At 40.0% G+C, this 144,179-nt stretch overlaps 1 protein-coding gene and 1 pseudogene across 1 annotated transcript; both read left to right on the forward strand.

The window, feature by feature from the left end:
- Positions 1-27,272: 27,272 nt before the first annotated feature.
- On the forward strand, positions 27,273-37,326 carry LOC140872711 (uncharacterized; annotated as a pseudogene).
- A 22-nt stretch (positions 37,327-37,348) lies between these two features.
- LOC140872712 (heat shock cognate 70 kDa protein-like) lies at positions 37,349-96,652 on the forward strand. Its single transcript, XM_073275582.1, has 2 exons — positions 37,349-38,157; positions 95,725-96,652. Exons 1-2 carry the CDS (start codon positions 37,349-37,351, stop codon positions 96,650-96,652), a joined length of 1,737 nt encoding a protein of 578 aa, XP_073131683.1.
- The last annotated feature ends 47,527 nt before the right edge of the window (positions 96,653-144,179 follow it).

Below are 144,179 nucleotides of genomic sequence, written 5' to 3' on the forward strand. Positions count from 1 at the left end.
GCTGATACCAAAGGCATCGGGGGTCGTGCTCCCTCTCCATAGAAAAACCAGCTCTCACCCCCCTCTGGATGAAAGCGTACTAATCTCTGGTAGCAATCCACTGAAGCTCGATAGGTAGTCAACATATCTATTCCCAGAATGCAATCAAAGTCATCCATCACAAGAACCATGAGATTCGCTAACAGAATGTTCCCCTCGAACTCTAAAGGGCAACCCATCACTAGACGCTTAGCCAAAGCAGATTGGCCCGTCGGAGTAGAAACAGACATCACTACGTCTAGTGAAATGCATGGTAACTTATGCCTCTTAACAAAACATGCAAAAATGAAGGAATGAGATGCACCAGTGTCAATAAGTACAAGAGCAGGTATACCATAAAGTAGAAATGTACCTGCGATGACTTTCTCATTTTCCTCCACTGCCTGATCATGCCTCAAGGCAAACACCTGGCCAGAAGCTCGTGGCCTTAAATGAAAACTCCTAGCAGGCTGTCCCTGCGACCTCTGCTGAATGGTGGCCTGAGAACCAGATCATGAACCTGAACCAGAACCGCCTCCCCCAGATAGTGGACAATCCCTCCGGATATGACCAGTCTCCCCACAACGGAAACAAGCTCCAGAAGCTCTACAGCACTTGTCGGATGGATGGTTCTTCCCACAGTGATCACACTTGTCCTTCTTTCCGAAACGGACAATACCAGCAGAGCCAGAGGAGGAAGAAGTAGATCCAGACTTCTTGAAAGATTGGGCACGGGGACCCAAAGAACTCGCAGGTCTCGACTGAGAGAAAGACCTGTTTCGTCGAATGCTGTCCTCCGCCTGGTGACAACGGCTCATTAAACCCTCGTAGGACATGTCGTCACCAATCGCCACACGGTCATGGATCTCAGGGTTAAGGCCCTAAAGGAACAGATTATACTTCATCTCGGAGCTGTCGGCAATCTCGGGGAAATAGGATAGCAGATCAAAGAACTTCTGCTGATACTCATCAATAGACATAGCTCCCTATCGCAGACTCAGTAGCTCGCCTGCCTTCGACTGACGGAGTGCAGGAGGAAAATACAGCTTCTAAAAAGCTGTGCGGAACTCGGCCCAGGTGGCCACTCCTCTCGCCGCAACAAAAGGTGCAGAAGTAAACCTCCACCACCTGCGCGCATGTCCATCCAGAAGATAACCAAGGGTCTCCATCTTCTGCTCCTCGGTACATTGGAAAGTCTGAAAAGTCATCTCCATGCGGTCTAACCAGTTCTCCGCATCCTTCGGATACTTACCTCCAACCAAGGGCTTAGGCCCCATCTGCAAGAATCGACGTACACTAAAACGGTCCTCATCTCGATGACGATGGCGGCGTTCCCGACGAGGCTCCCGGTCGGCATCACCCCAACGCCCACCAATACTGCCATGAGAACTCAGGTCGTCACGATCTGCCATCTACAAAATTAACCTAACGGTTATCTTATGTAGAATCTAAATCCCAAGAATACTTTGCATGCTCTGATACCATAAATGTAGTGACCCTTACCTGGATCACCTACTAAACAGAACTTAGGCATGCAATTTAACTTAATCAAAACATTAATCAGAATTCAACTGTGGAAACCATAAACAATATACAATCCCAAGGCAAGGAATCTGTAATTAACCAAATATTATACAACCAGATCGAACAACTGTATCAATCCAATAACAACAGAAATAAAAACATAGGCGAAGCTCCAGCTGACCAACCACTGCCTAGCCCCTCTTGGATCCACCCGCCTCATCCAATCGCAAACCTGTCCCATGGAATAGGGTGTCCAGAAATACAGAGTACGAGACGTGAGCATAAAACGCTCAGTACGAGAGTATGAGTATACATGCATGCAAAGTGAACTCCCTATAACTCGAGGTCAAGGATCAGATAACAGAGACAAACCGGGCCCTGGTATGTAGCACGCTATGCCGTCGCTTCAGGAGGTGGCTCCCATACCATAATACCAGTGGATATGCCGGACCCAAATCGATGGAAATCCAACCACTAACAGGATAGGGAAAAACACTAGTAACAGACATCTCGAAGGAGATAGCTCAGTATGCAAATGAATGCAGCATAAATCAATGACATATAAACCATGCAGTCACATAATACATGCATACTCAGTCAGGATATCTCGAACAGTACTTTTGTACCTCAAATCAGTGCAAGCTCTACCAACTCTAGGTCCACGCCTATAGTCTGCTCTACACTGCCAAATGATACTACTATCATTAATGTGCTCTAAAATTCTTAACTAAGCTATTGCATACTCCTAAATATTTATAGGAAGCAAAAGCTATACCTTCGTCCGTCGTTAGCCCTTTGATGTCGATGCCACCAGAACTTGGGCACAACTCTGCTATGACTTTCGAATGCCTCGACGACTCCCGGGTCAAGACTAGGAAGGCTAGAACAACTCGAATACGACTAAAGTAGAGAGGAAATCCGGAATTGGCAATTGAAAGTGAATTCTCGGCCTTCTATTTATAGACAACGATCAGAGCCTCCGATCCTCGATCGGAACTTCCGAACCTCGATCGGAACGTCCGATCCTACCATCGGAGCTTTCGAAGATCCTGATCTGCCACGTGTCAAAATATCACTTGTTGACTTCGGATAGGGGTAATCGGAGCTTCCGATCCTGATCGGAGCTTCCGATCCTGCCACACGTCATGCCTGACGTAATACCATCGGAGCTTCCGATCCTGCATCAGAGCTTTCGATCTCGATCGGAACGTCCGATCCTGCATCGGAGCTTCCGATCCATCCGGTACTCAATTTGTTAAATTAGCGTTGATTAATCCCTTAATCACTGATTTTGGTTACGGGCCACTACAAGCTGCAGGTTACTTCGGTTTACTCCAAGATTGACTTGAGATCTGGGTATCATCAGTTGAGAGTCCGAGATCAGGACGTAGCCAAGACTGCATTTCGTACTCGCTATGGGCATTACGAGTTTCTATTGATGCCATTTGGTTTGACTAATGCACCGGCTATATTTATGGATCTGATGAACTATGTCTTTAGGGAGTATTTAGACAAGTTTGTCGTGGTCTTCATTGACGACATCTTGGTGTATTCGCGTAATGCGGAAGAGCATGTTTCTTACTTGCGAGTGGTACTGCAGACTCTTCGGGACGAGCAGTTGTACGCCAAACTGAGCAAGTGTGAGTTTTGGATGGATCGAGTGGTCTTTCTTGGCCATATCATATCCAGGGACGGGATTTATGTTGATCCGAGCAAGATTGATGTTGTGTTTAATTGGCGCGTACAACGACGGTTGCTGAGATCCGTAGTTTTCTGTGTCTAGCAGGATATTATCGACGCTTCATTCTGAACTTCTCTCAGCTAGCTCGACCGTTGACGCAGCTTACCCGCAAGGGTGTGGATTTCGAGTGGTCCTCTGAGTGTGAGGAAAATTTCTGTGAGCTTCGACGGCGGTTGACTTCTGCGCCGGTGTTGGCATTACCGTCAGGATCTGGAGGGTATGTGGTATACACTGATGCTTCTCTTCAGGGGTTAGGTTGTGTCCTGACTCAGAATGGGCATGTGATTGCATACGATTCTAGACAGCTGAAGCTTCACGAGGACAACTATCCAGTTCATGATTTGGAATTGGCAGCCATTGTGTTCGCTTTGAAGATCTGGCGTCATTATCTGTATGGCGAGAAATTTGAGATCTTCATCTACCACAAGAGTCTCAAGTATTTGTTCACTCAGGCGGATTTGAACATGAGGCAGAGACGTTGGATGGATTTGCTGAAGGACTATGATTGCGAGATTAAGTACCATCCGGGAGCTGCTAATCTCACCGCTGATGCTTTGAGTCGCAAGGTGCGACTATCCGCACTGCAGACTTGTTCGATGTTTAGTGCGATCAGTGACTGTTGTACTTCAGGGTATACCTTCAAGCATCAACTCTATGCCAAACTCGACTTCCCTAACAGGAGGAAAACCCGGAATCTCATCAGGAAATACATCTGGGAATTCATCCACAACAGGAATACTCTCTATCCCAATACTCTCAGCGGACAAATCAACTGCATAGATAAGGTAGCCTTCCCCGCCAGACTCTAGAGCTCGACAGGCTCTCAAAGCTGATACCAAAGGCATCGGGGGTCGCGCTCCCTCTCCATAGAAAAACCAGCTATCACTCCCCTCCGGATGAAAGCATACTAATCTCTGATAGCAGTCCACTGAAGCTCGATAGGTAGTCAACATATCTATTCCCAAAATGCAATCAAAGTCGTCCATCGCAAGAACCATGAGATTCGCTAACATAATGTTCCCCTCGAACACTAAAGGGCAACCCATCACTAGACGCTTAGCCAAAGCAGATTGGCCCGTCGGAGTAGAAACAGACATCACTACGTCTAGTGCAATGCATGGTAAATTATGCCTCTTAACAAAACGTGCAGAAATGAAGGAATGAGATGCACCAGTGTCAATAAGTACAAGAGCAGGTATACTATAAAGCAGAAATGTACCTGCGATGACTTTCTCATTCTCCTCCACTGCCTGATCATGTCTCAAGGCAAAAACCTGACCAGAAGCTCATGGCCTCAAATGAGAACTCCCAGCAGGCTGTCCCTGCGACCTCTGCTGAATGGTGGCCTGAGAACCAGATCCTGAACCAGAACCAGAACCGCCTCCCCCAGATAGTGGACAATCCCTCCGGATATGACCAGTCTCTCCACAATGGAAACAAGCTCCAGAAGCTCTACGGCACTTGTCGGATGGATGGTTCTTCCCACAGTGATCACACTTGTCCTTCTTTCCGAAACGGACAACACCAGCAGAGCCAAAAGAAGAAGAAGTAGATCCAGACTTCTTGAAAGATTGGGCACGGGGACCCAAAGAACTAGCAGGTCTCGACTGAGAGAAAGACCTTTTCCGCCAAATGTTGTCCTCTTCCTGGTGACAACGGCTCACCAAACCCTCGTAGGACATGTCGTCACCAACCGCCACACGGTCATGGATCTTAGGGTTAAGGCCCTGAAGGAACAGATTATACTTCATCTCGGAGATGTCGGCAATCTCGGGGCAATAGGATAGCAGATCAAAGAAATTCTGCTGATACTCATCAATAGACATGGCTCCCTGTCGCAGACTTAGTAGCTCGCCCGCCTTCGACTGACGGAGTGCAGGAGGAAAATACAGCTTCTGAAAAGCTATACGGAACTCGGCCCAGGTGGCCACTCCTCTCGCCGCAACAAAAGGTGCAGAAGTAAACCTCCACCACCTGTTCGCACGTCCATCCAGAAGATAACCAAGGGTCTCCATCTTCTGCTCCTTGGTGCATTAGAAAGTCTGAAAAGTCGTCTCCATGCGGTCTAACCAGTTCTCCGCATCATCCGGAGACTCACCTCCAACCAAGGGCTTAGGTCCCATCTGCAAGAATCGACGTACACTGAAACGGTCCTCATCTCAATGACGATGGCGGCGTTCCCGACGAGGCTCCCGGTCGGCATCACCCCAACGCCCACCAATACTGTCATGAGAACTCTGGTCGTCACGATCTGCCATCTACAAAATTAACCTAACGGTTATCTTATGTAGAATATAAATCCCAAGAATACTTTGCATGCTCTGATACCATAAATGTAGTGACCCTTACCTGGATCACCTACTAAACAGAACTTAGGCATGTAATTATCTTAATTAAACGGATATCAGAATAAAACTGCGAAAACCATAAACAATATACAATCCCAAGGCAAGGAATCTGTAAATACTCAAATATTATACAACCAGATCGAACAGCTGTATCAATCCAAATAACAACAGAATAAAACCTAGGCGAAGCTCCAGCTGGCCAACCACTGCCTAGCTCCTCTTGGATCCACCCGCCTCGTCCAATCGCAAACCTGCCCCATGGAATAGGGTGTCCAGAAACACAGAGTGCGAGACGTGAGCATAAAATGCTCAGCACGAGAGTATGAGTATACATGCATGCAAAGTGAACTCCCTATAAACTCGAGGTCAAGGATCAGATAACAGAGACAGACCGGGCCCTAGTATGTAGCACGCTGTGCCGTCGCTTCAGGAGGTGGCTCCCATACCATAATACCAGTGGATTTACCGGACCCAAATCCATGGCATAAATCAATGCAGCATAAATCAATTACATACATACCGCTACGACTATCGAACGCCTCGCCAACCCCCGGGTCAAGCCTATGAAGACTAGAACTGAAAGAGTTGATGCCCCGTTAGCCAACTTGTGGCTAAGGGCTTTGAGAGTCTCTTTTTGTAAACAATATTTGTTTAATATAATATACGTTCTTTAAATGGCGTTCACTTTATCTTATTATTATATAATGATATACTATTGTTATTTTGATAAAAACGTTGAATATACTAAATTAAGATGAGATAGTGAATATAGAGAGATCACTGTCATGAAACACATCTTATGTTCACTGTATATTCTAAACAGTTCCTAGTCAATTGAGCCGTCCACAAATAAGGATAAGGATCGCTCGAGATTGAGACTAGCATTTGCGATGCCGAGTACCATGTTTCATTGGTATGGAACATAGAGATGTTCGAAGCATGCAAATGGATATTCATATGATGAATGATCGAACTACCCTATTCGGACTTTCCAAGTGGTTATCACTTATCGAGTGGATATAGTCAGCGGTTTTGGTTGTACACCATTAGTCCTTATTACTTGCCTCCTATGAGCTTCTCTCCATTTCTTAAGCAAGGTTCTTTCTATCTTTGGGTCGTATGTAAATTCTTCTTCTTCCGAAGATTCACCTGAAAGCATTAACAAACCAGAGTAGCACTACGAGGAATAATAAAATAAAATAAAATAAACTAAGAACACAATAAATTAGCACCGATCCCCGCAACGGCGCCAAAATTTGGTTACGCTTAATCGTGTCACGCCCAAATTATCCGACTCAATCAGATAAATAAAAACATGCAGTAGTGTGAGTAGGGATCGTTCCCACGACGAAAGGTAAATTTAAAAGTGTTCTTTAAAATAAAAGGGGGTTTTGAAGTTTGGACTAACTACTAAGAAATTTAAGCAATTAAATATTCAAATTATCACTATCATGCAAGATTGAAAATTAAACTGAAGATATCAATAAGAGACGAGACTTGATATCGGTTGACTACACCTTGATATTCATTCATTCAATCATCGATTCCCTAAGAATAATTAATCCTATTAAATATTCGCCATTGAAAATCAAATTCCTATTTTACCTTAATTTTAGCTAATTAGAAAACAACATTCTAAATTAACCCTTACCCCATAAATTAACCCAATACCAGCGATCAGATTTAAATCTACGGTAGCATTCAAACTAGTAAAACTGACGAACCTAGACAACACAAACACCAGCGGTTGTATTTAGCCTAGTCAATAATTGACCCTACAATTTAATAAATTCAACAGCAGAAAATATCAAACATAGTTGCTTCGCAAATTAGTTAATTCAAACAATTACGGATTTGAATTTTAATTTAGCTATAGTTTGCAAAACAAAATCCTAAGATGGCCAATCCTAAAATCTCGTATACAAACATGAAATAAACCAGATCAAATATTGATACTTAACAAGAATTAAACACTACGAATCGAATCTCATGAATAAAATATATCAAGGTTTCGTCTCCCTCAACCAAGTATAAAAGTTTAGCCAAAAATACTCATGAATTCTCTACAAAAATTCATGAGAGAAAATAAAATTAAGAAAAGATAGATGAAAACCTAGCCGTCCAGAGAGAGTTCTTCGCGTTCTAAGCGTGTAGAATAATCTGATAATCTCTCCAAAACGGAATTAAAAGTCTAATAAAAGTCTAGAGCCTTAATTAAAAGAGTTTTCAAAATTACAAATTTCTTCCCGCAACAGACCCGCGCGCTCGATTCGGGAAATTGCTAGGATCGAGCGGGCGATACTGGGTAAATTTCTGCCTTGAAAATTCCTTGGGCGCGCTCGATCCGGGAAGAATGTGCGATCGAGCGGGCGAGTTGAGGCAGCCTACTGTCTTGAAAATCTCATTACCGCGCTCGATCTGGGAAAATGCCAGGATCGAGCGCATGCTTCTGTGATGAAAAATCTGCTCTGCTGCTTTCTTTGGACTCATGGACGCACTTCGATTTCTTTAATCAAAACATGGTAATTCCTACACAATAAATCAAAACTAAGTTAAGAAGCTCCATGCATTACATAAAATAAAACTAGAATAAAACATGAACAATGACACAAAATGCATGCAAAACACTTAACAAAATGACACTAAAAATGCAAACAAAATAATACTATCAGATATATTCCTGCAACATCAACCCTGCAAGTGTTCGGGTTGATTTTAATCCTTGTATTCAATTTCTCTCACCTCTGTTGATAAACCTGTATTGGAGAAATTGTAGTGACCCCCTTACCTGGATCACGTACTAAACAGAACTTAGGCATGCAATTATCTTAATTAAACGGATATCAGAATAAAACTGCGGAAACCATAAACAATATAGCCACAATAAACTTCGAGTGGTTTTTAATTTAATATCCTCAAGAATAGATATCATATAATCATATTCTAGATCATCTCATTTTTCATCAATACTGATTCTCAGTTTCGAGAGCATAAAATTCTTTGCTCAACAGGGAGATACAATTAATCATGACAAAGACATAACAATTCAGAATGTCATAAATAAAATCTCCTGTAATCTAATCCTGCTCAACAATTCATAAACCTCAACTTCTTATCATAATCCCAATCCTCCGGAGCAAGCAGTCTTTTGTCACAAATCAAATCTAATTTGCTAGCTATCTCAACCATATCGGCTTCACAATTATTATCTCAAATAATCACGTAAGCACAAATCTCGAAATATCAAAATAATCAACTCACTTTCGATCATCCTCTAATCATCATACTCATGTAATCGCATGAGCTTACAAATTCTCATCTCGAATCAGTTCTGATACTTTTTCATATAATGCATGCTTAAGAAAAAAAATCAATTCACATAATCATGTAAACATATAATTCTGAATCAGTAAAGCATGCTCGCATGTAATTCAGGTATTCAATGCGTTTATGCATTGATTATCGGCAATTGAACAAGGTAACAGTCAAGAATAAATATCCACTGCCTAGAATAGATGATTTGTTTGACCAGCTACATGGTTCAGCTATCTATTCTAAGATTGATTTGTGATCTGGATATCATCAGCTGAGAGTAAGAGATGAAGATATTCCAAAAACTGCTTTCAGAACAAGGTATGGACATTATGAATTTATCGTCATGCCTTTTGGTTTAACCAATGCTCCTGCAGTTTTTATGGGATTGATGAATCAGGTATTTCAAAAATATTTAGATGACTTTGTCATTATCTTCATTGATGATATCTTGATATATTCCAAGAATGTACATGAGCATGCTGAACATCTCAGAATCATTTTACAGACGTTGAGAAATGAGAAATTATATGCCAAGTTATCGAAATGTGAATTTTGGTTGCAGAAAGCTGTGTTTCTTGGGCATATTATTTCAGGTGATGGGATTTCAGTGGATCCAAGCAAGGTCGAGGCTGTATTGAATTGGCCTAGACCTACATCAGTGCCAGAAACACGGAGTTTTATGGGCTTGGCAGGTTATTATAGACTTTTTATCAGAGATTTCTCCAGCATTGCGAAGCCTATTACACAATTGACTCAGAAAAATAAGCCGTATGTCTGGACTGAAGCTTGTGAAATGAGTTTCTTGGAGTTAAAGAAGAGGCTTACAAGTGCACCTGTCTTGACGATTCCATCAGGTACGGGTGATTTTGTAGTATATTGTGATGCTTCTCACAAAGGTCTGGGTTGTGTGCTTATGCAGCGAGGACATGTTATCGCTTATGCATCGAGACAGTTAAAGCCACATGAGACTCGGTATCCTATCCATGATTTGGAGCTTGCCGCTATTGTCTTTGCATTGAAGAAATGGAGACATTATCTTTATGGTGAGAAGTTTGACATCTTTTCTGATCATAAAAGTTTGAAATATCTGTTTTCGCAATCAGAATTGAATATGAGACAGCATAGATGGCTTGATTTACTGAAAGACTTCGATTGCGAGATTAAATATTATCCAGGAAAATCTAATGCAGCTGCAGATGCCTTAAGTAGAAAGGTATGTTCTTTATCCTTGTCTACGATAGGTGTATCTCAATTGGTGGAAGATTGTTGTATTTCTGGATTAATATTTGAAACAGTTATGCGACCTATTCGTGTTTGTGCTATAAGAGCTGAGCCAGAACTGTTAATGAGAATCAAAGAAGCACAGAAAGAAGATCAGAATATTCAGAATTCTATTGTTATTGTCAGATCTGGACATCAATCTGAATATCAGGTCAGTGCTGATAACGTGTTATATGTGAATAACATACTTGTTGTTCCAGATGTTCAGACTTGAAACAGCAGATATTGAAAGAGGCTCACAGCAGTCGATTCAGTATTCATCCTGGTGGCAGGAAAATGTATAATGATTTGAAGACACATTATTGGTGGAAACAGATAAAAGCAAATGTCACATATTTTGTGTCTAAATGTTTGAATTTCCAACAGGTAAAAGCATAAAGAAAGAAACCAGGTGGTTTATTGCAGAGTCTATCAGTTCCAGAATGGAAATGGGATCACATTTCCATGGATTTCGTTACACAGTTACCACGTTCATCCAGAGGGTGCGATGCCATTTGGGTGATTATCGATCGTTTGACAAAATCAGCATGTTTTATTCCGTACAGAATGACGTACAGGTATGATTAGATGGCAGAAATCTATGTCAGAGAAGTGGTAAGATTACATGGTGTGCCTGAATCTATTGTTTCAGATCGAGACCCTAGATTTACATCACACTTTTGGCATAGTTTGCAACAAGCTCTTGGTACTCACTTGCACCTGAGTACAGCTTATCATCCTCAAACAGACGGACAGTCAGAGCGGACTATCCAGACACTTGAGAATATGTTGAGAGCTGTAGTACTAGACTTTGGTACTAATTGGCAAGATTCATTACCACTTGCAGAATTTTCTTATAATAACAGCTATCAGACGAGCATTGAAATGGCTCCTTTTGAAGCACTGTACGGAAAGAAATGCAGATCACCATTGTATTGGGATGATATCTCAGAAGTTCCTGATGTTGGGCCTGATATGATCCGAGAAATGACTGAAAAAGTGAAACTTATACAGAAAAAAATGAAAACAGCTCAAGACAGACAAGCAAAATATGCAAATATCAGACGACGACCTCTATCTTTTGATCAGGGAGACAGAGTTTTCTTGAAGATTTCTCCGTTTAGAGGTACAGTCAGATTTGGCAAGAGAGAAAAGTTATCTCCACGTTTTATTGGTCCGTATGAGATTATCGAGAAGATAGGCGATCTTGCTTATCGACTCGCTCTTCCTCCATCTTTGTCTGGTCTTCATGACGTATTTCATGTCTCTATGCTGCGGAAGTATCAGCCTGATCCTTCCCATATTCTTCAGCCTGATGAAGCTGAACTTGACGAGACTCTCAGTTATTTTGAGCAGCCTATTCAGATTCTTGATCGCAAAGATAAACAGCTCAGAAATAAGACAATTCAGCTAGTCAAAGTTCAGTGGAGTCAGCCTGATCCTTCCCATATTCTTCAGCCTGATGAAGCTGAACTTGACGAGACTCTCAGTTATTTTGAGCAGCCTATTCAGATTCTTGATCGCAAAGATAAACAGCTCAGAAATAAGATAATTCAGCTAGTCAAAGTTCAGTGGAGTCGACATAGCACTGAAGAAGCGACTTGGGAGACTGAGTCAGATATGAGACAGAGATTTCCAGAGCTATTTCTTTGATGTGAGTTATTATTCTGCTTTATGTTATTTCATTCTCACATTTCGACAGTTTAGCATACAGTTTCTCGGCTCTTAAAGTCTTCAATACTGTTCTCAGATGTTCAGAATGATCAATTAAATTCTTCGAATATATCATAATATCATCAATAAAAATAATCACGAAGTCATCGAGATATTTCTGAAACACACGGTTCATCAAAGCCATAAATACAGCTGGAGCATTTGTCAAACCAAACGGCATATCAGAATCCCTAACTCTCAGCTGATGGTATCCAGATCTCAGATCGATCTTGGAATACACTGAAGAACCTTGCAACTGGTCAAATAAATCATCAATACGAGGCAAAGGATATTTGTTATTTACCGTTGCCTTGTTCAGTTGTCGGTAGTCGATGCACAATCTCATTGAACCGTCTTTCTTTCTAACAAACAATACTGGAGCTCCCCAAGGAGAAACACTTGGTCGAATGTATCCCTTGGCCAGTAAATCTTCTAACTGTTCTTTCAACTCTTTCAGTTCAACTGGTGCCATTCGATAAGGTGCTTTCGAAATCGGTGCAGTTCCTGGCATCAGTTCGATGCTGAAATCAATCTCACAATACGGAGGTAATCCTGGAATCTCATCAGGAAAAACGTCCGCAAATTCACTAACCACTGGCAAATCAGCCAGGTTCGGGCTAGCTTTCAAAATGTCAACTGCATATACAAGAAATCCCTCTGCTCCTTTCTGCAAAAGTCGGGTCATAGCTAATACAGAAATAAGAGGAATCTTAGCACGTGAACCCTTACCATAGAATTTCCATTCTTCAGTCATCTCAGGTCTGAATCTCACTATCTTTTGGAAACAGTCTACGGTAGCTCTGTACTTATTCAGCATATCAATCCCAATAATACAGTCAAAATCAGACATACCAAGTACAAAACAATCTATCTCAATCTCATTACCATCATACTGTAGTACACAATTCTTAACTGTTTGAATCGATATAAGACCTCTCCCCAAAGGAGAAGAAACAGATACTACAACAGGTAATATTTCAACAGGCAAAGAATGCAATGAAACAAATTGGGCAGAGATAAATGTATGGGATGCACCTGTATCTATCAATACATATGCAGGATAACCATAAAGAGAACAGTTACCTGCAATCACGTCATCTGGTGCTCCCTGTGCCTGTTCCTCTGTTAATGCAAAGACATGAGCCTGCTGTCTCTAGGGCTGACTTCCTGTCTGACTTCCTCTTGGTCGAGTCTGTTGCTGTGGAATTGCGGGTTGGAAGGAATGAACAGAAGAGGCTTGCCTTCCAGGTTGAGCCACTGATCGTGATGACTCTCCACCTCTTGACTGTCCAGAACCTCTCTGAGGACATACCCTCGCAAAATGACCAGTCTGCTGGCATATATGGCACCTCCCAGATACACCTTGGCACTGATTGGTTGGATGACCTCCACCACAACTGTTACAAAACACTCCTGACTTCTGTTTCGTGCCACTGGAACTCAAAGAACTGCTCCCTGGCTTTTTAAATTGTTTCCCTCGTGTTTGCAAAAACCCTTTCTTTCCACTGCTACTACCACTTTTATATCGAGGAGGTTGTTGTGGAATAGGAACTGAGGGTTGTGACTGTCTCGGAGGCTGAGCGGTGTACAAAGCTCCTCGCTGTTGTATCAAACCAGCTTCCGCTCCTTTGGCACTGTTCAAGGCATCAGCAAAATTATTTGGTCGCCTTGTGTTCACCAAAGTAAAGACATCCGGACTCAGTCCATTAATGAACTGATCAGCCATAGCCTCGTCACTATCAGCAACGTGTGGAGCAAAACGTAGCAATGTAGAGAATTTAGCAACATAGTCTTCAATATTCAAGTTTCCCTGCTTCAGATTAGCAAACTCAGCGCCCTTGTCCTTACGATAAGACATCGGAAAGAAGCGTTGGTAGAACTCGGTTTTGAATACATTCCAAGTCAGTACAGTTCCTCGATGCTCCAGAGCTTTCTTAGTCGTGAACCACCAGCTTTTCGCAACCTCATGCAACTGATGTCCAATGAGTCTGACTCTTCGTTCATCACCGTAGTCAAGTGAATCAAACAACATTTCCATGTCATCAAGCCATCCTTCACATTCAACTGCATTTTCAGTACCTTTCAGAGTAGGCGGATGGTATGATCGAAAACGTTTGAGCAGTGTTTCCATCGGAGTAGCAGTCATGTCTGTCATATCACGAGAGGTACTTCCCTGTTCATTGCTCGGAGTAGCAGTAACTGGAGGCACTATCGGTGTTACCACTGTCGGTGGAGTATGAACTGTCTGCTCTGGTATAAGAGTAGGAACCTGTGGTCTAAGAGGAGGTCGTCCTGGTCTTCGAGACATATCTGATTATCAAAATGGTTAAGACACCATAATCCTCAAATCAATCTCAGTCCTCCTCTGATCATCTTACCTCTGATCAAGACTCGGTTCTGATTCAATCTTAAATAAATAATCACAGTCTTCAGATAAAACATGCTTCCAATCAATTCAGATAATCAGGTAGCATGTCATAAATCATCAGAATACATGCCTCTAATCATTTCCGATATTCCAGTAAGCATGCGTCTTTAATCATCATAATTATACTTTCAAATAAAATAAATACAACATCATGTAATAAAATACTTGAAAGTAAACCATGCTAGCATTTACAACATGTAATTCAATCATGTAATTAAATCATAGCATGATAAAATAAATAAGCAAGGAAGATGACTCGATCTACCCCACTCACTGTCTAACTAAATCCAGAATTTTCTTGCTTTGATACCACCTGTTGTGACGACCCGAGTTCTAATCTCTCGATAATCAAATCATCAAATAGAATAGACAATAATCAATGTCTAAACAAAATAAATTTTTTTTTTAAAAAAAATGGGAGCACCTCACTCGATCGGTAAACATCTACCGATCGAGCGAGCACAATGCTCAAACTCTCGGGTGCAGATAATAGTGGCCTCGCTCGATCTGCAAGAAATGACCGATCGAGCGAGCCACTTCTTTCAAGTGTTCTGTTCCTGATATAACAGCCTCGCTCAATCGGTAGGAATTGCCCGATCGAGCGAGCACAGTTCCAGTAGAAAAATAACAGAAACGTTTGCCGTCATGAACAAGTTCTTTCCTTCAATAATCAAATTCCTATCATCTCATACAAAGACTATATCAATAACATAAGCTAACATGCATTCTAACATGATGTAATTGATAGGAATTGACCATCACAAGACTTTAAAATCATAACAATAAAGGCTCATAAACATGCAAGAAGCAATGTTACACATTCAAGATCAAGCTACATTATAATGTCTCAAGGATTTACATATCCCCATTCAAATCCTATGAACAACAACAAGACCACAACTTAATCATCAACAAGTCTTGGTGCAAGTAGCTCTAACATGCTCAAGTTTAAGACACTCAACTCTAACATTGACAGCACAAGAACTCATCTAAACTCGGATCATCACGCTATCTTCTCTTCCCTTGTTCTTCACATTCGCTTTTTCCCGGTTCCACTCCCTCCTATTGCAATGACACATACAACAAAACAATAGCCGGATAACTCCGGTGAGAAATATATTTCCCAGTAAAAGCAACTAAACATGCATACAAACATATATCAAGATCATGATATAAAGAACATAACTTCAATGCATGTTTTAAAACAAGGTTCATCTCTTCATTCGTCGGTTGGGATCCCGAGAAGTAGATATCATAACTAATCCACCGACTCTCCCGATCGAGGTGGGGCTACTTATCTCACTTCTCTAGACTTTGAAGCCATCATATATGTAAATCAGACGCTAGACTAAAACAACCACCCAGGCCATACATATACAATCCCTCAAATCGTCTATTCAAACGTTTCCGTTCATTTCAAAATCAAGGAACAAGTCTTCAAGATGAATGCAACATATATCATAATCAAAGCATTCATTATATCAAAGACTCATTCAACATAGCATAGAAGAGCATATAAAAGCAACTAAGCAAATAAGTATGTGATTTAGGGGAACTCGATACAAACCATCTCGAGTTATAATCCCAATCAAATAGTAGTCCACTTTTATCTTTCAAATGTGATGTTTAGGATGTCTTTCAGCTTGTCCAAATCTGTACAAGTTAACCACCAAACCTATCTCAAAATCTGCTCAAGTTTCAACCCAAACATCAAAGCAAAACGCTACCAACCTTGTGCGTTCTTGTATCAGTTTCGGAGTCAAGATCAATGAGTTGAAATGCCCTGTTTACACACTGAAATCACAGCATAACAAGCAAGGAATCATCAGCTAATAATTCAGCCACTTCTTAGTCCAAGAACAATAGCAAATCACTTCAAATCATGATTTCGACGGCATATCGGTATAACTCGGCGATTCCGAACACATCTATAACATTTCTAACATGCATATCAGCTGTTGAAGCTTCGAAACCAATATATCAGCAGGTATATAGATCAAATCATAGCTGGGAAATCATAAGAACATGATACAACAATCAATCCTCAACCCAACTTCAATATTACAAAAGATAGAAGCTCATCAACAACAATTCAAACACAAGTCTGATCTCTGTCCATTTCGAATTCTCAAACCTTGATGAAGTAAGAGAAAACTTACATCAATTCGAAGGTTTCATTGCGAGGATTCCAGAACATCTTTCGGAATCGAAAACGGATACCCGGATCAAAAGATATGTGAATTGGAATATGAGGAAAAAGCTTGAAGATTTTCTGTTTCTTGCTCTCGGTTCTTGCCTCTAAAATGTCTGATGGATTATGTGAATCACACGTGCATGCTGAGTAATCACTTCCAAAATCTGATACCTTCCATAATAATTGCACTTTAGCCCCTCAACTATTCAAAAATTGCAATTTGGTCCTCAGCTTCTCATTTCATTCAATTTCAATCCTAATAAATTTAAGAATATTAGAATTTAAATCAAAACTCCAAATATTCCCAAATTAAATATTCTCGAATTAAAATTAAATAATTTCGGGCGTTACAATTTGCAATGATCTATATATCGTAAAAGAGTGATGAAGACACCATATTGTCTTAATCTAATCAATTAGAGTCCATTGAAGTCCCTACTTGATAATATTACGCTAAAACACCTATACGGATTTTGATTGACTTGTGGACCAATAACTAGCTTATTCAAACTAATTAGAGTGCATTGGATTCCCAACTTAATATTCTTTAGCTAATACACCTATACGGATTCTGTTAGACTCGTGCATCATTTACAAGCTTATTACAACATATATTGGCATTTGCAATGATCTATACATTGTAAAAGAGTGATGAAGACACCATAATGTCTTTATCTAATCAATTAGAGTCCATTGGAGTCCCTACTTGATAATATTACGCTAAAACACCTATACGGATTTTTATTGACTTGTGGACCAATAAATAGCTTATTCAAACCAATTAGAGTGCATTGGATTTCCAACTTAATATTCTTAAGCTAAAACACCTATACGGATTCTGTTAGACTCGTGCATCATTTACAAACTTATTACAAAATATATTTGCATTTGCAATGATCTATACATTGTAAAAGAGTGATGAAGACACCATATAGTCTTAATCTAATCAATTAGAGTCTATTGGAGTCCCTACTTGATAATATTACGCTAAAACACCTATACGGATTTTGATTGACTTGTGGGCCAATAACTAGCTTATTCAAACCAATTAGAGTGCATTGGATTTGAAACGCCTACTACTAATAAATGCAGAATTTTTTTTTTAAAATAATACTACTATACATACATGCCCATACATATATGTATATAAAAATAACATACTATTTTTTAAATAACCTGAAAAATATTAAATAAATAAATCCTTAAAAATGTTTCATGCATCAATTTAAAATAATAAACAATGCTGCTGAAAAATTTCATGTGCGAAAACAATACTAAAATAAAACATGTTTCAATATTCAACATAATAAACTAAATAGCTGCGACGGTCACGGGGTCCACTGCTCCGTGAGCTCATAAGTCCTCACCACCGGTAGGAGCTGCATAAACGTCATCATGCTCACCTGCACAATATAAGCGTAGTGAGCCTAGGGGCTCAACATGTCTAATCCTTTATAACAAGGTTAAAAATAATGCATCACATAATTACTAATATATATACATGTACATGAGCATGCATGGAAATATTTTCATCACATAATAAAACTGCTGAATCATAAACTGAATCATAACCATAATCATAAACATATTATTTCTTCATCATATATAACATAATTGAGCAATGCTTTTGAAACCTGAAGATGGTCCTATCCGTAAGTGTGACGCTCATGTGTCGACTGATCAGTCTCCTGAACCAACGTACGATGGCGGTGATAAATCACCTCCTATGATAGTAAACTACCGAATCATATGGTGGATAACCACCCCTATGATAGTAAAACTACCGAATCATATGGTGGAAAACCACCCCTATGTCACACATACTTCAATTTCCACCAAAATATTTTATTGCTCATCATTTACATAATTATATACATAAGAAATTTCATGAATGCATGCACTGAAAATATGTTCGTAATATATATTTAATTTATTTTCATAATAAATATAATTATACTTAAAATATAAAATTTATGCATAAAATAATTAAATATATATTCCGGACTTATTTATTTTTAATGGATTGGTCCAGACTGTTGGTCTCTCTACTAAACCCCTTAACTGACTTAAAGTCCATTAACTAACTTAAAGCCCATAATTAATAAATAATTTTAAAAATTATAATTTTTACTAAAATAAAATACTTAAATGTTATTGGGCTTAAATAAAAATATTTAGGCCCAATAACTAATTAATTCATAAAAATTCCTGGACTGGCCCAATAAAATCACTGACTGGCCCAAAAATTTCTATGGGCCCACAAGCCCATAAAGATTATCAGGCTAACTTAAAAATAATTTTTAAAGCCCAAACAAAATTATTTGGAGGCCCAAATAATTTTATTTCAAATTAATTGGTCCAAAAACCAATTAAAACATTAAACACTTTAAAATTAAAATACTCGAGCTCGGCCCACCTAACCCAGACCCGGACTCACTTGACCCGACCCACTACCCTACAGACCCGACCCGACCCAACAACCTCCAAACCCTAAACTCGATTCCCCCCCCCCCCTCTTCCTCTCTCGGCTGCGAGCAGCAGGCCTTCTTGGCCTGCTGCCGGCCAGCTCCGGCCGCCCCTGGCCGGAGCGCCGCCGCCCAGACGTAGCCCACGGCTGGGCGGTCCTAACCCACCATGGCTTAGCCCGAGCCATGGCCAAGCCTAGAAGCCGAAGGCTTCTTCTCAGAAACCCTAAAATGCAGCTCTTTGACCAACTCGACCCTAGACCTGAACCTAGCCGACTCCAGCCCCTATAATCCGATCATGGCTCGCTTCCTAGGACCCTAGCCCACCTCTGACTCGAGCCCTAGCCTCTGGACCGAACCATGCAACAAGAAAACGTGAATCATGACTGAAACCATCAACAAACATACATCAAATCATACATTCTTGCATAAAACGAAAAGTTCCTGATAAATTCTGAAATAAAAACCATCATGCATGATTAATAGCTTATATGATGGCCAAGAGAAGGATGGCATCTCGTCCGTCCACGGTCCCGTCTACGCGATCGACTCAAAAATATTCTCAAAAATCTAAAAATACAATAACTGCGGGTTAAATGATCTCATAAATTTAAATCATGCATATAATCCACATAATAACACATAAATGTCATTTACCCCAAATATAAATTTTAAATAATTATTTTCCTTAATTATGCATGCAAATTTACGTATTAAAATTTTCGGGTGTTACAAGTCTCCCCCCCCCCCCCCCCCCTTAAACTGAATTTCGTCCTAGAAATTAAAGTGCTTACTCGAATAACTCCGGGTAGCGAGTTCTCATGTCTGCCTCGGTCTCCCAAGTGGCTTCCTCCTCGGAATGATTCTGTCACTGGACTTTGACCATCGGTATGACCCGCGTCCTCAATCTCCGCTCATCTCTGGCTAAGGTACGAACAGGCCTCTCCTCAAATGCTAGATCTGGTGCTAACTGCAAAGGCTCGTAATCCAACACATGCGTCGGATTAGAGATGTATCTCCGAAGCATGGATACATGGAAAACGTTGTGCACTGCTGCAAGCCCTGGCGATAGTGCTAAACGGTATGCCAAAGTGCCAACTGAAACATCCTAAAACTACTACTGAATTTTTTTTTTTTAAAAAAACTCTCTGATAATAAAATAATGAATATAAATATATATGCCCATACATATATATATATAATACTTAAAAATAACTTTACTTAATTTAAAATAAAAATACACAAAAAAAATACAATAAAGGTACACGCATGCAATTAAATACTTAAAATTAATTACTAAATAATATTTCATAAGAATTTTATAATAAAATTCCTAAATAATATTTCTTTCACAAAAATTCATGAAAACTTAGAAAATAAATACTCAAATCTAAATTTCATGCACATACTAAAAATCCATAATAATAAAACATATGCGAAAATAAACGTTCTACTCTCAAAACATCAATATCATAAATGAGCTATGGTCACGGGTACTAGCTCATACACCCTCGCCGCCAGTCGGAAACACATTAACTTCATTGACATTTTGCTCACCTGCACCATTTAAATCTAGTGAGCCTAGAGGCTCAGCACGTTCTATCCTTACATAACAAAATGAAACCACACACAAGCACACATCATATAAAATACGTGAATATAAATATACGTGCATGATCTTAAAATATATATGCATATAAACATAAATAAATAATTATAATGTTTCATCATCATGCTAAACATAAACATCATATTTAATGAATCTCATAAAATATCTTATCATAATTTTTTTTAGTTCTCAACAGGTCGTATCTATGTCGGTGGCATCATACTAAGCGATTGATCAATCTATAAACTAACGTACGTGGCGGTGGAATTTCCACCTCTGTGCTGCCACTTCACCAGCCCTCTCAGCTGGATCCATAAGCTCATCATACATAAACATCATTAGGAAGGTCACCGGGCCCAGGTATCTCGGCCTCCAACCACATCACTTTCCACCTTCACTTCAACTTCCATAAAAATATATTTTTTTTAACATGCAATTAAACTTATCATAAAAATTCTTAATGATGCATGAACATAAAAATTTTCATTATTTCTTTATTCATGAAAATTTGTCCGTAAATATATATTTAATTTATTTTCTTAAAAATCATATTTATATATTTAATAAAAATGCATGCATGAATTAAATATATATTTACGGATGTTTATTTTTCCATGGACTTGTTCGAGCTGCTGACCACTAGACTTAAACTCAAAAATTTTTAGACTGGTCCAAAAACCCAAAAGCCCAACTCAGCCTGGCCCATTAAGTTTCATGGGCCTCCGAGCCCATGGAAAACTAATGGGCTCATTAAAACATAATTTATGCTCATCAACTTATTAACTTAAGCTTGAATTAATAAAATTATTAAACCCATCACAACTTGACCCGATAATTCTCATGGATCACACGGCCCATGACAAATTAATGGCCTCACTTCCATAATTATTAAAGCCCATTAAATTAGTTTAATTAATTAATTAAACAAGTCCAACCCATTAATTAACTACTTAAATTCTTAATTAATTAAAATAAAATACCCAAGCCTAATTATTAAAAATTTAGACCCGGACTAAAAATTAATTTGACCCATCAAGACGTGATTTGACCCGGACCCAGACCCAAGCCCGGTCCACCTAAAAACCCCATAACCTGAAATAAAATAAAAAAAAGAAAAACAATTACCCAACCCAAATTCACGTACAAACTTTCCTTATTCCATTCTTTTCTCGGCCGTGAGCAGCAGGCCATTATGGCCTGCGCCGACCAGATCCGGCCACCCACTGGCCGGATATCCACCGCCTAGACGTAGCCCACATCTGGGCTGTTCCAACGAGCCATGACTCAACTAAAATCGATCCCTACACAGCCCTAGCAAACCACGCTTCCGGGAATCCCGAAACTGCCGCGCAAGTTGCGCAGTCCACACACCGTGGATTTTCTGACCAGCTCCGGCCACCACCGGCCGGAGCTCTGACACCTGGACCACCCCTGAACCCAGACACAACCTTAGTACTAGGCCTGGCTCGAGCCAAAACCCAGCATGAAGAGCCCGACCCCTTTCTCCTCCAACCGATCTGCGCAGGTTGCTTCCGAGACACAACCCACGTCCAGCCTTGTTCCAACTTAGTTCAAGACCCGACCACCCTCCTAAACTGACCCTAAGGAACCCTCCTAGACTCAAGAACCAATTGGCAGCAGACTCGATCAAGCCATGAATAGAAATATCATCAAACTTGAGTCATCTTGCTAAAAAAAACGTGAAACATGCATGAACAATAAAAGTCTCCTTCGAAACTGAAAAACGCATGCAATAATAGATCAATCATGTAAAAATCAGTGTACTATGATTTAAACGGTGAGCAAGAAGGGATTCGAAACATGCCTCGATGATTATTTGCAAGAAATAACGTTTATGTCGCGTCGTACGGCTCTACGGGACAAACGGATCTCCAAACCAATATAAAACCTTAAAATCTCAGATATGGGGCTGTGGAAACTCTTGCTGGAACGATGAAGATGATGGAGAAAGGATGAGGGAGGCGGCTAGGGAGTTTACATGAGGTTAGGGAGGAATTAGGGTAGAATATTTTTGGATAAATACATTAATTATTTATTTAAAAAAAATATACCATAATAAAAACAGAATTTAACACTCATAATAACATATTAATCTGATAATAGCATGAAAATCCCGAAATATATAATTAATGGATTTTTAAAGGTTAATAAAAGTCATAAAAATAACTTATTTTGGGTAAAAACTAGCACATAAATAAATATATATATAAATACCATAATTTTCTTCAAATTAAACCTTAAAATAATATTTTAAGGCTCTTAAAAATCTCATAAAATATTTTGGGTGAAAATAACATCTCGTCCGTCCACTTCCCTGCCTACGCGATCATAAAAATAAGATTTCTCAAATAAATTCATAAATCACATCAAACAGATTTAAATGCCGAAAGAAATTATTTAAAACATGCAAATAAATCACATAATTTAAATAATAATTCATAAAAACAATTTAACACATTTTTACATTATTTTAAAATTATTAAATTCCCTATTTATGCATGCGGATTTACGTGACGAATTTCTGGGCGTTACCGGAGCCAAAAAGTCCTAGGGCGGTACATGGTCCGCAATATGGGTGGTTAATACCTGAGAGATGGAAACCCCACCAAAGAATGGGCGACGGGTGACATGAATGAACCGATCCCATACCAGAATGAGAGATACAAAAGATTTGATATGTACAACTCATATCAAGAAGGCGCATCTTCTTTTCGGGAGCTCATCACATAAGAACTCTAAAGTTAAGCGTGCTTGACTTGGGGCAATTATAGGATGGGTGACCCCCCTGGAAAGTTTCTCAGGGTGCGTGTGAGTGAGGACATAAGCACGCTGAAAAGACCCGTCTTGATACAGTGGGTCGTTACACCAACTCTCTCCAAGATCTCAAATGGCCCAATATAACTCTGAGCTGTCCTCATACGATCCCGTATCTGTGTCACAATATCGGCAGTCTGCTGTACAATCTCGGGACCAAGTAAAATACTCTCGCCAACCTCATCCCAATGCACTGGCGATCTACATCTCCTCCCGTAGAGAGCTGCATAAGGAGCCATACCTATAGACGACTAAAAACTGTTGTTATAGGTAAACTCCACTAATGGCAGTCTAGTCTCCCAAGAGCCCTGAAAATCAATGACACAAGCTCTCAGTAGATCCTCAAGAATCTTGATCATCCTCTCCGACTGACCATCTGTCTGGGGATGGAACGCTGTACTGAATAATAGCCGAGTCCCCAAAGCTGTGTGCAAACTCTTCCAGAATGCAGACGTAAATCTCGGATCTCTGTCGGATACTATCGACACTGGTATACCATGCAGTCTAACAATCTCCTTGATGTAAAGCTCTGCATACTGCGTCAATGAGTAAGTAGTCCTCACGGGCAAGAAATGAGCTGACTTGGTGAGTCTATCCACGATCACCCAAACTGTACATCCTCTAGTACTCCTCGGAAGGCCAACTACAAAGTCCATCGTGATATTCTCCCACTTCCACTCCGGAATGAGTAGAGGCTTAAGTAACCCTGCAGGACGCTGATGCTCTGCCTTGACCTGCTGACAAGTCAAGCACTCTGATACAAATCGGCCAATATCTCTCTTCATGTCGGGCCACCAATACAATGACTGCAAATCTCTATACATCTTCGTACTTCCGGGGTGAATGGAATACGGAGATGTATGAGCCTCTGTCAAGATCTCAATCCTCAACTGATCAACGTTTGGTACCCACATACGACCACGGTACTGAACGATACCATCAACAACTGTATAGAGAAGCCCGCCCTTGGCTTCATCTCTCTGCCTCAATCGCTGCAACTCCTCATCTGCAGGCTGTCCAACTCTGATACGATTCCGAAGATTCGGCTGTACCACTAACACTGCCAAACTCGGTGCCTGACCGCTCGAGTACAACTCCAGCTCGAATCTCTGAATATCCTCCTGAAGTGGCAACTGAACTGTCACACAAGATACCACTGAAGTCTTCCGACTCAACGCATCAGCCACTACATTAGCCTTACCCGGATGGTAGCTAATGTCACAGTCATAATCCTTAACTAATTCCAACCATCGGTGCTGTCTCATGTTCAACTCCTTCTATGTGAAGAAGTACTTGAGACTCTTGTGGTCTGTGAAAATCTTGCACTTCTCACCATACAGATAGTGCCTCCAGATTTTCAAAGCAAAAACCACTGCTGCTAGCTCCAAGTCATGCGTCGGATAGTTCTGCTCATGAATCTTCAACTGTCTCGACGCATAGGCAATGACTTGGTCACTCTGCATCAATACAGCGCCCAACCCAAGCTTAGACGCGTTCGTGTAAACCACTAACTCCTCGTGTGGAACAGGAATCGCCAACACTGGCACAGATGTGAGTGCTTCCTTAAGTCGATCGAAGCTCCTCTGACAGTCTGAACTCCATATAAACTTCGCATTTTTCTTGGTCAAGGAAGTCAAGGGTACTGCAATAGAAGAAAAACCCTTGATGAACTTCCGGTAGTAGCCTGCTAAACCCAAGAAACTGCGAATCTCTGAAGCATTATTCAGACTTCCCCAATCCTGCACTGCCTGCACTTTCGTCTGATCCACCGCTATCCCATCTTTCAAAACTATATGGCCAAGAAATGCCACCTGCTCTAGCCAAAACCCGCACTTACTGAATTTCGCATACAGTCGATGCTCCCTCAAAGTCTGCAATGCTGTCTGCAAGTGTTGTCTATGCTCCTCAATGCTCCTCGAGTAGATCAAGATATCATCAATAAAGACTATGATAAACTGATCTAAGTATGGCCGAAATACGCGGTTCATGAGATCCATGAAGACCGCTGGAGCATTTGATGCGATCATGGATAGCTCGCATGTTGATCAAGTAATTAAGGATCCGTTGGAGATGCCAAGAGGACCGATTACGAGAGGACGAGCTAAGAAATTTAAAGATGCGCTTCAATCGTTGATAATGGACATTGGAATGCTTGAAGATCATTTTGAGGGATTCTATAATCTTATTGAAGTCCAAAGAAGTCAAGAGAGTAGAGAAAATATCAAAAAAAACATAAAAAGAGGTGACAAGACCCGAGAGGTATGCGCGCCCACGCCTCATTGACGAGCACCCACGCATGGCGGACAGGACCTTATGCGCGCCCGCGCCTGCCCACGCGCGCCCGCACCTGACCCCGTTGTTTTTAAGATCTCAGGACAGAGTCCTATGCGCGCCCGCGCCTACCCACGCGCGCCCGCGCCTGCACTCTCTCTCACACAGTTTGGCATTTTGTGTGTGTGCGAGACTTTTTTGATATTTTTGGCATTATTTTCTTATTTTTTAGAGTTTTATTTCTACTAGGAAACTTTTAGGAGATATCTTTGATATCCTTAGATATATTTTGAATTATATCGCGATATCTTTTATTATTTTGTAGTTGTAATATAAATACAACAAACATTCATTATTTTAATGAGAATTAAGATTTCAGATTATTGATTATTCCATAAAAAATTCTCTCTAGAATTTTATTAAGCTTTTGCTTACCCAAAAATCAAACTTATCAAAGTTTTCAACTTTGTGGCGTTTGTCGATTGATTATCCTCGTGGGTTGTCAGAAACAGGTTTTCTGAAGGTCCCGTTGTGATCAATTGTTTTCTTCGTGATTACTGTTGCTAGTTTCGTTGTAAGCTAGAGGTGGTTAATCCAAAACTTTTTACTTGTTTTCAAGATCGGGCAATTTCTTGTTTTCTTTTGTTATTGGATTGAAGGTACGATTTTAATATAGTCGTGTTTGCCTTCCATACATTAAGAATTCATATCATTTGGTATCAAAGCAAGGTTTTGAATCAAGTAAGTATCTATCTTCATCTATCTCTGTTCTTCGTGTTCTTCGTTCTTATCTGAGTCTATTCTTTATCAAATTTCTGTGTCGTTTCTTTCAAAATTGTTACCCAAGTCTCGTGTCTTGTGCTACAAGTTATAAAATAATAAAAAAAAAATCGGTCAAAAAAAAAAATTAAAGGACCGAAAGCTTAAAAAAATAAAAAAATAATAATAATAATAAAAAATAAAAGGAACAAGATAACTTGTGGTCAGTTAAGTAATTCGCTCTTGTTCATCCTTGAGTGCAAGTCAGAAATTCAAGTTCATAAAAATTCTTCATCTTGTTTTTGTCAGTCTTCGAGAGTCAATCTTTAAGTGTCTACGAGTTGTAAACTTGAAAGTTTGATTGAATTCTACATAAAGCAAAAGCCTGCATAAATTGAGTGAAAAAAAAAAGAGTGGTTGAGTGAATTCTTTGGAGTGAATTGTGAGAATTTGTGTGAGTTAATTTTATTACTAACGTTTTCTTGCAGGTACGATGAGTTCTTCTAGCCAAAATTTTTCTCAAGGTCAAATGGATGAATTGACCAAGATGATGATGGCGGCTTTGGGGCCAATACATGAGAAGTTGGATAAGCTTGAAGTTAGTGGAGGTGATGGTAAAAATAAAAAGAAAATATTTGAGGAAGATGATGATGGTGGAGAGGATGAAGAGAGTTTGGGTGAAAATTGGGGTAGAAATAGGAGGTTCATGAGGGTGAAAGAAATAGAAGGGGAGCTGTGAGAGGAAGATACATCGAAGGGAGTCGAGAGGATGGGAATATTAGTGGGATTAAGATGAAGATTCCTTCGTTCCATGAGAAATCTGATCCAGAGGCTTATTTGGAGTGGGAGATGAGAGTTGAATCGGTGTTTGATTGCCACAACTACAATGATGCGAAAAAAATAAAACTGGCGGTGGTTGAGTTTGTGGATTATGCTCTCATTTGGTGAGATCAATTTGTTACTTCTTGGAGGAGGAATCGAGAGCGTCCCATTGAGACATGGGAAGAGATGAAACAAATATTGCGGAAGAGATTTGTGCCTAATTACTACTATCGTGATATGTTTAGGCGTTTACAAAATTTGAAGCAAGGTTCGAAGAGTGTTGAGGATTACTTCAAGGAGTTGGAGATCACCATGATTCGAGCTAATATTGAAGAGGATCGTGAAGCAACTATGGCTCGTTTCTTATGTGGTTTGAATAGGGAGATTCAAGACCAAGTGGAGCTTAGACATTGCATGGATCTTGAGGAGATGGTACAATTGGCCATGAAAGTGGAACAACAACTCAAAAGGAGAGGTATGGATCGAAACTCTATTGTTGTGGGTTCTTCTACTCCTTGGCGTCCAAATGTTGGCAAACGAGAGGATGTCAAGCAGGTGTCCAAACCAAAAATCGACACCAAGCAAGAAACACCAAAGCAAGGAGTGCAAGGTAAATCTGAAACTCCTATTAATCGTTCTAGAGATATCAAATGCTTTAGATGTCAAGGTCTTGGTCATATTTCTAGTCAGTGTCCTAACAAAAAAATAATTATTGTGAATGATGGTGGTGAGGTTGAATTGGAGAGTGAGGAGAATTATGATGATATGCCTGCGTTGGAGGATCCCGATGACGAGGGATATAAGGCAGTCGTTGGAGAGTTGTTGGTGACTAGGAGAGTGTTGAATGTGCAACAAAAGGAAGAGGAAGAAAATCAAAGGGAAAATTTGTTTCATACTAGATGCTTTGTGAAAAACAAAGTGTGTAGTGTCATCATTGATGGGGGTAGCTGTACCAATGTCGCAAGTAGCGAGCTTGTTGAGAAATTGAGTTTGCCTACTTCAAAGAATCCTCAACCCTATAGATTGCAGTGGTTTAATAATAGTTCTGAAGTGAGAGTGACTAGGCGAGTTGTGGTGCCTTTCTCAATTGGGAAATATGGAGATGAAGTGATGTGCAATGTGGTGCCTATGCAAGCGTGTCATATCTTGTTGGGTAGACCGTGGCAATTTGATAGGAAGGTGACACATGATGGGTTTAAAAATCGTTATTCCTTTACTATGAAAAAGGAATCTATTGTATTGTTACCTATGACTCCAAAGCAAATATTGGAGGATCATTTGCAAAAGAAAAAGAAAGAAGAGGCCGAAAAAAAGAGTGAACAAAAAAGTGAGATGGCCTTAGAAAAAAAGAATGAAAGAAAAAAAGATGAGAAAAAAATTGAGAGGAAAGAGGCCGATAAAAAAATATATATGGCCCAAAAGCGTGAGTTGCGAGAGATTTTACATGTGCATACTCCACCTGTGTTGATTTTCTATAAGGAGATTCTCCTTAACACAAGTGATATAGCCGAAAATCTTTCGAGCAATGTTGTTTCTCTCTTGCAGGAATTTGAAGAATTATTTCCGGAGGATTTACCTCAAGGACTACCACCTTTGAGGGGAATTGAGCATCAAATTGATCTTGTGCCCAGAAGTGCGTTACCGAATCGTCCAGCTTATAGGAGTAATCCGGAGGAAACAAAAGAGCTACAAAGGCAGGTAAGTGAACTTCTCAATAAGGGGTTTGTGCGTGAGTCGATGTCTCCTTGTGCTGTACCTGTTTTGTTAGTGCCTAAGAAAGACGGTTCATGGAGAATGTGTGTTGATTGTAGAGCCATTAACAATATTAACATCAAGTATAGGCATCCTATTCCTAGGCTAGATGATATGTTGGATGAATTGCATGGTTCTAGCATTTTTAGTAAAATTGATTTGAAAAGTGGTTATCATCAAATTAGGATGAGAGAAGGAGATGAGTGGAAAACTGCTTTCAAAATGAAATATGGATTGTACGAGTGGTTGGTTATGCCATTTGGGTTAACTAATGCACCTAGTACTTTTATGAGATTGATGAATCATGTCTTGCGTGCTTATATTGGAAAATTTGTTGTGGTATACTTTGATGATATCTTGGTGTATAACAAAAATTTGAATGAGCATGTTGAACACTTGAGAATTGTGCTAATCACACTAAAGGCTGAGAATTTGTATGCTAATTTGAAAAAGTGTGTGCTTTGTACAAAAGAACTTGTGTTTCATGGTTTTGTTGTGAGTGCTCAAGGAGTCAAAGTTGATGAGGACAAGGTAAGTGCAATTTGAGATTGGCCAACGCCTACTTCAATTGGCCAAGTTCGGAGTTTTCATGGTCTTGCAAGTTTTTATAGGAGATTTGTAAAAGACTTCAGCACTTTGGCGGCTCCTATGACTGCAGTGATCAAGAAGAACGTTCCATTCCATTATGGCGAGGAGCAAGAGAAGTCTTTTGATATCATTAAGCAGAAATTAATTAATGCTCCTTTACTTGTATTACCTGATTTTTCTAATACTTTTGAAATTAAATGTGATGCGTCAGGTGTAGGAATTGGCGGTGTGTATCAGCAAGGTGGACGACCAATTGCATACTTCAGTGAGAAGCTAAGTGGAGCAGCGCTGAATTATCCTACCTACGACAAGGAATTCTATGCCTTGGTTCGTGTGCTTGAAACGTGGCAGCATTATTTGAGGCCAAAAGAATTTGTGATTCATACGGATCATGAGTCTTTGAAACATCTCAAAGGACAACAAAAGCTGAACAAGAGGCATGCCAAGTCGTGGCGTTTGTGGAAACTTTTCCCTATATTATCAAGTACAAGCAAGGGAAAGAAAACGTGGTAGCAGATGCTCTATCACGAAGGTATGTGCTTCTATCTACTCTGGACTCTAAGTTTTTGGGATTTGAGTATGTGAAGGAGTTATATGCCAATGATCATGATTTTGGTGAGATTTATGTGTCATGTTTGCATGGTCCGAAGGATATATTTTTCATGCATGATGGATATCTGTTTAAGGAAGATAAATTGTGTGTTCCTAAAGCGTCCATACGTGAATTACTTTTTAGGGAATCACATGGGGGTGGTTTGATGGGGCATTTTGGTGTGGCTAAAACTTATGATACTTTGTATGAACATTTTTATTGGCCACATATGAAGCATGATGTTGAGAGTATTTGTGAGAGATGTGTGACTTGTAGGAAAGCTAAGTCTAAGACACAACCGCATGGATTGTATACCCCACTTCCTGTTCCTAGTGAACCATGGGTAGATATTTCGATGGATTTTGTTTTAGGATTACCAAGATCTAAGAAGGGGAGGGATTCTGTGTTTGTGGTGGTTGATAGATTTTCGAAAATGGCTCATTTTATTGCTTGTCATAAATCTAATGATGCATCTCATGTTGCGGACTTGTTCTTTAATGAAATTTTCAGATTGCATGGCATGCCTAGGAGTATTGTTTCTGATAGAGATACTCGTTTCTTGAGTTACTTTTGAAAAACATTATGGTGCAAGCTTGGTACTAAATTACTGTTTTCGACTACATGTCATCCTCAAACGGATGGTCAAACTGAGGTTGTTAATAGGACATTAGGAACTTTGTTGCGTGCTATAATTAAAAAGAATTTGAAGAGTTGGGAAGAATGTTTGCCATTTGTGGAGTTTGCATATAATCGTAGTGTGCATTCTACTACAAATTTTTCGTCATTTGAAATTATGTATGGTTCTAATCCTTTAACCCCGTTGGATTTGATGTCTTTGCCTATGAGTGAAAGGGTTAACATGGATGGTAAGAAAAAGGCGGAATTTGTGAGAAATTTACATGAAAAAGTGAAGGCGAACATTGAGAAAAAGAATTTGCAGTATACAAAGCAAGCAAATAAGGGAAAGAAGAGAGTTGTGTTTGAACCAGGAGATTGGGTGTGGTTGCATTTGAGGAAAGAGCGGTTTCCTGTAAAACGGCGCTCCAAGCTTCTACCTAGAGGCGATGGACCGTTTCAAGTAATAGAGCGCATCAACGACAACGCCTACAAATTAGATTTGCCAGGCGAGTATAATGTCAATGCTACTTTCAATGTTTCTGACTTATCTCCATTTGATGTAGGTGATGAACAAGATTTGAGGACAAATCCTTTTCAAGAAGGGGAGGACGATGCGATCATGGATGGCTCGCATGCTGATAAAGTAACTAAAGATCTGTTGGAGATGCCACGAGGACCGGTTACGAGAGGCCGAGCTCAGAAGTTCAAGGAAGCACTTCAATCCTTGATGTTGAAGTCGCAAGAGGGCGTTGGATTTCTTGATATTCAATTTGGAGGTAGTTATCACCGTATTGAGGTCAAAGGCTGTCAAGAAAGTGAAGAAATTGAAGACCTTGTTCGCAGCCCAGGCGCGCCCGCTCCCTTATTTTGCGAAGAAGAAGCGCGCCCACGCCCCTTGATCGCGCGCCCGCGCTTACGGATGCCAAATTGACGAAGAATTGTGCGAGCTCTCAGCGCGCCCGCGCCTTGCCCTGCGCAACAAAGGCGCGCCCGCGCCTAGCCCTAGCGCGCCCGCCCCGATAATTTTACATGCACCGAAGGTATTTTGTGTGTGTGTTCGAGATTTTTAATATTTTGGCATTATTTTGCTTATTTTAGGTCTTTTATTCCTACTAGGAAACTTTAGGAGATATCTTTGATATCTTTTTGATTTATTTTGCATTATCTTTCAATATTTTGGGTTGTAATATAAATACTACAATATTCATTATTTTAAGGGCAATTAAGATTTCAGATTATTGATTATTCCATACAAAATTCTCTCTAGAATTTTATTAAGCTTTTGCTTACCCAAAAATCAAACTTATCAAAGTTTTCAACTTTGTGGCGTTTGTCGATTGATTATCCTCGTGGGTTGTCAGAAACAGGTTTTCTGAAGGTCCCGTTGTGATCAATTGTTTTCTTCGTGATTACTGTTGCTAGTTTCGTTGTAAGCTAGAGGTGGTTAATCCAAAACTTTTTACTTGTTTTCAAGATCGGGCAATTTCTTGATTTCTTTTGTTATTGGATTGAGGGTACAATTTTAATATAGTGTTTTTGCCTTCCATACATTAAGAATTCATATCATTTGGTATCAAAGCCAAGGTTTTGAATCAAGTAAGTATCTATCTTCATCTATCTCTGTTCTTCGTGTTCTTCGTTCTTATCTGAGTCTATACTTTATCAAATTTCTGTGTCATTTTTTTCAAACTTGTTACCCAAGTCTCGTGTCTTGTGCTACAAGTTATAAAAAAAAAAAAACCGGTCAAAAAAAAAATTAAAGGACCAAAAGCTTCAAAAAAAAAAATAATAATAATAAAAAAAAAATAGAAGGAACAAGATAACTTGTGGTCAGTTAAGTAATTCGCCCTTGTTCATCCTTGAGTGCAAGTCAGAAATTCAAGTTCATAAAAATTCTTCATCTTGTTTTTGTCAGTCTTCGAGAGTCAATCTTCAAGTGTCTACGAGTTGTAAACTTTAAAGTTTGATTGAATTCTACATAAAGAAAAAGCCTGCATAAATTGAGTGAAAAAAAAAAAGAGTGGTTGAGTGAATTCTTTGTAGTGAATTGTGAGAATTTGTGTGAGATAATTTTATTACTAACGTTTTCTTGCAGGTACGATGAGTTCTTCTAGCCAAAACTTTTCTCAAGGTCAAATGGATGAATTGACCAAGATGATGATGGCGGCTTTGGGGCCAATACATGAGAAGTTGGATAAGCTTGAAGTTAGTGGAGGTGATGGTAAAAATAAAAAGAAAATATTTGAGGAAGATAATGATGGTGGAGAGGATGAAGAGAGTTTGGGTGAAAATTGGGGTAGAAATAGGAGGGTTCATGAGGGTGAAAGAAATAGAAGGGGAGCTGTGAGAGGAAGGTGACAAGGCGAGTTGTGGTGCCTTTCTAGATTGCAGTGGTTTAATGATAGTTCGGAAGTGAGAGTGACAAGGCGAGTTGTGGTGCCTTTCTCAATTGGGAAATATGGAGATGAAGTGGTGTGCAATGTGGTGCCTATGCAAGCGTGTCATATCTTGTTGGGTAGACTATGGCAATTTGATAGGAAGGTGACACATGATGGGTTTAAAAATCGTTATTCCTTTACTATGAAAAAGGAATCTGTTGTATTGTTACCTATGACTCCAAAGCAAATATTGGAGGATCATTTGCAAATGAAAAAGAAAGAAGAGGCCGAAAAGAAGAGTGAACAAAAAAGTGAGATGGCCTTAGAAAAAAAGAATGAAAGAAAAAAAGATGAGAAAAAAATTGAGAGGAAAGAGGCCAATAAAAAAATATATATGACCCAAAAGTGTGAGTTGCGAGAGATTTTACATGTGCATACTCCACTTGTGTTGATTTTCTATAAGGAGATTCTCCTTAACACAAGTGATATAGCCGGAAATCTTTCGAGCAATGTTGTTTCTCTCTTGCAGGAATTTGAAGAATTATTTCCGGAGGATTTACCTCAAGGACTACCACCTTTGAGGGGAATTGAGCATCAAATTGATCTTGTGCCCGAAAGTGCGTTACCGAATCGTCCAGCTTATAGGAGTAATCCGGAGGAAACAAAAGAGCTACAAAGGCAGGTAAGTGAACTTCTCGATAAGGGGTTTGTGCGTGAGTCGATGTCTCCTTGTGCTGTACCTATTTTGTTAGTGCCTAAGAAAGACGGTTCATGGAGAATGTATGTTGATTGTAGAGCCATTAACAATATTACCATCAAGTATAGGCATCCTATTCCTAAGCTAGATGATATGTTGGATGAATTGCATGGTTCTAGCATTTTTAGTAAAATTGATTTGAAAAGTGGTTATCATCAAATTAGGATGAGAGAAGGAGATGAGTGGAAAACTGCTTTCAAAACGAAATATGGATTGTACGAGTGGTTGGTTATGCCATTTGGGTTAACTAATGCACCTAGTACTTTTATGAGATTGATGAATCATGTCTTGCGTGCTTATATTGGAAAATTTGTTGTTGTATACTTTGATGATATCTTGGTGTATAGCAAAAATTTGAATGAGCATGTTGAACACTTGAGAATTGTGCTAATCACACTAAAGACTGAGAATTTGTATGCTAATTTGAAAAAGTGTGTGTTTTGTACAAAAGAACTTGTGTTTCTTGGTTTTGTTGTGAGTGCTCAAGGAGTCAAAGTTGATGAGGACAAGGTAAGTGCAATTCGAGATTGGCCAACGCCTACTTCAATTGGCCAAGTTCGGAGTTTTCATGGTCTTGCAAGTTTCTATAGGAGATTTTAAAAGACTTCAGCACTTTGGCGGCTCCTATAACTGCAGTGATCAAGAAGAACGTTCCATTCCATTGGGGTGAGGAGCAAGAGAAGTCTTTTGATATCATTAAGCAGAAATTAATTAATACTCCTTTACTTGTATTACCTGATTTTTCTAATATTTTTGAAATTGAATGTGATGCGTCAGGTGTAGGAATTGGCGGTGTGTTGATGCAAGGTGGACGACCAATTGCATACTTCAGTGAGAAGCTAAGTGGAGCAGCGCTGAATTATCCTACCTACGACAAGGAATTCTATGCCTTGGTTCGTGTGCTTGAAACGTGGCAGCATTATTTGAGGCCAAAAGAATTTGTGATTCATATGGATTATGAGTCTTTGAAACATCACAAAGGACAACAAAAGCTGAACAAGAGGCATGCCAAGTGGGTGGCGTTTGTGGAGACTTTTCCCTATATTATCAAGTACAAGCAAGGGAAAGAAAACGTGGTAGTAGATGCTCTATCACGAAGGTATGTGCTTCTATCTACTCTGGACTCTAAGTTTTTGGGATTTGAGTATGTGAAGGAGTTGTATGTCAATGATCATGATTTTGGTGAGATTTATGTGTCATGTTTGCATGGTCCGAAGGATAAATTTTTCATGCATGATGGATATCTGTTTAAGGAAGATAAATTGTGTGTTCCTAAATCGTCCATACGTGAATTACTTGTTAGGGAATCACATGGGGGTGGTTTGATGGGGCATTTTGGTGTAGCTAAAACTTATGATACTTTGTATGAACATTTTTATTGGCCACATATGAAGCATGATGTTGAGAGTATTTGTGAGAGATGTGTGACTTGTAGGAAAGCTAAGTCTAAGACACAACCGCATGGATTGTATACCCCACTTCCTGTTCCTAGTGAACCATGGGTAGATATTTCGATGGATTTTGTTTTAGGATTACCAAGATCTAAGAAGGGGAGGGATTCTATATTTGTGGTGGTTGATAGATTTTCAAAAATGGCTCATTTTATTGCTTGTCATAAATCTGATGATGCATCTCATGTTGCGGACTTGTTCTTTAATGAAATTGTCAGATTGCATGGCATGCCTAGGAGTATTGTTTCTGATAGAGATACTCGTTTCTTGAGTTACTTTTGGAAAATATTATGGTGCAAGCTTGGTACTAAATTACTGTTTTCGACTACATGTCATCCTCAAACGGATGGTCAAACTGAGGTTGTTAATAGGACATTAGGAACTTTGTTGCGTGCTATAATTAAAAAGAATTTGAAGAGTTGGGAAGAATGTTTGCCATTTGTGGAGTTTGCATATAATCGTAGTGTGCATTCTACTACAAATTTTTCACCATTTGAAATTGTGTATGGTTTTAATCCTTTAACCCCGTTAGATTTGATGTCTTTGCCTATGAGTGAAAGGGTTAACATGGATGGTAAGAAAAAGGCGGAATTTGTGAGAAATTTACATGAAAAAGTGAAGGCGAACATTGAGAAAAAGAATTTGCAGTATACAAAGCAAGCAAATAAGGGAAAGAAGAGAGTTGTGTTTGAACCAGGAGATTGGGTGTGGTTGCATTTGAGGAAAGAGCGGTTTCCTGAAAAACGGCGCTCCAAGCTTCTACCTAGAGGCGATGGACCGTTTCAAGTATTAGAACACATCAACGACAACGCTTACAAATTAAATTTGCCAGGTGAGTATAATGTCAATGCTACTTTCAATGTTTCTGACTTATCTCCATTTGATGTAGGTGATGAACAAGATTTGAGGACAAATCCTTTTCAAGAAGGGGAGGATGATGCGATCATGGATGGCTCGCATGCTGATAAAGTAACTAAGGATCCGTTGGAGATGCCACGAGGACCGGTTACGAGAGGCCGAGCTCAGAAGTTCAAGGAAGCACTTCAATCCTTGATGTTGAAGTCGCAAGAGGGCGTTGGATTTCTTGATATTCAATTTGGAGGTAGTTATCACCGTATTGAGGTCAAAGGCGGTCAATTGTTTTCTGAAGGTCCCGTTGTGATCAATTGTTTTCTTCGTGATTACTGTTGTTAGTTTCGTTGTAAGTTAGAGGTGGTTAATCCAAAACTTTTTACTTGTTTTCAAGATCGGGCAATTTTTTGATTTCTTTTGTTATTGGATTGAGGGTACGATTTTAATATAGTGTTTTTGCCTTCCATACATTAAGAATTCATATAATTTGGTATCAAAGCCAAGGTTTTGAATCAAGTAAGTATCTATCTTCATCTATCTCTGTTCTTCGTGTTTTTCGTTCTTATCTGAGTCTATTCTATATCAAATTTCTGTGTCGTTTCTTTCAAACTTGTTACCCAAGTCTCGTGTCTTGTGCTACAAGTTATAAAAAAAAAAAAAAAACCGGTCAAAAAAAAAATTAAAGGACCGAAAGCTTCAAAAAAAAAATAATAAGAATAATAAAAAAAAATAGAAGGAACAAGATAACTTGTGGTCAGTTAAGTAATTCGCTCTTGTTCATCCTTGAGTGCAAGTCAGAAATTCAAGTTCATAAAAATTCTTCATCTTGTTTTTGTCAGTCTTCGAGAGTCAATCTTCAAGTGTCTACGAGTTGTAAACTTGAAAGTTTGATTTAATTCTACATAAAGCAAAAGCCTGCATAAATTGAGTGAAAAAAAAAGAGTGGTTGAGTGAATTCTTTGGAGTGAATTGTGAGAATTTGTGTGAGGTAATTTTATTACTAACGTTTTCTTGCAGGTACGATGAGTTCTTTTAGCCAAAACTTTTCTCAAGGTCAAATGGATGAATTGACCAAGATGATGATGGCGGCTTTGGGGCCAATACATGAGAAGTTGGAAAAGCTTGAAGTTAGTAGAGGTGATGGTAAAAATAAAAAGAAAATATTTGAGGAAGATGATGATGGTGGAGAGGATGAAGAGAGTTTGGGTGAAAATTGGGGTAGAAATAGGAGGGTTCATGAGGGTGAAAGAAATAGAAGGGGAGCTGTGAGAGGAAGATATATCGAAGGGAGTCGAGAGGATGGGAATATTAGTGGGATTAAGATGAAGATTCCTTCGTTCCATGGGAAATCTGATCCGGAGGCTTATTTGGAGTGGGAGATGAGAGTTGAATCAGTGTTTGATTGCCACAACTACAATGATGCGAAAAAAATAAAACTAGCGGTGGTTGAGTTTGTGGATTATGCTCTCATTTGGTTGGATCAATTTGTTACTTCTAGGAGGAGGAATCGAGAGCGTCCCATTGAGACATGGGAGGAGATGAAGCAAATAGTGCGGAAGAGATTTGTGCCTAATTACTACTATCGTTATATGTTTAGGCGTTTACAAAATTTGAAGCAAGGTTCGAAGAGTGTTGAGGATTACTTCAAGGAGTTGGAGGTCATCATGATTCGAGCTAATATTGAAGAGGATCGTGAAGCAACTATGGCTCGTTTCTTATGTGGTTTGAATAGGGAGATTCAAGACCAAGTGGAGCATAGACATTGCATGGATCTTGAGGAGATGGTACAATTGGCCATGAACTCAAAAGGAGAGTTATGGGTCGAAACTCTACTGTTGTGGGTTCTTCTACTCCTTGGCATCCAAACGTTGGCAAACGAGAGGATGTCAAGCCGGTGTCCAAACCAAAAATCGACACCAAGCAAGAAACACCAAAGCAAGGAGTGCAAGGTAAATCTGAAACTCCTATTAATCGTTCTAGAGATATCAAATTCTTTAGATGTCAAGGTCTTGGTCATATTGCTAGTCAGTGTCCTAACAAAAAAATAATGATTGTGAATGATGGTGGTGAGGTTGAATCGGAGAGTGAGGAGGAGAATTATGATGATATGCCTGCGTTGGAGGATCCCGATGACGAGGGATATAAGGCAGTCGTTGGAGAGTTGTTGGTGACTAAGAGAGTGTTGAATGTGCAACAAAAGGAAGAGGAAGAAAATCAAAGGGAAAATTTGTTTCATACTAGATGCTTTGTGAAAAACAAAGTGCGTAGTGTCATCATTGATGGGGGTAGCTGTACCAATGTTGCAAGTAGCGAGCTTGTTGAGAAATTGAGTTTGCCTACTTCAAAGCATCCTCAACCCTATAGATTGCAGTGGTTTAATGATAGTTCTGAAGTGAGAGTGACTAGGCGAGTTGTGGTGCCTTTCTCAATTGGGAAATATGGAGATGAAGTGGTGTGCAATGTGGTGCCTATACAAGCGTGTCATATCTTGTTGGGTAGACTGTGGCAATTTGATAGGAAGGTGACACATGATGGGTTTAAAAATCGTTATTCCTTTACTATGAAAAAAGAATCTGTTGTATTGTTACCTATGACTCCAAAGCAAATATTGGAGGATCATTTGCAAAAGAAAAAGAAAGAAGAGGCCGAAAAAAAGAGTGAACAAAAAAGTGAGATGGCCTTAGAAAAAAAGAATGAAAGAAAAAAAGATGAGAAAAAAATTGAGAGGAAAGAGGCCGATAAAAAAATATATATGGCCCAAAAGCGTGAGTTGCGAGAGATTTTACATATGCATACTCCACCATTCATTATTTTAAGGGCAATTAAGATTTCAGATTATTGATTATTCCATACAAAATTCTCTCTAGAATTTTATTAAGCTTTTGCTTACCCAAAAATCAAACTTATCAAAGTTTTCAACTTTGTGGCGTTTGTCGATTGATTATCCTCGTGGGTTGTCAGAAACAGGTTTTCTGAAGGTTCCGTTGTGATCAATTGTTTTCTTCGTGATTACTGTTGCTAGTTTCGTTGTAAGCTAGAGGTGGTTAATCCAAAACTTTTTACTTGTTTTCAAGATCGGGCAATTTTTTGATTTCTTTTGTTATTGGATTGAGGGTACGATTTTAATATAGTCGTGTTTGCCTTCCATACATTAAGAATTCATATCAGGAGAAGAGACAGATACTACAACAGGTAATGTTTCAATAGGCAAAGAATGCAATGAAGCAAATCGTGCAGAGATAAATGTATGGGATGCACCTGTATCTATCAATACATATGCAGGATAACCAGAAAGAGAACAGTTACCTGCAATCACGTCATATGATGCTCCCTGTTCCTGTTCCTCTGTCAATGCAAAGACATGAGCCTGCTGTCTCTGAGGCTGACTGCCTGTCTGATTTCCTCCTGGCCTTGTCTATTGCTGTGGATGTGTTGGTTGAAAGGAATGAACAGAAGAGGCTTGTCTGGCAGGTTGAGCCACTGATCGTGATGACTTTGCACCTCTTAACTGTCCAAAACCTCTCTGAGGACATACCCTCGCAAAATGGCCAGTCTGATGGCATATATGGCACCTCCCAGATATACCTCGGCATTGATCGGTCGGATGTCCTCCACCACAACTATTACAAAACACTCCAGGCTTCGGTTTCGGACCACTGGAACTCGAATAACTGCTCCCTGACTTCTTAAACTGCTTTTCTCGTGCTTGCAAATATCCCTTCTTTCCACTGCTGCTACCAGCACCTTCAAATCGAGGAGGTTGTGAACTTGGAGCTGGGGATTGAGGCTGTCTCGGAGGCTGAGCGATATACGAAGCTCCTCGCTGCTGTATCAAACCGGCTTCCGCTCCCTTGGCATTGTTCAATGCTTCCGCAAAAGTATTTGGTCGCCTTGTGTTTACTAATGTAAATACCTCTGGAGTCAGTCCATTAATGAACTGATCAGCCATGGCCTCGTCACTATCAGCTACATGTGGCGCAAAACATAGTAAGGTAGAGAACTTTGCTGCATACTCTTCAATATTTAAGTTCCCTTGCTTCAAGTTAGCAAATTCTGCACCTTTATCTTTGCGGTAAGACACCGGAAAGAAGCATTGATAAAACTCTGTTTTGAAGACATTCCAGGTAAGTACAGTCCTTCTACGCTCCAGAGACTTCTTGGTTGTGAACCACCAGATTTTCGCAACCTCATGCAACTGATGTCCAATGAGTCTGACTCTTCGATCATCACCGTAGTCAAGTGAATTAAACAACATCTCCATATCATCAAGCCATCCTTCACATTCGACTGCATTCTCGGTACCTTTCAGGGTTGGCGGATAATATGATTGAAAACGTTTGAGCAGTGTTTCCATCGGAGTGGCAGTCATATCTGTCATGTCTCTCGAAGTACTTCCTTGTTCATTACTCGGAATTTCAGCTTGAGGCACAATCGGTGTTACCACTGTTGGTGGAGTATGAACTGTCTGTTCTAACACAGGAGTAGGGACCTGTGATCTAAGAGGAGGTCATCCTGGTCGTCGAGACATATCTGATTATCAAAATGGTTAGGATACCATAATCATCAAATCTATCTCAGTCCTCCTCTGATCATCTTACCTCTGATCAAGACTCGGTTCTGATTCAATCTTAAAAGAATAATCAAAGTACTCAACAAAACATGCTTCCAATCAATTCAGATTATCAGATAGCATATCATAATTCATCAGAACACATGCTTCTAATCGATTCCGATATTCCAGTAAGCATGCATTTTTAATCATCATAATCATATTTTCAAATAAAATAAATACAACATCTTGTAATAAAATACTTGAAAGTAAATCATGCTAGCATTTACAACATGTAATTCAATCATGTAAATAATCGTAGCATAATAAAATAAATAAGCAAGGAAGATGACTCGATCTACCCCACTCACTATCTAACTCAGTCCAGAATTTTCTCGCTCTGATACCACCTGTTGTGATGACCCGATTCTTAATCTCTCAATCTCAAAGTTAATCCATAATACATGAATTAAATCTATCATTAAGCTATAAAGAAAAGGGAAAGAAAATTAAAAAAAAAATTTAAAATGAGCTGCGCTCGCGCGGCTAAAAAGTGCCGCGCGAGCGCACCCTGTTTTACTCAAAACAGAGGTGCAGCTCGAGGCTGCGCGCGAGCTGCTCTTTTCTGCAGCTCGGGCGCGGTCCTGGGCAGAAAAATTTGCAGCAAATCTCACCCTTTTCTCAGCCTAGAAAACATTCTCATTCATCTATACCAAGTCTAAGAAATCTCATACAACATCCAACATGTAATAGACAAGGTAGATGAAGTCATTAACAAGAGCATAAACATATCTCAAATTGGAGTTTACACTATTAGTTCAAGCTATAATACAAAGCCAAAGAGTAGAAACTCTAGACAATAACTCAACTCCAAAAGTTCATACATCCACTCTTGTTCTGAACATAAAGTTGATAACAAACTTAACTTCTAATCCGGATCATCACTCTATTCTCCTCATCCCTTGTTCTTCAAGTTCGCTTTTGCCCGGTTCCACTCCCGCCTATTGCCATGACACATACAACACAACAATAGCCGGATAACTCCGGTGAGAAATACATTTCCCAGTAAAAGCAACTAAACATGCATATACAACATATATCAGGCTCATGATATAAATAAAACAATGCATGTTTTCAAAACAAGGTTTATTCAAGAACTCTCTCATTTCGTCGGTTGGGATCCCGAGAAGAAGATATCATAGCTAACCACCGACTCTCCCGATCGAGGTGGGGCTACTTATCCTACTTCTCTAGACTTTGAAGCCACTATATATGCACTTCAGACGCTAGGCTACGTCAACCACCCAGGCCATACATATATAATCCCTCAAGGAATAAGTCTTGCAAGATGAATGCAACATATATCATCATAAAAGCATTCGTTAACATCAAAGACTCATTCACCAAATCATAGAAGAGCATATAAAATCAATTAAGCAAATAAGTATGTGATTTAGGGAACTCGATACAAACCATCTCGAGTTGTAATCTCCATCGAATAATAGTTCACTTTTACCTTTCAAATGTGAGGATTAAGGTGTCTTCTAGCTTGTCAAAATCTGTACAACATCAACCAAAAGCCTAATCTCAAAATGTGTCGACCCGAGTTCTAATCTCTCATTTAACCAAATCATCATAATTAATAGTCAAGGAATCAAAGACTGAACAAAGTAAATTTTTTTTTTTTTTTAAAATCAGAGCACCTCGCTCGATCGGTAAAAAGCTACCGATCGAGCGAGCACAAAGGCCCAACTCTCGGGTGCAACAAAATTGTGGCCTTGCTCGATCGGTCATTTTCTACCGATCGAGCGAGCACAACTGCTCAAGTTTCTGTCCAAGAAATAACAGCCTCGCTCGATCGGTAGGAATCACCCGATCGAGCGAGCACATTTCCAGAAGAAAAGATTAGAACTTTTGCTGTCAACTATGTAATCTTCCTAGCATGTTCAAATACTTCATGGCATAATTGAACACTAACAATTCAATCTTATAACCACAACTAACATATATCCTAAACAAGATATAGTTAAATAAGAACAAGATCACCATATACTTGAATAAAGTCTCATGCTAGAATTACATATCATACAAGAATCATCATGCTACATCATGTTGTCTTAAGGATTTACACATCTTTCCAAATCCTATATACATAAACAAGACAACAACTTATTATCAACAAATCTTGGTACAAGTAGCTATAACATAATCATGTTTATGACATTCAACACTTTCATTGACAGCTCACTCAAACCATCTAACACTCGGATCATCACGCTATTCTTCTCATCCCTTGTCCTTCAAGTTTGCTTTTGCCCGGTTCCACTCCCGCCTATTGCCATGACACATACAACACAACAATAGCCGGATAACTCCGATGAGAAATACATTTCCCAGTAAAAGCAACTAAACATGCATATAAAACATATATCAAGCTCATGATATAAATAAAGACAATGCATGTTTTAAAACAAGGTTCATCTCTTATCTCGTCGGTTGGGATCCCGAGAAAAAGATATCATAGCTAACCAACGACTCTCCCAATCGAGGTGGGGCTACTTATCTTACTTCTCTAGACTTTGAAGCCACTACATATGCATTTCAGACGCTAGGCTACGTCAACCACTCAGGCCATACATATATAATCCCTCAAATCGTCTATTCGAACGTTTCCGTTCATTTCAAAATCAAAGAATAAGTCTTTCAAGATGAATGCAATATATATCATCACAAGAGCATTCATTAACATCTAATACTCATTAAATAAATCATAGAAGAGCATAGAAAGCAATTAAGCAAATAAGTATGTGATTTAGGGAACTCGATACAAACCATCTCGAGTTATAATCTCATTCAAGTAGTAATCCACTTTTACCTTTCAAATGTGATGTGTATGGTGTCTTCTAACTTGTCAAAATCTGTACAAGATCAACCATAAGCCTATCTCAAAATCTGCTCAAGTTTCAACCCAAACTTCAAGGCAAAATGCTACCAACCTCGTTCTTTCTTCTATCGATTTTGGAGGCGATGTTCTCAAGCTCGATGTGTCCTGTTTATAAGCTGAAACAACAACATAATTGCCAAAGAACATCAGCTTAAGCTCATCTCAATATCAGCCCAAACATAAGATAGCAAAACACTTCAAATCAAAAGTTCGTCGGCATATCGGTATAAACTCGGCAATCCCGAACGCAACTATAACAATATCAGTTGTATAAGCTTCAAAACCAACATAATCCTCAACATATCAGCAGGTATATAAATCGAATCATAGCTGGGAAATCATAAGAACATGATACAACAATCATTCCTCAACCCAACTTCAATAAAACAAGTTTAGAAGCTCATCAACCTCAACTCACAACACAAATCTGATAACTACCATTTTCGAATTCTCAAACCCTGATGAACTAAGAGAAAACTTACATCAATTTGAAGGTCTCGTTGCAAGGATTCCAGAACATCTTTTGGAATCAAAATCGGATAATCAGAACTCAAGATATGTCAATTGGAAGATGATGAAGAAATTTTGGGATTTCTTTGGTTCTTGCTCTCGATTCTTGCCTCTGAAAAATCTGATGGAATGTGTGTTGTGTCACACGTGTACATGCTGAGTATTCCTTTACAATTCTGATAAATTCATTAATAATTGCACTTTAGCCCCTCAACTATTCAAAAATTGCAATTTGGTCCTCAACTTCCTATTTCATTCAATTTCAATCCTAATCAATTTAAGAATATTAGAATTTAAATCAAAACTCCAAATATTCCCAAATTAATTATTCTCGGATTAAAATTAAATAATTCCGGGCGTTACAATTCTCCCCCACTAAGACACGATTTCGTCCTCGAAATCTCAAGTAGTATCAACAGATCATATAATAGAAAGAACAGAAAGACTAAAGGAGACTCACATCATTGAAACATCTCTGGAAATCGTTGTCGCATATCTGATTCTGTCTCCCAAGTAGCTTCTTCAATACCATGACGACTCCACTGAACTTTCACAAGCGGAATAGTCTTCGTTCGAAGTTGCTTCTCCTTACAATCAAGAATCTGAATTGGCTTTTCGAAATAATTCAAAGTCTCGTCGAGTTCAGCCTCATCAGATTGAAGCACATGAGATTCATCAGCAAAATATTTTCGAAGCATCGATACATAAAAGACATCATGTATTCCAGATAAAGCCGGAGGAAGAGCTAATCGATAGGCAAGATTGCCTATTTTTTCCAGAATTTCATACGGACCAATGTAGCATGGAGACAACTTCCCTCGCTTGCCAAATCGTACGGTGCCTCTGAACGGAGAAATCTTCAGAAATACACGATCCCCCTGTTCAAAAGACAAAGGTCGACGTCGAATATTGGCATACTTCGCTTGTCTGTCCTGAGCTGTCTTCATTCTTTTCTGAATAAGCTTCACCTGTTCAGTCATATCTCGAATCATGTCAGGTCCAACCTCAGGTACTTCAGAAATATCATCCCAGAAAAGAGGTGATCGACATTTTCTACCATACAGAGCTTCAAATGGAGCCATCTCAATACTCGATTGATAGCTGTTGTTGTACGAGAATTCACAAAGTGGTAGTGATTCTTGCCAACTAGTGCCAAAATCAAGCACTACAGCTCTCAAAATGTCTTCCAATGTCTGAATGGTACGCTCAGACTATCCGTCTGTCTGTGGATGATAGGCTGTGCTCAAATGTAGCTGAGTACCTAAAGCACTCTGTAAACTGTACCAAAAATGAGATGTAAATCGAGGATCACGATCTGATACAATAGACTTCGGCACTCCATGTAATCTGACAACTTCTCGGACATAAATCTCTGCCATCTGATCGTGTCTATAAGTCATACGATAAGGAATAAAACACGCTGACTTCGTTAATCTGTCGATAATCACCCAAATAACATCGCAACCTCTAGAAGATCGAGGTAACTTCGTCACGAAGTCCATGGAAATATGATCCCATTTCCATTCTGGAACTGATAAACTCTGTAACAAACCAGGCAGTTTCTTCCTTTCAGCCTTCACCTGTTGGCAATTAAGACATCGAGACACAAAATCAGTAATATCAGACTTCATTGATTTCCACCAATATCGAGTCTTCAGATCATTGTACATCTTCCTCCCTCCAGGATGAATGCTATATCGACTACAATGCGCCTCTGTCAGTAGTTGTTGTCTCACATCAGAAATATTAGGCACTACAAGGCGATTATGAACATAAAGAAGATCATCTCGAACCTGATATTCAGACACATGCCCTGACCGGACTTTCTCAATTGAATTCTGCACAATCTGATCAAGTTTCTGAGCTTCTCTGATTCTCAAAAGTAACTCTGGTTCAACTTGAATTTGATAAAGTTGCAGAGGCTGATAATTCGTATCAAATACCAATCCAGAAAGACAACAGTTTTCTATCAAATTTGATACACCAATCGTCGATAAGGACAAGGAACATACCTTTCGACTCAATGCATCAGCTGCTGCATTCGATTTTCCCGGATAGTACTTAATCTCACAATCAAAGTCTTTCAGCAAATCAAGCCATCTCCGTTGTCTCATATTCAATTCTGACTATGAAAACAAATATTTCAGACTCTTGTGATCAGAATAGATTTCAAACTGTTCCCCGTACAGATAATATCGCCAAATCTTCAAAGCAAATACAATGGCAGCCAATTCAAGGTCATGAATCGGATATCTGGTCTCGTGAGGCTTCAACTATCGTGAGGCATAAGCAATCACATGCCCTCGCTGCATCAATACACATCCCAAACCTCGATGAGATGCATCACAATAAACAGTAAAACCACCAGTACCTGAAGGAATCGTCAAGGCTGGTGCACTGGTCAGTTGTTTCTTCAACTCAATAAAACTGGATTCACAAGTTTCAGACCAGATGAATGGAGCATTTTTCTGAGTCAACTGAGTAATCGGTTTCGCAATACTGGAAAAATCTTTAATGAATCGACGATAATACCCAGCCAGACCCATGAAACTACGTATCTCAGGAACAGATGTTGTTCTCGACCAACTGATCACTGCCTCGACTTTACTTGGATCAACAGCTATACCATTTCTGGATATAATATGTCCAAGAAAAACAACCTGTTTCAGCCAAAACTCACATTTCGACAGTTTAGCATACAATTTCTCAGCTCTTAAAGTCTTTAACACAGTTCTCAAATGCTCAGAATGATCAATCAAATTCTTCGAATATATCAAAATATCATCAATAAAAATTATGACGAAGTCATCGAGATATTTCTGAAACACACGGTTCATCAAAGCCATAAACATAGCTGGAGCATTTGTAAGACCAAATGGCATAACTATAAACTCATAGTGGCCATACCTGGTTCTGAACGTAGTTTTCGGAATATCAGAATCCCTGACTCTCAGCTGATGATATCCAGATCTCAGATCAATCTTGGAATACACAGAAGATCCCTGCAACTGGTCAAATAAATCATCAATACGAGGCAAAGGGTATTTGTTCTTTACCGTTGCCTTGTTCAGTTGCCAGTAGTCGATACACAATCTCATTGAACCGTCTTTCTTTCTGAAAAACAGTACTGGAGCTCCCCAAGGAGAAACACTGGGTCGAATGTATCCCTTGGCCAGTAAATCTTCCAACTGATCCTTCAACTCTTTCAGTTCAACTGGTGCCATTCGATAAGGTGCTTTCGAAATCGGTGCAGTACCTGGCATCAGTTCTATGTTGAAATCAATTTCACGGTACGGAGGTAGTCCTGGAATCTCATCAGGAAAAACGTCCGCAAATTCACTAACCACTGGAAAATCAGCCAGGTTCGGGCTAGCTTTTAAAACATCAACTGCATAAACAATAAATCCCTCCGCTCCTTTCTGCAAAAGTCGGGTCATAGATAATACAGAAATCAGAGGAATCTTACCACAAGAACCCTTACCATAAAACTTCCATTCTCCAGCCATCTCAGGTCTGAACCTCACCACTTTCTGAAAACAGTCTACGGTAGCTCTGTACTTGGTTAGCATAACAATTCCGATAATTCATTCAAAATCAGACAAACCAAGAACAATACAATCTATCTCTATTTCATTACCATCATACTGTAATAAACAATTCTTAACTGTCTGAATTGATATAAGACCTCTCCCCAAAGGAGAAGAGACAGATCCAACAACAGGTAAAGATTCAGCAGGCAAAGCATGTAATGACACAAACCGTTCAGAGATAAATGTATGGGATGCACCTGTATCTATCAATACATAAGCAGGATAACCATAAAGAGAACAGTTACCTGCAATAACATCATCTGGTGCTCCCTGTGCCTGTTCCTCTGTGAGTGCAAAGACATGAGCCTGTTGTCTCGAAGGCTGGCTACCTGTCTGACTCCCTCCTGGCCTTGGTTGTTGCTGTGGGTGTGGTGGTTGGAAGGAATGGACAGATGAGGCTTGCCTCCCAGGTTGAGCCACTGATCGTGATGACTCTGTACCTCGTGACTGTCCGGAACCTCTCTGAGGACACACTCTTGCAAAATGTCCTGGCTGATCGCATATATGGCTTCCACCACAACTGTTACGCCTCGGCACTGATCAGTCGGATGACTTCCACCACAACTGTTACAAGCCATACCAGACTTCGGTTTTGACCCACTCAAACTCGAAGAACTGCTCCCAGATCTCTTAAACTGCTTTCCTCGAGCTTTCCAAAATTTCTTCTTGCCACTGCTACTGCCACCACTTTCAAACGGAGGAGGTTGTTGTGAGATTGAAGCTGAAGATTGTGGCTGTCTCGGAGGTTGAACAGAATACAAAGCTCCTCGCTGTTGTATCAAACCAGCTTCTGCTCCTTTGGCACTGTTCAAGGCATCAGCAAATGTATTTGGTCGCCTTGTGTTCACCAAAGTAAATACCTCTGGATTCAGTCCACTAATGAACTGATCAGCCATAGCCTCATCACTGTCGGTAACGTGTGGAGCAAAACGTAGCAATGTAGAGAATTTTGCAACATAGTCTTCAATATTCAAATTTCCATGTTTCAAATTAGCAAACTCTGCACCCTTATCTTTGCAGTAAGACACTGGAAAGAATCGTTGATAGAATTCAGTTTTGAAGACTGTCCAGGTGAGTACTGTTCCTCTACGCTCCAGAGCCTTCTTAGTCGTAAACCACCAGCTCTTCGCAACCTCATGCAATTGGTGCCCAATCAGTATGACTCTCCGCTCATCACCATAGTCGAGTGAATCAAACAACATCTCCATATCATCAAGCCATCCTTCACATTCGACTGCATTCTCAGTACCTTTTAAGGTTGGCGGCTTGTAAGATTGAAATCTTTTCAACAACGTTTCCATTGGTGTACTAGACATATCCATCATATCTCGAGAGGTACTTCCCTGTTCATTACTCGGAATTGCAGTAACTTGAGACACTGTCGAAGGTACCACTGTTTGTTCAGGCAGAGGATGCACTGTCTGCTCTGTCCTAGGAGTAGGAACCTGTGGTCTGAGAGGAGGTCGGCCTGGTCGTCGAGACATATCTGATTATCAAAAGGGTTAGGATACTAGAATCATCAAATCTATTTTAGTCCTCCTCTGATCATCTTACCTCTGATCAAGACTCGGTTTTGATTCAATTGTAAATAAATAATCAAGGTATTTAGATAGCACATGCTTCCAATCGACTCAGATAATCAGGTAGCATGTCGTAAACAACAGATCACATGCTTGTATCATGTCAGATAGTGCAATAAGAATGCATCTTTAATCATTATCAATCATACTTTCAAATAAAATAAATACAACATCATGTAATAAAATACTTGAAAGTAAAACATGCTAGCATTTATACCATGTAAGTCAAGCATGTAATAAATCATAGCATAATAAACAAGTAAGGAAGAAGACTCGATCTATCCCACTCGCTATCTATCTTACAATGCAAATACCCATGCATTAATAATTAAGCTCTAAAAGCCTTAACTAAGCTATTGCATACTCCTAAATAATTTAAGGAGATCATAGCTATACCTGCGTCCGTTGTCAGCCCGCTGATGACAATTGCCTCAAAACTTGGCCACGGCTCCGCTACGATGCCTGGATCGCTATGCCACTTCTGGATTCCCAATAGGATGCCTAGAACTCCCTAGATTTGAGTTAGAAGGCTTAGGAATCAGAGAGAAGAGAGGGAAAGATGCACTTTGAAATGAAATCTCGGTCCCCTATTTATAGACGATGTTTGGAGCCTCCAAACCCAGTTCGAAACGTTCGAACATGATCGGAACCTCCGATCCCATCTTCGGAGCGTCCGATCGCCCCAATATTACGTCAGCCATGATGTCACCTTGCTGATGTAAGCGATGACGTGTGCCCTGGTCTTACCGACGGAGCTTCCGATCAACTTCGGAGACTCCGATCCTGAGTTTGGATCCTCCGATCCAGTTCGGAGCCTCCTGACTTGGTTCGGAGCTTCCGAACCCTCCGGGCCTTAGGAACCTTCCAGGCTATTTTGAGTGTCCTAAATCCATTTCTTGACTCCGTTAACCCATTTGGAATTTTTTTAATCATGTTTTACTTAATCTAAACATGATTACACGATTAATATACTCATTAATCGCAAATTCTGGATATGGGTTACTACAGTAGTAACCCGCATTTCTAATTAGTGATTAATGAGTAATTAATCACGTGATCATGTTTAGATTAAGTAAAACATGATTAAGTAAATTCCAAATAGATTAACGGAGCCCGAAATTAGATCCAGAATACTCGAAAATAGTGGGCATGGCTCGGGAGGTTCAGACGTTCCGAACTGGAGTTCGGAGGATCCGATAGGATCGGAGGCTCCGTTGGTGGGATCGGAGGACCCGAACAGGGTTTAGGCTTACATAATCAATTATGTCAGCAAGGTGACGTCATGGATGAAATCAATGATGGGACTTCGGAGGACCCGAAGTAAATATCGGACGGTCCGATCATGTTCGGACGATCCGAAGTAATGATCGGAGGATCCGAACCAGGTTCGGAGGCTCCGAACGTTGCCTATAAATGGAGGGTCCGAGAATTCATTTTCTCGCACCAATTCCCTCTCTTCTCTCTGATTCCTAAGCCTTCTAACTCAGATCTAGGGAGATCTAGGCGTCCTACGGGGAATCCGGAAGTGGCTTAGTGATCTAGACGTCGTCGCAGAGCTACGGCCTAGTTTTGAGGCTAATGACAGAAAAGGGCTAACGACGGACGCAGTTATAGCTTTGGCATCCTAAAAATATTTAGGAGTATGCAATAGCTTAGTTAAGGCTTTTAGAGCTTTATTGTTGATGCATGGATATTTGCATTGTAGTAGCAGTAGACTGGACTGGTAGGCTTGGAGTCTAGGTCAGTGGAGCTAGGTTTGACCAGCAGTGTTAGAGGTACGTAAGTACTGACCGAGATAGCCGGAATGATATATTTTCTTGTATGTTGCATGAGTATGTGTTATATGTTTTATCATGTTTTAGCATGTTTTATCGTCTTAGAACATACATGATTTTACGTGTGACTGCATTCGGAGAGATGTGAGTCATTGACAGTCTCCATAGGGAAAATTGACCTTATTTTGGACTCGAGTCAGGTATGGCAGTTTCCATATGAGGCTTGCATCCTGTTTTGGATTCGGGTCAGGATGGGGTTGGCTCAGCCCTGATATGGAGTATACGAGTACCCCGCGGAGTAGCTCTCTAGCCGGTACTGTATATTCCCGGCGCCATGAGCAAGTGTTTTCACTTGAGTTTTAAATCATCTGCGTGCGCATATTTGTATTTATATCATTGCTTCGTATTGAGCGTTCTAGCTCACGCCCCTGTGTTTGGGTATTGTGTACCTTGTGGATGGGCAGGTTTGAGGCTGGACGGTCCAGGCGGCTCTCAGCAGGATTGAGCTTGGGGAGTGCGAGGTTGTAGCGGGTAGGGATTTATTTACCCTGAACCTTCGATTTGGTTGTATAACAGTATTTATACACTTGTGATAGCGTCGGTTGTATTCTGCCGATTGGATTTGTTGTATTTTAATTATCCGCACTTTACGCTTTAAGCTTTTATTGTGTGCGCTTTTACTATAACTCTGATTAGGTAGTGGATCCGGGTTGGGTCACTACATTTTTGGTATCAGAGCGACGCATTGCACTGGGAATATCGTAAAGCGGATTAAGTAAATATCTGTTTTTATGTAAACAGATGGCAGATTACGATGAGAGTCACGGTAGTGTAGACGGCGGTCATTGGGGCGATCCAGATGATCGTAGACGTCGGGGACAGCCCGAGGAGCGCAGGCGAGTAAGCATGCGTAGATTCAAAGAAGTTAGCCCGAAGCCTTTGACGGGTGGTGAGACAGCTAAAGAGGCGGAGGATTGGATGGAGAGGATGGAGCAATGCTTCCAGGAGTTCCGTTGCACGGCTGAGGATAGGATGGAGATTCTTGCCTTTATGCTTGAGGGCAGAGCGAGGAAGTGGTGGAGATCTACTTCCGCACCGTTCATAGCAGCTAGAGGTGCAGCTACTTGGGTGGAGTTCCGTACTGCTTATCAGAGATTTTATTTTCCTCCAGCTCTTCGTCAGGAGAAAGCCAGTGAGTTGTTGAGTTTGCGACAGGGGACGATGACGATCGAGGAGTACCAGCAGAAGTTCTTTGATCTGCTACCCTTTTGTCCTCATATTGCTGATAGTTCTATGGCGAAGTTTGATCATTTCCTTCAGGGTTTGAATCCTGACATTCATCGTATGGTTGCTGTGGGCGGCGATGGGACTTATGAGGATTTGGTGCACCGTTGTCGCCAGGCCGAGGATAGTATTCGGAGGAACAGGGGACTTTACTCTTCTTCGTCCAGGCCAGCGAGCTCTAGTCCTTTGGGTCCGAGAGGACAGCCCTTCAAGAAGCCAGGAGGTACTTCTTCTTCTTCCTCTGGATCAGGTGGAGTGCAACGTTTTGGACAGAGACCGAACCGGTGTACTCAGTGCCGACGCAGACATCCGCCAGGGCAGTGTGGTCGATCGACCACTGCATGTTTCCAGTGTGGCTAGGAGGGTCACATGAAGAGAGATTGTCCTATGCTGATTGGGGCAGCGAGTGGTTCCGGAGGTTCTCAGGCATCTGTTCAGCCACCTCAGTACCAGCAGCCACCTTTCCAGCAGCAGTATTCACAGCAGCGCCAGCATCCGCAGCAGTCTCAGAGACAGCCTACTCAGACTCCTTCTCGAGGTCATTCTTCATTGAGGCCACGTACCCAGGGTCAGGTCTTTGCCCTTAACCAGGAGCAGGAAGAGGCTGACAGTGACCGGATGATTGCAGGTATCTGTAGTTTATGTGGTTTTCCTGCATATGTTTTAATTGATACCGGTGCATCGCATTTTTTTGTCTCAGCACATTTTTCTAAGAAGTATACATTGCCGTTTATTCCTTTAGACTTGTTGCTAGTGGTTTCTACTCCTATGGGGAGCAAGGTTTTAGCCAAGCGTTTAGTTGTGGGTTGTGTTTTGGATTTCGAGGGACATCAGCTTAGTGCTAACCTGATGATTTTAGCAATGGAGGATTTCGATTGCATCATTGGGATAGATCTATTGACTACCTACCGAGCGATAATGGATTGCTATCAGAGGTTTGTCCAGTTTCGTCCAGAGGATGACGAGTCATGGTATTTCTATAGGAGTAGAAACCACTAGCAACACGTCTAAAGGAATAAACGGCAATGTATACTTCTTAGAAAAACGTTCTGAGACAAAAGAATGCGATGCACCGGTATCAATTAAAACATATGCAGGAAAACCACATAAACTACAGATACCTGCAATCATCCGGTCACTGTCAGCCTCTGCCTGCTCCTGGTTAAGGGCAAAGACCTGACCCTGGGTACGTGGCCTCAATGAAGAATGACCCCGAGAAGGAGTCTGAGTAGGCTGTCTCTGAGACTGCTGCGGATGCTGGCGCTGCTATGAATACTGCTGCTGGAAAGGTGGCTGCTGGTACTGAGGTGGCTGAACAGATGCCTGAGAACCTATGGAACCACTCGCTGCCCCAATCAGAATAGGACAATCTCTCTTCATGTGACCCTCCTGGCCACACTGGAAACATGCAGTGGTCGATCGACCACACTGCCCTGGCGGATGTCTGCGTCGGCACTGAGTACACCGGTTCGGTCTCTGTCCAAAACGTTGCACTCCACCTGATCCAGAGGAAGAAGAAGAAGTACCTCCTGGCTTCTTGAAGGACTGTCCTCTCGGACCCAAAGGACTAGAGCTCGCTGGCCTGGACGAATAAGAGTAAAGTCCCCTGTTCCTCCGAATACTGTCCTCGGCCTGGCGACAACGGTGCACCAAATCCTCATAAGTCCCATCGCCGCCCTCAGCAACCATACGATGAATGTCAGGATTCAAACCCTGAAGGAAATGATCAAACTTCGCCATAGAACTATCAGCAATATGAGGACAAAAGGGTAGCAGATCAAAGAACTTCTTCTGGTACTCCTCGATCGTCATCGTCCCCTGTCGCAAACTCAACAACTCACTGGCTTTCGCCTGACGAAGAGCTGGAGGAAAATAAAATCTCTGATAAGCAGTACGGAACTCCACCCAAGTAGCTGCACCTCTAGCTGCTATGAACTGTGCGGAAGTAGATCTCCACCACTTCCTCGCTCTGCCCTCAAGCATAAAGGCAAGAATCTCCATCCTATCCTCAGCCGTGCAACGGAACTCCTGGAAGCACTGCTCCATCCTCTCCATCCAATCCTCCGCCTCTTCAGCTGTCTCACCACCCGTCAAAGTCTTCAGGCTAACTTCTTTGAATCTACGCATGCTTACTCGCCTGCGCTCCTCGGGCTGTCCCCGACGTCTACGATCATCTGGATCGCCCCAATGACCGCCATCTACAGTACCGTAACTCTCGTCGTAATCTGCCATCTGTTTACATAAAAACAGATATTTACTTAATCTGCTTTACGATATTCCCTGTGTAATGCGTCGCTCTGATACCAAAAATGTAGTGACCCAACCCGGATCCACTACCTAATCAGAGTTATAGTAAAAGCGCACACAATAAAAGCTTAAAGCGTAAAGTGCGGATAATTAAAATACAACAAATTCAATCGGCAGAATACAACCGACGCTATCACAAGTGTATAAATACTGTTATACAACCAAATCGAAGGTTCAGGGTAAATAAATCCCTACCCGCTACAACCTCGCACTCCCCAAGCTCAATCCTGCTGAGAGCCGCCTGAACCGTCCAGCCTCAAACCTGCCCCTCCATAAGGTACACAATACCCAAACACAGGGGCGTGAGCTAGAACTCTCAATAAGAAGTAATGATATAAATACAAATATGCGCATGCAGATGATTTAAAACTCAAGTGAAAACACTTGCTCATGGCGCCGGGAATATACTGTACTGGCTACAGAGCTACTTCGCGGGGTACTCGTATACTCCATATCAGGGCTGAGCCAACCCCATCCTGACCCGAATCCAAAACAGGATACAAGCCTCATATGGAAACTTTCATACCTGACTCGAGTCCAAAATAAGGTCATTGTTCCCTATGGAGACTGTCAATGACTCACATCTCTCCGGATGCAGTCACACGTAAAATAATGTATGTGCTAAGACGATAAAACATGCTAAAACATGGTAAAACATATAGCACATACTCATGCAACATACAAAAAAATATATCATTTCGGCTATCTCGGTCAGTACTTACGTACCTCTAACACTGCTGGTCAAACCTAGCTTTGCTGGTCTAGAATCCAAGCCTACTAGTCCAGTCTACTAGCTACTACAATGCAAATATCCATGCATCAACAATTAAGCTCTAAAAGCCTTAACTAAGCTATTGCATACTCCTAAATATTTTTAGGATGTCAAAGCTATACCTGCGTCCGTCGTTAGCCCTTTGCTGAAGATAGCCTCAAAATTAGGCCGTGGCTCTGCGACGACGTCTAGATCACTAAGCCACTTCCGGATTCCCCGTAAGACGCCTAGATCTCCCTAGATATGAGTTAGAAGGCTTAGGAATTGAGAGAGAAGAGAGGAAATTGGTGCGAGAAAATGAATTCACGGACCCTCTATTTATAGGCAACGTTCGGAGCCTTCGAACCCGGTTGAAACCGCCCGAACTCGATCGGAACCTCCGATCGCACCTTCGGAGCATCCGATCGCTCAATATTACGTCAGCCATGATGTCACCTTGTTGACGTAAGCGATGATGTGTGCCCTGGTCCAGATCGGAGCTTCCGATCTTGCCGACGGAGCATCCGATCTCGATTGGAGCCTCCGATCCTGGCACGGAGCTTCCGATCCACTTCGGATCTTCCGAACTCCTCTTCGGACCATCCGATCCGATCTTGCTGAACCAATTCAACTAATTCGAGTGCTCTGAATCCATATCTGAAGTCCGTTATCCCAACAGGAACTTACTTAATCATGTTTTACTTAATCTAGTAATGATCACGTGATTAATTACTCATTAATCACTAATTAGAAATGCGGGTTACTACATGCTTGCAAGGGAGTTACTGGAACTTGTAATCTCTGCAACCGGCCAGGACATTATGCTAGAGTGTGTCTGTAGTGACCCAACCCGGATCCACTACCTAATCAGAGTTATAGTAAAAGCGCACGCAATAAAAGCTTAAAGCGTAAAGAGCAGATAATTAAAATACAACAAATCCAATCGGCAGAATACAACCGACGCTATCACAAGTGTATAAGTACTGTTATACAACCAAATCGAAGGTTCAGGGTAATAAATCCCTATCCTCCACAACCTCGCACTCTCCAAAGCTCAATCCTGCTGAGAGCCGCCTGTACCGTCCAGCCTCAAACCTATCCCGTCACAAGGTACACAATACCCAAACACAGGGGTGTGAGCTAGAACGCTCAATACGAAGCAATGATATAAATACAAATATGCGCATAAAGATGATTTAAAACTCGAGTGAAAACACTTGCTCATGGTGCCGAGAATATACAGTACCGGCTAGAGAGCTACTCCGCGGGGTACTCGTATACTCCATATCAGGGCTGAGCCAACCCCATCCTGACCCGAATCCAAAACAGGATACAAGTCACATATGGAAACTGTCATACCTGACTCGTGTCCAAAATGAGATCATTGTTCCCTATGGAGACTGTCAATGACTCACATCTCTGCGGATGCAGTCACATGTAAAATCGTGTATGTGCTAAGACGGTAAAACATGCTAAAACACGATAAAGCATATAGCACATACTCATGCAACATACATGCAAATATATCATGCCGGCAATCTCGGTCAGTACTTACATACCTCTAACACTGCTGGTCAAACCTGGCTCCACTGACCTAGACTCCAAGCCTTCCAGTCCAGTCTACTGCTACTACAATGCAAATATCCATGCATCAACAATAAAGCTCTAAAAGCCTTAACTAAGCTATTGCATACTCCTAAATATTTTTAGGATGCCAAAGCTATAACTGCGTCCGTCGTTAGCCCTTTGCTGTCAATAGCCTCAAAACTAGGCCGTAGCTCTGCGACGATGTCTAGATCACTAAGCCACTTCCGGATTCCCCGTAGGACGCCTAGATCTCCCTAGATCTGAGTTAGAAGGCTTAGGAATCAGAGAGAAGAGAGGGAGTTGGTGCGAGAAAATGAATTCTTGGACCCTCCATTTATAGGCAACGTTCGGAACCTCCGAACCTGGTTTGGATCCTCCGATCATTACTTCGGATCGTCCGAACACGATCGGACCGTCCGAACACGATCGGACCGTCCGATATTTACTTCGGGTCCTCCGAAGTCCCATCAGTGATTTCATCCATGACGTCACCTTTCCGACATAATTGATTATGTAAGCCTAAACCCTGTTCGGGTCCTCCGATCCCACCGACGAAACCTCGGATCCTCCGAACTCCAGTTCGGAGCGTCCGAACCTCCCGAGCCATGCCCACTAGTTTCGAGTATTCTGGATCTAATTTCGGGCTCCGTTAATTCATTTGGAATTTACTTAATCATGTTTTACTTAATCTAAACATGATCACGTGATTAATTACTCATTAATCACTAATTAGAAATGCGGGTTACTACTGTAGTAACCCATATCCAGAATTTGCGATTAATGAGTATATTAATCGTGTAATCATGTTTAGATTAAGTAAAACATGATTAAGAAAATTCCAAATGGGTTAACGGAGTCAAAAAATGGATTCAGGACACTCAAAATAGCCTGGAAGGTTCCTAAGGCCCGGAGGGTTCGGAAGCTCCGAACCAAGTCAGGAGGCTCCGAACTGGATCGGAGGATCCGAACTCAGGAAAGGAGTCTCCGAAGTGGATCGGAAGCTCCGTCGGTAAGATCGGACGCTCCGATCGGGACCAGGGCACACGTCATCGCTTATGTCAGCAAGGTGACGTCATGGCTGACGTAATATTGGGGCGATCGGACGCTCTGAAGATGGGATCGGAGGTTCCGATCATGTTCGGACGTTCCGAACTGGGTTCGGAGGCTCCAAACTTCGTTTATAAATAGGGGACCGAGATTTCATTTCAAAGTGCACCTTTCCCTCTCTTATCTCTGATTTCTAAGCCTTCTAACTCAGATCCAGGGAGTTTTAGGCATCCTATTGGGAATCCGGAAGTGGCATAGCGATCCAGGCATTGTAGCGGAGCCGTGGCCTAGTTTTAAGGCAATTGTCATCAGCGGGCTGACGACGGACGCAGGTATAGCTATGATCTCCTTAAATTATTTAGGAGTATGCAATAGCTTAGTTAAGGCTTTTAGATCTTAATTATTAATGCATGGGTATTTGCATTGTAGAGCTGATATAGGCTTGGAACCTAGAGTGGGACTGCTAGGAACTGCCTGTAGAAAGGTACGCAAGTACAGACTGAGATTGCCAGCGGGTTTTGCATGCTTATATGTTGCATTTTGTATGTCATTTATTTTGCAGCATGTGCATATCATATTGTGCCTGTCCATCTTGTGAGATGAGCCACGTAGGGTTGCTCAGCCCTGTCTGGACGGTTGATGTCTAGGGAGTTCGGAGCGTCTGAACCTCCCGAGCCATGCCCACTAGTTTCGAGTATTCTGGATCTAATTTCGGGCTCCGTTAATTCATTTGGAATTTACTTAATCATGTTTTACTTAATCTAAACATGATCACGTGATTAATTACTCATTAATCACTAATTAGAAATGCGGGTTACTACTGTAGTAACCCATATCCAGAATTTGCGATTAATGAGTATATTAATCGTGTAATCATGTTTAGATTAAGTAAAACATGATTAAGAAAATTCCAAATGGGTTAACGGAGTCAAAAAATGGATTCAGGACACTCAAAATAGCCTGGAAGGTTCCTAAGGCCCGGAGGGTTCGGAAGCTCCGAACCAAGTCAGGAGGCTCCGAACTGGATCGGAGGATCCGAACTCAGGAAAGGAGTCTCCGAAGTGGATCGGAAGCTCCTTCGGTAAGATCGGACGCTCCGATCGGGACCAGGGCACACGTCATCGCTTATGTCAGCAAGGTGACGTCATGGCTGACATAATATTGGGGCGATCGGACGCTCCGAAGATGGGATCGGAGGTTCCGATCATGTTCGGACGTTCCGAACTGGGTTCGGAGGCTCCAAACTTCGTTTATAAATAGGGGACCGAGATTTCATTTCAAAGTGCACCTTTCCCTCTCTTCTCTCTGATTCCTAAGCCTTCTAACTCAGATCCAGGGAGTTTTAGGCATCCTATTGGGAATCTGGAAGTGGCATAGCGATCCAGGCATTGTAGCGGAGCCGTGGCCTAGTTTTAAGGCAATTGTCATCAGCGGGCTGACGACGGACGCAGGTATAGCTATGATCTCCTTAAATTATTTAGGAGTATGCAATAGCTTAGTTAAGGCTTTTAGATCTTAATTATTAATGCATGGGTATTTGCATTGTAGAGCTGATATAGGCTTGGAACCTAGAGTGGGACTGCTAGGAACTGCCTGTAGAAAGGTACGCAAGTACAGACTGAGATTGCCAGCGGGTTTTGCATGCTTATATGTTGCATTTTGTATGTCATTTATTATGCAGCATGTGCATATCATATTGTGCCTGTCCATCTTGTGAGATGAGCCACGTAGGGTTGCTCAGCCCTGTCTGAACGGTTGATGTCTAGGGCCTATTGACTGACGGGTCATGGGTGGCTAGCATTGGGGGACACGGTCCACGTCCTGTAGGAATGAGCAGTGTACGCAGGGTTTGCTCCCTGGGTTGTACCACTCATGTCCTAGGCGCCTTTACTGAGCAGTTATATACAGTTATCCCAGATATGGATACCCTATCATTTCATGCATCATATTTGTATGTTTTACCCAGTGCTTTCGTATTGAGCTTAGAGCTCACGTCTAGTCTTTTCTATGTATTTGGACACCCCATTCGACGGGGCAGGTGTAGGTGCAGGATTGAGCACCCGGAGCTTGGAGTAGCCAGTGACCAGTGAAGACAGCAGGATTAGCTGTAGGTTTTTCCTTTAGGATATTTATTCGATTTGGTTGTATAAATCGAATTGTTTTAACCGGTTGTATTCTGCTGGTCTGTTTTTATTTAAGTCTTCCGCAGTGATTTATTTAATGCATGTTTAATTATGCTCTTAAACTCTGATTAGGTAGTGGATCCGGGTAGGGTCACTACATTTATTAGTATCAGAGCATATGCATGCAAGAGACTTGGGATATAGTAATAAGACTTTGGGTTATCCTTATAGGATTGATGAGACCTTGGAAGAGGTGATGATGCGATAATTAGTTTGCCCAGAGACTATCATCATCGGCAGGATTTCTAAAGATTTGGCTTATGGGATTCCAGCAAGTACGGACAGGAGTGATGGATCGTGTCCGAGTTTTCAAGATTTCTACTCATGTGGATCCTAGTTTTGGATCGAGTACCGGATGTCAGGCAGTGGCAGAACATTGGATGGGACGCACTTGATGCTTGCATCTATATTGTCCATACCATGATGACACTACTCTGAAGATTCTCCGGTCATAGTTGGAGAGATTGTCAGATAGACCTTCACCAGAGAATGCCTCGAGTGCCTAAAGCATGACAAGTTTCGAGCGTGAGGTCTTTAACCTCATGCAGAACATGGTTTTGCCGGTATGCTTGTATCGATACTTTCGGTAGGCACACGGGAAACTTCATGTTCAAAAGCATGATTTGGATACAAGAAGAACGCTGATGGTAGATCGTGAGCAAAAGAGGTCGACTGACATGCACTGATGCAGAGCATAGCTGGATAGCTATCACGAGCCATGTAGTGACCCAACCCAGATCCACTAGCTAATCAGAGTTATAGAAAAAGTGCACGCAATAAAAGCCTAAAGCGTAAAGAGCGGATAATTAAAATACAACAAATCCAATCGGCAGAATACAACCGACGTTATCACAATTTATAAATACTGTTATACAACCAAATCGAAGGTTCAGGGTAAATAAATCCCTACCCTCTACAACCTCGCTCTCCCCAAGCTCAATCCTGCTGAGAGCCGCCTGGACCGTCCAGCCTCAAACCTGCCCCGCCACAAGGTACACAATACCCAACACAGGGGCATGAGCTAGAATGCTCAATACGAAGCAATGATATAAATACAAATATGCGCACACAGATGATTTAAAACTCAAGTGAAAACACTTGCTCATGGCGCCGGGAATATTCAGCACCGGCTAGAGAGCTACTCCGCGGGGTACTCGTATATTCCATATCAGGGCTGAGCCAACCCCATCCTGACCCAAATCCAAAACAGGTTACAAGTCCCATATGGAAACTGTCATACCTGACTCGAGTCCAAAATAAGATCATCGTTCCCTATGGAGACTGTCAATGACTCACATCTCTCCGAATGTTCAAAGTCAAGATTATGGAGTTGAAATGCCCTGTTTATGCAATCAAATCAAAGGTTTCGTTGCGAGGATTCCAGAACATCTTTCGGAATCGAAATCGGATACCCGTAACTCAAGATATGTGAATTGGAAGATGAAGATTGAACTTGGAAATTCTTTTGCTCTCACTCGGTTCCTTCCTTTACCTTTCTGATAGAAATCTGATGGAATACACGTGAATAAGTTTAAAAATCACAAGTGTCCAAGCTATTTGCAGTTTAGCCCCTCAACTATTCAAAAATTGCAATTTGGTCCTCAGCTTCTCATTTCATTCAATTTCAATCCTAAATAATTTAAGAATATTAGAATTTAAATCAAAACTCCAAATATTCTCAAATTAAATATTCTCGGATTAAAATTAAATAATTTCGAGCGTTACAGGCCATGTTTATTTCGGGCAGAAAGTTGCTGAATTGTGCTCCTCGATCGGTGAACTTTTATCGATCGAGCGAGGCCTTGTTTTTTTTAAAAAAAAAATATTTAGGCCTTTGATTGCTTGATCTTAATTCATGTATTGGATTAAATATTTAGTATTTCATCTTGTATAAATCGTTATGATTTGAGAGATTAGTGCCCGAGTCCTCACATTTTCGGACGTTACAATTCTCTCCCCCTTAAATGGAATTTCGTCATCGAAATTTGATTTAACTTAGTCGTCTAATAACACATGACTAAAATTTTTCAAAACTAATTTTCAAACTTAAATCCCAAAAACATTACTTAATTTATATATCTAAAATTCAACTTAAATCTCAAAAAAAAAAAAAAAATTCTAACTTGTCAAACTTAAATCTAAAATCATAACTTAATCTACAAATCTAAGTGTCAAACTTACGTCTCATAAATTATCAAACTTAATTTTCTAAACATATATCATTCTAGTCATCCTGGTGTGTAACGCGTCTCAGAGGCATACTCTAATTTTCATAAATTCTCTACGTAACTGCATTGCATAACTAAGTATTTTTAACTTTAATACTGTCATAACTTGAAATTCTCATTTTCATAAATCATTAAAACAAAAATCATGTGTCCCAGCAATAAAACATAATTTAAAACATTTAAAACTTACAGACTGGCAGTGCGGCTTTTGAGCTCCGTGTAGCAGGCTAGTTACCCTCCAAGGACCATGGCTTTGATACCAAATGAAACATCCTAGAACTCAATTATGAATTTTATTTTTTTGTAATGAACTGGGGTTGCCCAGTTCATTCTTGCTCTCATGATCTTCTCCCCCCTGGTGGGGAGTTTTTGCCCTCCCCAGGATTCGAACCTTGCACTCCATGTCATAAATGCAATGTTCCCTCAATCCTGGTACCACGCCCGGGGCTGAAGAGGCAGGGAGTGATCGCCGGTGCCAAGAGGTTGCACGGACAATGAGCGGCTCCTGGTAGGCTTCTAGGCGGAGGAAGACATGAATGAACCGATCCCGTGGCGGAATGAGAGGGGATTCTGAGACTGTGTAGGTATGAGACTACATAGTTGAGGAGGACTTATAAGATTTCATATGTACTGCTCATATCAAGAAGGTGCATCTTCTTTTCGGAAGCTCATCACATAAGGACTCCAAAGTTAAGCGTGCTTGACTTGGGGAAATTATAGGATGGGTGACCCCCTGCGAAGTTTCTCAGGGTGCGTGTGAGTGAGGACAAAAGCATGCTGAAAAGACCCGTCTTGATACAGTGGGTCGTTACAGTTTTAGCTTAAGAATATTAAGTTGGGAATCCAATGCACTCTAATTGGTTTGAATAAGCTAGTTATTGGTCCACAAGTCAATCAAAATCCGTATAAGTGTTTTAACGTAATATTATCAAATAGGGACTCCAATGGACTCTAATTGATTAGATTAAGATAATATGGTGTCTTCATAACTCTTTTACAATGTTTATCATTGAAAATGCCAATATATGTTGTAATAAGCTTGTAAATGATGCACGAATCTAACAGAATCCGTATAGGTGTTTTAGCTTAAAAATATTAAGTTGGGAATCCAATGCACTCTAATTGGTTTGAATAAGCTAGTTATTTGTCCACAAGTCAATCAAAATCCGTATAGGTGTTTTAGCGTAATATTATCATGTAGGGACTCTAATGGACTCTAATTGATTAGATTAAGACAATATGGTGTCTTCATCACTCTTTTACAATGTATAGATCATTGTAAATGAAACATCTAGGACTCTTTAAACTTAAATGCGAAATTTTTTTTTTTAAATAATATCAATACATATATGCCCATACATATATGTAATTCAAAATAAAAGATAAATATTATCATGCATGAAATAAAAAATAAGTTTTGCATGCTCCAAAAACACCAAGTGCGAAAATACTAAAGTAAAAGTATAATTTGCTTAAAAATCAACAACATAATAAAATGTATCTGAAATAATTCTAAATCATGCAACGGTCACGGGGCCACTGTTCCGTGAGCTCATACGTCCTCACCACCGGTAGGAGCTACCTAAAAGTTATTTGTCTCACCTGCACCATATAAGCGTAGTGAGCCTAGGGGCTCAACATGTCTAAACTTGGATATCAAGATTTAAAATAATGCATCACATAATCATATTAATACATATACATGATACATGAGCATGCATGGAAATTTTTTTCATAACATAAATGGTGAATCATAAATCTTAAGCATAAACATCATCTTTCTTCATCATACATAACATAGTTGAGCATGGTATTTTTGAAACAGTCTATGGTCCTATCCGTAAGTGTGACCCTTATCTGTGCCGACTGATCAGTCTCCTGAACCAACGTACGTGGCGGTGATAAATCACCTCCTATGGTAGTAAACTACCTCATAAATCATATGGTGGATAACCACCATTATGTCACACTACTTCAATTACCATCATAAAAATATTTTTGCTGCTCAACACTTGATCATAATCATAACATGTAAATTTTTCATGAATGCATGCACTGAAAATATGTCTGTAATATATATTTAATTGATTTTCATAATAAATATACTTATACTTAAAATAAACTTCATGCATAAAAATAATTAAATATATATTCCGGACTTAGTTAATTTTCATGGGTTGGTCCAGACTGCTGATCACTCACTCTAAGCCCATTAAACTTAAATAAGAGACCAATTATCATATTTTAGCCCAAATAACTTAACTAAACTTAACTGGGCCTAAATAAAAATATTTAAGCTCATAACTTAAATAAACCCAATAAGACACTAGACTGGCCCAAAAATCCTCTGACTGACCCAAAAATTTCCATGGGCTCCCAAGCGCATAAAAATCATTGAGCTAACTTAAATAAAGTATTTAAAGCCCAAAATAAAATTATTTGGAAGCCCAAATAATTTTATTTCTAATTAATTGGCCCAAAAACCAATTAAAACCTTAAACACTTAAAAATTAAAAATACTCGAGCCCGACCCACCTAACCCGGATCCGGACCGACCTGAACCGACCCACAAATTACCAGACCCAATCCAGGCCCCAAGACCCGACCCGGACCTGCCCAAAACCCTAAACCCGTTTCCCTTTTGTTCCTTACTCTCGGCTGTGACCAGCTTCTGTTCAGAGGCATTGGCCGCCCTACTACGGCCACCAAATGGCCGGAGCACCACCACCTACACCTAGAAGACTTCAAGGCGTTTCCAGAAAGCTAAACACCAGCCCAAACGGAGTCCTAACGAAGGAGAACGAACCAAAACAAAATTTGCCTAATTTCTGCTCGCGCGCTGTGCGCGATGCCGGACTTCCGGCCGTTCGGCCGCCCAACTCCGACCATCACTGGCTAGAGAACTACCTGAGATACCTTCCTCTATGTCTTGGGGTTCTAACCCAATTGGAATTGTGACGACCCGAGTTCTAATCTCTCAATAATCAAATCATCAAAAAGAATAGACAAGAATCAATGTCTAAACAAAATAATAATTTTTTTTTTTTTTTTTAAAGAGTGAGCACCTCGCTCGATCGGTAAAAAGTTACCGATCGAGCGAGCACTTTGCTCAAACTCTCGGGTGCAACTTATGTTGGCCTCGCTCGATCCGCAGAATATCACCGATCGAGCGAGCCCAACATATTCATGGTTCTGTTCCTGATTTCAAAGCCTCGCTCGATCCGTGATATTTCACCGATCGAGCGAGAGCAGTTTCCAGAGAATAAAACCAGAAACGTTGCTGCTGTCCAAACAAGTTCTGAAACATCTACTTCTAATAAATGCGGAAATTTTTTTTTTTTAAATAATACTAAGTAAAATAGATGTACATACATGCCCATACATATATGCACAAAATAAACAGATTTAAAAATAACATAAATAAATTACAACATTTTTACTTAAATAACTGAGTCAAACTTAAATAAAATACGGTCAAACAAACAACTTAAAAGGTTGCATGCAATAAAAATTATTTAATAAAAATAGTACTAAAATCCACCTCTGACAAGACATAAAAGAATAAATAAGAAACAGAGTTTAAAAATTCTTAAAAATGTTCTCAAGACTCAGCCGGCGGTCACGGGGGATCACTGCATGTCCGCTCATACGTCCTCACCACCGGTAGGAACTACATCTTCCTCTACGTACTCACCTGCACCATATAAGTGTAGTGAGCCTAGAGGCCCAACATGCTAACATAACAAGGGTTTAAAATAATTTAAATCACTGAAATACTAATAAATAACATATACATGAATGAGCATGCTTAAAAATTATGAATTATAACTTAAAATCTTACTTAAACTTGAACTTAAATATAATCATATATTACATACATAAACATTGTTGAGCATAACATTTTTTTCTAACATCGCATGGTCATATCCGTAGTGTAACCTTAAACTTAAAAGTTCGACTGATCAGTCTCTTAGAACCAACGTACGTGGCAGTTACGAATTACCTCTTACTGGTAGTAAACTACCCTTAAATTGACAGTAAACTGCCCTTAACATGTAGGGTCTTGTCCCCCTTAAATTGTCACACTACATCAACTTCCAACATAAAATTATTTTTTTGCTCAACCTTAAACATAAAATCATGCCATAAAATTATTTCATGAATGCATGTACTTAAATAAAAATGTGTGTCCTTCATATATATTTAATTTAATTTTTATACTAACATATAAATACTAAAATAACTTTCATGCATAAAATAATTAAATATATAATTATGACACATGCAATTTCTCATGGTTTGTGCTGAACTGCTGGCTCTAACACTCAAGCCCATTTTCTTAAATTTTGGTCCATTAACACTGAAACTGGCCCATTAACAAACTTAAGCCCAAAAATACATTTCTAAGCCCAATTAATTTATTCAAGCCCATTAATGTATTCCTGGCCTAATAACAACCTATTCTGGCCCAATGGGCTAAAAAGCCCAAAAACTGGCCCAATAACTTCCATGGGCTCCCAAGCCCATAAAATTATTGGGCTAACTTAATTTAATTTAATTAAACCCAATAACAATTAAATTCAACCCAAATAATTAAATGGATCCCAATCAAATTTTGGGATTTAATTAAGCCCATTTAACCCTTAATTAAACTTAAAACTTAAAAATAAAAATACCCGAGCCCGACTCACTTAACCTGGACTCGGACCCAACTAACATGACCCATGACTTACTGACCCCGACCCGAACCTATGACTCGACTCGGACCCACCTTGAAACCCAAAACCCGTTTCCCCCTCTTGCACTGCCCTCGGCCGCGAGCAGCTGCAAAGAACACCGGCGGCCGCCCTACTCCGGCCACCCACCGGCCGGAGAACCACACCTAGGATCTAGCCCACATCTAGACATTTCCATCAAGCCAAGAACCAGCCCAAACCGTGGTCCGAGGAAGGAGAACGAAGCCTTGCAACAGGCTGTCCCCCAGCTCGCGCCCAGCCCTGAGCGGCTGCCGTAAATTCAATCGTTCTCCCTACTCCGACCATATTTTTTTGTGAAACCACTTCTCAATCTTAGCCAACATCAAGGGGGTTCTAACCCTTTAAACCTCACTCTAAACCATGGCCTGAAGAGGGAGAACGAAGCATTCTCCCACAGCCCCAAAACCTGCGTGAACCGAACCTGCGCGAGCCACCCATGACAGAATTTGATTTGCTTCGTTCCAGCCCTTCTCCAACCTTAACCGATCAACTAGCCCAAGTCTAGGGACCCTAGGACACCCATGAATCTTGGCCGAGCAGCCATGCACGCCCATGCTAAATAAAAAACGTGAGATGATGACAAAACACATAAACAAGGTGCAAACATCAAACGATACCATTTAAAATCTGAATATTTGAGGATTTCGACACGTACACAACACCTACATAATACATACTGATATGGTGCTTAAAAAGGGAAGAAAAACATGCCTTTAAATCATAGAAAGTAGATGGGAAGAACGTGAAGACGATTCCGGACGACTACAACGAGCAACCTTCGAAAAAGCTTCAAAAATAAAGGTCTATGGCTTCCTCCTTGATGTTGCTGTCGATGGAAAAGAATGGAGAGGTGAGGGAGAAAGCTAGGGTGAGGGAGAAGTGATTTGAGCGTGTGAGGGTGGGCCTTGGGGTAGATAGGGAATAACTTTCAAGATAATGACATAAATAAAAATATATCTAGGCTTTAAAAAAAATAATAGATATCATAATAAACATAAAAATCCCGAAATATTATATTAAGGGAATTTTAAAGATAATTAAAAGTCATTATTTTGGCTTAATTTGGGTAAAAATGGACTCCTAAAATTATATAAAATTAAATACTGATAATTTTGAGGAAATAAAACTCAAAATAATATTTTCGGGCTCCTAAAAGACTCATAAAATAATTTGGGTAGAAAGTTGTCATCTCGTCCGTCCATAGTCTCGTCAACGCGATAAAATAATACAATATCATAAATCAGAAAAATCTCTATTTATGGGTTAAATACTTAAAAAAAATCATTTAAATAAGCACAGATAATTCACATAATTATTTAACCCATAAATCTAAAATTTTAAATTAATTAAATTCCTAATTATGCATGCGTATTTACGTACGGAAAATACCGGGTATTACAATTCTCCCCCCCTTAAGTTGAATTTCATCCTCGAAATTAAAGTACTTACCCGAACAACTCCGGGTAGCGAGTCCTCATGTCTGCCTCGGTCTCCCAAGTAGCTTCCTCCTCCGAGTGATTCAGCCACTGGACTCTGACCATCGGTATATCTTGCGTCCTCAATCTGCGCTCCTCCCTAGCCAAGATCCGTATAGGCCTCTCCTCAAATGCTAACTCCGATGTCAACTGAAGAGGCTCAAAATTCAACACATGTGACGGGTTCGAGATGTATCTCCGAAGCATGGATACATGGAATACATTGTGCACTGCCGCTAGCCCTGGTGGTAGAGCTAAACGGTAGGCCAACGTACCAACTCTCTCCAAGATCTCGAATGGCCCTATATATCTAGGGTTAAGCTTACCTCTCCGGCCAAAACGTATCACTTCCTTCATAGGTGACACTCTCAGAAACACGTGATCACCTACTACGAACTCCAAATCTCGTCGTCGAGTATCTGCATAACTCTTCTGACGACTCTGAGCAGTCCTCATACGATTCCGAATCTGAGTCACAATGTTAGCTGTCTGCTGCACGATCTCAAGACCAAGTAAAATCCTCTCGCCGACCTCATCCCAATGCACAGGAGATCTGCATCTCCTCCCATACAATGCTGCATTAATTGGAGTCCCTACTTGATAATATTACACTAAAACACCTATACGAATTTTGATTGACTTGTGGACCAATAACTAGCTTATTCAAACCAATTAGAGTGCATTGAATTCCCAACTTAATATTCTTAAGCTAAAACCCCTATACGGATTCTGTTAGACTCGTGCATCATTTACAAGCTTATTACAACATATATTTGTATTTGCAATGATCTATACATTGTAAAAGAGTGATGAAGACACCATATTGTCTTAATCTAATCAATTAGAGTCCATTTGAGTCCCTACTTGATAATATTACGCTAAAACACCTATACGGATTTTGATTGACTTGTGGACCAATAACTAGCTTATTCAAACCAATTAGAGTGCATTGGATTCCCAACTTAGTATTCTTAAGCTAAAACACCTATACGGATTCTGTTAGACTCGTGCATCATTTACAAGCTTATTACAATTTATATTGGCATTTGCAATGATTTATACATTGTAAAAGAGTGATGAAGACACCATATTGTCTTTATCAAATCAATTAGAGTCCATTGGAGTCCCTACTTGATAATATTACGCTAAAACACCTATACGGATTATGATTGACTTGTAGACCAATAACTAGCTTATTCAAACCAATTAGAGTGCATTGGATTTCCAACTTAATATTCTTAAGTTAAAACACCTATACGGATTCTGTTAGACTCGTGCATCATTTACAAGCTTATTACAACATATATTTGTATTTGCAATGATCTATACATCGTAAAAGAGTGATGAAGACACCATATTGTCTTAATCTAATCAATTAGAGTCCATTAATGTCCCTACTTGATAATATTATGCTAAAACACCTATACGGATTTTGATTGACTTGTGGACCAATAACTAGCTTATTCAAACTAATTAGAGTGCATTGGATTACAAACTTAATATTATTAAGCTAAAACACCTATACGGATTCTGTTAGACTCGTGCATCATTTACAAGCTTATTACAACATATATTGGCATTTGCAATGATCTATACATTGTAAAAGAGTGATGAAGACATCATATTGTCTTTATCTAATCAATTAGAGTCCATTGGAGTCTCTACTTGATAATATTAAGCTAAAACACCTATACGGATTTTGATTGACTTGTGGACCAATAACTAGCTTATTCAAATCAATTAGAGTGCATTGGATTCCCAACTTAATATTCTTAAGCTAAAACACCTATACGGATTCTGTTAGACTCTGTAAGGCCCTGAAAATATGAATATTAATTATGGAATTAGAGATTTAAATTTCGTATTTGGAAAATATTCAATTTGGAATTTATGGAAATTAGAGATTTATTCCGAGCCAAAAATATTTAATTTTAGAATTTACGGGTTTTGAGAATTAAAATTCGGGATTCTTAAATTAAAAGAATAAATATTCTAATTGAATATTTGTGGGATTTAAGATTCAAATTCCATGTTCCGAGAATTAAAGGATTTAATTGGAAGAAGAAACTCGAGCAGGGACTGAACTGCAAATATCAAAGTTTCAGGGGCTAAACTGCAAAAATGGGATTTGACTTGTCAACAAGAGATTTATATTACACTTTGCATGTGTATATATTCCCTTCAGCAACAGTAATACTGAGAGAGAGATGGATGAAGGTTCCAAGGACCAATTTGCAATTATTAAGAAATTCAAGGACCAAAGGGCAAAATTCCAATTGTTGGCAAGTGGACTACACGTGGCTTTGTATATATGAATTGCATGTATTCCACTCAGCAAAATGAACGAAGGGAAGCAGAAACATTGAAGAAGAAGCTCTCATGGCCGATTCTTGTCTTCCAATTTTTATAGAACTCGATCCGGCCGATAGAATTTCAAATTGATCGTATGTTTGCGATCACGGCTTTGAGTGCTACACTTTGACGTAAGTTTGGCTAAATTCTACCGTGTTTTAATTTTAAGATGTTGTTAGAATTAAGATTTGATTGTATAAACGTGTTCTAGTATATACGACGATAGCATATTTAAGTCGGTCCGCAAAAAGATCGTCGTTTGGACATGTTTACAGTTTTTGCAAGATTTTAGAGAATTCTGAAATATTGGAGATGGTATTTTCGAAATTGGGCTGATAGATTGAATATATTATGAGTTGTATATGGTAGAAATATTGATGTTAATGTTTTTGGAATTATCGAATTCGAATCGTTACGCCGTCGATTCTCGTTTGTCGAATTTTTGGAAAATGAAAGTGTTAATTTCGAAATTGAAGTGATGGGATGATAGTATTATGAGTTAGATATCAATGTTTGATTGATGTTTAAAGTATTAGAATCATCGGTTTCGAATTACTTCGCCATCGGTTGAATTTTTGGTTAATGGGACAAGATTTGAAGTTGATGAAACCTTGATGAGTTGAAATGAATTTGAGAAGCTAATGAGGAGTTGTATAAACCTTAATTTCAGAACTTGAAGTTGAAGGTATCGAAGTCGAGTTGACGAGTCCGGAATTGATTTGAGCTTGAGCTATAAGTTGGACACAACTAGAGTTGAAATCACAAGAAGGATTGAGCAGAATTCTGGACAGCTTATGTTTGATCAAGTAGTGCGAGAGTTTCAGAGGTTTGAGTTCAGATTAAAGGTATGATTCGACATTAATTCGACAGGTAGAATAACTCGAAAACATGGTGGTTTTCGAGTTTATTAAATCACATACATGCATGATTAGGTGTTTTACTTAATCTTATATGATTCTATGAATTACTTGACTTAGTTGATTGAGTTAATTGATATATGAGTTGTTTTCTTCCAACATGATTTCTTGTTGAGATATATGATGGATAATTTATTTGAGATTGTTGGTTTAGATTATTTTGAAGTGTTGAGTTGTGGTAGATTGATTATAGAGTTGAAAGTAAACCCTTTGAGCCACAATTCTTTCGAAACCTTGAAAACAGAATTGAAAAAAAAATATTGGACTGGTTGATTGACTTTTATTATGTGGCTTAATGCTTTATGTTTCTTATGCATTCATATTGAGCCAAACCTTTGATTTCAGCGGGCAGAACAACCCTTTTTGTTTAGATGTTTTGGGGGCTATACTGCGAGTGGCCTGGGTGTAGAGGTTCATCTAGAGTCAGTATACTCCTTATAGTCGCACCAAAGTCTAGGAGAGTGAGATACGTGACACCACCTCGATTGGCAGAGTTGGTGAGTCGTTACGTGATCTCATCCTCGGGATCCCAAAAGCACAGCAGCAACCCCATGTTTATCAGAGTTGATATACCTATTTTAAAGACATGCATATCATTAGTTTGATTTGATTATGTTGTCTTGAAAGCATATTGTTGTTATATTACATGTATTGCTTGTTATGTTTCTTTTACTGGGAATATCATTCTCATCGGATTTATCCGGCTGTTGCTTTGTTTTGTTTTTGTACTTGGCGATAGGAGGGGCAAGATCAAGTCAGCGAAGACCTGGTTAGCATCAAGAGGGAGAGTTAGTCATGGGACTTGGTTTAGAAGTCGATTTCAGCATGTCAACCTAGTTATGTTATAACATGTTTAGGTATTGAACTTCATGTATTATTCGGAGAATCAGTGATTGTAACACATGTTTATGGTTTGAATGTTTGGAATGGATTTTGGATTGAGTTGGCTAGTTTATTTCTTGTTTTTTTTTGTTCTGGTGCAGGGTACGAAAGGTTTGCTATTTTTGGCAGACCCAGCGCCCTCCCTTTTCGAGCAAACCAGAAAGTTTTTTGTTTTGGCCGCGCTCGATCTGTTGTTTTTAGCAGATCGAGCGCAACCCCTGTTGAGCAGGACAGTAGGCTGAATAGTTGGAGGCACCCGGTCTGTAGTTTTTAATAGACCTAGCGCACCCCCTTTTAAAAAAAATTTGTTTTACTTTTAGTCTTGGATCTTGTATGCTTAATTGTTGTTTAATCCGAGATTAGTTGTTTAGAACCGAGTTATCGCATTAAGTGGTATCAGAGCGATAAGTTCTTGGTTGAACTAGAGTGAGCGGGGTAGATCGAGTCTGTGTGTATTGATTCCTCGCATGTGTTTAAATTATTTGTTGTTTAATTAATTCCGTGCGAGCATGCTTTATTATTGAAAATTATTTGAATTACATGACTATGTGATTTAAATTTATAAAGCATGATCTACTTGAGATATAATTGTTTCTGTTATCTACTGGTATCCGATTTTCTGAGAGGTTGAAAGGGCACCGCATTGTAGCGATTGAGATATCTTGTGTCCTCAACTTTGATTATCAGATGGGTCCTCGTCGAGTTATTAACAGAAACCCGCTGCCAGTTACTCCACCGAATGAACAAGCTAGTACTGAAACTGTTCAGATGGATGCTACAGCAACTCCTATGGAAACCTTGCTAAAGAGGTTTTAGTCGTTTAATCCGCCTTTGTTGCTAGGTACGAAGAATCCGATTGATTGTGAAAGCTGGTTGGACAACATAGACCAGTTATTCGATTCCCTTGATTACTCTGACGACCGCCGAACTAGGTTATTCATTCATCAGCTTCGTGGTGTTTCTAACTACTGGTGGATCACGACGAAGAGATCCATGGAGAATCTAGGTACAGTTGTTACTTGGTCTCTTTTCAAAATTGAGTTTTATAAGCGGTTTTTCCCTGTTTCGTACCGAAAGGACAAGGGAGCAGAGTTTGTCAATCTGAGGCAAGGGAACTTGAACATTGACGAGTATGTTGCCATGTTCGATAGTCTGTTGCGTTTTGCACCGCATGTCGCTGACAATGAAGAAGCCAAAGCCGATCAATTCATCAATGGCTTGAATCCCTACATCTTCACGTTGGTAAACACTGCTAGGCTTGATAACTTTGTGGATGCCATGAATCACGCAAAGGGAGCTGAAGCGGGTTTGTGGAGACAGAGAGGAAATCAGATGGTACCTCAGTAGCCTAGACAGTCTCAGAACCAACCGTCTCAGCATCAAAATCAGCCACCACAGTATCAGAACCAACAGTAGAAGCATGAAGGTGGAAGCAGTGGGGCAAGCATAAAGGATCATTAAAAAGCAAGAGGGAAAAAGTTCAAGAGGCAGGGGAATAGTTCTTCTAGTTCCAGTGGTTCCAAGAAATTCGGTTCAGGACAGAGTTCTGGATCATCATCTTTGTTTTGCAACAAGTGTGGAGGTAGACACTCATCGGATCAGTGTGTAGGGGTTTTTGGGAACTGCAATACCTGTCAGCAACCGGGACACTTTTCTAAGGTGTGCCCTCAGCGTAGTAGAGATCGAGCCCAGAGTGAGAGTTCATCTAGACCTACAGCTCAGCCTGAGAGACAATCTTCTGCAGTTCACTCCTTCCAGCCTCAGCAGCAGAACAGACAGGGAGGTAATCCTAGTGCGAACCAGCCTCCGAGACAGCAGGCACCAGTCTTTGCTTTGACAAAGGATCAGGCTCAGGCAGCATCGGACGATGTTATAGCAGGTAAATGTTTGATTTTCTGTTATTCTGATCATGTTTTGATATATACAGGTTCTTCCCATTCTTTTATCTCTGAGAAATTTGTGTTGATGCATGCTTTACAAACTGAGTTGTTGCCTACTGTAGTAGCTGTTACTTTACCTTTGGGTAGAGGAATTGTTTCTGTCAGATTAGTCAGGAACTGTGAACTCTGTTTTGAGGGAAATTTGTTAGAGTTTGACTGTATTGTGCTTGGGCTGTAAGATTTTGACTGTATAGTTGGTATAGATGTTTTAACCAAGTATAGGGCAACCGTCGATTGTTTTCTGAAGGTTGTCAGATTCAGACCTGAAATGGCAGATGAGTGGAAATTCTTTGGTAAGGGTTCTCGATCTAGAATTCCTTTGATTTCAGTGTTATCTATGACTCATTTGTTACAGAGAAGTGCAGAGGGATTTTTGGTTTATGCAGTTGATGTACTGAAATCTAACCCTGAATTGGCTGATATACCAGTGGTTAGAGATTTTGCGGATGTGTTTCCGGAAGATGTTCCTAGATTGCCGCCTATTCGAGAGATCGAATTCAGCATCGATTTAGTGTCAGGTACTCAACCTATTTCCAAAGCTCCGTATCGTATGGCAATGGTTGAATTGATAGAGTTGAAGGAGCATCTTGAGGATTTGATTGCCAAGGTATCATCAGACATAGTGTATCGCCTTGGGGTGCTCCTGTTCTATTTGTTCGGAGGAAGGATGGTTCTATGTGGCTCTGTATTGACTACCGTCAACTGAATCAGGCTACCGTCAAGAACAAGTATTCGTTACCCCATATAGATGACCTTTTTGATCAGTTGCAGGGTTCTTCTGTCTATTCATAGATTGATCTGAGGTCAGTTTATCATCAGCTGAGAGTTTGTGAGGAAGATGTTCCTAAGACCGCATTCAGAACGAGGTATGGTCATTTCGAGTTTATAGTCATGCCGTTCGGTTTGACAAACGCTCCAGCATTTTTATGGGTTTGATGAACCGTATCTTTCAGCAATTTTTAGATGAGTTTGTGATTATCTTCACCGATGATATTCTTATCTACTTGAAGAACCGTACTGACCATGCAGAGAATTTGAGGATCGTCTTGAAGATTTTGCGAGTTGAGCAGTTGTTTGCTATGCTATCTAAGTGTGAATTCTGGTTGGATCGAGTGGTCTTTCTCGGTCATATTATTTCAGGAGATGGGATTTCTGTCGATCCCAGCATGATTGAAGTGGTTATGAATTGTCCTAGACCGACATCAGCACCTGAGACTACAAAATGACTACAAAACTCCTCCTTCTTCTTCTTCTTCCCAAAATGGAACATACCTCGTGAACCACGAGATCCAGATGAAGTAGTAGGAGTAGAAGAAGACGTAGGTCCAGATTGCACAACAGATTGAGCTCGAGGCTCAAAATATCCACTAGGCTGTCCTGGCATCATCAACTGTGCCCGCCTGTTGCTAGTCTCCACAAGACGGCAACGGTTCACTAAAGTCTCAAAAGATACCAGGTCATCACAAACGACAACCTGAGAGTAGATATCTTGGTTCAAACCTTGTAGAAAGATATCATACTTCGACGCATCACTCTCATTGATATGAGGACGGAAAGGTAACAGATCAAGAAATCGTTGCTGATATTGATCAATAGTCATTGATCCTTGCCTCAAAGTAAGCAACTCCATAGATCGTGCTTGGCAAACAGCCGGAGGAAAATACAATTTCTGGAATTTCCGACAGAATTCCCCCCAAGTCACCTGTCCTCTCTCAGTACGTGCCTGAGCAGCTTTGGCATCCCACCAAAAAACGTGTTCGATCCTCTAGAACAAATTCTAGAACTTCCAATTTCTGATCCTCAGTACAATCGAAAGCACGAAAAGTACTCTCGAGTTTAGACATCCAACTCCTCGCCTGTTCAGGATTCTCGCCTCCCACCAAAGGTTTCGATCCTACTTGTATGGACTTATTGATAGAGTAGCGACGTCTACCCTCATGATGACGGTGTTGATCATCATGATGGCGGTGATGACGATGATGATGACCACCTCCCTGGCCAACACTACCGTGACTCTCGTCAGCCATATCCTGAAAAGAATTGCACATTAAAATCCCAAATGCGCAAGAATTACTCAAAACTAATTCTAAATCCCAAGTACTAATCCCAAAATCTAAGCATGCTCTAATACCAAAAATGTAGTGACCCTGCATGGTATCACCTACTAACTGGCAACTAATAGCATGCATTAAACTTAATACAACAAAATAACTTAACAGAGTAAAACATGCGGAAACAAAACCATAATTTACATATCAGCTTAGTAACATAATCCAGGCTTAAATCTGTAGTGATACAACCAAATCGAAACAGTAAACATTATACAGCTATATCGAATCCTGCTGTATAAAATCCTCAAGACTCCTGCTCCCTAGTCCTGCCTTGAACTACCAGCTCCGTCCATCCTGCGACCTGCCCCATGGAATAAGGTGTCCACGATAACAACTAGGACGTGAGCGCTAACGCCCAGTACATAGACATGAGTAAACATATGTATATAATGCATGCAACATGATGACTGGTAAAGGGTCATCTGAAAAGTCATGCTCAGTACCGGCGCCACATGAGTGCTGCTACCGCACGGATCAACCTCTGGGTGCAACCACACTCGTCTAGTACACCAGAGTAGACAGACATAAATGCCCCCGCCGTCGCGGTACTCTCAGTGACAGACTATCGAGTATAGAGCTGAGTGGCTCTATAGTCAGGTATAACAAGGTATAGGCTCAACGTGTATATGCACATGACATATGAATATAGAAAGCGGTAAATCATATATCATGTCATATAATAATGCCAAATAAATGCAACATATAAACATGTATACTCGCTAGCAATCTCAGTCAATGTGTACGTAACTCTAGGATTATGCTAAATTCTAGGTTCCAAAACCTTCACTACATAAATTCTATAAGCCTTAACTATGCTAATAAGTACTCCCAAAACTTAAATAGATTCTCGGACCATACCTTTGTCCGTAGATAGCCCTTTGGAGTCGCTAGTCCCGGATGACTATAACCACACCTTGGTTATTCCAGAACCTCTATTATAACCGATAGGGCCCTCAAGTGTATATCTCACACTATATAACTGAAGAAGGAAACTCGGGAATTCGTATTTAGAAATGAATCTGCGAAGCCCTATTTATAGGCAAAATTCCCGGCCAGGATTGGAACTTCCGATCCAGCTCATTGCGTGCATGCAAGACACGCCAGGATCGGAACTTCCGATCGGGCGATCGGAGCTTCCGATCTTCTCTACGTTCAACACTTGTCAAAACTCGCGGCTGAGTCATCGAGCATTGCTGGCAGCTGGAGATCGGAACTTCCGTTCCTGGATCGGAGCTTCCGATCTCGGTGCTTCCGCTGAGCTTTCGAAGTGGCTGGGATCGGAGCTTCCGATCTCGGTGCTTCCGATCTCGGTGCTTCCGATCTCGGTGCTTCCGCTGAGCTTCCGAAGTGGCTGGGATCGGAGCTTCCGATCTGGGTTCGGAGCTTCCAATCCGGCCCAAAGTCAAAAGCCCAAATTCTTTTCCGAAGTTCAATAACACTCCGAAATTACTAACCCTTAATCATGTTTAACATATTATTATCTTAAAATGGAACCTGGGTTACTACAAAACCCATTTAAATATCAATTCAAATGAGTGAATTCGCATTTTGGTCCTTGAATTTTCAAAAATTGCAAATCAGTCCTTGAACAAATAAAAATTCAACCCTCGGATTTCATAAACTCTGAAAATCAATACTATTATCTTATAATCTCAATTAGGCTAATTTTGGGGCGTTACAGAATTGATTTCGATCAATATAATAATTAACACGAGGATAAATTGACTAGAAATAGTATTCGATTTCATCGTGCCAGTTTAGCTGCAAACTTAATTCTCACAATTCTTCATGTGTTTGAATTTGATTGGAATTATGAAAAATTAATCCGTCAATATTTGAATAGGTTTAATTGTTCTATAAATAGACCTTTAAACAAGTTAGGAGAATTCACCGTAATTTAAGATTAAATCTGAGTTCAGAATAAGCTACATGTTACAAAATTTGTTCGGCACCTACGTGTGTCGTTGATCGAGCTTTTCTCATATTTGAATTTAATCCAAAATTTTTATTGCATTTTATTTAATTGAATTTTATTTGAAATTTAATTTCTTAGTTAAAAATCTTAAATTTAATCACTTTTATTGGTTAGTCTAGATAAGGTAGGAATAATCATATTTTAGTAATCATATATTCAGTCCATGTGGGTTCGACATCTGGACCATTGTCCACTATATATTACTTGACCTGATACGCTTGCCAGTAGATTTTTATCATACCGATTTAAGCGGTCAAACATCAACACTTAAACTTCCACAACACATTAAAAGTCATTCTTAACATAAAATATCAAAATTTAAACTTCAAATACACTCACATCTCTCCGAATGTTCAAAGTCAAGATTATGGAGTTGAAATGCCCTGTTTATGCAATCAAATCAAAGGTTTCGTTGCGAGGATTCCAGAACATCTTTCGGAATCGAAATCGGATACCCGTAACTCAAGATATGTGAATTGGAAGATGAAGATTGAACTTGGAAATTCTTTTGCTCTCACTCGGTTCCTTCCTTTACCTTTCTGATAGAAATCTGATGGAATACACGTGAATAAGTTTAAAAATCACAAGTGTCCAAGCTATTTGCAGTTTAGCCCCTCAACTATTCAAAAATTGCAATTTGGTCCTCAGCTTCTCATTTCATTCAATTTCAATCCTAAATAATTTAAGAATATTAGAATTTAAATCAAAACTCCAAATATTCTCAAATTAAATATTCTCGGATTAAAATTAAATAATTTCGAGCGTTACAGGCCATGTTTATTTCGGGCAGAAAGTTGCTGAATTGTGCTCCTCGATCGGTGAACTTTTATCGATCGAGCGAGGCCTTGTTTTTTTAAAAAAAAAAATATTTAGGCCTTTGATTGCTTGATCTTAATTCATGTATTGGATTAAATATTTAGTATTTCATCTTGTATAAATCGTTATGATTTGAGAGATTAGTGCCCGAGTCCTCACATTTCCGGACGTTACAATTCTCTCCCCCTTAAATGGAATTTCGTCATCGAAATTTGATTTAACTTAGTCGTCTAATAACACATGACTAAAATTTTTCAAAAATAATTTTCAAACTTAAATCCCAAAAACATTACTTAATTTATATATCTAAAATTCAACTTAAATCTCAAAAAAAAAAAAATTCTAACTTGTCAAACTTAAATCTAAAATCATAACTTAATCTACAAATCTAAGTGTCAAACTTACGTCTCATAAATTATCAAACTTAATTTTCTAAACATATATCATTCTAGTCATCTTGGTGTGTAACGCGTCTCAGAGGCATACTCTAATTTTCATAAATTCTCTACGTAACTGCATTGCATAACTAAGTATTTTTAACTTTAATACTGTCATAACTTGAAATTCTCATTTTCATAAATCATTAAAACAAAAATCATGTGTCCCAGCAATAAAACATAATTTAAAACATTTAAAACTTACAGACTGGCAGTGCGGCTTCTGAGCTCCGTGTAGCAGGCTAGTTACCCTCCAAGGACCATGGCTTTGATACCAAATGAAACATCCTAGAACTCAATTATGAATTTTATTTTTTTGTAATGAACTGGGGTTGCCCAGTTCATTCTTGCTCTCATGATCTTCTCCCCCCTGGTGGGGAGTTTTTGCCCTCCCCAGGATTCGAACCTTGCACTCCATGTCATAAATGCAATGTTCCCTCAATCCTGGTACCACGCCCGGGGCTGAAGAGGCAGGGAGTGATCGCCGGTGCCAAGAGGTTGCACGGACAATGAGCGGCTCCTGGTAGGCTTCTAGGCGGAGGAAGACATGAATGAACCGATCCCGTGGCGGAATGAGAGGGGATTCTGAGACTGTGTAGGTATGAGACTACATAGTTGAGGAGGACTTATAAGATTTCATATGTACTGCTCATATCAAGAAGGTGCATCTTCTTTTCGGAAGCTCATCACATAAGGACTCCAAAGTTAAGCGTGCTTGACTTGGGGAAATTATAGGATGGGTGACCCCCTGCGAAGTTTCTCAGGGTGCGTGTGAGTGAGGACAAAAGCATGCTGAAAAGACCCGTCTTGATACAGTGGGTCGTTACAGTTTTAGCTTAAGAATATTAAGTTGGGAATCCAATGCACTCTAATTGGTTTGAATAAGCTAGTTATTGGTCCACAAGTCAATCAAAATCCGTATAAGTGTTTTAACGTAATATTATCAAATAGGGACTCCAATGGACTCTAATTGATTAGATTAAGATAATATGGTGTCTTCATAACTCTTTTACAATGTTTATCATTGAAAATGCCAATATATGTTGTAATAAGCTTGTAAATGATGCACGAATCTAACAGAATCCGTATAGGTGTTTTAGCTTAAAAATATTAAGTTGGGAATCCAATGCACTCTAATTGGTTTGAATAAGCTAGTTATTTGTCCACAAGTCAATCAAAATCCGTATAGGTGTTTTAGCGTAATATTATCATGTAGGGACTCTAATGGACTCTAATTGATTAGATTAAGACAATATGGTGTCTTCATCACTCTTTTACAATGTATAGATCATTGTAAATGAAACATCTAGGACTCTTTAAACTTAAATGCGAAATTTTTTTTTTTAAATAATATCAATACATATATGCCCATACATATATGTAATTCAAAATAAAAGATAAATATTATCATGCATGAAATAAAAAATAAGTTTTGCATGCTCCAAAAACACCAAGTGCGAAAATACTAAAGTAAAAGTATAATTTGCTTAAAAATCAACAACATAATAAAATGTATCTGAAATAATTCTAAATCATGCAACGGTCACGGGGCCACTGTTCCGTGAGCTCATACGTCCTCACCACCGGTAGGAGCTACCTAAAAGTTATTTGTCTCACCTGCACCATATAAGCGTAGTGAGCCTAGGGGCTCAACATGTCTAAACTTGGATATCAAGATTTAAAATAATGCATCACATAATCATATTAATACATATACATGATACATGAGCATGCATGGAAATTTTTTTCATAACATAAATGGTGAATCATAAATCTTAAGCATAAACATCATCTTTCTTCATCATACATAACATAGTTGAGCATGGTATTTTTGAAACAGTCTATGGTCCTATCCGTAAGTGTGACCCTTATCTGTGCCGACTGATCAGTCTCCTGAACCAACGTACGTGGCGGTGATAAATCACCTCCTATGGTAGTAAACTACCTCATAAATCATATGGTGGATAACCACCATTATGTCACACTACTTCAATTACCATCATAAAAATATTTTTGCTGCTCAACACTTGATCATAATCATAACATGTAAATTTTTCATGAATGCATGCACTGAAAATATGTCTGTAATATATATTTAATTGATTTTCATAATAAATATACTTATACTTAAAATAAACTTCATGCATAAAAATAATTAAATATATATTCCGGACTTAGTTAATTTTCATGGGTTGGTCCAGACTGCTGATCACTCACTCTAAGCCCATTAAACTTAAATAAGAGACCAATTATCATATTTTAGCCCAAATAACTTAACTAAACTTAACTGGGCCTAAATAAAAATATTTAAGCTCATAACTTAAATAAACCCAATAAGACACTAGACTGGCCCAAAAATCCTCTGACTGACCCAAAAATTTCCATGGGCTCCCAAGCGCATAAAAATCATTGAGCTAACTTAAATAAAGTATTTAAAGCCCAAAATAAAATTATTTGGAAGCCCAAATAATTTTATTTCTAATTAATTGGCCCAAAAACCAATTAAAACCTTAAACACTTAAAAATTAAAAATACTCGAGCCCGACCCACCTAACCCGGATCCGGACCGACCTGAACCGACCCACAAATTACCAGACCCAATCCAGGCCCCAAGACCCGACCCGGACCTGCCCAAAACCCTAAACCCGTTTCCCTTTTGTTCCTTACTCTCGGCTGTGACCAGCTTCTGTTCAGAGGCATTGGCCGCCCTACTACGGCCACCAAATGGCCGGAGCACCACCACCTACACCTAGAAGACTTCAAGGCGTTTCCAGAAAGCTAAACACCAGCCCAAACGGAGTCCTAACGAAGGAGAACGAACCAAAACAAAATTTGCCTAATTTCTGCTCGCGCGCTGTGCGCGATGCCGGACTTCCGGCCGTTCGGCCGCCCAACTCCGACCATCACTGGCTAGAGAACTACCTGAGATACCTTCCTCTATGTCTTGGGGTTCTAACCCAATTGGAATTGTGACGACCCGAGTTCTAATCTCTCAATAATCAAATCATCAAAAAGAATAGACAAGAATCAATGTCTAAACAAAATAATAAATTTTTTTTTTTTTTTTTAAAGAGTGAGCACCTCGCTCGATCGGTAAAAAGTTACCGATCGAGCGAGCACTTTGCTCAAACTCTCGGGTGCAACTTATGTTGGCCTCGCTCGATCCGCAGAATATCACCGATCGAGCGAGCCCAACATATTCATGGTTCTGTTCCTGATTTCAAAGCCTCGCTCGATCCGTGATATTTCACCGATCGAGCGAGAGCAGTTTCCAGAGAATAAAACCAGAAACGTTGCTGCTGTCCAAACAAGTTCTGAAACATCTACTTCTAATAAATGCGGAAATTTTTTTTTTTTAAATAATACTAAGTAAAATAGATGTACATACATGCCCATACATATATGCACAAAATAAACAGATTTAAAAATAACATAAATAAATTACAACATTTTTACTTAAATAACTGAGTCAAACTTAAATAAAATACGGTCAAACAAACAACTTAAAAGGTTGCATGCAATAAAAATTATTTAATAAAAATAGTACTAAAATCCACCTCTGACAAGACATAAAAGAATAAATAAGAAACAGAGTTTAAAAATTCTTAAAAATGTTCTCAAGACTCAGCCGGCGGTCACGGGGGATCACTGCATGTCCGCTCATACGTCCTCACCACCGGTAGGAACTACATCTTCCTCTACGTACTCACCTGCACCATATAAGTGTAGTGAGCCTAGAGGCCCAACATGCTAACATAACAAGGGTTTAAAATAATTTAAATCACTGAAATACTAATAAATAACATATACATGAATGAGCATGCTTAAAAATTATGAATTATAACTTAAAATCTTACTTAAACTTGAACTTAAATATAATCATATATTACATACATAAACATTGTTGAGCATAACATTTTTTTCTAACATCGCATGGTCATATCCGTAGTGTAACCTTAAACTTAAAAGTTCGACTGATCAGTCTCTTAGAACCAACGTACGTGGCAGTTACGAATTACCTCTTACTGGTAGTAAACTACCCTTAAATTGACAGTAAACTGCCCTTAACATGTAGGGTCTTGTCCCCCTTAAATTGTCACACTACATCAACTTCCAACATAAAATTATTTTTTTGCTCAACCTTAAACATAAAATCATGCCATAAAATTATTTCATGAATGCATGTACTTAAATAAAAATGTGTGTCCTTCATATATATTTAATTTAATTTTTATACTAACATATAAATACTAAAATAACTTTCATGCATAAAATAATTAAATATATAATTATGACACATGCAATTTCTCATGGTTTGTGCTGAACTGCTGGCTCTAACACTCAAGCCCATTTTCTTAAATTTTGGTCCATTAACACTGAAAATGGCCCATTAACAAACTTAAGCCCAAAAATACATTTCTAAGCCCAATTAATTTATTCAAGCCCATTAATGTATTCCTGGCCTAATAACAACCTATTCTGGCCCAATGGGCTAAAAAGCCCAAAAACTGGCCCAATAACTTCCATGGGCTCCCAAGCCCATAAAATTATTGGGCTAACTTAATTTAATTTAATTAAACCCAATAACAATTAAATTCAACCCAAATAATTAAATGGATCCCAATCAAATTTTGGGATTTAATTAAAGCCCATTTAACCCTTAATTAAACTTAAAACTTAAAAATAAAAATACCCGAGCCCGACTCACTTAACCTGGACTCGGACCCAACTAACATGACCCATGACTTACTGACCCCGACCCGAACCTATGACTCGACTCGGACCCACCTTGAAACCCAAAACCCGTTTCCCCCTCTTGCACTGCCCTCGGCCGCGAGCAGCTGCAAAGAACACCGGCGGCCGCCCTACTCCGGCCACCCACCGGCCGGAGAACCACACCTAGGATCTAGCCCACATCTAGACATTTCCATCAAGCCAAGAACCAGCCCAAACCGTGGTCCGAGGAAGGAGAACGAAGCCTTGCAACAGGCTGTCCCCCAGCTCGCGCCCATCCCTGAGCGGCTGCCGTAAATTCAATCGTTCTCCCTACTCCGACCATATTTTTTTGTGAAACCACTTCTCAATCTTAGCCAACATCAAGGGGGTTCTAACCCTTTAAACCTCACTCTAAACCATGGCCTGAAGAGGGAGAACGAAGCATTCTCCCACAGCCCCAAAACCTGCGTGAACCGAACCTGCGCGAGCCACCCATGACAGAATTTGATTTGCTTCGTTCCAGCCCTTCTCCAACCTTAACCGATCAACTAGCCCAAGTCTAGGGACCCTAGGACACCCATGAATCTTGGCCGAGCAGCCATGCACGCCCATGCTAAATAAAAAACGTGAGATGATGACAAAACACATAAACAAGGTGCAAACATCAAACGATACCATTTAAAATCTGAATATTTGAGGATTTCGACACGTACACAACACCTACATAATACATACTGATATGGTGCTTAAAAAGGGAAGAAAAACATGCCTTTAAATCATAGAAAGTAGATGGGAAGAACGTGAAGACGATTCCGGACGACTACAACGAGCAACCTTCGAAAAAGCTTCAAAAATAAAGGTCTATGGCTTCCTCCTTGATGTTGCTGTCGATGGAAAAGAATGGAGAGGTGAGGGAGAAAGCTAGGGTGAGGGAGAAGTGATTTGAGCGTGTGAGGGTGGGCCTTGGGGTAGATAGGGAATAACTTTCAAGATAATGACATAAATAAAAATATATCTAGGCTTTAAAAAAAATAATAGATATCATAATAAACATAAAAATCCCGAAATATTATATTAAGGGAATTTTAAAGATAATTAAAAGTCATTATTTTGGCTTAATTTGGGTAAAAATGGACTCCTAAAATTATATAAAATTAAATACTGATAATTTTGAGGAAATAAAACTCAAAATAATATTTTCGGGCTCCTAAAAGACTCATAAAATAATTTGGGTAGAAAGTTGTCATCTCGTCCGTCCATAGTCTCATCAACGCGATAAAATAATACAATATCATAAATCAGAAAAATCTCTATTTATGGGTTAAATACTTAAAAAAATCATTTAAATAAGCACAGATAATTCACATAATTATTTAACTCATAAATCTAAAATTTTAAATTAATTAAATTCCTAATTATGCATGCGTATTTACGTACGGAAAATACCGGGTATTACAATTCTCCCCCCCTTAAGTTGAATTTCATCCTCGAAATTAAAGTACTTACCCGAACAACTCCGGGTAGCGAGTCCTCATGTCTGCCTCGGTCTCCCAAGTAGCTTCCTCCTCCGAGTGATTCAGCCACTGGACTCTGACCATCGATATATCTTGCGTCCTCAATCTGCGCTCCTCCCTAGCCAAGATCCGTATAGGCCTCTCCTCAATTGCTAACTCCGATGTCAACTGAAGAGGCTCAAAATTCAACACATGTGACGGGTTCGAGATGTATCTCCGAAGCATGGATACATGGAATACATTGTGCACTGCCGCTAGCCCTGGTGGTAGAGCTAAACGGTAGGCCAACGTACCAACTCTCTCCAAGATCTCGAATGGCCCTATATATCTAGGGTTAAGCTTACCTCTTCGGCCAAAACGTATCACTTCCTTCATAGGTGACACTCTCAGAAACACGTGATCACCTACTACGAACTCCAAATCTCGTCGTCGAGTATCTGCATAACTCTTCTGACGACTCTGAGCAGTCCTCATACGATCCCGAATCTGAGTCACAATGTTAGCTGTCTGCTGCACGATCTCAAGACCAAGTAAAATCCTCTCGCCGACCTCATCCCAATGCACAGGAGATCTGCATCTCCTCCCATACAATGCTGCATAAGGAGTCATACCTATAGACGACTGAAAACTGTTGTTATAATTAAACTCCACTAACGGCAATCTCGTCTCGCATGAGCCCTGAAAATCGATGACACAGGCTCTCAGTAAATCCTCAAGAACCTGTATCACCCTCTCAGACTGACCATCTGTCTGGAGATGAAAAGCTGTGCTGAACAGTAATCTAGTCCCCAATTCTGTGTGCAAACTCTTCCAAAATGCGGATGTGAATCTCGGATCTCTATCGGATACAATGGACACAGGTATGCCATGCAATCTAACAATCTCCTTGATGTAAAGCTCTGCATACTGTGTCAAGGAGTAGGTAGTCCTCACCGGCAAGAAATGAGCTGACTTGGTGAGTCTATCCACGATCACCCAAATAGCTGTGCAACCTCTGTTACTCCTCGGAAGGCCAACTACAAAATCCATTGTAATGTTCTCCCATTTCCATTCCGGAATAGGAAGAGGTCTAAGAAGTCCTGCTGGACGCTGATACTCAGCCTTGACCTGCTGACAAGTCAAGCACTCTGACACAACTCTCCCGATGTCTCTCTTCATCCCGGGCCACCAATACAATAGCTGTAAATCTCGATACATCTTCGTACTTCCGGGGTGAATGGAGTACGGAGATGTGTGAGCCTCTGCTAGAATCTCAGCTCTCAACTGATCGACGTTCGGTACCCATATCCTACCACGGTACTGAACAATGCCATCCACAACTGTATACAGAAGACCACCCTTGGCCTCATCTCTCTGCCTCCAACGCTGTAACTCCTCATCAGTAGTCTGTCCAACTCTGATCCGATCTCGTAGAATCGGTTGCACCGTCAACACTGACAAGCTCGGTGCATGACCACTCGAGTAAAACTCCAAATCAAACCTCTGAATCTCGCTCTGCAGTGGTAACTGCACTGTCAAACACGATACCACTGTCGACTTCCGATTCAAGGCATCGGCCACTACATTAGCTTTACCTGGATGGTAGCTAATGTCGCAGTCGTAATCCTTCACTAACTCCAACCATCTCCGTTGCCTCATGTTCAACTCCTTCTGAGTGAAGAAGTACTTGGGGCTCTTATGATCCATGAAAATCTTACACTTTTCGCCATACAGATAATGCCTCCAGATTTTCAAAGCGAAGACCACTGCTGCTAACTCCAAGTCATGTGTCGAGTAGTTCTGCTCGTGAATCTTTAACTGCCTCGACGCATACGCAATAACCTTACCACACTGCATAAGTACTGCGCCTAAACCTAGCTTAGACGCGTCGGTGTACACCACTAACTCCTCGTGTGGTACTGACATCGCCAAAACCGGTGCAGTAGTGAGTGATTCCTTCAGTTGATCGAAGCTCCTCTGACAGTCTGGACTCCAAACAAACTTCGCATTCTTCTTGGTTAAGGAAGTCAAGGGTACTGCAATAGAGAAAAAACCCTTGATGAACTTCCTATAGTATCCTGCCAAACCCAAGAAACTGCGAATCTCCGAAGCATTCTTCGGAATACCCCATTTCTGCACTACCTCAACCTTCGACTGATCCACTGCAATCCCATCTCTAGAAATAATGTGGCCAAGAAATGCCACCTGCTCAAGCCAAAACTCGCACTTGCTGAACTTGGCATACAAACGATGCTCCCTCAAAGTCTGCAAGGCTGTCTGTAGATGCTGCCTATGCTCCTCAACGCTCCTAGAGTAGATCAAGATATCATCAATGAAGACTATGATGAACTGATCAAGATACGGCTGAAATACCCGGTTCATGAGATCCATGAAAACCGCTGGAGCATTGGTCAACCCAAATGGCATCACTAAGAACTCGTAATACCCATAACGTGTCCGAAAAGCAGTCTTGGACACATCTGCCTCTCTAACTCGCAGCTGATGATAACCAGATCGCAGATCGATCTTGGAGAACACTGAAGCTCCCTGCAACTGATCAAATAAGTCCTCTATCCTCGGCAGTGGGTACTTATTCTTCACCGTGACTCTGTTGAGATCTCGATAATCGATGCACAATCTCATACTGCCATCCTTCTTCTTCACGAATAACACTGGAGCTCCCCATAGAGAAAAGCTAGGACGAACAAAGCCTTTCTCTAATAACTCCTGAATCTGCTCCTTCAACTCTTTCATCTCAGTAGGAGCAAGTCTGTACGGTGCCTTTGAGATAGGCACAGTGTCTGACAATAAGTCGATACTGAAATCCACCTCTCTCACTGGTGGAATCCCTGCAACATCCTCCGGAAAGACTTCTGGAAAGTCACGAACTACCTCTATCTCTGATAATGATCTACTGGCTGGTTCTGAGGCCGTGACAATACTCGCTAGGAAACCTCGGAAACCTCGTCTCAACAGCTTCCTCGCCTGAATAAGAGATATCACCTGAGAAATATCACTGCTCTGAGATGCATGAAAAGTAAACGGGTCGCCTCCCGGTGGTTTCACTGACACTGTCCTCCGACGAAAATCAATCAAAGCTCCATTGACTGTCAACCAGTCCATACCCAATATCAAATCAAAACCGCTCAACGGCAAAACCACTACATCTGCGCGAATGGAGTGCCCCTGCAGCTCCAACTCCAGCTCTCGAATGACACTAGAGGTAGAAATATTTTGTCCTGACGGCATAGTGACATCATAACCACTGTCGGCAATCTCAGGTGTGATGCCTATCCGTCTGATAAACTCTAGGGAGATAAACGAATGCGTAGCCCCTGAATCTAGCAACGCAAACGTGGAGTTGCCTCCAACTAAAATTCTCCCTGCACGCAGAAGAATCCCAACAACTTCATACCACTACTAAACTTTTCCCCAAAGATGAGTCACTAATAACCCTTAATTCTAGTCACAAGTAAAACATGCTTCCTATTCTAACATGCAGATAGGAAATCCCAAATATCAAATTATTCCACAAAGAGAAATCAAAATTCTTAACCAAAGAAAGAAATCATAAAATACTAGGGGTAAGATATACCGGTGATCAAGGAGGTATCTGGATCTGCCTCCTCAGCCTGCATCACGAACACTCTCCCTGTAGTGTTCTTCTTCCTCGGGCAATTGGCCATCTGGTGCCCTGGCTCCTTACAATGAAAACAGACGCCCGCTCCTAGAAGACATGGTCCTAGATGCATCTTCTGGCACTTCGGGCAAGTAGGATATCCTCCAGCATTAGAGGCCCCGCCCCTAGGCTGCTGTCTCTGCTGCTGGCTTCTGCTGATTCGGGCCCTTAGACGGCCCAGTAAACTGCTTCTTCGCAGGAGGCTGCGAAGATGGTCGCTGATACCCAGACTGAAACTGCCTCTTACTCTGCTGCTCCCTCTGGATCTCTCTCCTACCCTCCTCAAAACGCAAGGCTCTACTGACTGCAGCCTCATAAGTGGGGACGTCCGCCATGCGAACACATGCTTAATCTCTGCCCTGAGCCCCTCAATAAACTGTCTCATCTTCTCAGGTGCACTGTCAGCAATCAATGGCACCAGGTGACAGCCCCTCTCGAACTGTTGGATGTACTCCACAACTGTCTTGTCTCCCTATAGGAGACTCATGAACTCTCAAATCATGCGGCTGCGCACGTCCTCAGTGAAATACTTGGAGTAAAACATCCTCCGGAAGTCTGCCCATAGCAAAGTAGTCAAATTCACTCCTCGTGATGCACTCTCCCACCATAAGTCTGCATCACCCTTCAGCATGTACACTGCGCATCTCACCTTGTCCGCATCAGTCAACCCCATGTAAGCAAAGATGCTCTCCAAAGAACGGATCCACCCCTCAGCAATGAGTGGATCTGTGGCACCTGCGAACTCCTTAGGTCCCTTCTTCTAGAACCTCTCCGCCACGTCCTCATCGTGAGACAGTCTCGGACGTGCTGCCTGCTGCTCCAACAGAGCAGTAATCCCGGTCATCATGTTTGCATTGGCCTGCTCCAATGCCGAAAGCGGATTTTGCGGAGGTGGAGGTGGAGGTCCCCCGCGTCTGTTAACTGGTCTCGGAGGCATTCTGCACCACCACATATTTCTTTACGTAAATCGACATGCATAACTAAGTACTTAAAGATTTTCTGCTAACATAAATGCTTAAGTCTTAAACATGATACTACTAAATCATACTAAAAGAAATTAAAACTTACAGACCGATAGCGTGGATTTATGAGCTCGCATAGCAGTGATGACCCCTCCAAGAACGCGACTCTGATACCAATTGAAACATCTACTACTAATAAATGCGGAATTTTTTTTTTAAAATAATACTAAGTAAAATAGATGTACATACATGCCCATACATATATGCACAAAATAAACAGATTTAAAAATAACATAAATAAATTGCAACATTTTTACTTAAATAACTGAGTCAAACTTAAATAAAATACGGTCAAACAAACAACTTAAAAGGTTGCATGCAATAAAAATTATTTAATAAAAATAGTACTAAAATCCACCACTGACAAGACATAAAAGAATAAATAAGAAACAGAGTTTAAAAATTCTTAAAAATGTTCTCAAGACTCAGCCGGCGGTCACGGGGGATCACTGCATGTCCGCTCATACGTCCTCACCACCGGTAGGAACTACATCTTCCTCTACGTACTCACCTGCACCATATAAGTGTAGAGAGCCTAGAGGCCTAACATGCTAACATAACAAGGGTTTAAAATAATTTAAATCACTGGAATACTAATAAATAACATATACATGAATGAGCATGCTTAAAAATTATGAATTATAACTTAAAATCTTACTTAAACTTGAACTTAAATATAATCATATATTACATACATAAACATTGTTGAGCATAACATTTTTTTCTAACATCGCATGGTCATATCCGTAGTGTAACCTTAAACTTAAAAGTTCGACTGATCAGTCTCTTAGAACCAACGTACGTGGCAGTTACGAATTACCTCTTACTGGTAGTAAACTACCCTTAAATTGACAGTAAACTGCCCTTAACATGTAGGGTCTTGTCCCCCTTAAATTGTCACACTACATCAACTTCCAACATAAAATTATTTTTTTGCTCAACCTTAAACATAAAATCATGCCATAAAATTATTTCATGAATGCATGTACTTAAATAAAAATGTGTGTCCTTCATATATATTTAATTTAATTTTTATACTAACATATAAATACTAAAATAACTTTCATGCATAAAATAATTAAATATATAATTATGACACATGCAATTTCTCATGGTTTGTGCTGAACTGCTGGCTCTAACACTCAAGCCCATTTTCTTAAATTTTGGTCCATTAACACTGAAAATGGCCCATTAACAAACTTAAGCCCAAAATACATTTCTAAGCCCAATTAATTTATTCAAGCCCATTAATGTATTCCTGGCCTAATAACAACCTATTCTGGCCCAATGGGCTAAAAAGCCCAAAAACTGGCCCAATAACTTCCATGGGCTCCCAAGCCCATAAAATTATTGGGCTAACTTAATTTAATTTAATTAAACCCAATAACAATTAAATTCAACCCAAATAATTAAATGGATCCCAATCAAATTTTGGGATTTAATTAAGCCCATTTAACCCTTAATTAAACTTAAAACTTAAAAAAAAAATACCCGAGCCCGACTCACTTAACCCGAACTCGGACCCAACTAACATGACCCATGACTTACTGACCCCGACCCGAACCTATGACTCGACTCGGACCCACCTTGAAACCCAAAACCCGTTTCCCCCTCTAGCACAGCCCTCGGCCGCGAGCAGCTGCAAAGAACACCGACGGCCGCCCTGCTCCGGCCATCCACCGGCCGGAGAACCACATCTAGGATGTAGCCCACATCTAGACGTTTCCATCAAGCCAAGAACCAGCCCAAACCGTGGTCCGAGGAAGGAGAACGAAGCCTTGCAACAGGCTGTCCCCCAGCTCGCACCCAGCCCTGAGCGGCTGCCGTAAATTCAATCGTTCTCCCTACTCCAACCATATTTTTTTGTGAAACCACTTCTCAATCTTATCCAACATCAAGGGAGTTCTAACCCTTCAAACCTCACTCTAAACCATGGCCTGAGGAGGGAGAACGAAGCATTCTCCCACAGCCCCAAAACCTGAACGAACCGAACCTGTGCGAGCCACCCATGACAGAATTCGATTTGCTTCGTTCCAGCCCTTCTCCAACCTTAACCGATCAACTAGCCCAATTCTAGGGACCCTAGGACACCCATGAATCTTGGCCGAGCAGCCATGCACGCCCATGCTAAATAAAAAACGTGAGATGATGACAAAACACATAAACAAGGTGCAAACATCAAACGATACCATTTAAAATCTGAAAATATTTGAGGATTTCGACACGTACACAACACCTACATAATACATACTGATATGGTGCTTAAAAAGGGAAGAAAAACATGCCTTTAAATCGTAGAAAGTAGATGGGAAGAACGTGAAGACGATTCCGGACGACTACGACGAGCAACCTTCGAAAAATCTTTAAAAATAAAGGTCTATGGCTTCCTCCTTGATGTTGCTGTCGATGGAAAAGAATGGAGAGGTGAGGGAGACGGCTAGGGTGAGGGAGAAGTGATTTGAGCGTGTGAGGGTTGGCCTTGGGGTAGATAGGGAATAACTTTCAAGATAATGACATAAATAAAAATATCTAGGCTTTAAAAAAAATAATAGATATCATAATAAACATAAAAATCCCGAAATATTATATTAAGGGAATTTTAAAGATAATTAAAAGTTATTATTTTGGCTTAATTTGGGTAAAAATGGACTTCTAAAATTATATAAAATTAAATACTGATAATTTTGAGGAAATAAAACTCAAAATAATATTTTCGGGCTCCTAAAAGACTCATAAAATAATTTGGGTAGAAAGTTGTCATCTCGTCCGTCCACGGTCTCGTCAACGCGATAAAATAATACAATATCATAAATCAGGAAAATCTCTATTTATGGGTTAAATACTTAAAAAAAAATCATTTAAATAAGCACAGATAATTCACATAATTATTTAACCCATAAATCTAAAATTTTAAATTAATTAAATTCCTAATTATGCATGCGGATTTACGTACTGAAAATACCGGGTGTTACAAGTTCCTTCATGCATTTTCATCCAATATCAACTCATACAAAGCCTATTCAACTATCATAAGCCAACATGCATTCTCACATGATAAAGTTGATAGAATTGAATCATCACAAGGCCTTATAAACATAATCAAAAAGCCCACAAAGCATGCAAAAAGCAATGTTATATATTCAAGATCAAGCTACATTATATTGTCTCAAGGATTTAGATACATCTCAAATCCTATATACATCAACTAGATCAACTACAAGTCTTGGAACAAGTAGCTATAACATGTTCATGGTTTTGGACTCAACTCTAACATTGACAGCACAAGAACTCATCTAAACTCGGATCATCACGCTATCTTCTCTTCCCTTGTTCTTCACATTCGCTTTTGCCCGGTTCCACTCCCTCCTATTGCAATGACACATACAACAAAACAATAGCCGGATAACTCCGGTGAGAAATAGATTTCCCAGTAAAAGCAACTAAACATGCATACAAACATATATCAAGATCATGATATAAAAAAACATAACTTCAATGCATGTTTTAAAACAAGGTTCATCTCTTCATTCGTCGATTGGGATCCCGAAAAGTAGATATCATAACTAATCCACCGACTCTCCCGATCGAGGTGGGGCTACTTATCTCACTTCTCTAGACTTTGAAGCCATCATATATGTAAATCAGACGCTAGGCTAAAACAACCACCCAGACCATACATATACAATCCCTCAAATCGTCTATTCAAACGTTTCTGTTCATTTCAAAATCAAGAAACAAGTCTTCAAGATGAATGCAACATATATCATAATCAAAGCATTCATTATATCAAAGACTCATTCAACATAGCATAGAAGAGCATATAAAAGCAACTAAGCAAATAAGTATGTGATTTAGGAGAACTCGATACAAACCATCTCGAGTTATAATCCCAATCAAATAGTAGTCCACTTTTACCTTTCAAATGTGATGTTTAGGATGTCTTTTAGCTTGTCCAAATCTGTACAAAGGATGCCTAGGTGTAGGCTTGGGTATTTCCATGTGGTGAACAATGACTATACTCATTGGGAAATGTATGCGATTGGTGGAAGTGCTGATCCTACCATTTATAGCCACGGGAACAGATTCCTTGCACCCAATGATAGATTTAGAAAAGAGGTAATATTTTTTATATATTATTCAAATATAATCATATATATAGAGCTAGCATGACGTTTTGTTAATGATATATATATATATATATATATATATATATATATATATATATATATATATATATATATATATATATTGTAGGTGATGAAGCACGAGGATGCGCCGGAAAGTCAATGGATGCACTGGAACTGGAGATCGGAAGGCGATCTGATGTTGAACGGCGCCTATTTCCGGCAATCGGGTGGTGGAGCTTGGGCTGCGCATTCGAGGGCGTCGAGTTTAAGTGCTAGACCAGTTTCTCTTGTGGGTTCAGTCACCAGAACTGCCGGGGCACTTAATTGCAGGGCGGGATCTCGTTGCTAGTTAATTAATTAATTAATATAAGATATATATACAAATTAATATACTACAAAGGGCGACCAAGGAAGCCGGAACTATTTCAGGGTTCAATGTCTTGCGCATCATTGTGGAGCCAACTGCGGCAGCAGTTGCCTATGGTCTTGACAAAATGTCCAGTGGTGAAAGGAATGTGCTTATTTTCGACCTTGGCGGTGGTACTTTTGATGTTTCTCTTCTAACAATGACTGATGGTGTCATAAAGGTTAAGTCAATTGCAGGGGACACCCACCTTGGAGGCGAGGATTTTGACAACAGAATGGTAAATTATTTTTTGGAAGAGCTCAAAAGGAAGCACAAAAAGGACATAAGTAACAAGTCACGAGCATTGAGAAGGTTGAAGACAGCTTGTGAGAGAGCAAAGAGGAACCTGTCTTTCATGGCACACACGACTGTTGAAATCGATGCTTTGTACAACGGGGTCGATTTTGAGTCTAAAATATCGCGTGCCAAATTTGAGGAGCTGAACATGGATTTGTTCGAGAAATGCATAGGCCATGTTGAAAAGTGTTTCAAGGATGCCGAGATGGACAAGACGAGCATCCACGACGTGGTGCTCGTTGGTGGATCCACTAGAATTCCAAAGGTGCAACAATTGCTTCAGGATTTCTTCAATGGCAAAGAGTTGTGCAAAAACATTCACCCCGACGAAGCTGTAGCCTGTGGCGCGGCAGTTCAAGCCGCGATTTTGACAGAACAAGGTAGTGACAAGATCCAAAACCTAATATTGTACGATGTCACCTCTCTGTCTCTTGGTGTAGGCGTTGCTGTCGATGAAATGAGTGTAGTGGTTGGCAGGAATACTACCTTTCCCACGAAGAAAGAAGCATCTTACTTCACTAGTTGCGATGACCAAACTAGTATGTTGTTCAAAGTGTACGAGGGTGAAAGGCCTAGAGTAAGCGACAACAGGGCCCAACAGACAATAAAGACCGAAAAAATGTAAATTGAAAGCTCAATGTAATAGGATTGCATTGCATACTTTCATATCACCTAGGATTGGACTTAGACTCATGATTGGCAACCACAGGTCGATTAGTGATTGAGATCGATCATCCTTTAAATAATATATGATATTATTGATGTATGCATGTTTAGACTAAATTGTATGAATCCCGCAAGCATACAAATATTGCATGATGAGACAATTTTCAAAATTAAAAATCCCTCATTTTAAATATGATTTAAAATTGATATCAAGATAAACAAAATGAAATTTAAATATTGTTTAAATGTTCCTACCTTCCATCAACGATCAATGTATGAGATGCTACCCGCGGGCACGGTTCGGCTCATATTATTGGGGGGGGCCGTTCGTCGAAAAGTTGTACATTGGATCGACACATGTTGTAAGTTGGGTGGAACTCCCATAGGATTGGCCCATATTATTGGAAATTCACATGGCGACCGTCCATCACAACTTAATATTGATGGGTCATCTTGACATGTCACATTAAACGGCATCATATTATTGGGCCCTTATTGGACATGAGGTAAAAACATGGGGGTTGCTTTGAAAGCAATTGAGCTCTATCTTTTGAAAATTATGGTTGGCTGATATTATTCGGGACTATAGTTTGTCAATTGGACTCCATGTTCCCACTAAGAAAACAAGTTTCCTGTTTTCACTAGAGGATAGTGAAATCGTTAAAATAGTGGGAGTAAAATTCATAAAATTAAATCTTGCCATATTTTATGTCTTAGTAGATTAATTAAACAATCACTGATTATTGTCTGTTTTTTTTTCAGTATTTCATTACAATGAATTCGCGAAATCCACTATACTCAATTCTCGAACAAAACAAATTGACTGGCGCAAACTATACGGAATGGTTCCGTAAATTAAAGATTGTTCTAAACTCGGAGAAAATTTTCTACGTGTTAGAAAAGAATCCTCCAAAGGAAGCACCGGCTAATATAAGTCCGGAATAATTGGCAAAACTTGATCAATGGTGGGACCATGATATCAAGGCTAAATGCTATATGCAAGCTTCAATGTCTGATGAACTCCAGAGGCGATTTGAGGATGCCGTGAATGCTGCTGACATACACATGCACCTCAAGGAACTTTTTGGAGCTCAGTCAAGGTCGGAGAGGTATGCCACCGTCAAAGAGCTCATGACATGCCGCATGCGAGATGGGACTTCGGTCCGTGAGCATGGGGTACACATGATTGGGCTCATTGAAAAGTTGGTAACACTCGATTTGACATTGGAGCATGAACTAAATGCGGACTTGTTACTTCTTTCACTTCCTTCGTCGTTTGACAGATTTGTGGTGAACTTCAATATGAACAAGATAGAGGCCACCCTTGAAGAGATGGTCAATATGCTTGTGTTTTATGAGGCCACATTAAAGAAGGATAAACCGGTACTCTTGGTTGGCTCCTCTTCTTACTCCAAGAAGGGGCCAAGTAGAAAGGGTAAGAAACGTTCTGCCCCACCCAAGAAAATTGTACCACAGAATAAGGGCAAGACAAAAGCTTCAAACGTGAACATATCTGGAGATGTTTGCCATCACTGCAAGAAACCCGGTCATTGGAAACGTAACTGCAAGGAATACCTCGAGCAGTTGCGAACTGCAAAGGGTATGTTTTACATTAAAATAAATGTTTCACTTAATACTACTTCTTGGGTATTGGATACCGGATGTGGATCTCACATTTGCAATGATTTGCAGGCGATGACAAGAAGTCATAAGCTTAGGATGGGTGAGACCCAGTTGAGGCTCGGAAATGGTTCCAGAGTTGAAGCCAGCGCAGTGGGAGACGTTTATTTAGTTTTGCAGAACAATTTTAAGTTATTATTGAGAGATGTTTTATTTGTGCAAGATTTAGTTAAAAACATTATTTCTGTTTCTATGCTTGATAGAGATGGTTTTTCTTGTAATTTTGTAAATGGGATTTGCAATATTTACAAGAATGAATGTTTGATTGAAAATGGATAACTTGAAAATGATCTATATAACTTAAAATTAAAAGACGTTCCAATTAATTATGTTGATAAATCGGTAACAACAAATAAAAGGAAAAACGATAGTCAAAACCCGGCAAACCTTTGGCATGCTAGGCTAGGTCATATTTCCTCAAGGAGGATGAACAAGCTAGTGGGAGAGGGCATGTTTGATATGTCTGATATTAACTCTCTACCTACTTGTGAGTCCTGCCTAAAAGGAAAAATGACTAAATCTCCTTTCAAAGGGAAGCCTGAGCGTAGTCAAAACCTGTTGGATTTGATCCATACAAATGTTTGTGGACCATTTAGTATCGGTACTAAATTTGGTCACACCTACTTCATTACCTTTACTGATGATTATTCTAGGTATGGGTATTTATATTTAATGAAATATAAGTCTGAATCATTTGAAAAGTTCAAAGAATTCAAGGCTGAAGTAGAAAAAAAACAAGGTAGAAGTATTAAAGCACTTCGATCGGATCGATGTGGAGAATACTTAAGTACCGAGTTTTTGAGCTATCTAAAAGAGAATGGGATTCTCTCTCAATGGACTCCTCCTATGACACCTCAGCTGAATGGTGTCTCGGAGTGTCACAATCGAACTTTGTTGGACATGGTTCGATCTATGATGAGCTTCACTGAACTCCCACCTTCGTTTTGGGGCTATGCGCTTGAAACGACGGTATTGTTGTTGAACAATGTCCACACTAAAGTAGTAGATAAAATTCCATACTAGTTATGGAATGGCAAAGCTCCTAAGTATTCGTACTTAAGGATTTGGGGATGTCCTGCTTACGTGAAGCAGACAGTGGGAGATAAGTTGGATAGTCGATCCACCTTATGTTATTTTGTAGGATATCCGAAGAATTTAATCGGATATTATTTCTATCATGCTAATGAAACAAAAGTGTTTGTTTCGAGGAATGCTACCTTCATGGAGAAGGAGTTCTTATTAGATAAGAAAGGCAAGATGATGGAACTCGAAGAAATTCGAGAAGAACCCGAGATACAAAATAACGATCCCACACCTCAAGAACCTTCAGTGGACACGCCTACACCTAGACAGGACTTCTAGTATGGTCTTCTTCTTGAAGGGGATCAAAGTGAATCCGACTTTGGATGTGATCCAAGAAACTTCAAGGAAGCAATTTCTGATGCGGATTCGGATTTATGGCTTCATGCTATGCAGTCGAAAATAGACTCGATGCATACAAACCAAGTTTGGTCTTTAGTAGATCCTCCCGATGGAATTGTTTCAATAGGGTGTAAATGGATCTACAAGAGAAAACTTGGGCCTGATGGCAAGGTACTAACCTACAAGGCATGATTGGTAGCAAAAGGTTATACTCAAAGACAAGGAGTTGACTATGATGAAACCTTTTCACCAGTCGCAATGTTCAAGTCCATAAGAATCCTTATTGCCATAGCAGCATGGTATGACTATGAGATATGGCAAATGGATGTGAAGACTGCATTTCTTAATGGAAACATTAAGGAAGAAATCTATATGATGCAGCCCGAGGGATTCACATCCATGCGAAGCGAGCATAAGGTATGCAAGCTTCAGAGATCAATTTATGGTCTCAAACAAGCATTAAGAAGTTGGAACCAGAAATTTGATGAAACAATAAAGGACTTTGGTTTCATCAAAAACCCGGAGGAACCGTGCGTGTACAAGAAAGTAGTTAAGGATGCGGTGACGTTCTTAGTGCTTTATGTTGATGACATCCTACTCATTGGGAATGACGTAGGGATGTTGCAGTCAACAAAGATATGGTTATCAGGTAGATTCTCGATGAAGGATTTGGGTGAGGCCTCCTATATTCTAGGGATACAGATCTATAGAGATAGATCTAAGAGAATGATAGGACTCACTCAAGCAACCTACATCGACACCATATTGAAAAGGTTTTCTATGGATGAGTCCAAGAGAGGACATCTACCTATGTGTCATGGAGTTTTTCTATCCAGGTCTATGTGTCCCAAGACTGACGAAGAGATAGAGAAAATGACACACATACCATATGAGTCAGCCATAGGTAGTATTATGTATGGGATGATATCTACCAGACCGGATGTAGCCTTTGCTCTGAGTGTCACGAGCAGATATCAGGCCAACCTCGATCAAATGCATTGGAAAGCCGTGAAGGCCATTCTTAAGTACTTGAGAAGGACTAAGAATATATTCATGGTTTATGGAGGAAGAGAATTGAAATTGGAAGGCTATACCGACTCTAGCTTCCAAAGAGACGTGGATGACTCGAAGTAAACCTCTGGATTTATATTCATGCTCAATGGCAGTGATGTCTCTTGGAAGAGTTCCAAGCAAGACACCACAGTGGATTCCACCATTGAGGCAGAATACATTGCAGCATCAACTGCTGCTAAAGAGGCCGTTTGGATGAGGAATTTCGTCCAAGAGTTGGGCGTAATTCCTGAAGCTGTTGGTCCAGTTCCGATGTACTGCGACAACACTGGTGCCGTTGCTCAGGCAAAGGAACCAAGGTCTCATCAAAGATCCAAACACGTACTGAGGAAATACAGCAAAGCAGGTATGAAGGAGGTGGCAGCAATAGAAACAAAAGAGATCGTTTTAGTCCCAAAGGTAAACAGTTCAAGAAGCAAGAAAGTAGTTCCTCTAGTTCTGGTGGTTCAAAGCCATATAGATCACAAGCGTGGAGGAAGACATTCGAGTGATATTTTGTAGTGACCCAACCCGGATCCACTACCTAATCAGAGTTATAATAAAAGCGCACGCAATAAAAGCTTAAAGCGTAAAGTGCGGATAATTAAAATACAACAAATCCAATCGACAGAATACAACCGACGCTATCACAAGTGTATAAATACTGTTATACAATCAAATCGAAGGTTCAGGGTAAATAAATCCCAACCCTCTACAACCTCGCACTCCCCAAGCTCAATCCTGCTGAGAGCCGCCAGGACCGTCCAGCCTCAAACCTGCCCCGCCACAAGGTATACAATACCCAAACACAGGGGCGTGAGCTAGAACGCTCAATACGAAGCAATGATATAAATACAAATATGCGCACGCAGATGATTTAAAACTCAAGTGAAAACACTTGCTCATGGCGCCGGGAATATACAGTACCGGCTAGAGAGCTACTCCGCGGGGTACTCGTATACTCCATATCAGGGCTGAGCCAACCCCATCCTGACCCGAATCCAAAACAGGATGCAAGCCTCATATGGAAACTGCCATACCTGACTTGAGTCCAAAATAAGGTCAATTTTCCCTATGGAGGCTGTCAATGACTCACATCTCTGCGGATGCAGTCACACGTAAAATCATGTATGTGCTAAGACGATAAAACATGCTAAAACATGGTAAAACATATAGCACATACTCATGCAACATACAAGCAAATATATCATGCCGGCTATCTCGGTTAGTACTTACGTACCTCTAACACTGCTGGTCAAACCTAGCTCTACTGGTCTAGACTCCAAGCCTACTAGTCCAGTCTACTAGCTACTACAATGCAAATATCCATGCATCAACAATTAAGATCTAAAAGCCTTAACTAAGCTATTGCATACTCCTAAATATTTTTAGGATGCCAAAGCTATACCTGCGTCCGTCGTTAGCCCTTTGCTGAAGATAGCCTCAAAACTAGGCCGTAGCTCCGCGACGACGTCTAGATTACTAAGCCACTTCCGGATTCCCCGTAGGATGCCTAGATCTCCCTATATCTGAGTTAGAAGGCTTAGGAATTGAGAGAGAAGAGAGGAAATTGGTGCGAGAAAATGAATTCTCGGACCCTCTATTTATAGGCAACGTTTGGAGCCTCCGAACCCGGTTTGGACCGTCCGAACTCAATCGAAACCTCCGATCGCACCTTCGGAGCATCCGATCGCTCAATATTACGTTAGCTATGATGTCACCTTGTTGATGTAAGCGATGACGTGTGCCCTGGTCCAGATCGGAGCTTCCAATCTTGCCGATGGAGCGTCCGATCTCGATCGGAGCCTCCGATCCTGGCACGGAGCTTCCGATCCACTTTGGATCGTCCGAACTCCTCTTCGGACCGTCCGATCCTGCTGAACCAATTCAACTAATTTGAGTGCTCTGAATACATTTCTGAAGTCCGTTATCCCAACAGGAACTTACTTAATTATGTTTTACTTAATCTAGTCATTATCACGTGATTATTTACTCATTAATCACTAATTAGAAATGCGGGTTACTACATTCTCCCCCACTTAAAAAATTTCATCCTCGAAATTTAAGTCTAAGAGGAAAACATAAATAGCCAACCAAATGTTTTTTATTACAACTGAACAAGTATAACTCGATACAAAGAAGTACAAAATCTCAAAATAACTCGGGGTGCTCGGCTAACATCCGGCTCTCCAACTCCCAAGTAGCTTCCTCTGTCCCTCTGCGTTGCCACTGTACCATAACCAATGGTATGCGCTTGTTACGAAGTACCTTGTCCTTCTTGTCAAGAATTCGCAGGGGTTTCTCCACATACGATAGATCGCAATCTACCTTTACCTCGGTCGGATGCAAAATATGCGACTCATCCGCCACATACTGCCTTAACAAGGACACGTGGAACACATCGTGGATCTCCGAAAGATCGGGTGGCAAGGCCAAACGATAAGCAACATCCCCAACCTTCTCGAGAATCTCGAAAGGACCAATAAATCTAGGTGTCAGCTTACCCTTGCGACCAAACCTCATCACTTTCCGGAAAGGTGTAAGCAAATATATCATGCCGGCTATCTCGGTCAGTACTTACGTACCTCTAACACTGCTGGTCAAACCTAGCTCCACTGACCTAGACTCCAACCCTACTAGTCCAGTCTATTGCTACTACAATGCAAATATCCATGCATCAACAATTAAGCTCTAAAAGCCTTAATTAAGCTATTGCATACTCCTAAATATTTTTAGGATGCCAAAGCTGTACCTGCGTCTGCCGTTAGCCCTTTGCTGACGATAGCCTCAAAACTAGGCCGTAGCTCCGCGACGACGTCTAAATCACTAAGCCACGTCCGGATTTCCCGTAGGATGCCTAGATCTTCCTAGATCTGAGTTAGAAGGCTTAGGAATAGAGAGAGAAGAGAGGAGATAAGCGAGTCACAAATGAACCTCGGCTCCTCTATTTATAGACGATGTTCGGGTCGTCCGAACTTGGCTTCGGGCCCTCCGAACTGGTTCGGATCCTCGATCATAACTTCGGATCGTCCGAACACGATTGGACCGTCCAATCTTTACTTCGGGTCCTCCGAAGTCCCATCAGTTATGTTATCCATGATGTCACCTTGCTGACGTAGTTGATGACGTAAGCCCTAACCCTGTTCGGGTCCTCCGATCCCACCGACGGAGCCTCCGATCCTCTTCGGATCCTCCGAACACCAGTTCGGAGCGTCCGAACCTCCCGAGCCATGCCCACTATTTTCGAGTATTCTGGATCTATTTTTTTGCTCCGTTAATCCATTTGGAATTTACTTAATCATGTTTTACTTAATCTAAACATGATCACATGATTAATTACTCATTAATCACTAATTAGAAATGCGGGTTACTACATTCTCCCCCACTTAAGAAATTTCGTCCTCGAAATTTAAGTCTTAGAGGAAAACATAAATAGCCAACCAAATGTTCTTTATTACAACTGAACAAGTATAACTCGATACAAAGAAGTACAAAATCTCAAAATAACTCGGGGTGCTCGGCTAACATCCGGCTCTCCAACTCCCAAGTAGCTTCCTCTGTCCCTCTGCGTTGCCACTGTACCATAACCAATGGTATGCGCTTGTTACGAAGTACCTTGTCCTTCCTGTCAAGAATTCGCAGAGGTTTCTCCACATACGATAGATCCCGATCTACCTTTACCTCGGTCGGATGCAAAATATGCGACTCGTCCGCCACATATTGCCTCAACAAGGACACGTGGAACACATCGTGTGTAGCGACCCTACCCGGATCCGCTACCTAATCAGAGTTTAAGAGCATAATTAAACATGAATTAAATAAATCGCTGCGAAAGACTTAAATAAAAACAGACCGGTAGAATACAACCGGTTAAACCAATTCGATTTATACAACCAAATCGAATAAATAGCGTAAAGGCAAAACCTACAGCTAATCCTGCTGTCTTCACTGGTCACTGGCTACTCCAAGCTCCGGGTGCTCAATCCTGCACCTACACCTGCCCCGTCGAATGGGGTGTCCAAATACACAGAACAGACTGGACGTGAGCTTTAAGCTCAATACGAAAGCACTGGGTAAAACATACAAATATGATGCATGCAAATGATATGGTATCCATATCTGGGATAACTGTATATAACTGCTCAGTAATGGCGCCTAGGACATGAGTGGTACAACCCAGGGAGCAAACCCTGCGTACACTGCTCATTCCTACAGGACGTGGACTGTGTCCCCAGATGCTAATCACCCATGACCCGTCAGTCACTGGACACTAGACATCAACCGTCCAGACAGGGCTGAGCGGCCCTACATGACTCATCTCAAAAGATGGACAGACACAATATGATATGCACATGCTGCATAATAATATGACACACAAATGCAACATATAAGCATGCAAAACCCGCTGGAAATCTCAGTCTGTACTTACGTACCTTACTACAGGCAGTTCCTAGCAATCCCACTTTAGGTTCCAAGCCTATATCAGCTCTACAATGCAAATACCCATGCATCAATAATTTAGCTCTAAAAGCCTTAACTAAGATATTGCATACTCCTAAATAATTTAAGGAGACCATAGCTATACCTGCGTCCGTCGTCAGCCCGCTGATGACAATCGCCTCAAAACTTAGGCACATCTTCGCCTCGACGTCGGGATCGCTATGCCACTTTCGGATTCCTAATAGGATGCCTAGAACTCCCTAGATCTGAGTTAGAAGGCCTAGGAATTGAGAGAGGAAAAAGGAGAGGTGCGAGTTGAAAATGAAATTTCGGACCTCTATTTATAGGCGAAGTTCGGGCCGTCCGAACTCGACTTCGGATCCTCCGAACTGGTTCGGATCCCCCGTTCCTGACTTCGGAGCCTCCGTTCCTGTTTGGAGCCTCCGATCCTGACTTCGGATCCTCCAAAGTCCCATCAATGATGTCATCCATGACGCATTATCTTCGGAGCCTCCGATCCGAGCTCGGATCCTTCGAACCCATTCGGATCCTCCGATCTTTTGTTCGGATCCTCCGATCCAGTTTGGAGCCTCCTAACCCGGTTCGGAGCCTCCGAACCATCCGAACCCTCGGAACCTTCTCGACCATTTTCGAGTGTCTTGTATCCATTTCTGGACTCCTTTTACCCATTTGGAATTTCCTTAATCATGTTTTACTTAATATAAACATGATTACACGATTAATTATTTATTAATCGTTAATTCTGGATACGGGCCACTACATCGTGGATCTCCGAAAGATCGGGTGGCAAGGCCAGACAATAAGCCACATCCCCAACCTTCTCGAAAATCTCGAAAGGACCAATAAATCTAGGTGTCAGCTTACCCTTGCCACCAAACCTCATCACCTTCCGGAAAGGTGACACACGTAAGAAAACATACTCTCCTACCTCAAAATAAAGTGGCCTGCGGTGGGTGTTCACGTAGATAGACTGTCAATCCTGGGCTGCCTTAACCCTGCGTCGGATCAACTCTACTGCATCAATCATCTGCTGAATCATCTGAGGACCCTCAACCTGACGCTCGCCAACCTCGTCCCAAAACAAAGGTGTACGACAACGGCGTCCATAAAGAGCCTCAAATGGTGCCATGCCAATGCTGTGATGGAAACTATTGTTGTAGTTGAACTCCACCAATGGTAAATGGTCATGCCACGCTGGACCAAAATCCATCACCGACGCATGAAGCATATCTTCTAAAGTGCGAATAGTACGCTCTGTGTAGCGACCCTACCCGGATCCGCTACCTAATCAGAGTTAAGAGCATAATTAAACATGCATTAAATAAATCGCTGCGAAGACTTAAATAAAAACAGACCGGCAGAATACAACTGGTTAAATAAATTCGATTTATACAACCAAATCGAATAAATAACCTAAAGGCAAAACCTACAGCTAATCCTGCTGTCTTCACTGGTCACTGGCTACTCCAAGCTCCTGGTGCTCCACCCTGCACCTACACCTGCCCCGTCGATTGGGGTGTCCAGGTACACAGAAAAGACTGGACGTGAGCTCTAAGCTCAATACGAAAGCACTGGGTAATACATACAAATATGATGCATGCAAATGATATGGTATCCATATCTGGGATAACTGTATATAACTGCTCAGTAATGGCACCTAGGACATGAGTGGTACAACCCGGGGAGAAAACCCTGCGTACACTGCTAATTCCTACAGGACGTGGACTGTGTCCCCAGATGCTAATCACCCATGACCCGTCAGTCACTGAGCACTAGACATCAATCGTCCAGACAGGGCTGAGCGGCCCTACATGGCTCATCTCACAAGATGGACATGCACAATATGATATGCACATGCTGCATAATAATATGACACACAAATGCAACATATAAGCATGCAAAACCCGCTGGCTATCTCAGTCTGTACTTGCGTACCTTACTATAGGCAGTTCCTAGCAGTCCCACTCTAGATTCCAAGCCTATATCAGCTCTACAATGCAAATATCCATGCATCATTATTTAAGCTCTAAAAGCCTTAACTAAGTTATTGCATACTCCTAAATAATTTAAGGAGACCATAGCTATACCTGCGTCCGTCGTCAGCCCGCTGATGACAATTACCTCAAAACTAGGCCACAGCTCCGCCTCGACGCCTGGATCGCTATGCCACTTCCGGATTCCCAATAAGATGCCTAGAACTCCCTAGATCTGAGTTAGAAGGCTTAGGAATCAGAGAGAAGAGAGGGAAAGGTGCACTTGAAAATGAAATCTCGGCCACCTATTTATAGACGGAGTTCGGGCCGTCTGAACTCGACTTCGGATCCTCCGAACTGGTTCGGATCCCCCGTTCCTGACTTTGGAGCCTCCTAACCCGGTTCGGAGCCTCCGAACCATCCGAACCCTCGGAACCTACCCGACCATTTTCGAGTGTCTTGAATCCATTTATGGACTCCGTTAACCCATTTGGAATTTCCTTAATCATGTTTTACTTAATCTAAACATGATTACACGATTAATATACTCATTAATCGATGATTCTGGATACGGGTCACTACATTCTCACCCCCTTAAAAGATTTCGTCCTCGAAATCTAGGGTAAAACCTCGAGAACGTACAAGAAACCCTTGCTCGAGAGTCTGGTCGAAATATCCTTCGACACACTCAGACTCCCGTCGAATTCTTTGCAAGCTTAATTAATGTTGAACCGCATTAACATCTTCCCAGCTGAAATTTTCTGCGCTACTGGTCGACAATCAAACTCCTCTAGCACTCGCATATCACAACATTGATACGTCTTCCAAACTGGCCCCGATCTCTCTGTTCACGAAAGATACAATACCCACCTGATCGAGATTATCGTCTCAAAGGAAATCTTATACTGACAAAGATCAAGTCATAACCTGACTGGTTTACTGCATTCGTCGAATCACTAATCAAAACTAACCACCTAATGGTTCCAAAAGTTCTCGGTGCTCAACACCTCTAGTCAGGAAACACTATTTCCAACATTGTGCTGACACATTCTAACATGGATCTCGCTTTAAGATAATCCAGTTGACTCAAATCTATACTCCAACGTAACTGCTCACAATGTTCCCTAGACTGGTTATCCTTCCCACTCTCCCTGAAGCACAACCGGCTTCCCAAGAAATACTGGAAACTTAAACCATCATGTCTAGTACATTCTGCTGTCCACGTTTCTTAGTATAACCTCAACACTATGCCCTGATGATAACTATCATCACTTGCAATTTATGACGCTACATCATCTCCTAGCCATTGGCCTGCGAAGCCACGCATACATTGCAATAGAAGTTATTACACCTCTAATGATCTACATCATCTCGATCATAGGTTATTCACCTCATGAATTTCAATCGATAGACATCCTCTAGTTAGTTATACATACTCGCAACCACTGTGCACACATCAAGACTAAGGCAAGCTCCCACCAATATGCTCGACTGGGACATTCCACAGTGCACAGACATATGGAAACGCTTCCTATTCCATCTCGAAACTCGACAGTCATTGCACCTGGTATAACTCAACTCATAGTCTCTGATAATATCATTAGCTCATACCAACCTCCCAAGGTTGAACATACTGATCCTGGAACTAAATCCCAATGAATTCTCAATAGTCAAATCGTTCCCTTGTCGAATGCATCAGTCTCAGCACTGAACGATCTAATTCGTCGATTTCCTAGTCAATCCTGGAAAATACTTGTGCTCGAAGTAACTTGCCACTCAACGCACATCCGAATATCGTCCATTGCTAAAGCACAATATCCTTGACGAATGGTCCGCACTGATGTGGCTTGTCGACTAGAAAGAACAAAGTTGCTTCATCGCTATCTTGCGAAATCTTCAATTCCCACAACAATCTTGTTGGCAACTAAGTTGAAATTCTACTATCTTTGTCATTTCAGAGACATCGTTCATCACACGCCAGAAGACTAGTGACACATCCTGCTAGATCTCGAGGATCAGATCCTAGCTAATGTCACACAGATAAGACAATTGATGTTTCCTTGCTAATGTCCATTAGCATTTCTAACTACTCGTCGGATCCAACCACAACGGTACACATAGATGCTCTCACTTAACCGAAATGTCCGGTCAACAATCTCCACTATTGTTGTTCAATGGAAAAACTCTCACATGAAACAACAACATGATCCTTTCCTAACCTATTGCTATCACTAAGCAATTGATTGTATCAATATCAACTTCCTTCTTAACAAGAATGCACTATACTGGAAACTACCAACTCTCTTGCTTGTCTCCACTGTCAAGTTAGCACCTAACTTGATCATACAAGTCAATTGCAATCTTTCGATAGATTCGTCTCTGGCAAACCTAGAGATTCTAAATCATCCAAATTGTCAAATGCTCTGAGATGGTATCCATTACTCATCCCATAAGCACTACTCGAAGAATACTACTCCAAGTATTTCTTAATTCCTACATCCTGATCAACCCTGATTGGCTCAACCAATCGAACTCGTCGATCTACTTAAGCTCGCACTTATAAGATCAAACCACCACTGATCATCCAACCTACATGGCTCGGTCAATAACCATGACTCAGCTGCCACAAAGAATCATTTCCAAACAGTGTCAGATCACGGTGCATAAATAGTTTACTTGGCAAAGGTCCTGCGCCTTTTTCAGCACCACTAACCGCTGCTTTGTATTCTGAACTTAACCATCCTAACTCTGACAGAGTTACCCAATAACCACTAGTAGTCACTAGCACAGATCCCGTGACACCTTAGCACTATCAATCGTTGTCTTGTTCACCCAAGGCAAACATCAAGATAAACTAAGCCCATTTCCATCCCATGGAAAATCCTACGCTCAACCTCTGAAAATATCAGACAGTACATAGTTCAATCACCAGACTCACTTGCCTCGTTCATTCAGGATGAACACCACGGTTCGTCAAGTCCAAGAAGAATAACTAAAGAATCCCAAAGATTTCCACAATCTTCGAACACAATCTTGATTATATCCCTCGCTAAGATTGTGCAACAGTTCAAGACTAAGGTAGCTTACCTCAATAACCCACCTGGACAACCACCAAGGTTTCACGGTCATAGGTCATGCTTCCCTCACATCTTAAATAGTCATATACAATCCTTAGCGTCCGATATAATCCAACACTGATGAAGCCAATCATCAAGGAGTAGTCCTCGTATTCGAGTCTAAGTCTTAAAACAACATCCCATCCAAGTTCTTGGATGATTCCTATCACAAGAAAATTCTAACCACAACTCTGATGACAACCCCTAGTCATCGTTGTTAAAAATCCGTCCACCTACTAGATCCACACGTCTAGCAGTAACCCAAAGGTTAAAATCTAACTGCTCGGAATACACACTTATCAAGGAAATCCCTCCAAGACTGGTTCCCACAGCAGAACATAATCAATATCTCTGGCACACCAGACGATATCGAACCATCAATGTCAAACCTGATATCTAATCCAAGGTCATACCTCGTCGTGACTGTCACCAAATCCCTAGACTGAGTAGCCTTCCCACCGCCATCTCCTGAAGCACAAAGGCTCCCAGGTAACCTCTGAAGTACAAGGACTCCCAGAGTAACACTGGCATAGGGTCGCGCCCCATCACGTCTAGTCATGGTCACAGTTCACAACTCTCGGCATATACTGGACCTGGTATCCCTGATGAAAACCCATCATCACAAGTCTCAACCTAACGAAGGTCGGACAGCCTGTTCTAAGGAAACAACCTAGAACAAAGTTCAAATGTTCTAAAACCGAACAATACCCTTAATGCCTCTAGATGAGTCCACTCATTGCTGGAACTAACTAGTCCACTGACTAACTAGGTCAATCCTAGGAAAACGCCTAGACTAACCACAAGTCAAACAGTCACAGTTGGCTCACTCAAATACCATGAGCTACAGCAGTTGAACACTAATCAACTAAAACAATGTCAATCCTAGCAAAATCATTTGCAATCATTCACGAATTGCTGGATAAATAAAACATGTATCATTGCTTCCATTTATGTACAATTCCTCAATTACAATCCCATGTAATACATACAGTATCCAAAATACAATGAAATGTACAATCGAACTTGAAATGATACAACCTTAGTATGATGATTCATTACAACTGAAATACTGTTTACAACTACAATGATACAGTATTTAAATCATCGTACTAGTCTTCGTTTCTTGATCATGAAGCTTCTAATCGACACACGCATCGATACAAGCATACTCCCGACCAAGTCTCTCTACATGTCCTCCTACGAAGAAATCCGGAGAAATGGCTCGTGATAGCTAACCAGCTATGCTCTGCGTCAGTGCATGTCAGTCGACCCCTTCTGCTCATGATCTACCATCAGCGTTCTTCTTGTAACCAAATGCTTTTGAACATGAGGTTTCCCGTATGCCTACCGAACGCATCGATACCAGCATACCGGCAAAACCATGTTCTGCATGAGGTTAAAGACCTCACGCTCGAAACCTGTCATGCTTTAGGCACTCGAGGCATTCTCTGGTGAAGGTCTATCTGACAATCTCTCCAACTACTAGTGGAGAATCTTCAGAGTAGTGTCATCATGGTATGGACGATACAGATGCAAGCATCAAGTGCGTCCCATCAAATGCTCTGCCACTGCCTCTGGCATCCGGTACTCGATCCAAAACTAGGATCTACCTGAATAGAAATCTTGAAAACTCGGACACGATCCATCACTCCTGTCCGCACTTGCTGGAATCCCATAAGCCAAATCTTCAGAAATCCTGCCGATGATGGTAATATCTGGGCAAACTAATTGCCGCATCATCACTTCTTCCAAGGTCTCATCAATCCTATAAGGATAACCCAAAGTCTTATTACTATATCCCAAGTCTCTTGCATGCATGCGCTCTGATACCAATAAATGTAGCGACCCTACCCGGATCCGCTACCTAATCAGAGTTAAGAGCATAATTAAACATGCATTAAATAAATCGCTGCGGAAGACTTAAATAAAAACAGACCGGCAGAATACAACCGGTTAAATAAATTCGATTTATACAACCAAATCGAATAAATAACCTAAAGGCAATACCTACAGCTAATCCTGCTGTCTTCACTGGTCACTGGCTACTCCAAGCTCCTGGTGCTCCACCCTGCACCTACACCTGCCCCGTCGAATGGGGTGTCTAGGTACATAGAAAAGACTGGACGTGAGCTCTAAGCTCAATACGAAAGCACTGGGTAAAACATACAAATATGATGCATGCAAATGATAGGGTATCCATATCTGGGATAACTGTATATAACTGCTCAGTAATGGCGCCTAGACGGTAAGCAACATCCCCAACCTTCTCGAGAATCTCAAAAGGACTAATAAATCTAGGTGTCAGCTTACCCTTGCGACCAAACCTCATCACCTTCCGGAAAGGTGACACACGCAAGAAAACATACTCCCCTACTTCAAAATGAAGTGGCCTGCGGTGAGTGTTCGCGTAGCTAGCCTGTCGATCCTGGGCTGTCTTAACCCTGCGTCGGATCAACTCTATTGCATCAATCATCTGCTGAATCATCTGAGGACCCTCAACCTGACGCTCGCCAACCTCGTCCCAAAACAAAGATGTACGACAACGGCGTCCATAAAGAGCCTCAAATGGTGCCATGCCAATGCTGCGATGGTAACTATTGTTGTAGGCGAACTCCACCAAGGGTAAATGATCATGCCACGCTGGACCAAAATCCATCACCGCCGCGCGAAGCATATCCGCTAGAGTACGGATAGTCCTCTCCGATTGTCCATCAGTCTCTGGATGATAAGCCGTACTCAAGCTCAAAGTAGTACCAAGGGCTCGCTGGAAACTACCCCAAAATCTCGAGGTGAATCTCGGATCTCTATCGCTGACAATGCTCAACGGAATCCCATGCAATCGAACAATCTCTCGCACATATAATTGTGCCATCCTATCAAAGGTGTAATCGCGGTTATAGGGAAGAAAATGCGCTGACTTTGACAACCGATCCACGACAACCCAAATAGCATCACAATTCCTGGAAAAAATAGGCAAGTGGGTGACAAAGTCCATCGTCACATGATCCCACTTCCATTCAGGAATCTCTAAGCTGTGAAGTAACCCTCCGGGTCGTCTAAACTCTGCATTGACTTGTTGACACACCAGGCATCGGGACACAAACTGATAAACGCTGCGCTTTATCCCTTTCCACCAAAATCGAGTGCGAAGATCCTTGTACATCTTCATGCTGCCGGGATGTACAGAGAATCGACTGCGGTGAGCTTGCGATAAGATCTCAACCCTCAAAGTAGAATCCTCGGGTACCACAACTCGACCAGAAAGACACAACATACCGTCTCCCTGCAAATGGAAACCAGAAGTGTTATCACCCTCAGCCAGCCGGGCCAACTTCTGAGTCTTCAGATCAGAATTTTGAGCTTCCCGGATTCGTCTGTATAGTGCTGGCTCTGCAAGCATAGAAGAGACACAAATCCCTTGTTGTTCTTTCTTATGACGGAACGTAAATCCCAAAGAACAACACTCCTCCACTGCCTTCGAAACCGAACTGGTACGAAGGGAACTCACATAAACTTTGTGACTAAGCGCATCAGCAACGGGATTTGAAGAACCTGGATGGTACTTGATCTCACAATCGTAATCCTTCAACAGATCCATCCAACGACGCTGCCGCAGGTTCAACTCAGCCTGAGTGAAAGATACTTCAAACTCTTATGATCGGTGAAGATCTCAAATCGTTCTCCGTACAAATAATGACGCCATATCTTAAGAGCAAAGACAATGGCTGCAAGCTCTAAATCATGTACGGGATAGTTCTCCTCGTGAGTCTTCAACTGTCTGGAGGCATAAGCGATCACGTGGCCATTCTGAGTCAACACACACCCCAAACCCTGAAGAGAAGCATCAGTGAAGACTACAAAACCACCTGATCCCGACGGTAAGGCAAGAACTGGAGCTGTCGTCAGACGACGTCTCAACTCACGAAAACTTTCACAAGCATCAGACCAAACGAAAGTAACGTCTTTCTTCGTCAACTGAGTCAAAGGCTTAGCTATATGAGAGAAATTCTTCACAAAACGACGATAGTATCCTGCTAAACCAAGGAAACTACGAATCTCAGAAGCTGTAGTCGGACGTGACCAATTCAAAATAGCCTCTGTCTTGCTAGGATCAACAGATACGCCCTCCTGAGAAATGACATGGCCAAGGAACACAACTCGGTCAATCCAGAAGTCACACTTACTCAGCTTCGCGTAGAGCTGTCTCTCCCTCAAGACCTGCAATACAGTATAGAGATGGTAGGCATGCTCATCCATGCTGCGAGAATACACCAAAATGTTATCGATGAACACCACCACGAACTTATCTAGAAAGTCGCGGAAAACTCGGTTCATCAGATCCATAAAAACAGCTGGAGCATTCGTCAAACCAAACGACATCACTAGAAACTCATAGTGTCCATACTGCGTACGAAATGCTGTCTTAGGAACGTCCTCTTGTCAAACTCGTAATTGATGATACCCAGACCAAAGATCAATCTTCGAGTAGATAGAAGTACCCTGCAACTGATCAAAGAGATCATCTATCCACGAAAGAGGATACTTATTCTTCACTGTCACCTGATTCAACTGACGGTAGTCAATACACAACCGCATCGAACCATCCTTTTTCTTGACAAATAGTACTGGGGTTCCCCATGGCAAAACACTAGGTCTAATATAACCCTTATCAAGAAGATCTTGCAATTGCTTCTGCAGCTCTTTCATTTCTGACGGTGCCAATCGGTAAGGAGTTCTGGAAATCGGTGCAGTCCCTGGCACTAACTCAATGCCAAACTCGATTTCCCTTACTGGTGGCAAACCTGAAATTTCCTCCGGAAACACATCTGGAAAGTCACGAACCACTGGTATCTCTTGGATATCTGGCTCTCTAAGGATGCGTCAATGGCGTAGATAAGGTAGCCTTCCCCGCCAGACTCTAACGCACGCCGGTCCTTCAGAGCTGAAACCACTGGCATTGGGGGTCGCGCTCCCTCACCATAGAAATACCACGACTCGTCATCCTCTGGACGAAACTGAACAAACCTCTGATAGCAATCCACTATCGCTCGGTAGGTAGTCAATAGATCTATCCCAATGATGCAATCGAAATCCTCCATCGCTAGAATCATTAGGTTAGCACTAAGCTGATGTCCCTCAAAATCCAAAACACAACCCACAACTAGACGCTTAGCTAAAACCTCGCTACCCATAGGAGTAGAAACCACTAATAACACATCTAGAGGAATATATGGCAACTTATACTTCTAGCAAAACGTGCTGAGACAAAAGAATGCGATGCACCGGTATCAATTAAAACATATGCAGGAAACCACATAAACTACAGATACCTGCAATAATCCGATCGCTGTCAGCCTTTGCCTGCTCCTGGTTAAGCGCAAAGACCTGACCCTGGGTACGTGGCCTCAAAGAAGAATGACCCCGAGAAGGAGTCTGAGTAGGCTGTCTCTAAGACTGCTGCGGATGCTGGCGCTGCTGCGAAAACTGCTGCTGGAAAGGTGGCTGCTGGTACTGAGGTGGCTGAACAGATGCTTGAGAACCTCCAGAACCACTCACTGCCCCAATCAGCATAGGACAATCTCTCTTCATGTGACCCTCCTGGCCACACTGGAAACATGCAGTGGTCGATCGACCACACTGTCCTGGCGGATGCCTGCGTCGGCACTGAGTACACCGGTTCGGTCTCTGTCCACCAAAATGATGCACTCCACCAGATCCAGAGGAAGAAGAAGTACCTCCTGGCTTCAAAAAGGACTGTCCTCTCGGACCCAAAGGACTAGAGATCGCTGGCCTGGAAGAAGAAGAATAAAGTCTCCTGTTCCTCCGAATACTGTCCTCGGCTTGGCGACAACGGTCCACCAAATCCTCGTAAGTCCCATCGCCGCCCACAGCAACCATACGATGAATGTCAGGATTCAAACCCTGAAGGAAATGATCAAACTTCGCCATAGAACTATCAGCAATATGAGGACAAAAGGGTAGCAGGTTAAAGAACTTCTGCTGGTACTCCTCGATCGTCATCGTCCCCTGTCGCAAACTCAACAACTCACTGGCTTTTGCCTGACGAAGAGCTGGAGGAAAATAAAATCTCTGATAAGCGGTACGGAACTCAACCCATGTAGCTGCACCTCTAGCTGCTATGAATGGTGCGGAAGTAGATCTCCATCACTTTCTCGCACTGCCCTCAAGCATAAAGGCAAGAATCTCCATCCTATCCTCAGCCGTGCAACGGAACTCCTGGAAGCACTGCTCCATCCTCTCCATCCAATCACTTCTTTGAATCTACGCATGCTCACTCTCCTGCGCTCCTCGGGCTGTCCCCGACGTCTACGATCGTTCGGATCGCCCCAACGACCGCCGTCTACGCTACCGTGACTTTCGTTGTAATCTGCCATTTGTTACATAAGAACACATAATTACTAAATCCGCTTTACGATATTCCCAGTGCACTGCGTCGCTCTGATACCAATAATGTAGTGACCAACCCAGATCCACTAACTAATCAGAGTTATAGTAAAAGCGCACACAATAAAAGCTTAAAGCATAAAGTGCGGATAATTAAAATACAACAAATCCAATCGGCAGAATATAACCGACGTTATCACAATTGTATAAATACTGTTATACAACCAAATCGAAGGTTCAGGGTAAATAAATCCTTACCCTCTACAACCTCGCATTCCCCAAGCTCAATCCTGCTGAGAGCCGCCTAGACCGTCCAGCCTCAAACCTGTCCCGCCACAAGGTACACAATACCCAACCACAGGGGCGTGAGCTAGAATGCTCAATACGAAACAATTATATAAATACAAATATGCGCACACATATGATTTAAAACTCAAGTAAAAACACTTGCTCATGGCGCCGGGAATATACAGCACCGGCTAGAGAGCTACTCCGCGGGGTACTCGTATACTCCATATCAGGGCTGAGCCAACCCCATCCTGACCCGAATCCAAAACAGGATACAAGTCCCATATGGAAACTGTCATACCTGACTCGAGTCCAAAATGAGGTCATCGTTCCCTATGAAGACTGTCAATGACTCACATCTCTCCGGATGCAGTCACACGTAAAATCATGTATGTGCTAAGGCGGTAAAACATGCTAAAACATGATAAAACATATAGCACATACTCATGCAACATATAAGCAAATATATCATGCCGGCTATCTTGGTCAGTACTTACGTACCTCTTACACTGCTGGTCAAACCTAGCTCTGCTGGTCTAGACTCCAAGCCTACTAGTCCAGTATACTAGCTACTACAATGCAAATATCCATGCATCAACAATTAAGCTCTAAAAGCCTTAACTAAGCTATTGCATACTCCTAAATATTTTTAGGATGCCAAAGCTATACCTGCGTCCGTCGTTAACCCTTTGCTGAAGATAGCCTCAAAACTAGGCCGTAGCTACGCGACGACGTCTAGATCACTAAGCCACTTCCGAATTCCCCATAGGATGCCTAGATCTCCCTAGATCTGAGTTAGAAGGCTTGGGAATCGAGAGAGAAGAGAGGAAATTGGTGTGAGAAATGAGCATCTCGAACCCTATATTTATAGGCGACGTTCGGAACCTCCGAACCCAGTTCGGAACGTCCGATCACGATCGAAACTTCCGATCGCCCCTTAGGAGCTTCCATTCGCCCGATATTACGTCAGCCATGACGTCACCTTGCTGACGTAATCGATGACGTGTACGCTGAGTCCGATCGGAGCTTCCGATCTTGCCGACGGAGCTTCCGATCCTGGCACGGAGCTTCCGATCCACTTCGGATCATCCGAACTCCTCATCGGACCGTCCGGTCCTGCTGAACCAATTCAACTAGTTCGAGTGCTCTGAATCCATTTCTGAAGTCCGTTATCCCAACAGGAACTTACTTAATCATGTTTTACTTAATCTAAACATGAACACGTGATTAATTACTCATTAATCACTAATTAGAAATGTGGGTTACTACAAGTTACTTCGAGCACAAGTGTTTCCCAGGATCGATTATGGAATCAACGAATTAGTTCGATCAGTGTTGAGACTGATGCATTTAGCAAGGGAGCGATTTGACTATTGAGAATCTGTTGGGATTTAGTTTCCATGATCTTTATGATTCGATCTTGTGAGGTTGGGATGAGCGATGATGGTATCATCAGAGACTCCAAGTTGAGTTATACCAGGTGCAACGACTGTCGAGTTTTGAGACGGAATAGGAAGCGTTTCCATATGTCTGTGCACTGTGGAATGTCCCAGTCGAGCATATTGGTGGAAGCTTGCCTTAGTCTTGATGTGTGTACAGTGGTTGTGATTATGTATAACTATCAGGAGGATTTTTATCGACCAAATTCTTGAGGTGAATAACCTATGATCGAGATGGTGTAGATCATCAGAGGCGTGATGACTTCCATTGCAATGTATGCGTGACTTCGCAAGCCCATGGCTAGGAGATGACGTAGCGTCATGAATTTCAAGTGATGATAGTTATCATCAGGGCACAGTGTTGAGGTTATACTAGGAAACGTGGACAACAGAATGTACTAGACATGATGGTTTAAGTTCCCAGTATTTCTTAAGAAGCCGGTTGTGCTTCATGGAGAGTGGGGAGGATAACCAGTCTATGGAACATTGTGAGCAGTTACGTTGGAGTATAGACTTGAGTCAACTGGATTATCTTAAAGCGAGATTCATGTTAGAATGTGTCAGCACAATGTTGGGATTAGCGTTTTCCTTACTAGAGGTGTTGAACACCGAGAAATTTTGGAACCATTAGATGGTTAATTTTGATTAGTGATTTGACGATTGCCGTAAGCCAATCAGGTTATAATTTGGTCTTCTTCAGTCTGTGACTTTTTCTCGAGACGATGATCTCGGTCAAGCGGATGTTTGTATCCTTCATGATCAGGGGGATCGTGGTCAGAAAGGAATTACGTATCAGTGTTGTGGTACTCTAGCGCCAGAGGAGTTCGACTGTCGACCAGTAGCGCAATGGTTTTTTCGCTAGAAGAATGTTAATGCAGTTCAGCATTAATGGAGTTGTAGAGGATTCAACAAGAGTCTGACTTTGTCGAAAGCTATTTCGACCATACACTCGGACAAGGGTCTTTAATATGTTCTCGAGGTTTCTACCTTAGATTTCGAGGACGAAATCTTTTAAGGGGGGGAGAATGTAGTTACCCGTATCCAGAATTAATGATTAATGAATAATTAATCGTGTAATCATGTTTAAATTAAGTAAAACATGATTAAGGAAATTCCAAATGGGTTAACGGAGTCCAGAAATGGATTCAGGACACTCAAAAATGGTCGGGAAGGTTTCGAGGGTTCGGATGGTTCGAAGGCTCCGAACCGGGTTAGGAGGCTCCGAACAGGAACTGTCGGAGGATCCGAACCAAAGATCGGAGGATCCGAACTCGGATCGGAGGCTCTGAAGATAATGCGTCATGGGTGACATCATTGATGGGACTTCGGAGGATCCGAAGTCAAGATCGGAGGCTCCGAACAGGAACGGAGGCTTCAAAGTCAGGAACGGGGGATCCGAACCAGTTCGGAGGATCCGAAGTCGAGTTCGGACGGCCCGAACTTTGCCTATAAATAGGGGGCCGAGATTTCATTTTCAAGTGCACCTTTCCCTCTCTTCTCTCTGATTCCTAGGCCTTCTAACTCAGATCTAGGGAGTTCTAGGCATCCTATTGAGAATCCGGAAGTGGCATAGCGATCCAGGCATCGTAGCGGAGCTATGGCCTAGTTTTGAGGCAATTGTCATCAGCGGGCTGACGATGGACGCAGGTATAGCTATGGTCTCCTTAAATTATTTAGGAGTATGCAATAGATTAATTAAGGCTTTAAGAGCTTAATTATTAATGCATGGGTATCTGCATTGTAGAGCTGATATAGGCTTGGAACCTAGAGCGGGACTGCTAGGAACTGCCTGAAGAAAGGTACGTAAGTACAGACTGAGATAGCCAGCGGGTTTTGCATGCTTATATGTTGCATTTGTGTGTCATATTATTATGTACCATGTGCATATCATATTGTGCCTGTCCATCTTGGGAGATGAGCCATGTAGGGCCGCTCAGCCCTGTTTGGACGGGTGATGTCTAGTACCCAGTGACTGACGGGTCATGGGTAGTTAGCATCTGGGGACATAGTCCACGTCCTATAGGAATGAGCAGTGTCGATAGGGTTTGCTCCTCGGGTTGTACCACTCATATCCTAGGCGCCATTACTGAGCAGTTATATACAGTTATCCCAGATATGGATACCCTATCATTTGCATGCATCATATTTGTATGTTTTACCCAGTGCTTTCTTATTGAGCTTAGAGCTCACGTCCAGTCTTTTCTGTGTATCTGGACACCCCATTCGACGGGGCAGGTGTAGGTGCAGGGTGGAGCACCAGGAGCTTGGAGTAGCCAGTGACCAGTGAAGACAACAGGATTAGCTGTAGGTTTTGCCTTTAGGCTATTTATTCGATTTGGTTGTATAAATCGAATTGTTTTAACCGGTTGTATTCTGCCGGTCTGTTTTTATTTAAGTCTTCCGCAGCGATTTATTTAACGCATGTTTAATTATGCTCTTAACTCTGATTAGGTAGCGGATCTGGGTAGGGTCGCTACATAAGCACTAAGAGACAAAATACTACCCCAAGTATTCTTAATTGCTACATTCTGATCAACCCTGATTGGCTCAACCAATCGAATTCGTCGATCTACTTAAGCTCGCACTTATAAGATCAGACCACCACTGATCATCCAACCTACATGGCTCGGTCAATAACCATGATGCAACTGCCACAAAGAACTATTTCCAAACTCTTGGAATACCAAAATCGCTTTGGTTTCAACACACTCATGATTGATAACCAGTAAATAGCTATTAGTAGTCTATTGACACAATCTCGTGCCTCACTACTGACAACTACCTCGTATGCTGAACTTAATCAACCTAACTCTGACAGAGTTAGCCAATTGACACTAGTAGTCATTAGCACAGATTCCGTGCCACATCAGCACTACTAATCGCTGTCTTGTTCGCCCAAGGCAAACATCAAGATGAACTAAGCCATTTCCATCCCATGGAAAATCCTACGCTCAACCTCTGAAAATATCAGACAGTACTTAGCGCAACCACTGGACTCACTATCCTTACCTCGTTCATTTAGAATGAACACCACGACTCATCAAGTCCAAGAAGAATAACTAAAGAATCCCAAAGATTTCCACAATCTTCGAACACTCTCCTAATCATATCCCTTGTTAAGATTGTGCAACAGTTCAAGACTAAGGTAGCTTACCTCAATAACCCACCTGGACAACCACCAAGGTTTCACGGTCATAGGCCATGCTTCCCTAACATCTTAAATAGTCATGTACAATCTTCAACATCTGATATAATCCCTTGCAATTGAAGTCATTCATCATGGAGTAGTCCTCACATTCGAGTCGAAGTCTTAGAACAACATCCTATCCAAGTTCTTGGATAACTCCTATTACAGGAAAATTCTAACCACAACCCTGATGACAACCCATAGCCATCGCTGGTAGAATCCATCCACCTACTAGATCCGCACGCATAGCAGTAACTTAAAGGTTAAAATCTAACTGCTCAGAATACACACTTATCGAGGAAATCCCTCCAAGACTGGTTCCCAAAAAAAAACATAATCAATATCTCTGGCACACCAGACGATATTGAACCATCAATTTTAAAACATGATATCTAATTCAAGGTCATACCTCGTCGTGACTGTCACCAAATCCCAGACTAAGTAGCCTTCCCACCGCCATCTCCTGAAGCACAAGGCTCCCGGGTAACGCTGGCATAGGGTCGCGCCCCATCACGTCTAGTCCTGGTCATAGTCCACAACTCTCGGCATATACTGGACCTGGTATCCCGATGAAAACCCATCATCACAAGCCTCAACCTAACAAAGGTCAGACAGTCAAAGGAAACAACCTAGAACAAAGCCCAAATGTTCTAAACCGAACAATATCCCTATTGCCTCTAGACGAGTCCACTCATCGCTGGCACTTAGTCCACTGACTAACTAGGTCAATCCTAGGAAAATGCCTAGACTAACCACAAGTCAAACAGTCACAGTCGGCCCACTCAAATCCCATGAGCTACAGCAGTTGAACACTAATCAACTAAAACAATGCCAATCCTTGCAAAATCACTCGCAATCATTCACGAATTGCTGGATAAATAAAACATGTATCATTGCTTCCATTTATGTACAATTTCTCAATTACAATCCCATGTAATACATACAGTATTCAAAATACAATGAAATGTACAACCAAACTTGAAATGATACAACCATAGCATGATGATTCTTTACAACTGAAATATTGTTTACAACTACAACGATACAGTATTTAAATCATCGTACTAGTCTTGTTCTTTGAGCATGAAGCTTCTAATCGACACACGCATCGATACAAGCATACTCCCGACCAAGTCTCTCTACATGTCCTCCTACGAAGAACTCTGGAGAAATGGCTCGTGATAGCTAACCAGCTATGCTCTGCGTCAGTGCATGTCAGTCGACCCCTTCTGCTCATGATCTACCATCAGCGTTCTTCTTGTATTCATATCATGCTTTTGAACATGAAGTTTCCCATGTGCCTACCGAACGCATCGGTACAAGCATACCGGCAAAACTATGTTCCGCATGAAAATCTCTCCAACTACGACTGGAGAATCTTCAGAGTAGTGTCATCATGGTAATGACTGTACAGATGCAACCATCAAGTAAGTCCCCACCAATCCTCTGCCACTGCCTCTGGCATCCGGTACTCGATCCAAAACTAAGATCCACATGAGTAGAAGTCTTGAAAACTCGGGCACGATTCCTCGCTCCTATCCGCACTTGCTGGAATCCCATAAGCCAAATCTTTAGAAATCCTGCCGATGATGATAGTCTTCGGGCAACTTAATCGCCGCATCATCACCTCTTCCAAGGTCTCATCAATCCTATAAGGATAATCCAAATTCTCAGTACTATATCCCAAGTCTCTTGCATGCATATGCTCTGATACCAAAAAGTGTAGCGACCCTACCCGGATCCGCTACATAATCAGAGTTAAGAGCATAATTAAACATGCATTAAATAAATCACTGCAGAAAACTTAAATATAAACAGACAGGCAGAATACAACCGGTTAAAACAATTCGATTTATACAACCAAATCAAATAAATAGCTTAAAGGCAAAACCTACAGCTAATCCTGCTGTCTTCATTGGTCACTGGCTACTCCAAGCTCCTGGTGCTCCACCCTGCACCTACACCTGCCCCGTCGAATGGGGTGTCCAGATACACAGAAAAACTGGACGTGAGCTCTAAGCTCAATACGAAAGCACTGGGTAAACCATACAAATATGAGGCATGCAAATGATAGGGTATCCATATCTGAGATTATGAGTTCTTTGGATTGTTATCTTGCTGTCTGCATTTCCGGTTTGATCAGTATATAGCCGTTATGCCGTCAGTTTGAAGTTTGAATGTCGTTTTGATGTTTTGAGTTATACGAGTTTGATATGAGTTTGATATCGAGTTTGATCACCATGACTTATTCTGATAGATTGAATTGAAGTTCTTGAAGATTGTGAGCCTTGCAGTCTTGATCAGTTTAGAAGAGTCGAGCCGGTATAGTATCGGTGTCTTCTTTTATCGATTGATGAACTTGTTTGGATATTGATTGAGGATTTGTTATTTTCAGATTGAAGAGTTTGAAACGACAAAGAAGAGGTATAAGATGACTTTGGAATGGAATAGGACGATTAACTCGAATCCGGATTCATTCGAGTGTCCTAGAAGAAATCACATACTACATGTTTTGATTGCTTATTTGATTATATGATTGAATTTATATTGAGTGCATGAGATTACATATGCATTCATATTGAGCCTTGATTTATTCAATTTGAATTAGACGATCTAGGGATTGTGGTTGAGTGGCTTGGTAGGCGATTTACTACCTTGTCGAGTAGCTCACTATAATGCTCTGGAGTCTAGAAGATTAAAATATGCCACATCCATCTCGAGAGGGGAGTCGGTGTGATCGTTGGATGTTTTAATCTCGTGATCCCAAACCGAAAAAAGAAAGAAAGAATAGAAGAATTTCTTTTGATTATCTGAGTCTGATAATCCAGAAGTTTTAAAGACATGCATATCATCTTAATTCAGTACTTGATTGGATTAATTGATTATATGAAGAATGAGTTCATATTATGACTTGATATGTTTATTTGATAGCATGTTAGTCTCTTTTACTGGGAATATTATTTTCATCGGATTATCCGGCTGTTGTCTTTGTTTGTATGTGTACTTGGCAACAGGTGGGGCAGGACCGAGTCAGAGACAACATGGCTAGACGATTGAGAGGATAGAGTGAGGCTTGGATGTTAGGAGTCGTTTATGTTTTTCGAACTCCTTTTGTGTTTGTATAAGTCCGACTAGAAGGATTTTATGCATGTTATATTTTGATGATTGTATAAGTCTAGACCTAATCCTTTTATATCTTGATTGAATGAGATTATGATGTTTGGAATGTTTTTGGATTATGTTGGAGTTGGATTTATTTGAGGAAAAACTAGTTTTATTTCTGGCACAGAGAATCTCGCTCGATCGGTAGAAGTTCACCGATCGAGTGAGCACCCCTGTACCAAAGCCGAGAGTGGGACATTTTTGTGTCGGCTCGATCGGTAAGATTTTACCGATCGAGCGGGGGTCCTAAACTTTGGGCAGAGAATTGGATTATTTTCGGCTGTACCGATCGAGCGAGCAACCCTTTTAAAAATAAAAAAAAAATTTGTGTCTTAATCCTTATTATTGAATTGAGTTGATCAATTCCTTTATCCCGAGATTGTATGATTAGAATCTAGGCCTTACACAAACACTACAGCAAAAAGTTCTTTTTCAGTAGTTGCATAATTCAGTTGGGCAGCTGACAGGGTGATACTGGCGTAGTAAATAACATGAAGAACTTTGTCCCTCTTTTGTCTAAGCACGGCTCCCAACGCAGTGTCACTCGCATCACTCATCAATTCAAATGGCAGATTCCAGTCAAGCGCGACTATCACAGGTGAAGTTGTCAATTTCAGCTTCAAAATCTGAAAAGCCTGTATGCACTCAGCAGAAAAATTAAAAGGCACCTCTTTGATTAACAAATTATTAAGGGGTTTAGCACTAGAAAAAAAATCTTTAATAAATCTCCTATAAAAACCCGCATGCCCAAGAAAACTTCTGATTCCTTTCAAATTCGTGGGAGGTGAAAGTTTTTCAATTACTTCCAATTTTGCCCGGTCCACCTCCACACCTACCTCGAAGACCTTATGTCCTAACACAATTCCATCTCTCACCATGAAGTGGAATTTTTCCCAATTAAGCACAAGATTACTCTCCTCACACCTCTGCAAAACCTTTTTCAAATTACCTAAACATGCATCAAAAGATGACCCAACCATAGAAAAATCATCCATAAACACTTCAATAAAATTTTCAATTATGTCATGAAAAATTGTCATCATACACCGCTGAAAAGTGGCAGGCGCATTACAAAGATCAAACGACATCCGTTTATATGCAAAAGTACCATAAGAACAAGTAAAAGTGGTTTTATGTTTGTCCTCAGGTGCTATAGGAATTTGCATATGCAAAAGTACCATAAGGACAAGTAAAAGTGGTTTTATGTTTGTCCTCAGGTGCTATAGAAATTTGCATATATCCTGAATAACCGTCTAAAAAACAATAAAACTCATGCCCTGCAAGTCTCTCAACCATCTGATCAATAAAGGGAAGGGAAAAGTGATCCATACGAGTGGCATCATTCAATTTTATATAGTCAATACAAACCTACCATCCCGTAACAGTTCTAGTAGGAATAAAATATATTATTTTCATTTTCAATAACAGTCATCCCTACCTTTTTAGGAACTACTTGAATTGGACTCACCCATTCACTATCAGATATAGGATAGATAATACCTGCATCAAGGAATTTTATCACCTCCTTTTTCACTACCTCTTGCATAGCCGGGTTGAGTCGCCTCTATGGTTGAGTGGATGTCTTGTGCTCCGCTTCCATCAATATTTTGTGCATGCACATGGTTGGTCTAATCCCCTTGATATCAGCCAAGCTCCATCCTATGGCTCTTATGTGTTCTCTAATCACCCTCTGCAATTTCTCCTCCTCACAACCTGTCAAAGAAGATGAACAGATTACTGGCAGTTTATCGTTCTTTAATAAATACAAATATTTCAAGTGAGAAGGGAGTGGTTTAAGTTCAAGAGTAGGGGGCTCCTCGGTGGATGGCTTCAATGGTTTTGGAGTATGGTCTAGCTCCCCCATCTTGGTATTGATGAGTCTATCAAAGGATAGACTCCAATCCAGATATCGTGTCACTTCATGAACTTCCTCGCTAACATGATCTTCATCTGTTGTTCCTGTCAAACAAATTTCTAATAGATCCATGGACAACTGCTCCTGCAGAGAACACTTAACCAAATCATCAGTAACATCAATTCTGAAACAATTAGAATTGTCAGCAGGATAACGAATGCCATGAAAAACATTAAAAATAATTTTTTTTATCATTCATACGCAATATCAATTCTCCCTTGTGCACATCAATCAATGTCTTTCTAGTGGCTAAAAACGTTCTATCCAAAATAAGAGGTATCTCACGATCCTGTTTCATATCAAGTACAACAAAGTCCACTGAAAATATAAACTTATCTACCTTCACTGCAAAAAAATGATTTTCAAGATCGGTTTTTTAAGGGCGGTTTTTAAAACCGTTCATAAATGTTTAACAATAGAAACGGTTTGAACCGAACCACTCATAAAGTGTTAAATTATAGGTGTGGTTTGAAATATGTTCTGAATGAATACTTTTAGCATCATTTTGTATAAACCGCTCCTATCAACCGCTTCTATTAAGGACATTTTAAGAGAAATTTGAAAATCACTCTAATTGAATATGTTTTAGCAACGATTTGTATAAAATGCTGCTATAAAAGCTCTTCTATTATTTGAATTTTTAGGAACATTTTTTAACCGCTCATATTAAACTAATTAACAGAAGTTTCCATAAACCGCTGCTATAAATTACTTCTAATGCTTTAATTTCCAGGATCTATCAGCAAACCGCTCCTACTGAATATATTTAGAAGTGGTTTTTATATATATAATTTTCATAAATGCCAACACTAATATTTGAAACCGCTTCTAAAAAACCTCTTTTAATATTAGTGCTAGCATTGATGAAATTTCAGGTCTAAATAATAAAATCAGATCAAACTTTTTTAAAATGGGCGGGTTGAATTATCAAAATATAATTCTCCTGATTTCATTTTATTTTCTCCATATGAAATATAACAATCCTCATCATCTGCCACATCCTTTATTGTATATATATATATATGTGAGGACAATAGTCAAATTTGTCTTATAATTTTGCATTTTTTTAATTTATTTTGGTTCTAGAAATAGTCAACGTTGTGTCTTATGCAATAACTTTGTGTTTTTAGTCATATTTTTCTATATAATTAATTTGACACAGAAAAATATTATGTGATACCGAATAGTGTTAATATGTCTGGTGTCATGCTAGCAATCAGGAATATGAACGAAAAATTAATAAAAATCAAATTTATTGCACTAATGCTTTAGTTGTCACTCACAAATTTTCTGCATCCTGAGCGACCATTAAAACCCGGTACCGGGTTTTTATTATTATTTTTTCACCACTAAACTCACTATCAGGTTTTAGTGGTCGCTCACAGATACCCTGCACCCTAGGTTGCAGAATTTTCATGAGTTACCACTATATTTTATATCAAAAGTATTATTTTTTACTATAAGTATGAATAGATCGACTCACCTCAGAAGTGAACTACTCATATACATATACATATATATACACACACACACAAATATATATAGATATATAATTTTGATTGGTGAGATTTGATTGGTAAGATATATGTATAATTATCTATACTATATCATCAAATATAAATTAAAGGTATTATTTTATAACTTCAATATATTATCTTAAAAGAATTTAGTTGATAAATATTTTACATTCAATTATATTTTTAAATCTTAAATTTCCTACACATTACTTTATTAATAACACCCAAATTCTTTATACATATACTAGTGATCGACATATGCAATACAAGTGATATGCAACTTTTGGTTTTTTAGGAAAAACGGTTTTAAAACTTATATAATGAGTTTTCAGCTATGTTTGTAACACCCGAAAATTTTAAAACGTAAATCTGCATGCATAATTAGGAGAAATTAATTATTTTAAATTATTAAAAATAAGGGTTAAATGTATTTATGTGTTATTATGTGATTTATATGCATGATTTAATTTATTTTAGCATTTAACCCGCAATATTAGGATTTTTAAATTTTTGAGAATTTTATTTATTTGATCGCGTAGACGGGACCGTGGATGGACGAAATACCAAAATTCTTAGCCAGAAATATTTCATGAGTTTTAGGAGCCTTAAAATAATATTTTAAGGTATTTTGTCAAGAAAATTTTAGTGTTTAATTATATATTTATTTAAGGGTTGATTTTTAGCCAAAATAGGTCATTTTAATGACTTTTATTGATATTTAAAAATCTCCTAAACATTTATTTCGAGATTTGAGTTTTTTATCAGATTATAAATATTATAAGAGATTTTTAATTATATTTGTAGGTATATTATCTAGATACATATTATTTTTAATTATTAACCTATTATTAAACCTAAAATAAATTCCTACCCCACTACCATCACTGTCAGCCGCCTCCACCCTTTTCTTCAATCTCTTTCACACCATTTTTTCAGAAATCTCAACCTCCATAGCCGTGTTCTTCAAGGAAAAATTTAGAGTTGGCCGTTGGTTCGTCGTCCGGGTGTCGTACACGCGATAATATTCGTTATAATTAGCAAGGCATGTTTAATTCCTTCCTTTAACACCATATAAGCTATCTACACATTTTCATGACTGTTATTTTATGTTTTTTTATGAAAATTTCAGTGTGTGCATGCAAGGTATCGATTGTGATGTTGAAGGTTTCATGTTTTGTTCTTGTTCATGACATTCCCTTACGTTTTTGTGCATGGGAATGGTCGAGGTGGCTGCTCAACATCTGGGGGCATGTCTTAGGGTCCCTAGGGTTGAGTGGTTCAAGTGGTTTGAGCCAAGGTTGGTCTGAACCGAAACAATATCTTCTGGTTGCATAGAAGGTCGTAGTTTGAGCGGTTTTGGGAGAATGGTTCGTGTGCACTGTATAGGACGGGTTTGAGGGTGATTTCAATTGGGTTAGAACCCCAAGACATAGAGGAAGTTATATCAGGTAGTTCTCTAGCCAGTGATGGTCGGATTTTGGCGGCCGAACGGCCGGAAGTCCGGCGTCGCGCGCAGCGCGCGAGCAGAAATTAGGCAGATTTTGTTTTGGTTCGTTCTCCTTCGTTAGGACTCCGTTTGAGCTGGTTTTTATATTTCTGGAAACGTCTTGAAGTCTTCTAGGTGTAGGTGGTGGTTCTCTGGCCATTTGGTGGCCGGAGTAGGACAGCTGATGCCTCTGAACAGAAGCTGGTCGCAGTGAAAAGTAAGGAACAAGAGGGAAACAGGTTTAGGGTTTTGGGCAGGTCCGGGTCGGGTCTTGGGGCCTGGATCGGGTCTGGTAATTTTTGGGTCGGTTCAGGTCGGTTCTGGACCGGGTTAGGTGGGCCGGGCTCGAGTATTTTTAATTTTTACATGTTTAAGGTTTTAATTGGTTTTTAGGCCAATTAATTAGAAATAAAATTATTTGGGCTTCCAAATAATTTTATTTTGGGCTTTAAATAATTTATTTAAGTTAGCCCAATGATTTTTATGGGCTTGGGAGCCCATGGGAATTTTTGGGTCAGTCAGAGGATTTTTGGGCCAGTCTAGTGTCTTATTGAGTTTATTTAAGTTAATGGGCTTAAATACTTTTATTTAGGCCCAGTTAAGTTTAGTTAAGTTATTTGGGCTAAAATATGATAATTGGGCTTTTATTTAAGTTTAATGGGCTTAGAGTGAGTGACCAGCAGTCTGGACCAATCCATGAAAAATAACTAAGTCCGGAATATATATTTAATTATTTTTATGCATGAAGTTTATATTTTAAGTATAAGTATATTTATTATGAAAAAATCAATTAAATATATATTACGGACAAATTTTCATTGCATGCATTCATGAAATTTTTTATGATATGATTATGATTATGTATGAGTTGAGCAAAAATATTTTCTTGATGGAAATTGAAGTAGTGTGACATAAGGGTGGTTATCACCATATGATATATGATTTATGAGGTAGTTTACTACCATAGGAGGTGATTTATCACCGCCACGTACGTTGGTTCATAAGACTGATCAGTCGGCACAGATAAGCGTCACACTTACGGATAGGACCATAGACTGTTTCAAAAATACCATGCTCAACTATGTTATGTATGATGAAGAAAGATGATGTTTATGCTTAAGATTTATGATTCAGCATTTATGTTATGAAAAATGTTTCCATGCATGCTCATGTATCATGTATATGTATTAGTATGATTATGTGATTCATTAGTTTAAACCTTGATATTCAAGTTTAGACATGTTGAGCCCCTAGGCTCACTACGCTTATATGGTGCAGGTGAGTCAGATGATACTTATGTAGCTCCGACCGGTGGTGATGATGTATGAGCTCACGGAACAGTGGCCCCGTGACCGTTGCAGTTTTTAGATGATGTTTTAAGATACATTTATTTTTATGACGTTGAGTTTTTAAAACAAGTTGCATATTTTTATTTTATTATTTCCCCATATGAGAGTTTCAAACATGTATTATTTACTATTTTTGTTTCATGCATGAAACCCTTTTTAATTATTTATTTGTTTATTTTTATTTAAGTTACTACTAAGAAGTAGTATTTTATTTTAAATGTGATACATATATGTATGGGCATATATGTATTGTTATTATTTTTTAAAAAAAAATTCAGCATTTAAGTTTAAAGTGTCCTAGGCGTTTCAATTGGTATCAAAGTCAGGTTCTTGGAGGGTGTCCATCTGCCACGTGAAGCTCAGAAATCTCACTATTGGTCTGTAAGTTTTAAATTATTTTTCTTATGTAATTATTTAAGATTTCATATTAGCAAAGTTTTAAAATACTTAGTTATGCATTGCGATTTACGTGAAGAATGTGTGGTGACGCAGTATGCCCCAAGACATGTTATACGACAGGTGGACCACAAGGAATTTCGAAATTTGGGAATTCAGTTTTATGTTGTTAAAACTAAGTTTGATATTTATGATATATTGGTTGTCACTTGAATTTTTGTGGTAACTTATTGATTTTAAGTTAGAATAATTTCATTGGTAAATTATTGGGTTTGTGATGGTAAGAGGTAGCGGGCCTATCTAGGAAATTTTTATAAAGGTGTAGCGATAAATAGAACAATAAAAGTAAATTTCAATATGAGGTATTAAGTTTTTGTGATAGCAATAGAATTATTGCTTGAGGCAAGAGTAGGATTCCTCGCAAGAATGATTAATCGAGGGTTGTATCATTTTCTTTTTTGGTGAATTTAAAATGTTACTTTATAGAGTCTAGTATATATTTTTGGGAATTAAGTTCGCATGTGTCAAATTATGCTAGTTGGGTTCACAAATACCATATTGTCATTCATTTAACTATTAAGGTTTTTTTTTTTGACGAAGAAGTCATGATTTTCTTGGAGATGACACTTGTACATTTTTACCAAAACATCTTCAATGATTCCAAGCGGATATGTAATAGAACTATCAGCCAACTGCAAAGTGATCATTGTGGGCTTCACCTCACCAAGTCCTAAGCTCCTGAAAACTGACAAAGGCATTAAATTAATGCTAGCTCCTAAATCGCAAAGTGCATTATTAAAATAAAAAGAACCAATTGTGCAAGGAATAGTAAAACTCCCTGGATCCTTAAGCTTTTATGGCATCTTCTTTTGTAGTATCGCACTGCACTCTTCAGTTAGATTTACCACCTCGTTCTCTAGCAGCCTCCGTTTCTTGGACATCACCTCTTTGATGAATTTTGCATAGTTCGGCATTTGTTCCAAAGCATCAGCAAAGGGGATGTTGATATGAATCTTTTTGAAAATCTCCAAGAATTTGGAGAACTTCTCATCTAAAGCTTTTTTCTTGAACCTCTGCGGGTAGGGGAGTGGAGCTTGTACATCGATTTTGGCTTAGCTTCAATCTTCTTCTCCTCAGCTTTCTTATCTTCAACAACAGCTTTTTCAGGAGTCTTGCTCTCAGGTTGGCACTCTTCTCTATCTACTTGCTTCCCACTCCTCAACGTGATAGCATTGCACTGTTTCTTGGGATTCACCTCAGTATTGGTAGGGAACTGGCCGCGGTTGTTGTCTTTCAGTGCGTTCGCCAACTGCCCTATGCTAGCCTCCATTGACTTCATCATGGCACCCATATTTACCACGTGTCTCCAAGCTGTCAATGCAACACTCAGTTCTCACCATCCTCTTACCTGATTCCTGCACAAAGGTACTAACAACGTCCTCCAAAGATGTCTTACCCTGACCCTTAATTGTGTTGTATCCTGGAGGAGGATTCAACACATTTTTATTGTTAGCATATGAAAATTTTTCATGATTACGCATACTAGGGTGATAAGTATTAAAGACAGGGTTACCTTTGTAGCCTCCATACTGTGATGACCCGAGTTCTAATCTCTCATTAATCAACACTGTTAGACAATAATCAAAGTCTAAACAATTAATCAACAATTCTAGACAATAATCAAAGTCTAAACAAAAGAATAAAAAAAAATTTTTTTTTTTTTTAAATGGATTGCCCTGCGCACGCGCGGGCATCACCCCTCGCGCGCGCGCCGACCAATGGGACCGAGGTCTCAAGAGCTGGCTCGCGCGCGCGCGAGTACTTGCTCGCCCGTGCGCCGGCCACTACACCAGAAAAAAATGTTGGCTCAGCTGCTGTCAAAATGAAATCAAGCCTACAATTGATTCAAGATCATCTCCTACAAAAGTCTAGACATGGTTTAATCAATCATAACATCTAACATGCATTCTAACATGCTATAATTGTTAGGAATAAACCATTCCAAGGCTTTACAACATAATCAAAATCTCACAAACATGCAATAATCTTGTCATATAAAAACTAGTTCAAGATACAACATGTTGGAGTCAAATATTTGAAACATTACTCAAATTTCAAATATAATAACAAGACCTTTAGATCATCCTTAACAAGTCTTGATACAAGTAACTTCTAAAATGATCATGTTTACGACTCAATAAACTTCATGACAGTTCAAACAACTCCTAACTCGGATCCTCACACTATATCTCTTCAATCCTTGTTCTTCATGATTGCTTTTGCCCTGTTCCAATCCCCCTATTGCAATGACACATACAACAAAACAATAGCCGGATAACTCCGGTGAGAAATATATTTCCCAATAAAAGCAACTAAACATGCATATCAAACATATATCAAGATCATGATATAATAGTAAATACAATGCATGTTTTCAAAACAAGGTTCATTTCATCATTCGTCGGTTGGGATCCCGAGAAGTAGATATCATAACTAATCCACCGACTCTCCCGCTCGAGGTGGGGTTACTTATCTTTCTTCTCTAGACTTTGAAGCAATCATATATGCAAATCAGACGCTAGGCTAAATCAACCACCCAGGCCATACATATACGATTCCTCAAATCGTCTATTCGAACGTTTCCGTTCATTTCAAAATCAAGGAATAAGTCTTCAAGATGAATGCAACATATATCATCATCAAAGCATTCATTATATCAAGAACTTATTCAACAACTCAAAATAAAGCACATAAGAGCAATTAAGCAAACAAGTATGTGATTTAGGGGAACTCGATACAAACCATCTCGAGTTGTAATCCCAAACAAATAGTAGTCTACTTTTACCTTCGTATATTGTCCGTTCTGAATTCTTCAACCTCAAACATGTACATCCATCTTCGTTCAATTCAATCCTTTCAGAATCGAGTCGAAATCATCAGCACATCTTCAATCAAACCATTTCAAATTTCAAGCGAACTTCCTCGGTTCACTATTCGACTTCTTGAGTTGCTTGAGCTCGTAGCATGTCTGAAATATACAGATTGCATCTAACAAAATCAGTATACAATCCCAAGTTCATTAGCTCAATCGTAGACTATCCATATGGTTTCAAAACATAACCAATCATCGTAGCGATTGACAATCGGGAATCGTTACGGTATTGAATTCATTTCTAATTCCAATTCCATTCATACGGCTTTTCATATCCGTTCATTGTCATTCAACTTTTCAAACCAACAGCTATTATCATAAACATATCAAGGAACATCTCATCTCGAAAATCATCTATCAAACTTGTCTCAAAACATGAATCGACGGTGTAGCGATTAAAAATCGGTACCCGACAAAATATCGTATTCGAATCCATTTGTAATTCAAATCATACGTATATGCACTTCATGAACCAGCATTCATATCATCATATCCACATCTATAATCCTGGATATACATGCTAACATCAACACTGAATACCATTAACATGAATTCTTCAAGCCGGTATCGAATATACAAACAATAGAATTCCAAAAACATTCTAAACTCATAACATCTGATCTCTGCCCAATTTCGTTCTAAAAAAAATACTTAAAGTACTCAGAAACTTACATCAAGTCGAAGTACTTATCGCGAGGATTCCAGAACATCTTTCGGAATTGAAATCGGACGAACGGATCAAAAGTTACGGGGTTTTGAAAATTGGAAAGAAAAATGAATCAAAGGTCTCGGCTCTCGGCTCTCGGCTCTCCTCTGTGCAAAATTCTGAATGAAATCTGAGTGATACACGTATTCATGCTGATAATTATAATTAAAATCAGATAAGTGTTGACTAATTTCCATTTAGTCCCTGAAACCTCAAAAATTGCAATTTAGTCCTCGGCCTTCGTTTTAATTCAATTTCAATCCTAAATAATTTAAGAATATTAGAATTTAAATCAAAACTCTAAATATTCCCAAATTAAATATACTCGGATTAAAATTAAATAAATTCGGATTAATCAAATAATCCTGGTTATTTGCAATTTAGCCCTTCAACGTCGATAATTGCAAATCACTCCCTGACCAGGTTAAATCTTCACAATTCATCTTCTTTAATTTCCGAAACATGAAATTAAATCTTCAATTCCATAAATATTCAAATCGAATATTTATTCTTTTAATTTAAGAATTCTCGGAATTTAATTCTCAAAATCCGCATATTCTCAAATTAAATATTTTCAGCTCGGAAATTAAATCTATCATTTTCATAACTTCTCAAATAAATATTAGCCCATAATATGGAATTTAATTCTCAAATTCCATAATTCATAATTTAATATTTTCGGGCCTTACAATTCCTCCCCTCTAAGAAATGATTTCGTCCTCGAAATCGTAATCAAATCAAATATCAAGTCTGATAGACTGAATGATTATCTAAAGTTATTCTCACTTCAATCATCAGTTGTACTCAAGTGGTGCAAGGAATTCTCTCTGAGTTGTTTCTATTCTAAATCAAGAATCTGTCGAATATTCGACTTATCTCAGAATCTTTTCATTAGTCCTCTTGTCTGATTTACGTCCACAGAAGGAATCTATCAATACTTCCTTACTTTAGATACATGAAACAATTCAGAATCATTGTATCAAGCTGAAAAGAATAAATCTTTCCCATCGTCAATTCCATCTGATATCTTATTCAATGAAGTTCAATATTCAACTTCATATTCTGAATCTGTAAATGAAATTCTGCTTTTTCTCTATTTTGAATTGAATGATGTTTCAAAAATAACTTTTCCGCTTAACTAATCAGTTTCAGCTTCACAAATTATATCTATCATTCAATTACTACTTCTGGTTCTTCTTTTCCGTTTTCATTTCATACAAATTCATTGTCAAATTCATTGTGTATTTCGAATTAACTCCGATCGGATATCGAAAAATCATGTCTGATCTGATGTCATATACCTCGGTAATATCATTACAACACAAGAAAAATCGGAGTTCTTTTCAATATCATATCATTATCTCAAAATCGGCTCAATAGCTATTACAGGAATTATAATCCTCAAGTGGCAACATATCAAATCAAATAATACCGAATCAGGTATTAAAGTTCTGAGAATATCGTCAATATGTGGAAAATCGACTCAGATAATCCATCAATCGAATTCAACTCTCAGATCATCAGTCAATCAATCGATGCCACATTCTGTCAAATAAATCTAAAGTCTTAATTCGGACAATAGATTTTAATCATTCCTGTATTTTCATCATATCTCTATCTTCTTCATGGATCTGAATAGATAGCTGTTCTTCACATCTCATACAGAGTATTCTACCAAATTCTGATTAGTCTATTCGGACTATCAATTAATCAGAGTATAATATGTTATAGTCACAGATTTCAAAGTATTCAGAAATGTGGATAATTGGTATCATATCAGATAAAAATTCATTCTCACAAATTCGATTCATCATCTCTGACTATTCTTCTCATTCAAGGATAATATATTGTACCTTTTCCTCAAAAAGTACTCAAAATCTTCGGATCTTCTGTATTAAAATTAATAGTAACCCAAATGTTTCAATCTGAAACATTATTTCCTGGCTTACTGTTCATCTTGCAACGAATTTAATCATAATTCAGTGACTTGTTCATACAGACAGATCATCGTATACAGTAATGTTCATGAATCAATTCATAACTACCACATGTTTACCTCATCTATACTGTTTCATCACGGTAGTTGTGGCAAAATATTCTTTCAAATTATAATCTTGGTTCAATGTTTGGAGTCTCCAAACTAATACTGAATTCATCTGATCAACGATTTTCAATTTCATCAGAAATTTTCTGTACATTTAACTTCACAAACGTACTAATTCTGTTACTTCTATTTGCTTTATCAAAATATAAAACAATTATCAAATGAATATCGAATTCATAGTTGTGCAATTCTTCAAATTCGGATATCTCTTTTCGGAAATATCAAGCACAATCAACTAACCAATCATAATATAATTCATTCATTCGGATCTGAGGCTTCAATTCATATCTCAATCTGGCATTCTGTACTGAATTCTAATCATTTCAGTTTACTTTCTGTGTTGCTTTTATCTTCTGAACAAGTCTGCCTTACTTCCAATCGAAAAACAATCAGTCTGCTTGGTGTTATATTCATCTGAATATTCAAATCAGAATACACAGAAATCTGAAATCAATTCATCGGATGCCTATTTCATTCCTTATTCATATCTCCAAATACCGACAAATCATATCATCTAACCCAAAAATCAGGGATCAGATTCAAATTCTTCTATCAGTTACGAGTCACAATCTTAAATACGCCGAAGTAACATCAAAGGATCAATAATTCTCAAAATCAAAAGAAATAAATCAAGATTGAGAAAATTCCTCAATCAAGGTCATCCAAAATCGAATCTTCTGGATAACAAACTCTACAAAGTGAAAACAACTCACTTGCATCACATAACTCAGAATGAGTAAATCACTCAGGCTCCATGAACAAAACAAAAAGAGCCACTCGAAATAAAATATTTCAAGAATTATATGTCCAAATGATGTATTCGATTCAGCATAATCACAGAAAAGACTCATCTGTAACTGATTTTCATATCATCATCTATCTTTCTGTTAAACCTCAAGATTAATCTTCAATTCATAATCTCATCAAGTCGGTAATTCATAAATTCTTCAATTATTCAATTCAATATTGAATTCCAGTTCACAACTTAAACTAAAGTCAAAAATCTTACTGGAACATATCTGTAATCTCTATTCAGTAGCGTACTTATCAATGCTAATTTAGATCTTGAACATATCTCGTGCATCGAATATACTGATTTCGGAATATTTCTGTAATCAAACATCATATATCAAACCGAAATCACAGAATCTTAATTCGAGATTCTATATCATATCATCATATTCATATGCACACTATGTTCTTGTTGATCTAATTTTATCGCTTCTTATCATCATACTGATTGGTTAAATCACAAAATCCAGTGATTCAATAATCTGAAACTATCACTAATCAGTACTTAGGTAAATTCTCTCATGAACAATATCATGTTCAGTTTCAGTTCATCGAAGCAATAGTTCTATTCTTCAGTTCTATTCACAAAATCTCTTTTCTGATACAGAGGTAATCATATAATAAGCTTTCAGCTATCATATATTTATTGCACCTACAACATAAACAGGTTACCTGTAAATCTCATTCTCAGGTGCAATGTTATTCTAATCCTCTGTATACTTTTGCTATTTATTCATTGAATAAATTTTAGCACATCAGTCTGACTTGTCCTTACACTGTTTGTTCAGATATCCTCTTCCACAAAAAGTGTAATAATTTCTAATATACTCTGCATTCAGAATCAGACTAATTCATCTCGATTCGCTAGAGTTAGAGATTTATTTTCATATCATGCACTTCATATCTGTTCTGCAATAAAACTTGTAGATAAAGTTGTGAGTATCTCACATACTCTTTCATGTCTACAATTTCATTCTCCTAACTCATCATTCAGCTTCAATTCTTTTAGACAAAGCTATGTCTTTAAACAAAATGTTTCAGTCGTCAACATTTATTCAGACATAATCTGCGGATTCAAGCCATTAAATAATTCACTCAATCTTGAGCTTTTCCTCATCTACAATTCAAAGAATTGTAATAGTCTTGAAAATTCTACTAAAGCATTCCTCACATTCAAAAAGATGCAACTTCTACATGGTATATTTTCTTTCTCATCATTTCTATCTGTTGTGGCAAAGAAGTATAAACAAAATTATATTCTAAGCACTTACCAACAATCAACATACCTCTGCCTTCTTATCATTTCTTTATCAAAATCCCTCAGCTGGTTGCTAGATTTCGAAGTTGGTATTCAATCAATCTGATCCAATAGTTAAACAACTAATCAAGTTCTTCAAACCAACTACAACCCTCAACATCATCAATTTGCTAATCTTCTATGCTGTTCAATCAGAGATACTTCATTCAGCTGAGCAATACCGTTCTGTTCTGTTCAATCTGACCATACCATTCTGTTCAGTCTGGCCATACTATCTGTCAGTCTGGGGTGCTTACATCACCCAAAGAACATATGGGTGCTTACATCACCCGGGAAAAATCTTATAACAAAACAGTAAAAATGCCAAATAGTTACAAATCAGTAAATCAGGCAGTTCAATTTCAAAGATAGATCATGCTCACATGCAATTTATCAATTTATCGAATTATCAAATCAAGTAATGCATAATCATGCAATACAATCAATGCATGTGACTCGATCTACCCCGCTCAGCTTCTATCTCAGTCCAAGAATTTAGGGCTCTGATACCACCTGTTGTGATGACCCGAGTTCTAATCTCTCATTAATCAACACTGTTAGACAATAATCAAAGTCTAAACAATTAATCAACAATGCTAAACAATAATCAAAGTCTAAACAAAAGAATAAAAATTTTTTTTTTTTTTTTAAAATGGATTGCCCTGCGCACGCGCGGGCATCACCCCTCGCGCGCGCGCCGACCAATGGGACCGAGGTCTCAAGAGCTGGCTCGCGCGCGCGCGAGTACTTGCTCGCCCGTGCGCCGGCCACTACACCAGAAAAAAATGTTGGCTCAGCTGCTGTCAAAATGAAATCAAGCCTACAATTGATTCAAGATCATCTCCTACAAAAGTCTAGACATGGTTTAATCAATCATAACATCTAACATGCATTCTAACATGCTATAATTGTTAGGAATAAACCATTCCAAGGCTTTACAACATAATCAAAATCTCACAAACATGCAATAATCTTGTCATATAAAAACTAGTTCAAGATACAACATGTTGGAGTCAAATATTTGAAACATTACTCAAATTTCAAATATAATAACAAGACCTTTAGATCATCCTTAACAAGTCTTGATACAAGTAACTTCTAAAATGATCATGTTTACGACTCAATAAACTTCATGACAGTTCAAACAACTCCTAACTCGGATCCTCACACTATATCTCTTCAATCCTTGTTCTTCATGATTGCTTTTGCCCTGTTCCAATCCCCCTATTGCAATGACACATACAACAAAACAATAGCCGGATAACTCCAGTGAGAAATATATTTCCCAATAAAAGCAACTAAACATGCATATCAAACATATATCAAAATCATGATATAACAGTAAATACAATGCATGTTTTCAAAACAAGGTTCATTTCATCATTCGTCGGTTGGGATCCCGAGAAGTAGATATCATAACTAATCCACCGACTCTCCCGCTCGAGGTGGGGTTACTTATCTTTCTTCTCTAGACTTTGAAGCAATCATATATGCAAATCAGACGCTAGGCTAAATCAACCACCCAGGCCATACATATACGATTCCTCAAATCGTCTATTCGAACGTTTCCGTTCATTTCAAAATCAAGGAATAAGTCTTCAAGATGAATGCAACATATATCATCATCAAAGCATTCATTATATCAAGAACTTATTCAACAACTCAAAATAAAGCACATAAGAGCAATTAAGCAAACAAGTATGTGATTTAGGGGAACTCGATACAAACCATCTCGAGTTGTAATCCCAAACAAATAGTAGTCTACTTTTACCTTCGTATATTGTCCGTTCTGAATTCTTCAACCTCAAACATGTACATCCATCTTCGTTCAATTCAATCCTTTCAGAATCGAGTCGAAATCATCAGCACATCTTCAATCAAACCATTTCAAATTTCAAGCGAACTTCCTCGGTTCACTATTCGACTTCTTGAGTTGCTTGAGCTCGTAGCATGTCTGAAATATACAGATTGCATCTAACAAAATCAGTATACAATCCCAAGTTCATTAGCTCAATCGTAGACTATCCATATGGTTTCAAAACATAACCAATCATCGTAGCGATTGACAATCGGGAATCGTTACGGTATTGAATTCATTTCTAATTCCAATTCCATTCATACGGCTTTTCATATCCGTTCATTGTCATTCAACTTTTCAAACCAACAGCTATTATCATAAACATATCAAGGAACATCTCATCTCGAAAATCATCTATCAAACTTGTCTCAAAACACGAATCGACGGTGTAGCGATTAAAAATCGGTACCCGACAAAATATCGTATTCGAATCCATTTGTAATTCAAATCATACGTATATGCACTTCATGAACCAGCATTCATATCATCATATCCACATCTATAATCCTGGATATACATGCTAACACCAACACTGAATACCATTAACATGAATTCTTCAAGCCGGTATCGAATATACAAACAATAGAATTCCAAAAACATTCTAAACTCATAACATCTGATCTCTGCCCAATTTCGTTATAAAAAAAATACTTAAAGTACTCAGAAACTTACATCAATCGAAGTACTTATCGCGAGGATTCCAGAACATCTTTCGGAATTGAAATCGGACGAACGGATCAAAAGTTACGGGGTTTTGAAAATTGGAAAGAAAAATGAATCAAAGGTCTCGGCTCTCGGCTCTCGGCTCTCCTCTGTGCAAAATTCTGAATGAAATCTGAGTGATACACGTATTCATGCTGATAATTATAATTAAAATCAGATAAGTGTTGACTAATTGCCATTTAGTCCCTGAAACCTCAAAAATTGCAATTTAGTCCTCGGCCTTCGTTTTAATTCAATTTCAATCCTAAATAATTTAAAAATATTAGAATTTAAATCAAAACTCTAAATATTCCCAAATTAAATATACTCGGATTAAAATTAAATAAATTCGGATTAATCAAATAATCCTGGTTATTTGCAATTTAGCCCTTCAACGTCGATAATTGCAAATCACTCCCTGATCAGGTTAAATCTTCACAATTCATCTTCTTTAATTTCCGAAACATGAAATTAAATCTTCAATTCCATAAATATTCAAATCGAATATTTATTCTTTTAATTTAAGAATTCTCGGAATTTAATTCTCAAAATCCGCATATTCTCAAATTAAATATTTTCAGCTCGGAAATTAAATCTATCATTTTCATAACTTCTCAAATAAATATTAGCCCATAATATGGAATTTAATTCTCAAATTCCATAATTCATAATTTAATATTTTCGGGCCTTTCACATACCCTCGGTAGCCCATAGGATTTATATAATTCACTTCTTCTAGAGACTGAGATCCTTCAACTCCAGTTGAATCTGCAACATTAATCTTATTCAAAGAAGCTATCTGTGTAGTCAGTGCAGATAATTGAGCAGTGATGGATGTGAGAGGATCCACTGCATATACTCCAGCTGGTTTCATGACTCCCATACGCTCAGATGGCCATTGGAAACTATTGATTGTCATCTGTTTCAGCATATCGTAGGCCTGTACATGGTCCTTTGCAAATATAGTACCTCCAGCCGCAGAATCCACATTCATCCTCGTAGGTGCATTCAGTCCGTTGTAAAATCACTCGATCTGTTCCCAATCTGCAAAATTGTGGTTAGGACAACGTCTAAGTAATTTTTTGTACCTTTCCCACGCCTTATAGAGCTGTTCATTGTCCATCTGCCTAAAGGTGCTGATCTCTATCTTCAACTGGGTGGACTTGGCAGGTAGAAAATATTTAGCAAGAAATTTTTTTGCCATCCCCTCCCAAGTAGTGATGCTTCCTAGCGGCAGTGATTGCAACCAACTCCTTGCTTGATCCCTGAGAGAAAACGGAAACAAGCGTAAGCGTATAATATACTCAGATACACCATTAATTTTTACTGTATCGGTTATCTCCAAGAAAGTGCGTATGTGTAGGTGAGGATCAGCAGTGGCGCTCCCATTGAATTGGTTTGATTGCACCATGTTAATTAACACCGGCTTCAGTTCAAAATTGTTGGCGTTAATGGTCCCTCGAGCGATTCTAGAATAGTGAGTCTGGATCGTCGGTCTGAAGTGGTCTCTAATTGGCACCACAGGAGCTTGTTGTGCTTCTTCTTCAGCCATGTTCCTTAATTCTTCTCTTCTCGCTCTACTCAAAGCACGTGCAGTTCGTTCGATCTCCGGATCAAAAAGTAGAGAATTCGCACTTTGAGATCGTCGCATAAACTGCAATTAAAATAAGAAGAAATCAATTAGTAAATTTAAATAAAATAAATAAAACTCTAAATTAAAATCTAGACTAATTGGTAACAAGAATAAAAATAATCAAAATTTACTCCCCGGCAACGGCACCAAAAACTTGTTGTGAAAAAAATGCTCGCAAGCGTACGAGTGTCAAGTTTTAATATAGTGAATGAATCAAGTATCGTTCCCTCATAGAGTAAATTAAAAATATTTAGTACTTGTAATTAAAATAGTCCAAACTTTATCTAGAAAATCAATATTTGAAAATTTTGCAGAAAAATAAAATAATTAAAGAGTTTTAATAGCACGCACACAACTTTCAGATAAATATCAATCAGAGAAAAATGGTCTAGAGGTTTAGATTTCACCTGGTTTCAACAACAGTCAATCCTAATTAATTAATCTTCATGAATTTCAGTCAATTAATAGCCAAGAACACTTAAGTTAATTATTTCCTTCTCCCGAGCAACAAATAATGTTTATCAACTACAATTCAATTCCAATATCCCTATTAAGAATTTATCGCAGTGATCTATCACAAAACAATGTTCTTTTTAAAACCTCTGTTAAAATCATA

This window comes from Henckelia pumila, unplaced genomic scaffold (assembly GCF_033568475.1).
Source record: "Henckelia pumila isolate YLH828 unplaced genomic scaffold, ASM3356847v2 CTG_473, whole genome shotgun sequence".
In the NCBI taxonomy this organism is placed as follows: domain Eukaryota; kingdom Viridiplantae; phylum Streptophyta; class Magnoliopsida; order Lamiales; family Gesneriaceae; genus Henckelia; species Henckelia pumila.

Excerpts from the sequence above, each read along its gene's own strand:
- LOC140872712 (XM_073275582.1), top strand. The coding sequence starts at position 37,349 with ATGGATGAATTGACCAAGATGATGATGGCGGCTTTGGGGCCAATACAT. Across the intron at positions 38,158-95,724 it reads CTACTCCTTGGCATCCAAAC|GGCGACCAAGGAAGCCGGAA; the intron begins GTTGGCAAACGA and ends TATACTACAAAG.